Source organism: Falco cherrug, unplaced genomic scaffold (assembly GCF_023634085.1).
Source record: "Falco cherrug isolate bFalChe1 unplaced genomic scaffold, bFalChe1.pri scaffold_108, whole genome shotgun sequence".
Lineage (NCBI taxonomy): Eukaryota > Metazoa > Chordata > Aves > Falconiformes > Falconidae > Falco > Falco cherrug.
Genome location: NW_026599301.1, coordinates 247,660 through 368,966, shown reverse-complemented (window position 1 = coordinate 368,966; position 121,307 = coordinate 247,660). Strand labels below are relative to the sequence as shown.

The 121,307-nt window shown below is 47.3% G+C and overlaps 2 protein-coding genes, 2 long non-coding RNA genes and 1 pseudogene across 4 annotated transcripts; 1 reads left to right on the top strand and 4 right to left on the bottom strand.

The window, feature by feature from the left end:
• The first annotated feature begins 11,579 nt into the window (after window positions 1–11,579).
• On the top strand, window positions 11,580–13,703 carry LOC129735024 (acrosin-like). Its single transcript, XM_055700406.1, has 4 exons — window positions 11,580–11,856; window positions 12,196–12,479; window positions 12,758–12,897; window positions 13,356–13,703. The coding sequence occupies exons 1-4, from the start codon at window positions 11,678–11,680 to the stop codon at window positions 13,701–13,703; spliced, it is 951 nt and encodes a 316-aa protein (XP_055556381.1). The 5' UTR covers window positions 11,580–11,677.
• A 12,441-nt stretch (window positions 13,704–26,144) lies between these two features.
• On the bottom strand, window positions 26,145–28,278 carry LOC129735023 (acrosin-like). The gene is made up of 5 exons (XM_055700405.1): window positions 28,214–28,278; window positions 27,992–28,138; window positions 27,369–27,652; window positions 26,951–27,090; window positions 26,145–26,492 (listed from the first exon to the last, which is right to left on the bottom strand). Exons 1-5 carry the CDS (start codon window positions 28,276–28,278, stop codon window positions 26,145–26,147), a joined length of 984 nt encoding a protein of 327 aa, XP_055556380.1.
• A 759-nt stretch (window positions 28,279–29,037) lies between these two features.
• On the bottom strand, window positions 29,038–93,727 carry LOC129735022 (ankyrin repeat domain-containing protein 26-like; annotated as a pseudogene).
• Window positions 74,763–79,423, bottom strand: LOC129735035 (uncharacterized). The gene is made up of 3 exons (XR_008730506.1): window positions 78,195–79,423; window positions 76,558–76,619; window positions 74,763–75,433 (listed from the first exon to the last, which is right to left on the bottom strand). It is a non-coding gene; the product is annotated as an uncharacterized LOC129735035 (long non-coding RNA).
• Window positions 93,728–113,541: 19,814 nt separating the features above from the next.
• On the bottom strand, window positions 113,542–116,888 carry LOC129735032 (uncharacterized). The gene is made up of 2 exons (XR_008730504.1): window positions 116,785–116,888; window positions 113,542–113,582 (listed from the first exon to the last, which is right to left on the bottom strand). It is a non-coding gene; the product is annotated as an uncharacterized LOC129735032 (long non-coding RNA).
• Between the last annotated feature and the right edge of the window lie 4,419 nt (window positions 116,889–121,307).

Below are 121,307 nucleotides of genomic sequence, written 5' to 3'. Positions count from 1 at the left end.
TTTCCTGATTTGCAGCTCTGGGTTAAGAAGTTCATCTCCAGATGCCTTTCTCCTCTTCCTCTATGATCACTCCAACCCATTCTACCGATGTAGCTTCTGCTTTAAGGTTCAGAGAGGAACAGCTGGACTGTCTTTCAGTATTGTCTCTAATATTCCCTATGGGCAACTCTTCAGTTGTGGCAATAGACCTCATGGGTATCTGCTTGAACTAGCAATAATACAGCTGAGAAATGTGTTTTTAATTTATTAATTTCTATCCCAGTCCCCTCACCACCACCACCATCCACCACTCCCTGTTAGCAATCCCTCTTTTAGTTCTGTTTACAAGTAGCCAATAATTATTGCCAAGAACTTGCTATATTCAGCTGAAATAGTGAGGCTGGAGACGTGAAGAGCAAGACTGTCCACACAGTATTGAGCTCCAGGAACTGCTTTCCCTACCTGTCCGCACCTCCTCAGGAGACACTGTGCATCAATAGCAACTGGAAAAGCCTTCTATCACTTCTCCAAAGTGCTCATTACCTGCCTTTCTCTTTCACTGTACTGCTGAACCTTACCTCATTAAGTGTACAAGCCAAACTTGAAGACCAGGTGTCCCTGATGGAGGAGACAGGGCTCCCAAGGGCTTTCTGCCTCCTAATGAGCCCAGGGTGTCTGTGGTGCTGTGGTCTTCAGGTGTTCGGAGGAGACTGAAGAAACCTCTCGAGAACACCAAGTCAGGAGCAAACCCCAAAGTCCCTGGAAGCATTAACAATCCCCGCTGAGGGCCATGACCGAGAAAGCCTCCCCATGGCCCTGTTAGAGCCCATCCTTGGAGGCTGTGAGTGCAGGTAGGCAAAGGCGCTGTGCAGGCAGCTCTGCTGCTGAGCAAAGCCTTGGCTTGCTTGCTTGCTTGCTTGATGAAGCAGAAAGGCCAAGCCATGACCTTCAGCCTGTGGGAAGGTCAGTGCTGTCCCTCACAGAGGGCTCAGGGCTCTTCCTGGGGACCATGGAAGGTGGGGGATCCAATGCCGTGTTAAGGACAACAATGGCACAACAACATCCAGCTTCCCGGTGGGGCTGCAAGGAGGCAACGATGCCCCTGTGCCATGAGGACAACTTGTCTTCTCACAGGCCTCAGTGTCAGAAACAGCTGCCATAGCCAAGGGGACAAAGAGCTGGGTTCTCTTCAGGCTTTCCAGCCTTGCTAAAAACCTTTTCCACCTCCACCACAGGTTGTTCTACATGGTTGGACAACTGCCCCTGTTTCCGTGCAGGCTGTAGGCACCATCTCGCTGCCCTGCCTTGCTCTCACCCCAGCAGTTCCATGTGTTCACTGAGGTACCTCCACTCTCACTGGCTCTTCCTTGAAACACAAAGCCATGGGCTGCGGCGAATGAAGAGACGGGACGCAGCTTGATGCAAGCAAATGTCCATTTATTGTACACAATCACGAGTTTATATATGTTTTCAGAAGCTGCGTGCTTTAAACAGATTGGTTCTTTAAGCTAAGAATTACAGACTAGGCAATCCCTGATTGGTGGTTAACTACAAAGGACACTTTCATCAATTAACAGCAAGGTGTTACCTTTCCTTGGCGCCATCCTTGGCGCCATCCGTCTCCCACTCCCCTGTGCTCTGCAAACATGCCTCATCATGTTAATTGTTGTCTAGACAAGCTCGAGCACATTCCCCTCAGCTAACTGATTGCCGCGCATGGTCCTAGCTTCCAGCCCGCTCCTGCACAGGGCGGGTGGACAGCCTGGCTGTCCTCAGTCTGCACAAACGGACTGCCTCTTTGCCTCTCAGGATCCACATGATGGCACCTGGAGTGCAGCAGGAATGACAGTGCCAAAACCACTCCTCAGCTGTGGTGGGGCAACCAGAACAAAATACACAGAGAAAAATCCCCTAAACTCCACTCGGTGGTGGGGTGAATTGGAGGTGACAATGCTGAAAAGCCTTTGATGCCATGAGTGGATTTAATCTTCTGTCACCCCATGTTCCTATTACCTGTTGTAATAGGGCAGGAGTGACTCCTCCAGAGCCCACAGCAGAACCCCCTGCTTCCTGTAGCTCCCTCAGTCAGAACCAACTCTTGAGATGGACCTGCCCAAGGTCTTCCAAAAAGCAGAGAGGCCCTTTCAGTGGGCTTTCTCTGAGAAAGGTGTTAGGTTTTGATCAGAGAAGTCTTCCCTAACAGCTCATTATATTTTCCTTCATGGACAGTCGCCAGGCCCAGAGGCAGCAGATGCCCAACAGCAGCTCCATCACCCACTTCCTCCTCCTGGCACTGGCAGACACATGGGAGCTGCAGCTCTTGCACTTCTGGCTCTTGCTGGGCATCTACCTGGCTGCCCTCATGGCCAACGGCCTCATCATCACCACTGTAATCTGTGACCACTGCCTCCACACCCCCATGTACTTCTTCCCCGTCAACCTGTTCCTCCTCAACCTGGGCTCCATCTCCACCACTTTCCCCAAAGCCATAGCCAACTCCCTCTGGGACACATGGGACATCTCCTATGCAGGATGTGTTGCCCAAGTCTTTCTCTTTCTCTTTTCTGTTTCAGCAGCGTTTTCTCTGCTCACTGTCATGGCCTATGACCGCTACGCAGCCATCTGCCAGCCCCTGCACTACGGGACCCTGCTGGGCAGCAGAGCTTGTGTCCACATGGCAGCAGCTGCCTGGGATGGTGGTTTCCTCAATTGTCTCCTGTATTCTGTGAATACGCTTTCACTGCTGCTCTGCCAAGGCAATGCGCTGGACCGCCTCTGAGAAATCCCCCAGATCCTCAAGCTCTCCTGCTTACACACCTACCTTAGGGAAGTTTGGGCTTATTGAGGTTAGTGCCTGTTTATTTATTGGTTGTTTTCTTTCCATTGTTCTGTCCTATGTGCAGATCTTAGGGGCCGTGCTGGGGATCCCCTCTGAGCAGGGATGGCACAAAGCCTTTTCCATGTGCCTCCCTCACCTGGCCGTCATCTCCCTTTTTGTCAGCACTGCCATATCTGCCTAACAGAAGCCCCCCTCCACCTCCTCCCCATCCCTGGACCTGAGGGTGTCAGTCCCGTACTCGGTGGTGCCTCCAGCAGTGAACCCTGTCATCTACAGCATGAGGAACCAGGAGCTCAAGGGTGCACTGAAGAAACTGAGGCAGGCAGGTGTCTCTCAGCAGACATCAACTGTTTACATATATACAGAAGGAATTTTTAATTAATGTGTGGAACCTCCCGTGCTGTTAGCATTCTATCTGAGACAGTCCTGTTTGTCCCAGTATGTCTGCATCCACTCCACTTCCTGAAAGGCAGGAGCCCAGACTGTCTGACCCAGCAGCCTTTAAACATGTGTCTTCGAGGATGATGCGCCTGGTTTCTGTTTCACATCTCTGTAATAAAAGGCAGTTTTCTCAGTGCCCATGTCTGGTGGTTTGGCTCTTCTTCCAAAGCTGAGCTCAGGAAGAGGCTGAAGGAATTGCCCCCAGGAGCGTGCTGCTGGGCTTGGGTTCCCCATGGCTCAGGGGAGGAGGGCATGGGGCAACACGTTAGGGCATGGGCCTGTGTTGAGCCTTGGCGTGTGGGTGCCCAGTGCCCATGGGAACGGTGGGTGACCAAGAGGGATGTGCCTGGGACCATCTCCCTGGGCTTTCAGGCACCGCTGCCCTGCACAGCAGCACCGCCTGCTCAGGGCCATGCCTGAGACCACATCCCTGGGCAAGAGCAGGTGTCTCTGTGTATGCCCCAGCTGGGGCAGGCTGCTGTGTCCCTGGTGCAGCAGGAGGTGCCTGGGGAGCCCCCAGGCCAGCAGCCTGGTGCTGGGGACAGGGACTGGCCCCGAGGGGCTGCCAGGAGTGGGCAATCAGGGTCCCTGTGAGAGAAGAGCAGCAGACAGAGGGAGACACTGGCCTCTGTGTCCTCATGCCATGGCTGGTGCCAGCCCTGGGGCTGACTGGCAGGATGAGACCCCTCTCTGCCCACCAGCATCTGCTGTGCCCTTGTTAGGGTTATTGGGGTGAGTGCCCAGAGCTCTGCAGCCCCCTTTGGGTGGGCAATTGCATGGGGCCAGCCCAGCGTGGGCTGCTGTGTCTGCCTGGGCTGGGGAGAGGGCAGGGGAGGTGGGCAGAGCTGGGGGGGGGCTGGGCTGGGAAGGGCCTGGGAGAGGGAAACACCAGTGAGAGCTCAGCTGTGTGAGTGTGCAGGGTGGGGGCACACAGCAGGGTGGTCCTGGTGCAGACCCAGGGGTCATGGTGAATGAAGCGAGGCACCAAAGGAGTGGGACTGAGGAGCCTGGTCTGTGCCATGTACCTTGGACACCTTGGGGAAGATGTGGCAGGGAAATTTTTCCTCAAGAAGTCCCAAACACTGCTCATTTCCATCTGCGGTCATACATCGTAGCCCCAAAAAGGGACCTTTCCTTCATCATCACCTCTGTCATCCTCTGTGACTTAGTGACATCAAACTGCATTGCCATTTTGAAATATAATGGGAGCCAGTTTCCTGCTGACACTTGTTCCACACATGTCCCATAGCTCTTGCCACAGTTGGTCTCTCAGCCAATGGCGTGGTCAGACACCTTCAGCCACATCATGTGCTCATGGCTGTGTTTTCAGAAATATTGATACAGGCCATTGAGTGAGGTCCCACCAGATGGCCTGGGTCCAGTACTCCAGTCTCTCACTCTTAACAATTTCTCAGATAAAATCCCAGCTTTGAGTGTCCTTGTCCATAATGCGTTCGAGGCCCCAACCATTCTTCTGGCATCTGCAGGACTTGCCCCGATGCGTCAGGGTCTTTTTTTTGTTAGAGAGCCCATTCTGGGCATAGCAGTCCTGATGTGGTCCTGTGGTGGGTTCACCTTAGGCAGTGGCCAGTCAGTCCCCCGCTGTTCATCCACTCCCCTGACTGCACAAGACAAAGGAGAAAATAAACCAGCAATGCTCATTGGTCAAGATAAAGACGGAGAGATTATTAACCCATCACTGTCATAGCCAATGGCGTGTTGTCTTTCCAAAGATCAACTTAATTTATTGCTAATTCAACCGGATTTTGATTGTGAGAAACAAGGACCAAAATATTAAAGACGATGCCCCTCACAGTTTCTCCAGGGGCCAAATTACACCATTGTTCCCAGTTCATCTACACACCCACAGCCATGGAGGCACTGGGGGGATAGCAAAGAGGGGGTTGATGGTACAGAACGTCTCTACTGCTCCTTTCTCCTCACACTTTTGCCCTTCTCCAGATTGGGTCCTCTTCAGGGACCCCAACATCTTTGTGCTCAAAGGGTATGTGGTGTTCATTTTTTCTGTCTACTTTTCCTCTTGATACTCACAGAATTACAGAAATGTTGACATTGGAAGCGACCTCTCAAGATCATCCAGTGAAATGTGCTAGCCGAGGTACAGTCAGCTCAAGCAGGTTGTTCAAGGCCTTGGCTAGATAGGTTTGGAGTATCTCCAGGGATGGACATTCCACAAACTCTCTTGGCAACTCTTCCAGTGGCTGATCATCCTCAGAGTCAAAAGTGTTTTCTTGGGTTCAGATGGACCTCTGTATACATTCATAAGAACCTCACAAGGATTTTTTTTCTTCTCCTGACTAAACAGTTGCAGATCTCTCACCCTTTCTTCCTGGGAAAGATGTTCCAGTCCCTTCAAGCAGCCTGGTGGCCCTTTGCAGAACTTGCTTTAGTAGGTCAACAGATTTTTTGCCCTGGGAAGCCCAGCCCTAGACAGCACTCCAGATGTGGCCTTAGTAGTGCTTGCAGGAGGGGGCCTGGAAATCAGGGCCATAAGTAACAATCAGTTAGCTGAGAGGAATGTCCTGGAGCTTGTAGGCCACAAACCCTGGGAGGACAAGGAGGGTGAATAGATAACAACCCACAGAATGCTGACTGTTGAGTCATGCAGAGAAAAGATAAGGAGATGAGGAAAGATGGCACCAAGGAGAAGTAACAAGTTGCTGTTAATTGATGACTGTAAAAACTTACTGAAAGTGTCCTTTGTTTGTTGTTACCCAATTAGGGATTGCCTAGTACGTAATGCTTAGCTTAAAGAACCAATCAGTTTAAGGCACGTGGCCTCTGATAACATATATAAACTCATGATTGTGTACAATAAATGGACGTTTGCTTGCATCAAGCAGCGTCCCGTCTCTCCATCGCAGCAGTGCTGAGAGGAGGGGAAGGGTCACCTCCCTCCATCGGGCAGCGATGCTTTTCCTAATACCGTCCCCACAGCTGTTGGCCTTTGCCATGAGGGTGCATCGATGTCTCATGCTCAGCTGCTTGTCCTCTGTCACCCAAAGGTCCTTCTCTGCAGAGCTGCTCTCTAGCTGGCATGCCACCAGCAGGATAGCCACAGGGGGGCTGGATCACAGCCTGGCCTCCCCCAGGGACTTGCTCGGCAGCAGCAGCAGCAGCTTTTCCTTCTTGGAGATGAGCTTCACCTCTGGCACAGGCCACATGGTGCTACAGAGTCACCTGGGAGAGCAAAGCCCTCTCCTGCCAGGGCTGCACAGCCCAGGCCTGTTTCCCCCTGGCCTTGGCCACTGCAGCCTTTGCTCTCGTGGTGGCAACCTCGTTCCTCCTTCTGCTGCCCCCTGCCATCCCCTCCAGCATCCTCTGCTGGGCAGCAAACCCTTCCCACACAAGGGCTCCCATCCCTGGGTACCGGTGTCCGTGTGACAAGCCTGCTCTTGGCCCTGGTGCCACACCTGAGGTGCTGCAGCCCACATGGACCCCAGAGCCCACCGCCTGGGGCGCGGGCAGCAGGAGCCCCCTGTGCCACCACAGAGCTGTGACATCAGTGCCGTAAGCGCTGAGGAGGGGCAGGGCAGCTAAAGAGGATCCCAGAAAGGAGTCAGCCAAGTAACGGCAATTACACCAATATGGCTACATGTTGTCCTCCTTTATTCAGCAACTTTGTCTTATTTATACTTCCAATGCACTGTTCACGCAGCAGCAATTACGTATTCATGCCATTTGTTGATTGGTTGTCAATTACGTATTCACGTTACTTGTTGATTGGCTGTCATGTTGCAAGCGCCTAATAAGGATGTGCTAACCTAGCGGTTTTCATATCTTGCTTGGCATCTGGCCTTGTTCTTGTACAATACTCATTATTCATTATTCTGCCTATTCAAGGACAGTACAAGATTTTCAAAGTAACTTTGCAATCTGCAGGCTAGGGATGTCCAACTCCTGCAAGGGTACAGTATGCCCTTGTTCTGTCAGGAATTCCCCTATCACATCCCCCTTTTTCTTTTTGGACAAGCCAGGCTCGATCAACAACTGATTCCAAACCTTTCTTCATACAGGAGAAAATACAACAGAAGATAACAAGCACAGCAAAGATAATAACAAAAAATCGAAACCCATCCATCAATAGGGTTTTCGACCAGCCGGTGATTCCCCATCTCTTAAGCCAACCGTCGAAAGGATTTTCAACAACAGTGAGTTTCTTCGTATTATCTTGCAGTTGGAAAAGCTTTTTGTGAATGGACTCAGAATGATCAGAAAGATTCACGGAGCACGTTCCCTCAAAATCCTCACAGCTGTGTCCTTGTGCTAATAACAGAAAATCAATAGCACCTCGATTTTGTATTAAAGCATGTCGTATACTGTCGTCATCAGTGGTGAGCTCATCTAATACTTTGGAGGTAATGTTAATTTGTTTTCCTGTCCGACAAACTAACCGTCTCAACTGAGTGAGAGCCTTGGCAGAAGCAACTTGTGGTGTAAAGAGTGATGCTGAAATGACAGATGGACGTTCCCACAACTCAACATCATCTTTACATTCAGGTCCCAATTGGTATACACTACGTCTGACGCGTTTAAACTTGTTACTTATGTTAAGCATTTGATGGATACTAGGGGCAAATAATGTTAGTTTGCCAAAGTAGCATGGTCCTCCCTGTGCGCTTGCAGGTACGGCGGGCCAGGCACCAGCTCCGCAAACGAGGAATACTCCCGGAGGCAACATCTTTGCTTTCTCGTTTGTCTTGCCAGACCATGAAACAGGCCAAGTCCAATTGTTACAGTAACCGGTGATGTTAGAATGCCAGGGGGACCCAGGGGCAATCCAAGTATTGTAATTTCTTGGTTTGTGGATCCTAAAATTACTGGAGTCAATGTCTTTCTTGTAAAACCCAAAAATCAAACAGTAGTTTCCTGGCATAGATCCTAAGATGTCAAGCTCCTGAGGTTCCATGCCGGTAACATTCCGGCCCTGAGCAATTTTGAACGCTTGAGCCCCCAAGGGCTTTCGTGGAATACCAAGTGATTGGCACCAATCGGCTTGCACAGATCCACTGTTGATGGTCTAAAAGTCATTTGTTGCTTGGTTGAGGTCGTCGGAGTATATTTTACCTGTTTTCCAGTGCCCAAACTCCATCACATGGTATAAAGGGACCCCAGTCAAACAGGTACGAAATGGGCCAGATGGGGTAGCTAACGGTAAGCAAAATGGACCTTGCCCTGTCATGTTGGCCCAGGTAACCCACATGGTCATTTGTGGTTGGGCAGGAGCCCACACTGTTCTTGTGAGGGCATGCTGATTATTCCTACCAGCCCTATAATCAAAGCAAGCAATGTCATTAACTCGCAATTCTTGTTCCCAACTGACAAAACAAGCACCACAAACCAAGAGCTTATGTTTTCTTTGTAGCTAAAACAACAGTTAAGGCTTTGGTCACGGCCCACCAAGAGATAGCTTCACTTCTGCTGTCAAAATTTTCTGGCATCCATATTTCTGGAAAATGTTGATTTGGCTTAAGGTTCAGAAATTCCCTACAAACATTTTCAAAAGTACTATTAGCAAAGCTGTTTTGACAATTTAAATACAAAACATAAGCATTTCGCAAGCGGCTACAATATATAACAAAAATCTGTCTACAGTTACCACAACTTAATATTATTGCTGCTGGTTCCCTACAGTTTCTGCAAAGAGCATTTTTGGTATTACAAAATCTTTTCAACACAACATTACAAGCTCGTGGCCCAAATGATTGTCTTCTCGCTGCTGTCAACAGCACATCTTCTATGGTGGATGGGACTGGCTCAAGTTCTACACGGAGTTTGTTGAAGACTGGTTGGAGGTAAAGCTGTCGTCTATATTTTCTCCGTTCTTCTGGAGTTGACATGCAGGGTGGACAGATCTGCTAGGGACCCATAGAGGTCCTTTATCTTGTTTAATCGCTTGGTTACATCAGTCTCCTCTGGCGTCTTTTTGCCACCTTGCTGTTGTCCAATGCGGCATCACGCTCCATTTGATTAGTCCTGGTGTGGCGCCCACACGCTGCTCTCCCCTTGTGCAGGCGTCCTGTTTTTACTCACCTTTCTGTCCAGCTCCCTTATCTCTCTGCGAATACACAGTCTCTTTGTCTCCCTTGGCCTTGCATATGTCCTTCACAACACCTGCAGCTTGTTACAGCTGCGGCCTGCTCGGCCTGCTATTACAACAACGTTACGTGGTCTGCATTGCTCATAATATGTCCGTTGTCTTCCAGCCACTCCACACTACCCGGCACTGCACCTTCCTGGTCCATCAGGGCAACCTGGGTGCCAGTGTAAAGCTGGGAATTGCCCTTGGCCAGGGCCTCTCCCTGGAGTTGCCAGAGGAGGAATTCCTTGTGGGTGGCAGGGATGCCAAAGCATGAGGAGTTCCCCATTGGATGGCAGAGACAGGGCGTAGAGCACCTGCCATGTGGAGCCACCCCCAGCAGCCCCTCAGCCATGGCCACAGTCAAGGAGAAGCTCACCAAGGAGCTCATCCGCATCATTGACGGCACCCTCACAGTGACCAGGCAGTACCAAAAGTTCCTGCAAAAAATGATGGCCAAGTGTCGAGAGGCGGCCTGTGGTGGGACACACACCACACACACCACCTCCCCGCAGTTGCCTCCCTCCACCCTGCCAGGAAAGAGGAGCAGCTCTAGCCGGGGCTGCTGGAGCCCAGAGGGTGGCCCCAGGGCCTTAGAGTGGAGCTGCTGGGGGCAGATGCGCACATGGAGAAGACTGCGAATGAGGACAAAGATCAAGGGGAGGACATGGGGCCAAGCAGAAGCAGGTCCCTTGTCAAAACACAAAGCAGCCTTGAGCCCGCTGGCTTGGAGGCCCAGTTCTGGGGCCTAGGAAGCCCTGTGCGCCTCAAGCGCCTTGAGAGCAGCTCTTCAACTTTCAGGCAGAGCCTGCCCGCTCCTCCTCCTTGGGACCCAGTTGCTCCCTCCGCTGTGTTCCTTATGCCTCGCCACACAAGCCAGGGTGGCAGCAGGGAGCTGCCGCACCTTTCACAAGCTTTGAGGCTGCCATGCTTCAAGCCACTGCCCTCGCCCCCCACGGACCTAGCCCTGCTGCGCTTTAAATGCAGTGCACGTGCCTGGATCCTGCTTCTCTGCTGCACTCCAGCATGTGAGTGAGCAAGGCTCCCCCAGGCAGTGGCAGAAGGCAGACTCCTGAGACAAGGCTGATGCAGGATTTACCAAAGCCATGGACAGCAATGGCACGTACGGCTAAGAGCAGGAGCATCCTTGTCTCTCGAGAGCTTCACCTTGCTTGTCCTTGCCACAAATGCCCTGCTCAGTGTGCGCCCAGAACTGCAATCAGACTCATGGATAGCAAGGAGGACACGAGGCCTGCCAGAGGGCGTTGCTGTCACTGACATAGCCAGCGAGGACTGTGCTGCACCTGCATTTCACTGTTCTTTGTGCAGCAAGGTTGACACTGCTGGGCTACGCTTGGCTTATTTGGCTTGCCCAGCACTGTTGCCAGCCGCAGCCGTAAGAGACATTGGCTCTTGGACACCCAGGCATGCGCGTGCTGCCTGTAGTAGCCCCGTTCTCTGGCGTCTCTTTATTGGGAAGGAGCTGGTGGCATGGGGCTGCGGAGAGCAGGGCGGCAGGGAACTTCCCAAAGAGGCTGTGAGGCCATGCTCGCTTTTGTCCTGTGAGCTGTTAGAAGGCAGAGCTGGGAGCCAGGCGCCGCTGCCTGCCATGGGGCCTGCCCACCCTGATGGCGCAAGCAGGGCATTCCACAAGGCTCTGTCGGGGTGCGCGATCCCAGCTTCTGCCTCCACTCCTGCTTGGGACCCCTCCTATTGCCTCCCCTCCCTCCCCTCCCCCCCCGCCCCCCCGACACCACCACGCCCAGCACCCGGAACCAGGCACTCTGTGACATCAGTCCCACGTCCAAGGGAACCCCGGGCAACAGGAATCCTGCGGGCAGTACGTCAGCAGCCGTACTGGTGGCGACAAGCCCTCGTCCTTGCAGCTGCCACATGTCGCTGGCAGCGATGGGTTTTCTGCGTCTCCTCGTTGTCCTGCTGGCCGTGTGCTGTCCTGTGCACGGCACATGGGACAGCTGTGGGTAAGTGGCCCGAGGCTCTGGGAGGGAGCTTGGGCAAGCCTTGTGGGCTTCACTGGAGGGGGCCTGCTTGTCCCCCATGGCCACCCCCCAGGTTCCTGAAAGCCATGTGGGAGGCTCAGTGCCTTGACAGCAGCCAGGCTGCCGGCACAACTCGTCTACGGGCTGAAGCAGAAAGCGGGGCGAGGGGAGCGGGTTTTGGCCCCACGGGTTTCCTCGGCCCGTCTGGCCATGCCTTGTGGGGAGGGAAGACGGCTGGCCTTCAGCCGCAACGGCGCAAGCCATCCAGCAGCACAGTAAGGAGTTTCTGGTTACAGAGGGAGCTGCGGGCTTCGTCCCATGGCTTTGCACTACGGCATGTCGCGCGTCGTGGGTGGCACAGATGCCCAGCCAGGGGCCTGGCCCTGGATCGTCAGCATCCAGGCTCTCGTGGAAGGAGGCACGGCGCACATCTGCGGGGGCTCCCTCATCAGCCCACAGTGGGTCCTCACAGCAGCCCACTGCTTCATCGAGGTCAGGTAAGGAGGACCAGGGGTCGGGGCTAGCCCCACAACACTAGCAGGTGCCCTGAGCGCAGCAGCACGTGCTACTGCCGTCCCGTTGCCCTGCAGCACGCCCAGTGCCTGGGCACTCCGGAGCCCCGCCGAGAGGCTGCTCAGGAGAAGGCTGGGCTCGTGCCACTGCTTCCCAGCAGCCTCCCGCTCGACACTGCTTGAGCCCAAGGCACGCGAGGGCAGTCGCAGCCTCCCTAGCGCTGCTTGCCTCTCTCCCTCGTCGAGCAGAAGGCAGGGCAAGTGCCGGGCTGCTGCAGCACGTGGCTGCGCTCCCTCTGAGCCCTCTCTCCATCTGCCTTCCAGGCACATCACCGTCTTGCGCGTGGTGCTCGGTGCTACCCAGCTGACTCAGCTGGGCCCTGAGGCTCAGGTGCGCGCCGTCAGGCGGCTGCTGGTTCACCAGCACTACTGGAACGTCACACAGAGGAACGACATTGCCTTGCTGGAACTGGACCAGCCTGTCCAGTGCAACAGCTACGTACAGCTTGCCTGTGTGCCCGACGCCTCGCTGAGAGTCTCAGAGCTGACAGCCTGCTACGTCAGTGGCTGGGGTGCCAGGAAAGCAAGAGGTGAGTGGCCCAAACGCAGTGGCGGCGCCAGTGCAAGCTTGGCCAGCTTGGGGAAGCAGGATGCGCTTCCTGACGGCAGAGGCGAAAGCCAGAGTCAGGCTGTGAGGGCGTAAGCCTCTCTCTTCGAGAGAGGGGCCGGCGCCATTGACCCAGAGCAAGGCAGAAAGGCAAGAGCGGTCCAGCGCCTGTCCGCATGCAAAGCCAAGCCCCGGGGGAGGGCTTCAGCCAGACGGGGGAGGAGAACTGGCAATGAGCTGCTGGGTGTTCATTCCTTTCTGTGCTCTTCACAGCTGGAGGATCGGCATACGCGCTGCAGGAGGCCCAGGTCCACCTCATTGATGCCAGGGTCTGTAACAGCAGCGGCTGGTACAGGGGAGCCATCCACAGCCACAACATCTGTGCTGGCTATCCGCAGGGCGGCATCGACACCTGCCAGGTAGGAGCGTGCTACAAGCCAAGCCCTGGCAGCGCAGGCAGCCCCGCCACAACCGCCCAAACGTGCGCCATCACGGCCTTTTGCTGGCCACTCACACTCCCATGGCTGGGTCCCCACCGCTGAGGGCCTTACCCGCCCCTCCCCATGGGCAAGCCCTTGCCCAGGGCCTGCCCGCCTTGTCCCAGAGGCCTGGCACGCTGCCCAGAAGGCCCGCCCGGTGCCCCTGGCAGCCCACAGCTTCACCATCCCAGCCGTCTGACACACCTTCACCACCACCGTGAAGAGCGGTGAGAGCGAGCCCTGCCTTACAGGCCCACCGCCCCCTGCCAGGCAAGCTTCTACAGAGCTTGGCTGGCCACTGAATGCAGCTCTGGCAGGTGCCGTGAGAGAGAAGGAGCCAGCCACCGGGCTGAGGGTGGCCACCCAACAACCCCTTCGTCCTCTCTCCTGTGCTGCAGGGGGACAGCGGTGGGCCTCTCGTGTGCCAAGACAAGAGCGCCGACTACTTCTGGCTTGTTGGCGTGACCAGCTGGGGGACGGGCTGTGCGAGAGCAAGGAAGCCCGGAGTCTACACCTCCACCCAGCACTTCTACGACTGGATCCTGGCGCAGATGGGCCTGCGCCCAGCAGTAACCACTACTGCAAGGCCACAGCCAGTCTTCACCTACACCCCCGTTCAGAGGCCAAGGCCAAGGCCAAGGCCAACAGAATCGAGCCGGTTTCCACCCTGCCCGTTTCCAGTCCAGAAGCTGCTGGACTTCTTTACTCGGCTGCAGGAGCTCCTGCAGTACCTAAGAGCGAAATAGCTTGGAGCAGCACGATGAGGAGCATCCAGGGCAGGCTGCAGCGCACAACGACCGTTTCCTGCTGGGGCAATGCCTGCTGACGAAAGGCAGCCTCAGTGACAAAGGCCTGCTCTGTCCTGCCCACGCTCCTCGCAACGGCAGAACCCAGCAGGCTGCCTTCTTGCAATAAAGTGTTTCCGTTGGCATGGCTAACCACGCGCCAGTGCACTGCAGTCTCCTGTGCGAGGCAAGGACTTCCAGAGCCGGCACCTGCCGAAGGAGGCAGGCTGCCAAGTCGGGCACAAAGGGTCACCGCAAAGGGCTGAAGCTCTGCCTGCTCCGAGAGAAGCATGAGGGAACAGTGGAAGGAAGGAAGGCAGGTCATAGGAGGGCTCAGGGCCTTGGGGGTGGCAGTTGGAAGCAGAGAATGCCTTGGGCTGGCTCCTGCTGGCATCCCTGTGGGCTTCTGTACGAGGCGCAAGCCAGCTTGAAAGTGGCCTCTCAGGGCCAGCTGGGCTTCAGGGGAAATCCACGAGCTGGGGCCTTTGCTCACGCCACGGAGTTCCTGGGCTTCCCCAGGCTGCTCTGCTTTCACAGCTGCACCATGTTTCCAAGCCCAGGCCTACGGCTGCAGTGGCTGCAGGGAGCGCCATGAGCTTTGAGTGGGAGCAAAGAGGCTGCTGCTGCTGCTGCTGCTCGGCAGTTGCCCCCCTCCCTGGCTGCCTTCTGGCTGTAGTAGCGGCCACGCTAGAGGAGCAACCGGAGGCCTGGGGCATACCAGACCCCTATGGAGGGGTGCCGCGGGGACTCGAGTGGAATGGTCGAGACTAGGGGACCGGGCCCCCAGTCCGGTGTCTTTTTGAGGGCTTGAGGCTCTGCAGAGGGGTCTGGGGTGCAACGAAGGCCTCAGAAGGGGGCCTGAGTGGACTAGAGAGAGCCTAAGGCAGCCTCCGGGTAGCCAGGGGAAAGGGTGCCCAGTGCCAGGTGGCCTCCACAGCCATCAGGGACCTGGGCACAGGCACTGTCATGTGGGGAGGCAGGGAGCGTGGCATGGGCTTGTTGTGCTCATCATCTCCTTGCCCCTTTGCGGTGCCTTGATGTTGCAGCTAGCCCAGGCACTGCCCCCCACCAGCACAGGGACGCTTGCACAGCACTCCAGCTTAAGATCACTGGCACCGGCTGCCCAGAGAGGCCCTGGAAACATTCCAGCACCACCTGCACATGATTTTGTGCAACCTGCTCTAGCACAGCCTGCTTTTGCAGGGCGTTGGACTCGATAATCTCCAGAGGTTCCCTCCAACAACGACCATTGTGTGATTCTGGGACTCGTGGCACTTTGGCTGAGGAAGAAGAGGTCAGGATCCTCAGGCCACCCGACACCTGACTGCCTTCCCAGTGTCTGTCCAAGAAACCTGCCAGTCCTCACTAACAGAAGTTGGACCTGCACACGTGGGCTTGCACATGTGCATGAGCACTGCAGGGCAACAGCCTTCTCTCTCTTCCCCGTCCTCTACTGCAGGGCGAGCGCAGATGTTCTGCCAAGGAGCACCAGTCTGCACAGGCCCTGCTGCTGTCGCTGTCATGCAGCAGCTCTTCTATCCCGGGCTCCCGCTACTGTGTCCCACACCACTGGCCTGGTGTGATGGCAGAGCCAGTGGCACTACCCGGCTCTGCACCTTCCCGGTCCATCAGGGCAACCTGGGTGCCAGTGAGGAAGCTGGGAATTGCCCTTGGCCAGGCCCTCTCCCTGGAGTTGCCAGAGGAGGAATTCCTTGTGGATGGCAGGGATGCCAAAGCATGAGGAGTTCCCCATTGGACGGCAGGGACAGTGCGTAGAGCCCCATCGATTTGAAGCCAAGCCCAGCAGCCCCTCAGCCATGGCCACGGTCACACAGAACCTCACCGAGGAGCTCATCCATATCGTCCAGGACACCCTCATAGTAACCAGGCAGTACCAAAAGTTTCTGCAAGTAATGATGGCCAAGTGGCAAGAGGCGGTCTGTAGTGGGACACACACCACGCTCACCACCACCCCACAGTTCTCTCCCTCCCCCGCCACCAGGAAAGAGGAGCAGCAGGAAAGAGGATCAGCTCTATCCAGGGCTGCTGGAGCCCAGAGGGTTTTTCCAGGGCCTTCGAGTAGAGCTGCTGGGGGCAGATGCGCACATGGAGAAGATGGCAGATGGGGACAAAGGCCAAGGGGAGGACATGGGGCCAAGCAGAAGCAGCCCTGTGCAGGTGGGCAGAAGGAGCCCAATGGGGATGAGGAAGAGGAGCCCCATGACTCCAGACAGAATCAGCTCCATGGGCCTGGGCAGCACCATCCACGTGGGGCCAGGCAGCAGCACCCCAGCAGAGCCCAGGCCCCAGCACCATGTCCCCGTGGGCAGGCAGCCTCAGGACCGTGCTGGGCAGGACTGTGCCTGCAGGAGGGCTGCTCCCAGCTGTGGGGCTGCCCAAAGGCTTGGTGGAGATGCGACTGCCGGCACCACTGTGTCTGTTTCTGCAAGCCCCCGTGGTGGCAGCGCTGCTCCCACAAGAGCAATGGGTTCCCCTGCCAGTGGGCAGCTTGCAGGGTGCAGGGCTGGGAACCCTCTGGGGTGCACCCCCATCTGAAATGTTAAATCTTGCAGGAGCGGTCTGCAAACTAGGACCATGCGTGGCAATCGGTTAGCTGAGGGGAATGTGCTCGAGCTTGTCTAGACAACAATTAACATGATGAGGCATGATTGCAGAGCACAGGGGAGTGGGAGACGGATGGCACCAAGGAAAGGTAACACCTTGCTGTTAATTGCTGGTAGTTAACCACCAATCAGGGATTGCCTAGTATGCAAGGCTTAGCTTCAGGAACCAATCTGTTTCAAACGCGCAGCTTCTGAAAGTGCATAGAAACTTGTGCTTCTGTACAATAAATTGACATTTGCTTGCATCAAGCTGCGTCCCGTCTCTTCATTCGCCGCAATCCATCAGTATAACCGTTTTTACATTGGAGCTTTTTACATAGTTTTTGTTTAGACTCCAAGAGTAACCACAGACCCCAGTTAAGGCCTTACCATGCTAGATGCTATTCAGCAATGCAGACATGCACAATTCCTGCCCTGAGAAGCACTGACTATTAAAAAAAAAGTCCTTGAAAGAAATACGGTACTTTCATTGTCATGATTACTTTAGTATTTCTCTATACTGCAAAATTGTTTTAAAAAAATGCACAACAGAAAATAAAAAAGGCTGGTATTAAAAAAATCCTATTCTAAAAAAATTCTGTATTTCTATAACCCAATCTCCATCAACCCCAAGACTGAAAAAAAAAACCCAACAAAAAACTAGGCTTTGGACCTAGGATTATTTAAAAATTCCCATTAAACTCTTCTAGCATTTATGCCATTTTCACCAAAGCTCGCTATACTAGCTTCCTATTCCATGCAAACTGATTAAAAATAAGCATATGAGTCTTATTAATATTACACAGTACAACTCTGCAGAAGTGTTGCTGGGTATGTACAGTGTATATCAAAATTTGGTATTCTGCTTTAACAGTATCATACTTATAAGCCTGTATTATTTTTACTATTATACATGAAGGCAGCTGATACAGAAAATAGAGCTGTGACAGCATGAAAAAAACTTCATTTAAATAAGAATAATTTCTTCTGATAGCATTTTTCCTGGTGGACAAACAGTGACTAATATAATACTTCAACATCGTCCATATTACCTTAAAAAGATACCTCTTAAAATTCCACCTTTCAGGAAAGAATATGGGTTCCAGTTATCACAGGGAGGGGAAAAGAGGAAACTGATAACATGCTAATTTAAACACAAAACAGTATCAGAATTCCACAAAATGTTGTGCATCTTATTTTGGAAGTACAACAGAGCTTGTTTCTTGAGAGCTTTCTAGAATTCTGTGTCTAGAGAGTCTAACACTCTTGCTCGACAGCTCCAGAAACACTGACGGCCAACAGGACTGAAGAAGATGGCCTTCAGGGAACTCATCTGAAGCGGCCACCCTTAGGCTGAGAGCAACTGGGGGAGCAGAAGGAAGAAGCAAGAATTCCCAGGTGCCTGTCCTTTCTTTTCTCAGTGCCATTCTTCCTCGCTCCTCCACCAAGCCTGGGGGCTCCCCCGCCTCAGCAGTAGCAGGTTTCATCGCTGGCAGAGTCCCTGGAGCCACTGAGCACCCTGGTGTACTCCAAGTGCTGCACAGCTGAGTAGGGTCTGTTTGGGACAACTGACCTTTGGACTGGATTAGACAAACTGCACGGTCAGATGCGGTTCGTGCTGAGCAGCTGAGCAGCAAGAGGCTGCGTGGCCGGCTCTTCTCGCCAGCGCTGGCAAGTCCAATAACTAAATAGCTACACTTCAAGTTCTACAATTAATAGGTATCCAGAACTTATCCATTTCACTGGACAGTAAATTTCAGGCTATTTTTTTAGTCACAGAACTAATTACATAACAGAGGAACAAGTCGATGGTAACATAAACTAGCCAGATTTGGAAACGGAGTTTTAAATATTTCTATAATAGTCATTTTCAAATTATCAAAAGCGTCAGAATCATAAGAGTATGAAACAGTTGCATTTCCCTTCAACAAAGATTTTTGAATCATGTAATAAGTGGTAAAGTTTTTAATTCCAAATCTGGAGAGAACCAAATGAGTAAGTGCATGTATCACTTTTCACCTGAAATAATTTGATATACTTCCCCCACCTTGGTATTCATTAAATTGGGTAGTATAAAAAGGTGAAATTAGAACCATTTCACCTGTAATTCTATTGAACTGGCAAGAGGGAGGTTTACATTTAAGGTTATGTCCCCCACTCACTTTAAGCACTGGATGCTGAAAATAGATATATAACCTCCCAAATACTTTTGCTTAGTCTGAAAAAAACCTTAGCATTTACAAAAAGCTGACACCACCACTTGGATTGCAATTCCTCAAGTTCTTCTTCATCTCTATCCATGACAATTTCAATCTACCTTCCCAGGAAAAGAGAAGTCTAATATATAATATATAATATAAAATGAAAGTATATTCTGCTCATGCGTATCAAATCACAACCCGAATATAGTCCGCCATATCTAGTAATTTGTTATAAAGTCTTAAATAAAATCAAAAATGCTAAAACTATGAACAAGCATCGGCCTCTTCTCAGATAATTCATTTTTCCTTGAAAGAAAGCATAATCTAATTAACACTTTTTCAGTCACTGGTAGACTAGAAAATTCATAATAAATGGAAGTCAACAATACAAAAGGCATTCAAGTAAAAGAAATAATCACTGATTATAATGATCAGAATTCTATAATGTGAACAGCTGAAAATGACCAGAGCAGTGTCACCTCCTGGAACATTAGCTTAATTACTTGTACTTTGTACTATACTGTTTGAATAAATACATTAGCGTAAATCCATAGCTCACCAATATTATTACTGTCTTTGAAATGCTACATCTTCCTGTATAATGCCATACTCCTTCATCAAACCTTTTTTAAACAAGTGGGTTTGTTTTGGGGTAGACTCCAGTGCTGCTGCTTTACTGTTTTTAGACTACTTGATCATGGACAACACCTGGTCTTGTACTTAATAGTCTGAATCAAAAACCTAACCCTAACCCCGGGTGGAGGGGGTGGGGGGGTGGGGGCGTGGGGGGGTGCAGGGTGCAGTTCCTGCTAACACAGGTTTAATTACCTTAAAAGGTCCCCTTAAAATTAGAGGCTGTTGGCGTATGGTTCGCTCCGCTTCTCTGAGAGCAACACTCACTACAAACAATCCTTTTTCCCAATTACAGTACCGTTTCTCAGCATCCCTAAAGCTCCTGGAGTAAAATCTGATTGGGTGGGTAGGACCTTCGGGTCCTTTTTGCCAAAGATGAACGGACAATCCTGAGTGTGCAAACCCCCACTCAATCTGGACAGGTCAGTGGGGTGAACAGGACCCAAAGCGTGGTGGGTGTTGGCTTCGGACACCAAAAGCTGTAACGCTTCATCGTGGGCTGGAGCCCATTCCCAAGCTGCTCCTTTTCGCAGCAGGCCATATAAGAGTCGTGCAATTATTGCAAAGTCTGGGATGTGTCTTCTCCAAAAGAACAATAAGCGTGAGGCATGCTGCAGCTCCTTTTGATTTTCTGGAATTTTTACCTGCTCTAGTGTTGAGAGGGTGTCCTGAGGAATACAGGCTGAACCTCCTCTCCACCGTATCCCTCAAAATTTCACTTCATTTGCAGCAGTTTGTATCTTTCCCTCTGGTACCTGGAGTCCCAGAGACTCTAAGTGCTGTATAATCAATCTTTCCTTGTGTCACCTGTACTGGAATAATTTCATCCCCTCCTATCAAAACATCATCGGTGTATTGATAAACTCTAACTCCCTGTTCTGGGAGAATTTGGGCTAATTCTTGTGCCAAAGCGTGACGTGCTAAGGTGGGAGAATGTTTATATCCCTGAGGGAGGCGAGTGAAGCTATACTGCGGTCCCTCCCATGTGAAAGCAAAACGATCACGGTCCTCCCCTTGCTGGGGACCCATGACAAACATCTCTTTCGCATCAGCTGTGGCCATCACCGCATGAGCCTGTTCCTGGACGAGTGAGATGAGCTCAGCTCCCTTAGGCACTGCTGCTGTCAAGGGACCAGTGTCTGCATTAAGTCGACGATAATCTACAGTCAGTCTCCACTTCCCATTTGATTTACCAACTGGCCACACTGGGGAATTGTATGGGGAGTGGGTGAATGTTAAAATGCCCTGGTGTTTAAGATCCTCGGTCACAGGAGCTATCCCCTCCGGGCCCCTAATGGCAAGGGACAGGCTGTCACATTAGTCAGCCTGGAAGGGGGGAGGGTAGGTGCTGCTTGCAACAGGCGCTCTTCTGCCCAGGACGTTTCAGCTAATTCTCTGATCTGAGGAGTGCCAAAGGACCATGAATTCCCCTGGGTATCATACCACTGCCTGCCCTTCAGTACATCTATGCCCAAAAGATTTGTCGGGAAAGGGCCTTTTGCAGCCTGGGTGTTACCTGGGCCTGCCTCCCCCGGCATCCATAATGTTACCAAGGCCACAGGTACTGATTGAGTTTTCCCTAAAGCATTTAGGACAATTGGGGTTTTAGACAAAGTCAAAATTCCACATTGCTCTGCCTCACTCTGCGTCAGTGCAGTGATTTGTGCTCCTGTGTCAAGATTGTTTTTTTTCTGTGTTCCAACGGCCACTGTAATCATTAAATCTCCTCTCAAATTTAAGGTGAGTTGCCTAATAAACATTCACCCTCCCTTCCCCCCCCACCTTCGGGGGATGGAGGATAGTTTCTTCACTTCATCAGCTTTTTCCCCGATGCCTATTGATGGTGGGGCACTAGGGGTTGGCTTGAAACTAACTTTGTGCCCTGACCATGTCTGTACAGATTTCTCCAGTTTCTGGGTCGGGAGCCCATCCATTAGATCCCAGTGAATACCTCTCTGGAGCCCCAGCTGCCACCATTCCTGCCGGCTTAGGGGTCTCCCTCCCCTAGGATCAGTACATCGGACCGATTTAGAATTCTGACTTCCCTGAGCCTGTGCTAAGCGTCCCTCAGCTTTTCCCGCAGTTCTGCGGCTCTCATTTCAGGTCTTTGCCAGGACCTACCAACGGGACCGTATTTTGTCCCAAAGTTAATTAGCTCTCGAGCAATTTCCCCTCACATAACTCTGCCTGATATGGGGGTATTTTGTATTTTCCCCTGTAGCTGGATCCCAATGGGTTTTAAAGAATCAGGAAGTCCTCGAATTAGAAGAGTCATCCCTTCTGGGTCCACAGGCATCGTCATGGGGGAGCCCTGGTGAGATTCAAGCCTCCTGTCATACATCATCTGCAGACAAGCTGCCTTTTGTACACTTTCTACCAGCTGATCCACCGTACCTGTTATGGCTAGGGGGTCTCCCCTTCCAGAGGGTTCACTCCCCCGGCCCAATACGCTGCCCTCTGCGTTAATGACCATGGGGCCTGATGGTTGCCAGCAGTTAGAAACACACCTGGGCCCCAGTATCCTTCTGCTTCCTTCTCTGACAACAAAATCCCATCCCCTCCTGACAAGGACGCTTTCCAAACATACTCTGTTTCAGATTCTTTTGGAGTCTTTGCAAAATCCTTCCTTAATTTTACTAACTCAGTTGCTGTAAACGGAGCCTCTTTAATAACCATTTGGGCACAATTTGGGCACAAGTGTCGTTGTCTGTCTCATATAAACACTCAGTCTTAACTAGGGGATACATGTGAGGAGGGTTTTCTGCTGCCTCTTTTTCCCCCGGGCATATATTTGTCTAATCCCTTTCTCTGTTAACTTCAACTCCACCTCCCCAAACGAGTCACTTTGTTTCCACAATTCTTCTCTTAATGTGTCTTTTAACAAAGCATTCTGGTTTCTCTCCTGCTCTAATAGCTGTTTGGTCTTTTCTGACTGCTCTGGCGGTGTTTTAACTGCCATTTTCAAGGAATCTACCACGGCATCATCTTGACACAATCTTTGGCTCCTATCTTCTATGGCTGCTGCAAACTTGCCCCTAAAACTGCACAAATTATGGATCTTTCCCTTGCCAGGCCTAACTTTAGCTTCCTTCTGCAATATTGTGATCCTACCCACTATACTCTGCGGTTGGAACCACTGATTTTTTGCCCATTCTCACCCTCAGGCAGCTGGGCGAGCGTGATAGGTTCCCAAAAGTCATCCAGTTTATAGAAATCTTCGCCCCATACTTCAGTGGGGGAAACATCATGAACATCTGTAGAAGTGTGGGCACACACTTCACCAAAGAGGGGTTATTTCATCCTGAGAGGGCCTCACTGTAAATTCTCTTACCACTTCCCACCCCTGCCGCCGCCCTTCACTCTCAGGAGGTCACACTTGTAAACTTCTTTAGAGACTCATCTCTTGTTCAATTCTATGGCTTTGTCCTTCGGCTGTTTTCCTCACGGACAAACAGAACCGTGGATCCAGACTCCGCACTCAGTTCGCACCAAGGCACATCTCAGGTGCACACACACACACAGACACAGACACACACACAGACACACAGACACACAGACACACAGACACAGACACAGACACAGACACACACAGACACAGACACAGACACAGACAGACACAGAGATACACAGACACACACACACACACACACACACAGGTACACACAGACACACAGAGACACAGACACACACACGCATGCGCACTCACACACACACACACACACACACACACACACAGACAGACACAGAGTCAAGAGCCAAGGAACTTTATTTGCCTAACAATAAATCTGCAAATGCAAAGGGAGAGAGCGCGAGAGCTAAAGTGAGAGAAAGGAAGGAAAGAAATAAGGGAAGAAAGAGTTCACGGCAATAGCTACCACCCCGGAGCTGCAGCGTCCCAACAGCCTGATTCGTTTCCCAGTCCGGTGGGGGAACGTTCTGTCCCATGTTAGTTGGTTCCATTTTTTATGGAGTTGCTATAAGCTGTTCTGCTTAACCACACCTTCCACCCGGCAATGGTGTACGTGCCCAACATTCCTCAGGGGCCTCTGGGCACCCTGACCCCCCTGACCCCAAGTCTGGGCACATGCACAAGGGTTTGGTTTGGTTGTGCAGGATCAGCCTCCCCCGTTGCTCCATGGTGTCCGTCGGTTTCCTCCTTTAACAATGTATAGACCAATCTCTGCGGTGGCAGTGGTGTTACCCTCCTGCCTTAAATCCCTTCTGTGCCAGTGGTGTTATCTTCCTGCCTTAACAATGTATAGATCATTCCCTGTGGGGATGGCATGCGTTTCCTGCCATAGCAATGCTGAGACAAAACATGGTCCTAGCTTCCAGCCCGCTCCTGCAAGATTTAACATTTCAGATGGGGGTGCACCCCAGAGGGTTCCCAGCCCTGCACCCTGCAAGCTGCCCACTGGCAGGGGAACCCATTGCTCTTGTGGGAGCAGCGCTGCCACCACGGGGGCTTGCAGAAACAGACACAGTGGTGCCAGCAGTCGCATCTCCACCAAGCCTTTGGGCAGCCCCACAGCTGGGAGCAGCCCTCCTGCAGGCACAATCCTGCCCAGCACGGTCCTGAGGCTGCCTGCCCACGTGCCCTGCCCATGGGGACATGGTGCTGGGGCCTGGGCTCTGCTGGGGTGCTGCTGCCTGGCCCCACGTGGATGGTGCTGCCCAGGCCCATGGAGCTGATTCTGTCTGGAGTCATGGGGCTCCTCTTCCTCATCCCCATTGGGCTCCTTCTGCCCACCTGCACAGGGCTGCTTCTGCTTGGCCCCATGTCCTCCCCTTGGCCTTTGTCCCCATCTGCCATCTTCTCCATGTGCGCATCTGCCCCCAGCAGCTCTACTCGAAGGCCCTGGAAAAACCCTCTGGGCTCCAGCAGCCCTGGATAGAGCTGATCCTCTTTCCTGCTGCTCCTCTTTCCTGGTGGCGGGGGAGGGAGAGAACTGTGGGGTGGTGGTGAGCGTGGTGTGTGTCCCACTACAGACCGCCTCTTGCCACTTGGCCATCATTACTTGCAGAAACTTTTGGTACTGCCTGGTTACTATGAGGGTGTCCTGGACGATATGGATGAGCTCCTCGGTGAGGTTCTGTGTGACCGTGGCCATGGCTGAGGGGCTGCTGGGCTTGGCTTCAAATCGATGGGGCTCTACGCACTGTCCCTGCCGTCCAATGGGGAACTCCTCATGCTTTGGCATCCCTGCCATCCACAAGGAATTCCTGCTCTGGCAGCTCCAGGGAGAGGCCCTGGCCAAGGGCAATTCCCAGCTTCCTCACTGGCACCCAGGTTGCCCTGATGGACCGGGAAGGTGCAGAGCCGGGTAGTGCCACTGGCTCTGCCATCACACCAGGCCAGTGGTGTGGGACACAGTAGCGGGAGCCCGGGGTAGAAGAGCCGCTGCATGACAGCGACAGCAGCAGGGCCTGTGCAGACTGGTGCTCCCTTGGCAGAACATCTGCGCTCGCCCTGCAGTAGAGGACGGGGAAGAGAGAGAAGGCTGTTGCCCTGCAGTGCTCATGCACATGTGCAAGCCCACGTGTGCAGGCCCAACTTCTGTTAGTGAGGACTGGCAGGTTTCTTGGACAGACACTGGGAAGGCAGTCAGGTGTCGGGTGGCCTGAGGATCCTGACCTCTTCTTCCTCAGCCAAAGTGCCACGAGTCCCAGAATCACACAATGGTCGTTGTTGGAGGGAACCTCTGGAGATTATCGAGTCCAACGCCCTGCAAAAGCAGGCTGTGCTAGAGCAGGTTGCACAAAATCATGTGCAGGTGGTGCTGGAATGTTTCCAGGGCCTCTCTGGGCAGCCGGTGCCAGTGATCTTAAGCTGGAGTGCTGTGCAAGGGTCCCTGTGCTGGTGGGGGGCAGTGCCTGGGCTAGCTGCAACATCAAGGCACCGCAAAGGGGCAAGGAGATGATGAGCACAACAGGCCCATGCCACGCTCCCTGCCTCCCCACATGACAGTGCCTGTGCCCAGGTCCCTGATGGCTGTGGAGGCCACCTGGCACTGGGCACCCTTTCCCCTGGCTACCCGGAGGCTGCCTTAGGCTCTCTCTAGTCCACTCAGGCCCCCTTCTGAGGCCTTCGTTGCACCCCAGACCCCTCTGCAGAGCCTCAAGCCCTCAAAAAGACACCGGACTGGGGGCCCGGTCCCCTAGTCTCGACCATTCCACTCGAGTCCCCGCGGCACCCCTCCATAGGGGTCTGGTATGCCCCAGGCCTCCGGTTGCTCCTCTAGCGTGGCCGCTACTACAGCCAGAAGGCAGCCAGGGAGGGGGGCAACTGCCGAGCAGCAGCAGCAGCAGCCCCTTTGCTCCCACTCAAAGCTCATGGCGCTCCCGGCAGCCACTGCAGCCGTAGGCCTGGGCTTGGAAACATGGTGCAGCTGTGAAAGCAGAGCAGCCTGGGGAAGCCCAGGAACTCCGTGGCGTGAGCAAAGGCCCCAGCTCGTGGATTTCCCCTGAAGCCCAGCTGGCCCTGAGAGGCCACTTTCAAGCTGGCTTGCGCCTCGTACAGAAGCCCACAGGGATGCCAGCAGGAGCCAGCCCAAGGCATTCTCTGCTTCCAACTGCCACCCCCAAGGCCCTGAGCCCTCCTATGACCTGCCTTCCTTCCTTCCACTGTTCCCTCATGCTTCTCTCGGAGCAGGCAGAGCTTCAGCCCTTTGCGGTGACCCTTTGTGCCCGACTTGGCAGCCTGCCTCCTTCGGCAGGTGCCGGCTCTGGAAGTCCTTGCCTCGCACAGGAGACTGCAGTGCACTGGCGCGTGGTTAGCCATGCCAACGGAAACACTTTATTGCAAGAAGGCAGCCTGCTGGGTTCTGCCGTTGCGAGGAGCGTGGACAGGACAGAGCAGGCCTTTGTCACTGAGGCTGCCTTTCGTCAGCAGGCATTGCCCCAGCAGGAAACGGTCGTTGTGCGCTGCAGCCTGCCCTGGATGCTCCTCATCGTGCTGCTCCAAGCTATTTCGCTCTTAGGTACTGCAGGAGCTCCTGCAGCCGAGTAAAGAAGTCCAGCAGCTTCTGGACTGGAAACGGGCAGGGTGGAAACCGGCTCGATTCTGTTGGCCTTGGCCTTGGCCTTGGCCTCTGAACGGGGGTGTAGGTGAAGACTGGCTGTGGCCTTGCAGTAGTGGTTACTGCTGGGCGCAGGCCCATCTGCGCCAGGATCCAGTCGTAGAAGTGCTGGGTGGAGGTGTAGACTCCGGGCTTCCTTGCTCTCGCACAGCCCGTCCCCCAGCTGGTCACGCCAACAAGCCAGAAGTAGTCGGCGCTCTTGTCTTGGCACACGAGAGGCCCACCGCTGTCCCCCTGCAGCACAGGAGAGAGGACGAAGGGGTTGTTGGGTGGCCACCCTCAGCCCGGTGGCTGGCTCCTTCTCTCTCACGGCACCTGCCAGAGCTGCATTCAGTGGCCAGCCAAGCTCTGTAGAAGCTTGCCTGGCAGGGGGCGGTGGGCCTGTAAGGCAGGGCTCGCTCTCACCGCTCTTCACGGTGGTGGTGAAGGTGTGTCAGACGGCTGGGATGGTGAAGCTGTGGGCTGCCAGGGGCACCGGGCGGGCCTTCTGGGCAGCGTGCCAGGCCTCTGGGACAAGGCGGGCAGGCCCTGGGCAAGGGCTTGCCCATGGGGAGGGGCGGGTAAGGCCCTCAGCGGTGGGGACCCAGCCATGGGAGTGTGAGTGGCCAGCAAAAGGCCGTGATGGCGCACGTTTGGGCGGTTGTGGCGGGGCTGCCTGCGCTGCCAGGGCTTGGCTTGTAGCACGCTCCTACCTGGCAGGTGTCGATGCCGCCCTGCGGATAGCCAGCACAGATGTTGTGGCTGTGGATGGCTCCCCTGTACCAGCCGCTGCTGTTACAGACCCTGGCATCAATGAGGTGGACCTGGGCCTCCTGCAGCGCGTATGCCGATCCTCCAGCTGTGAAGAGCACAGAAAGGAATGAACACCCAGCAGCTCATTGCCAGTTCTCCTCCCCCGTCTGGCTGAAGCCCTCCCCCGGGGCTTGGCTTTGCATGCGGACAGGCGCTGGACCGCTCTTGCCTTTCTGCCTTGCTCTGGGTCAATGGCGCCGGCCCCTCTCTCGAAGAGAGAGGCTTACGCCCCCACAGCCTGACTCTGGCTTTCGCCTCTGCCGTCAGGAAGCGCATCCTGCTTCCCCAAGCTGGCCAAGCTTGCACTGGCGCCGCCACTGCGTTTGGGCCACTCACCTCTTGCTTTCCTGGCACCCCAGCCACTGACGTAGCAGGCTGTCAGCTCTGAGACTCTCAGCGAGGCGTCGGGCACACAGGCAAGCTGTACGTAGCTGTTGCACTGGACAGGCTGGTCCAGTTCCAGCAAGGCAATGTCGTTCCTCTGTGTGACGTTCCAGTAGTGCTGGTGAACCAGCAGCCGCCTGACGGCGCGCACCTGAGCCTCAGGGCCCAGCTGAGTCAGCTGGGTAGCACCGAGCACCACGCGCAAGACGGTGATGTGCCTGGAAGGCAGATGGAGAGAGGGCTCAGAGGGAGCGCAGCCACGTGCTGCAGCAGCCCGGCACTTGCCCTGCCTTCTGCTCGACGAGGGAGAGAGGCAAGCAGCGCTAGGGAGGCTGCGACTGCCCTCGCGTGCCTTGGGCTCAAGCAGTGTCGAGCGGGAGGCTGCTGGGAAGCAGTGGCACGAGCCCAGCCTTCTCCTGAGCAGCCTCTCGGCGGGGCTCCGGAGTGCCCAGGCACTGGGCGTACTGCAGGGCAACGGGACGGCAGTAGCACGTGCTGCTGCGCTCAGGGCACCTGCTAGTGTTGTGGGGCTAGCCCCGACCCCTGGTCCTCCTTACCTGACCTCGATGAAGCAGTGGGCTGCTGTGAGGACCCACTGTGGGCTGATGAGGGAGCCCCCGCAGATGTGCGCCGTGCCTCCTTCCACGAGAGCCTGGATGCTGACGATCCAGGGCCAGGCCCCTGGCTGGGCATCTGTGCCACCCACGACGCGCGACATGCCATAGTGCAAAGCCATGGGACGAAGCCCGCAGCTCCCTCTGTAACCAGAAACTCCTTACTGTGCTGCTGGATGGCTTGCGCCGTTGCGGCTGAAGGCCAGCCGTCTTCCCTCCCCACAAGGCATGGCCAGACGGGCCGAGGAAACCCGTGGGGCCAAAACCCGCTCCCCTCGCCCCGCTTTCTGCTTCAGCCCGTAGACGAGTTGTGCCGGCAGCCTGGCTGCTGTCAAGGCACTGAGCCTCCCACATGGCTTTCAGGAACCTGGGGGGTGGCCATGGGGGACAAGCAGGCCCCCTCCAGTGAAGCCCACAAGGCTTGCCCAAGCTCCCTCCCAGAGCCTCGGGCCACTTACCCACAGCTGTCCCATGTGCCGTGCACAGGACAGCACACGGCCAGCAGGACAACGAGGAGACGCAGAAAACCCATCGCTGCCAGCGACATGTGGCAGCTGCAAGGACGAGGGCTTGTCGCCACCAGTACGGCTGCTGACGTACTGCCCGCAGGATTCCCGTTGCCCGGGGTTCCCTTGGACGTGGGACTGATGTCACAGAGTGCCTGGTTCCGGGTGCTGGGCGTGGTGGTGTCGGGGGGGCGGGGGGGGAGGGGAGGGAGGGGAGGCAATAGGAGGGGTCCCAAGCAGGAGTGGAGGCAGAAGCTGGGATCGCGCACCCCGACAGAGCCTTGTGGAATGCGCTGCCTGCCATGGGACCTGCCCACCCTGATGGCGCAAGCATGTGCTAGGCAATCCCTGATTGGTGGTTAACTACCAGCAATTAACAGCAAGGTGTTACCTTTCCTTGGCGCCATCCGTCTCCCACTCCCCTGTGCTCTGCAAACAAGCCTAGCAGACGCACAGTCAGGTTCAAAATGCACACGGATGAAATGCAACGGCTTTGTGTCCATTCGGACACATGGAACGAGCTGTGAAGCTACAGCTGAACACTCTCTGTATTACCAAAAGCATGCAGGAACAGAAGGAAATTCTCGCAGGGGCTACCTGCTTTGAAATAGCACCAGTCACTGCAAAGCAAAGCAGTGACTCTGGAGGAACGACTACCCTGAAACAGGTGGAATTCCTCTTTCGACACCTGGCCTCATATTATAGAGCATGTTTCATGCTATGTGTTAAAAGCATTCAACTCATCTGATGTTTGCCTAAGTGCTACTAAATGATCTTTTCCCAAAGAAAGGGTATCTTTCATCACTGATTATATTTTTCTTGCTTATTCAAAAAAGACTGCAACATATAAGCTACAAATACAAGCAATGGACAAGAAACAGCAAAAATCCAGACCCAACAGCAGAGAATGGGCGCGGTATGATGTAGTGCGGAATGCAACCGACGCACATGGAAGAAGCAGCGATGGCTGAAGTCTATAAACGTCTTCTCTCAGGGCTTCTTTTACGTTTGATGTTTGTGCTCAAGGATTCACTCTAGAAAAACGTGACTTCAGCTTAAGCCAAGTGCACCCGTGTAGAGGAAGTGGGTTAGTTTTCTCTGCACTTGTCTTTTTCAGGCAACGGCATAACATTCTACACAATCTTTTGGTAAGCAGGAAATTTTCACATTCAAGTCTAAACTGGAAAGCTAGCAGAAAAACCTCCCTGTGCTTAGCACAGGAACTTGACAGCTTTCAAGCCATTACATTCAGGAGTTAGGAACACTCCTCTTTTTCCTTAAAAATGCCCCTAACAGTGACACATTACCTTGTTTAAGTTCTTTAGCGATTCTTTCATCTAGTTCCTGCCGTACCTAGAATTATACAGAAAATATAGTTAATACTTTAACAGTCACATTTTTCTAATATTAAACTTCTAAAACATTCTTAAAATCCACACATAATGAGAGAAAACCTAAAAATATAATTCCAAGTAGACACACCTTGGTTTGGGGTTTGATTTTTCTTGAAGAGAAACTTTTGGTCAGTCGGGCTGCAGCTGCCTCATTGCTCAGCAACGTTAACAAAACAATTTGTAACTCGCCAGCTGGATTATTACTGGGCATTTAACAAAATACACAGGAAGAAAGCAAGAAAGCCTAGCGCAGTTATAGCAGTGAAGGTACGGCTGAAGTTTATCATCAAACACACAAACAGGATGTCAGCTACATGCCGAGATATGTACAAATGCCACCCACAGGGACAAATCAGCCAGTTGAGGCTGGCTTCTGCAACTTCACAGAGAGAAGAGCTGCACCAGCAGCTGCTGCAGGATTGACATACACCATTTGTATAGAAAAAAGCGTGTGCCAATATTCTTCTTTTCTCCACCTTAAGATGGGAAATTGAAAGAGCTCCTACAGATGACGCCAAAACTTCTTTATTGTTATTGCAAATACCACGACACACATTTATAAAAATATAAAAGCACACACAATTTTTTCTTGCAAACTGTGTACTAAGAAAAACAACCGCAGCTACAGCTTCTACGCAGCGAGTGCTGTGGGGTTTATTATGTAGCTGGAATCAGCCTGGATCACTGCAAAGGAGCACTTACGCCTCTTCTCCCCTAGAAAGTGGGTATTGTTACCAATTAAGTTATTCTCACTTATGATTCTGCCTTCAGAAGCCTTCACAAGAAGGAATCACATCTCCTAATTTAAGAGTCACAGTCCAAGCGCTATACGCTGTTGTTTACGTTTGATGGTACTTGCTACTCCTACATTTTTTCCATCAAATTTGTGACACACAGAAGTGAATTTCCAAACACGTATCATACAGCTTCCAGGGCTACGACGGCCATGAAGATGCTGCAGGGCTTGGACCTTGTGAGCTATATGCAGAGGCTGAGAGCTGCAACTGTTTCTTTGCTGGAGAACAGGAAAGCTCAGGGGGACCTTATCTATGTGTATAAGTACCTGGTGGGGGGAGTACAGAAGATGGAGCCAGACTCTTCTCAGCGGTGCCAAGCAAAAGAACAAGAGGAATAGGCACAAATCCAGATAGAGGAAATTTTAACACAAGGATTTTTATAATTATTATTTTTTAAAAAATTGTAAGCATGGACAGCCACTGGAACAAGTTGCTCAGAAAAGGTTGTGGAGGGTCCATCCTTGGAGATGTACACCACCTGGCTGGACAGAACAGTGAGAAACCTGCTACGGCTGACCCTGCTTTGAGCAGGGGTGAGGTCGGACTAGATCATCTCTAGAGGCCCCTTTCCACCCTCACTCCTTCTGTGACTCTCTTGATTTTAGTACTGAATTCCTGGGGGAAGGAGCATTTATTTTATGAAATGAGCAGACCCACCTAGCAGCATAACAACAAGAAGAAGAACGGAAACACTGCACAGGGTACTCAACAGGACAGAGAGAGCAAGAGCCTCAGGAAGGAAACCACTCTGCTTACCCTCACAAGAGCAGCAGTAACAGGCAGTAACTGCAAGGGTCAGAGGAGCGGGGCTGTAAACCAGCGAAGCGGAGGGAAGGGCTCTCTCTCCAGGAACACAGGGAAAGCTGGGACCAAATTCACCGGATCCTGCAGGAGAAGCACCACTCTGTGATACTTCATTGAAATACTCTGTGCCAACAGAGCCGCATGAACAATGGAAAAGGACCCCCCAAATCTCTAATTGCTTTCAAGCAGGTACGAGCAGAAGCAAAATTCCGGGGAGAAAGGACCCCCTAACTCCTGAGACGAGACACAGGTAACAGAGAAAAGCAGGAAAACTAATGCCTAGACCAAAATACGGCCCAAACCCAGGACCAAGCCCAAGCAAAGTCGTAGTACTTAGTGGTGTTAGAAGAAACCACTTTCCCTGGTTTCCTGAGTCTTCACAATGACTAGAAGGTCCACAGGACCCTCCGCAACATGTACAAATCAATCAAGAGAAGAAAAAGGTCTTGTTTTCCTCTTATTCATTCCATCAACGTCTTTGTGATTCTCATCCATGTCTGAGGGAAGAGAAATAGGTGGAAATAAAGCCAACACACTGATTTCTGAAAAGGGAATGAATGAAGAGCCAGGCAAAATACACCTCCGAGGACCTTAACTTGCCTCCACTTTTCTCCTTCCCCCCAAACCCCTGGGAAAGGCATCACAGCTGAGTGTCCCAAACCTCCTGAGCAGGTACTTCTCACCTCACTGCACATCTCTTCAGGCGGTAACACACCAGGTGTTCATTTGCAGCAGGCAACTTCTCAACAGTTCTTTTTCAGAAAGTGGTGTTGACTTACTACTTATCCACACAGGCTGCTTTAGCACAGAGTAAGCTGGATCCTGTAAGACTCCGTGAAATGATGCTCCGAGTCTGGAGTACCAGTACTGTTCTGAAGTTGAGTTCCTAGACACAACTGCTGCGACCACCAAGAACTTTTTGTATATCAGAAGTGGCAAGGAGGGTAAACCAGCCTACTCCTAGAGCTCAAAGTTCCATTATAACAGATTAAATCCATAGACTATCATCTCACAGACGGTTAACTACCACCGAAGCCCTTGCGCTACCCCTCACAGACGGTTAACTACCACCGAAGCCCTTGCGCTACCCCTCACAGACGGTTAACTACCACCGAAGCCCTTGCGCTACCCCTCACAGACGGTTAACTACCACCGAAGCCCTTGCGCTACACCTCACAGACGGTTAACTACCACCGAAGCCCTTGCGCTACACCTCACAGACGGTTAACTACCACCGAAGCCCTTGCGCTACACCTCACAGACGGTTAACTACCACCGAAGCCCTTGCGCTACACCTCACAGACGGTTAACTACCACCGAAGCCCTTGCGCTACACCTCACAGACGGTTAACTACCACCGAAGCCCTTGCACTACAAATACATAAAGCAGAGAAGTCCCCTGCAGCAGTCATTCTTTCACTTGGACAAACTAAAGTTCAAAATATGCGCAGTGTTAGGAAAATGTGAATACATCAGTAAGTTTTAATCAAAACCTAACAGCGTAAACAGACAACATTTCCAGTATAAAATACCATCCCAACATTAAACAATGCTGGCTGCAAACCTTGCCATGTATCTGGCTGCAGAGAAGAGAGAGGGACAGATTTTTGATGAAGGAGCTGAAGAAGAAAGAAAAATGGCCTTATGTTCACAGGTCTTCAGTGAGAAACAAGAACGTGGCCTACATGTAAATGAAGCAAGTAAAAAAGCTAACAACAAAGACTGCTACAAGAGTGCAGAAAGCCAAATCAGAAACGGAACAGAAATTGAAAGATGAAGAGGAAGCAGACATTTCCCTTCCCACATTAAACTGGTTTCATTTACCCACTGATTCACCCTGGTTGCAGAGTTCACTGTTCTTGTCTGTCAAGACACCCATGTTCATTTTCACCAGCCTTTGGCACAGCTCTTAGGATTTAAGCTTGACATTTGTTAAACCTAACAACAGGACTCCAGTCCCAAAACCTCCTTGCAGCACTTGCAGGAGACATTCCTTGCCTTAGGCTATGGACTAAGGGAGCAGGTCTGAAATGCTGAATTGCTAGTTGCTACAGTCACTGTCTAATGACATGCACAGAATTTGTCAAGTACTTGTAATTTATTCCACATTACTGAAGCTCTAATACAAATAAAAAACACCAAAAAAACCCGAAGACATTTGCATGGGATTGGGATTCTACTGGTTAATAAGCTTGTGCCAATATGAACTTTTTTCTATTTTTAAAGATCCTTTTGCACTTCAAGGTTATTCATTTCTGTAGCGTATATATTTGATAAAGGGGAAGGGGCTATACTGGAATGGAACACATTTCTTTATGCTCTTTTAAGAATAACACGCTCATTTTTTGCTGAACTTGTGATATTACCATCTTCAACATGTACGGCTCTATGTGTAATCACTGATAGTCATGCCTCATGTTTAGGAAAACGGTGCAATCTTTCAAGCCTTTAAACACCAAATTCCTTAGTTAAGTCTAAAGAAGAAACTGTGTCCACTTGCTAGTGGAGCACTCCTTCCTCTTGTCAGCATCATTTACCAGTGTTTCTTCCAGCAGCTGCAGGACCAATGATCACCATCATTTTGAATAAGAGCAGTGTGAACTATTTTCACCTCTTTGCCCCTGAAGCTATTTCAAAGCTTGTGCACAAACGAAATTTACACAAACATCTTCCTCTTCAGAATGGCTGGCATGTTCCCTACTTCCAATAGCCCTTCTCACCTTGAGGAAGCTACTACAAGGAACACCAAATCTGCAGAGAGCTTTGACTAAAAAAAGTAGTGCAAAAGGACTGCCTGAGGCACACTGCAATTTCAGCTCCTTAACTCCCTGTCATTTAGAGCTTCAGTGGCAGAAACATTTGTCATCTCCAGCCAAGGCAGCACTGCGCATCCTGAATTTAAAGGCAAGGCAAATTCTGTAGAAGGGAACCAGGTTAGTGGGAAACCAAAGCTGAGGCATAACTGAAGTAAACAGTGAAGTGAAGAAAAGGCTTAGAGTCAGAGAAATTCTTCTGCTTTGAAACAGTCTGGTGAACAGACAGAATACCAGGCGGCACAACCAGCAAAGCATTTCAAAATAGACTAACACTATAATCTCTGATTTCTTCCCTCATGCTCCAACTTGCCTCCTGAATGGCACGGGACCCCTGTGGAAATGACTGCACAGACTGTGCATCTGGTGATTTTGCATTTGGAAACTGATTGAGATTTGCCACCCATTATTGTATGCAGAGGGATACATGCAGTTTTTCCCTTTTGTTACTTCCTGACTTCAAAGTCTTATGTTGCAATTCAATCCTATTTTCTCAGATGCATGTTATGCACATGACATACTGCACCCGACTGAGAACAATTAAGCCCGCAGTTCTAAGCGAAATACTCGCCTAGTCCTCTAGCAACTACTGCACCTCTGAGAACTCAGTTCCTTTCTTCTGAAGGACTCCAGAGAAGATCAGGTTTTAAGACTTCCCTGAATACACTGAACGTCAGGTGACTCGAGGCTACAAGCAGTGACACTACAATTAGTCTCAGTCGTTCCCTAACTGGTGATTACAGGAAGAAATACCATAAAAAGATGTGCAGCTGGATTTAGTAACAGGGAGGTTATTTTTTTTTCCTGTTTCTTCTTCAAAAAAAGAAACCACAACTGTTAAACCCTTTTCTTTTAAACTAGGACAGCTTTTTTCCTAGAAGTGGGATGGTTTCCTCCTTTGCCTTTTTCTTCTTGTAACATCTCGCTCCCATCTCTCTCTCTTTTTTCCCTGCCCTCACTTGCTCCCTGCTCCCTGTCCCTCTTGTTCCCTTGTCCTGGCTTTCTCCTTACTTCAGTTTTGCAGTGGATCCCTGAATTTCGCCTCCTTTCTGCTGCTTGCGTGCAGAATAATCCCTGCAGGTGGTACAGTACTAATTGCCTCCCACGTTCTTTAGGTAGTGTTATGTCCACCCCTCTGACACAAAAACCACATTCACAACGATACAGAAAAGTTCATCTCTTAACTGCTGCTGCTACGCACTACCTACACACTGCTTTGTCTATTTTTGTTTTGTTGTTTGGTTTGGTTTTTTTCTTTTTCTTAAACCATGTGCAGTATGTAGACACGTTATTTTAAATGGATTCTTTCCAATGTAGGTGGGACCACTGAACCAGGGTAAGGCTTAAAGGTGACCAAATGCTTCTCACATCCATTCAACAACAGAATGTGCGAGGGACAGACACTGACTGAACAGGCAAGCTTGCCCATGCCTCAGTCCTATGCTAGGTGGGAAACCGATTACAACTACTGACATCTGTTTCCAAGTCTCATGATATCACGTTTACCATTCTGTGAGGGATGTGCTATCATGCTGACTGCTAATTACAGGGCATATTTTGACCAGAGGTATTGCAGAGGTTGCAGCTTTTTACCAAATTAGAAAGCTCTGTAGACTTCCTGAGGAGCAGTTACATATAACACCACATAGCAGGACCCCCAAAATCAAATGCCTCCGAGGCACAGCATTCGTCCCGCACTCAAGTGAGAAGTAACGTGCCCTGTTCATACCATCCTAGTTTTGAAGCATCCCTTTGTTGGTATTGTACTAAAACCAGTTCCGGTGAAGAAACTGCTAGCATGAACATCAGTGAAGGGGGAAAAGGTGTCTCAAACAAAGAAGTCTGATGGGATTTTGCACTCATCATAAAGATAGCTGTTTTAAAAAAGGTCATCCACAGAATGGCTTGGGTTGGAAGGGACCTTAAAGATCATCCAGTTCCAGCCCCCCTGCCATGGGCAGGGACACCTTCCACTAGACCAGGTTGCTCCAAGCCCCACCCAGCCTGGCCTTGAGCACTGCCAGGGATGGGGCATCCGCATTAAATTTTACTGAAGAGCTTATTTGGGAGCTTCCTATGCCACAGTATTCTTCACCACAGTTTCTCTTGCAAAAGAGAACTTGCAAAAAAAACCTGTTACGCAGTTCATCATTTAGAACTCAGTATTTTTTGGTCTTTGAGCGCTTCTGGAAATTTTATAACCCTAATGACCAGAAGTCTTCATTTCTACCACCTAGTTGTATACTGGTTTGATGAGCAATTTGGTTTAGCATATTAGAGCATATGGTTTGGAACTAGAAATGGATTCTAACTTTAGACTGAAAAGCACAACCTTGCTTACAGATACTCTTCAACACTAGTTGAGAACAGTATTTAAAAACGCTTACCTTAGCCACATAGGCTTCAACTCTGTTTCTTGATGGTAACGTATTCCCGGTCGGGGTTAGGAAGCTTCCTCCTAGATTTAGACTTCTATTCAGTGCCGGATTGTTGCTAATATGTCCCAGTTCAGTTGAATACAGAACTGGACCACTGACAGCGCTGCTTGCAATTAAAGGTTTGCTTCTATGGCACTCCTGAAGGAGCTTAGCGTTGGCTTCTGCTCATCTCTCATTAGCTCTGAAACATTCAGAAGCATACAAAGAATTATCTTTGGTAATAACACTTCCGCAAAGTTACCCTCCAGGTCTTTGACTATTATCTGACTTCTGAAAGTGGAAGGGATTAAGAGAGTTCAAAAAAAATGTCCATAATTTGATCTGAGGTTTTTTGAAGAGCCTATTTCTAGGTAGCCACACTACCTGCAGGAAGCAGCAAGAGTTAACCAATTCTTTGGACTTCTCAGCATTAAGGCCTCAAAGCAGTCTGTGCACACCGTGTGTTTACATAGCTCTTCCTGAAAGGTACATCACCGGCGTAAGAACTCTGGGCTTCCCTTCCTTTCCCAAAGCAAGCTGAAACCTATGACATGCGGCTAAAATGGAAGCCAAAAGATTTTTGTTGTTCTTCTTCATAGCACCAAATGCCGTTCTCTGAAGGGCCTATCCTTATTCAAGCAGTAAAGGACATGACATTCTCTTTTCTGCCGTACTTAGAATAAGAAGAGGAGATTAGAGACTGGCAAAAAGGCTGCCTGTTAAAACAAACTCAACTTCAAAAATATCCTATTAATGCCCATGATCGGTGGTGTTACTGCTGGAACACTGAAGAGAAACGAAGATAGTTCCAATGAACAGGGGGGAGCCTTAAGGTACTTTCATCACAAATATGCTATCTTATGCATAATGCTGACCAGATGTAGAAAAGGTATTTAACGAAGAAAACTGCTTGAGAAAAAAGTAGTATCTTATTATCACGCCAAAAATGCATGGACTTACCCTTCCAGTTTATTTCCTAGGCACCTTCCATTTTTAACTTCCTCCAGATACAGGTCTTTGTACTTTTCCGCTTCTGCCTGTACAGATTCTTTTTGAAAAATACTGTCTCGTTGGGTATTTTTTATCCTGTCCAATTCACGTTCGAGGTCTCCAATTCTGTGTTCTAGCTGGCTTGTCAGCAAAGCATGACGACTGGCTCTGATTTGTTCTAATCTGTCCTGGGAGGCTGCCTGCATCTGAAGTAGATACACACTTTCAACCACCGCAAAGAAAAAGAGAACTCCCCTCGCCAGTCAATTGCACGTACCCAATTTCAAGGGCCCAGCTCGATTCAGCGAGGCAACTGTGCCTCCTCACTGCCATCAGCGACCAGGGCAGAACCCTGGAACTACCACACTAAATGATTCTTTTCATTCAGAAAGAACCCCCATCTTAGCACTATTCTTCATCAAAGCTACTGATGGAAGAACACAATCTCTGTAGGACAGGGCATAGCATTCCTCAAAGAAATTATGGAGATGCCGCACCCCCAGCCCCCACCCTGCAGCTTTGGTGACTTCTTTTCTGAGCGTTGCCCCTTGTGCAATGACTAAGGAAGATGTGTATGCCTGGCTGTGACAACTCTAAGTTGCAATACCCATTCAAGGATAAACAATGAGAACAAGACCAGTGGACAGTGATACCCCTCCAAGAACTGCAAAATGAAAATCCACACCTTGGGCAAGTTTTTGATTCAGGGCCTGCAGGCACACTGCACGCACATGAAAGCGTCTTGCCCAACCATATTCCCTTCTCCCACTGCCCTTCAGGAAAAACAGAAGTACAGCGTAACACATGGAATCAGGCACCACCACCACCCCTAAAAATGACAACCAAAACAGAAGTCTATAACAGACACACATAAGAAATGAACTTACCTGCAAAATCAGGTTGACTTCTTGCCGTTTTTGTCTTATTTCTTGTTCAGCTCACTCTTCCACCTCTCTTTTGGATTGTTCTATTTGGCTGCGATCCACCATGTCAGTCTCCATATGGGTGTTTGAGATTAGCCACCTCTTCTTTCAGCTGGCTTTTGCTCTTCTCCAGTTTTTCATGGTTCCCACGCATGGTGGACAACTCCTCTCGCAAATCATGATTTTGTGCTTCTAGCTGCATGCCTTTTTTAGGCTCTATCTCCAGCTGCTGGGAAAGTTCATCAACCTGTAGACAGGAAAGGGGAAAAAACCAGGGAACTCAGAGGGATCTAAAATTAGTCAAATCTGTGAAAATTGGTAAAGGAGTTGGCCATCAAGACTATTTATCACAAAAGTGAAACCAGGCTCTTCTTTTAAAACAAGAACAGCTTTCACATAATTTCTGACAGCATTCCTCAGGTTCCCATCCTTCCTCAGTTCTGCAGTGGGTCACGGACCGAGAGGTACCAAACCAGCGGCATGACACCCGCAGGGCTAGGCTGAAAAGCACCAGGGCTATTCTTCTGCGAGGTGTTCATACGATCATAGGAAATCAAACACACCCATACCCAGTTACATCACAGCCACATTCTGGTTTCATCAGAAAAAGAACCATGTGTCACGCTTCAGAGGAATTATCACATGCTGTCACACGGTCAAAGCTTTGTCACAGAACTGACAAGGCAAGAAACGGGTACCCTTCTCTTCCATTACGCTAAACGATCTGGAAGTAGCAGTTCAGAACACCGCTTTTGCAGCAGTGGTGGCAGAAGACAGTCTCTTTAGGTCAAAGCTGCAGTTTGTTTTCAAAAGATTTCCAGGAAATATCAGACTTCCCATAGGTCCCAATGGTCAACTACAGCTCTATCCCCTTCTTTCCCCCTCCAGAAACATCCATCGTCTATACCTATTAACCATAAAACATGATATCCCATCATCTTTTATTTTTAAAAAAGTGGGGGAAACCAGCAGAGTCAACACTTGAAAGTCTCTAAAATACGTAGAAACTTTACACTTATTTAAAATTGCCCAAACGTAATTCCATTCCCTGTCATTCAAAATAACTCTTCCAACAGGAACACAAATATGCTGCTAACCTGTGAACTAAAAATGAGCCACTGTCAAGGCAGTTGACTCGTTCTACAATAATATCTTCTAAAAAGGAGCATAACTTTGAAACACAGCTATCTCAGTAATGAGCGGAGAAGCAGCTAAAAGGTCACATGCTACCGAACGGCCAGAGCAATGCAGGAGCGGGCTGGAAACTAGGACCACGCGTGGCAATCGGTTAGCTGATGGGAATGTGCTCGAGCTTGTCTAGACAACAATTAACATGATGAGGCATGTTTGCAGAGCACAGGGGAGTGGGAGACGGATGGCGCCAAGGAAAGGTAACACCTTGCTGTTAATTGCTGGTAGTTAACCACCAATCAGGGATTGCCTAGTATGCAAGGCTTAGCTTCAAGAACCAATTAGTTTGAAACGCGCAGCTTCTGAAAGTGTATAAAAACGTGTGCTTCTGTACAATAAATTGACATTTGCTTGCATCAAGCTGCGTCCCGTCTCTTCATTCGCCGCAGAGCAACCTCAAAACCATTTGTGGGTCTCTAAGACCAGGAAAGACGGACTGAGTCAGCTACTAGTAAGCAACAAGCTACAGGGTTTCTTCCGCACCACCTCACACTGCATTGTGCCCTGGGAAGCAAAGACACCATTCCGAAAAGCAAACCCCCACCTGCCTCCTGCTCAACTCGTGCCCGAGACAGCCTTCAGGGGGTGACCTTGGGCAAGGCCAACTGCACAGAGCTGTTCCGAGTGATGGTGGCGTTACTCCCCTCTCTTCCGAGAGGGAATGCATCCGTCGGAGCCCGACGATGCTGCCACGGCCTCAAGCTGCAGCCAGGCCTGTGCTGGGCCTTCACTGCTCTCAGCCCTGACCCTCACCCATGGACGTGACGGCCCAGTAGAACTGCAGACCTGCCCATCCCTATGGACCGGCCTGGTGATCTGCACTCTTGGCGCACTCTGCTTACTGTCCCCAGAACTCTTCTGCTCTTCTTGGTGAGGGCCTGTGGGGCTGATCCCTGGCCTGTGTGGTCACAGACCCTGCCAGCCTTGCTGTGGCTCTTGCTTTGCCCTTCCTCTGCAGGACAGCCTACCCCTGATGTGCCCTCGCAGATACTGCTGTGTACGTAACACTTCCGTCTTTACCCCTAAGAGCTACATCAGTATTACAGTCGCCTACTACTGTGACCATAGAAGGAACATCAAAAAACAGCCAAATAATTTCAGAAATACAGCCAAGAAAAAAAGTCAACAATATGAAAAGAAGTATAAAGAAAGAACAAAGGTTTCACAAGAAAAAACACCACAATAACCCAAACAAAATAAAGCTCACCTTTGTTCTTAATCTGCCAATTTCATTGACCACTTCAGAATACCTGCTCTTCATTTCTCCCTGCAAATTAAGCTGGGACAGTCCCCCTCTCTCCTCATACACCCTTAGTTCCTTCGTAGCTCTGCTCAGCAGCCTCTTCAACCTGCACAGCAAACTAGTCATGAAAACAATGAAGCAAAGGAACAAAACTGGACTTTTTCACATACTCTCATGTAAACAGCACAGACACAGCTTGCTTCATCTTTAACGTGCTTGACACACCAGGAATTACCAGGAAAAACCAGTATTCCTGTGTCACATACACTTGGAGAGTCCAGATTTCACCTGAAAAGAGGTATGAAAGACTCCCTTTTTCCCCAGGAGAACTGCAGGGCAACCTGCACCTGCAGTTGTTTTGGCAGCTAGTGAAAACTAGGGGCTGGTGTACAGAAGTACCTTGCAAGAACTAACACGAGGCCGGCATCTGCTCACAGTTAGGTACACCTATTTTTACACTAAAGTTTAATAAAACATGACTTCTACGCAGGGATACCTCTTCACCACGCTAAAAAGCCGTCCCTCTTACAGTCTTTCTGCAGATCGAGGTTTCTTTTCATTTCTTGGGCCAGACGTAGTTCAGCTGGGCGTTTCAACTCTACCAGCTTCTTCACTTCCTTTCTTTCACTCTCACATCTTTCTTTTCTCTTTTGAAAGTGTATCACACACACAGAGCACAGGAAAAATACCTACGTACAGTCTGTGCATCTAGCGCTCTCCACAGAGAAGCTGCCGGACGTCTCTATCCGTTAGCCACGTTCCACAGAATGCCACGGGACGGAATTCCTGAGGATATTCCATCCCTTCAGGTTTCACATCAAACAGACCAATACGTAACTACAGAAACAGATGCCCTCGCTGAAGCAAAGGCCATCCTCTTCTAGACATAACAGGTGGAAAAGATGCTGGAGAACACTTTTGGCAGTGCCTCTGCTCATAGTAGGGATTACGTAGGTATGCACTTCATGGGAGAACATGGATCCATCCAAAGCTTTCATGGGATCTTCCAGCAACCAGCAGGCAGGGGCTTGTGGAGGAATCTGATCTTTTGGAGTTCTTCAACATTTTATTCCCCTCGGCCATTACCTCCACCTCTTCTGTGTGGCCATTTACTTAGCCACATGCTGGTTTTCCTCCTCTTGGTGTTTTCTCAGCCACACCAGAGGAGAGCTGGCAGCTGTTTTGACTTTGTACTTCCATTTTCCCTCTACAGAAAAGGAGAAAAGGGGAAGGCTGTCCCTTGGCAACTGGCAGGCGCTGCTTGTTTCCCAAGCACTCGTTCATTTACCCAGCATTCCTTCAGTATGTTTTTCTGCAAGGCTTTTAAGCTCCCGCTACGCTGAAAACATACAGCAGCTCCTCCACACACGCACTGGAAACATCAAGCATTTTAAACCTGCCCAGAAACCAAGGGGTCAGAAGATGACCACACAAAATCCAAGGAAGAACTGGGAACTGTGGCCTTGCTCGATGTGCTCAACTGATAGCAAACCACACTGGGAACTCTTCCCAACAGAGCCACTCCAGAACTTACACAAGGATACCCATCTAGCTTTTATTTGCTTCCTCCATGACCCCCAAACAATAAGGTACTCGCAGCCTGAATGGCAGGGATAACAGAAAACAATGATATGTAAGAACCTGACCAGAAGGTGCACGTGGTTCTCCTGGGTATTGGCTCGGTGCCTGGAGAATTTTCTGGGCTCACCTGTTGCAACAGTTCAGCCTTCTCCTCGTCCAGCTGAGCAACGCGCTCTTCAAGGTGGGATCTTGACTTCAAGTGCTCCTCCCACGTGCTGTGCAAGTCCTTGGATGTCAGAGCCAGCGTGTTCTGCTTCTGTGTCTGTGAAAGCAACAGTGGCAGAAGAAAAAGTAAGGTGGCCGGAAAAGACAAGAGCGCAGGAGAATGCAGCAACTTACACAGAAACAGGCCTAAGCTCTCCTCCACCCATCCAAGACCTATGGCCAAGGTTGGCGTGGAGTGTAAAACACACCTTAGGAACCATAACCAAGAACAGCAGCTGGAGCTGGTGGGAAGAAGGAATACTCTAGAAGCGACAGGATGAGGTTACAACTTTGGGGGATAAGATGACATGCACACACACACAGAATCACCCTACAGCTTTCCTGCAAAGCTCCTCTGGTTCCCTCTATACTTCAGTTTTCGTAAGAACACTGCAAAAGGTGGTGCAAAAGGACAACATTCGCTCCTGCTTTCAACAGCTACGCTCAGATTTATTCATATAGTTACAGACATTAACTACCTTAGTTTTCACCTTTTTTTCCAACTCCTTTTGCAAGCGCAGCTTGTCTCTCTCCAGGTCACTGTGGTAGCGTGTAGTAACTTCAAGTGAAGCTTCTGGCATAGATTGCTTTTTAAGTGCAGCAGCAAGCTCCTGCTGCAGTTGTCCAAACATGCCCTAACGAAACAGTTAAATTAGCATGAAGAAAGTTCTAAGAACACGAAATACGCCTTTAACTTATTTTGTTATACGGTTAGACCTGTCTAGATTGAACCCAAAAGTATGAAATTTTGCCTGCCACCAGCAGGCATCTGCACAGATGATGACCTCTCATCATCATTCTCAGCTGAGCACCTTTGACTATCAGCAGCTGTTCATGAGGATTTCTGTTTCCTAACACATAAAAAAGGCTCAGGTATTGTGCTTCCTTGAACAATACACAGGAACACACTGCAATCGGGTATTTTTTTCTAACAAAACCCAAAGAAATCTGTTGTGATCTAAGAGCCACAGTTTGACTGCAAATATTACTCCGGTGACTGAAGGCAGGACTTTGTGTTAGATTGTTCTTTCTTCTGTTTCTTCACTATACAAATACAATTAAATGAATACAAATATCTGAAAGCTCCTTTGAGATACACTTTAAGGGTATGTTGAATCACATCCTCTTGTACTCTTCTTACTCAGCTCGTTTTAGAAATACTGATAGATTAGGTTTACAAAAATCTGGATAGCTCATTATATATATATAGCTATATACATATACACACACACACTCTCTCACATGATCTTCAAAAGGAACCCATTATTTTGGTAGTAAGAATACAAAGCAAGTCACAGTTTACAATGATTGACAGTACTGCTGGAGTGTGGCTACACATCATAGAAGAGAAAGCTTAAGGTCACCGTCTGACATGAACTTTGAGGAACAGGCAGGCCCCTCAGAACCCTCAAAACACATACAGAAATCAACAGCTGGACATTACTAATACTCTTCAATCTTGACAGCAGCTTACAGAGAACCTCTTTTTTCCCCTCTGTAGAAGCTTCATATAAATCTATCCCCAACCACTTCACTTCTCTGTATCTTCATTTCTCAGCCCTCGTGTATTGGATGGTTCCTCCTTTTATACCACTCTCATTCATGTCATCAGTGCAATACTTACATCAAAACCATCAAATACTTTAGGCTATTCTATAGGGCATAACATGGACTAAGGAAAATAGATGGAAAAAAGTTCTAGAGAAGAATCACCTTTCTTGATCAAAGCTTAGACTTGGATACCTTTTTTCTGTTCTCTGCTTAGATCTAAGGACTAATATCCCCGTTGCCAAAACTTTCCGCAATTCCAGGGAAACATAACAAACCAGAACAAATGAGTATTCTTTGGTCCCATGCATGTAACTTACACCGGATACATTGGAGGAACAAACTAATTTCAAGAACGGACAAACTTTAAATTGTTCTTTCTACGCATATACTTTACCTGTCTTTCTACTACGTCAGTCTCGTATTTAAAGACTTGTTCCCTTAAATCAGTACGCTTGGCATTTAAATCCTTGTTTCGCTCTTCTATTAGATAAACTTGCTTTTCTGTATCAGCTCTAAGTTTGTTGAAAATGTCATTAAAACGCTCCTGCCCATAATCCACTATTTTTTCTTTCATGATCCTCTTGTTCTGCATCTCTTCCCATTGCTGATGGAGTAAGAAGGTTTTCACTCTGGAGCTGGGCCAATCGCTCCTGCAGGGACTCCTGTTTTATTACAAGTTTGCTTACTGGATCTTTCTCAAGTTGTCGAGCATGATCACATTCCTTTGCCCGACACTGGCCTTGACTTAATCTTTTTTGTCATTTCTAAAAGCAAAGCTTTTTCTCTGAGCATTTGCTTCAACTGGTGAAGCTCATTTTCTAGCCTATTAGCTTTGCTTTTAGCTTTACACAGCTGCAGAGACAAGCTCTTGTTGGTTTCTTGCACGTCAGAGAGGTCACGATGGAGCTCGACTTGCAAGCAAAGGCATTCATCACGTTCTCTGGGAAATCTTCGTTCAGCATTGCTTTCTGATGACAAATGAAGTTCAAGTTCTTGAACTGCAGCGTTCAGGGAGGAACGCAATGACTCAATTTCTGTCTCTAGTCTGTCTTTGCTTTTGTTTGTCTGCTCAAGTTTGGAAGTCAGCACTGCAGATTCTCTCTTTACTAAGTCCAGCTCCGCGTTGAACTGAAAAAACATTTGTCTTAATGCTTCCTTGTGCAGTTTAAGTTCCTTTTTGAGAGCTTCATTTTTTTCTTTCAAGGTCTCATTTTCCTTTAAATATTTTCCTTGTTCCTCCTGGTGCCTAAGTCTCACTTGAGTGAGTTCTAGCCTTAGCATAGCAATCTCATCTTGTAGTAACTGATTCTTGTACAACAGATCCTGTTCTCTATCAGTGCTGGATTCCTGAATGACAGGGAAAATGAATAAAGAGCCAATTGGGAAATGAATCTACAAAAAACCTGCAGCAATAAACTGCATTTTAACATTTCTAGTACCGAAGCATGACTTCGAAGATGAAGTTTCAGGCAATAAGCTACTCTGTGAACCCATGCACATGTACAACGTACGTACCCAACGGAAGTGCAACATAGCCTTAAAACCTAAATGAACATCCCAAATATACAGTTTCGGTTTTTTCCCCCCTTAAACCAGCAACCAAAGCTTTTAAAATGACAGCGCTTTCTTGTATGTGCATGCCTTTATAATATTGCCTTTAAGGTTGAATTAGTTGTGCTACAGATCTGGTAAAAACAAGGCCAGAAAGGGTATTTTCCTTCTCAAATGTCTTCTGAACACTTATCCTTTTGTATTACTGAAAGTTAGCTATAAGACTCAATCACCCCCGGAATGCAATAGTCCTGTATATTTCCTCTTTATTGTATGTATAACTTTTTCCCACTTAAACACATTCACCCTACATTTATTGGGCAGCACAGCCAAGAACAAAAAGGCTTCAAGGCACTGCACATTCTTTAGGAAATTCAGTAAACTCTTTTCAAGATCTTTTTTAATACAGTGTTTATGATTGCTTTTTCTCCTCCAGTTGCTCTAACTCTTACAGAGAGTTGAATTCATTGCTGAGAGTCGATCATAAAATTTTAGTTATGTGGAGGTGGCAAAGAAAGGCATACTTGAAGTAAGTTCAATAAGGGAATAACTAATTAAAAAATAAAAGCAATGGAAACACAAACACTGTCAAACAACTTTCTTCCTGGTCAACCTTGCCATAGGTAGCTAGGTGTTTCACTGCTAGAAAGCCTAAAAAGCGATGACAAAATGTCTATGAAATGGAAAATAACAGATAGGTTAAGAAACGGGGTAAATAGTGTCTTCTATTAGCTTCCGACTTGCACAAGTAATTCAGGTACATACAGGAGTGATGCTGCTTTCCAGAACTTTTAGACATAAGAGAAAACAAGAAAGGTATTTACCCAGATAAGTTACACTGGTAAACAGTAAATAAACATCAAGAAACAGAAAAAGTTATGTAAGATTTATTATGACTTTAAAACAAACATGGTGAAATGTAATTTATTAGAAAAAAAATCTGCTTACCTCTGATTTTTTTCCGACAGATCTTCTTGTCTCTTCTTCTAGTCCCTTTTGTCTCCCAAGGTGGTTGTTCAAAATTCCTTCTTGAAGGGCTCTGGCCCTCTTTTCCTGAGAGAGCTGTCTCTGTGTTTCATCACGTTCCTCTTCAACCTGCAGTAATACAATAAAACTGCTTGCATCTTAAGAAAAAACAGAGCTAGCAATACATCTTCCCATTCTCCCTTGCATACTTGAAAACATTTTTGATTCCCCACCGTTATGATAATCCACCTATAAATAAATAAATTTAAATTTTCTTATGAAAATTTAAGAAGGCGAAATACAGGATGTTTTGTAGTAATTCAAAAAAAGGTCAGGCTTTGCCTGAAATACAAATGAAACCTAAATTTTGAAAAAGGAAAAAGGGAATAATAAACTGCAAAGCAAAAAAAAAAAAAAACAACCACCCAATTGTGAACCAACTGTACTCTACTGTTCTCAAAATTTGACAACTGTTATCCAACGCCTCTTCCGTGAACAAAGCGCCTCCTTCTCTAGGCATACTGGAATACAATTGAAAAGAAGCAGAAAATAAGACAAAGAGTTTAATTCATTATTTAATAGACCTGTTTCAAGAGCCTTCTCAGTGTTCTTAACTCCATTTCTAAATTCCTAGACTGTAACTCAAGTTTCTGTTTCTCCTCCATCTCTTTACAACATTGATCTTCTTTCCTTCGGAGGTCTTCTCTCCTTTTCTCACACAGCACTTCTACTCTGAGCCTCTTTTCTTCTTCTTGTTTCAAAGAAGATCTGGGATTTAACGGAGTATTTGAGAAACAAAAGCACTGATATAAAAGTAGATATTCCACATGATGAACTTGCAGAGACAACTCAAACCATAAAAAATGTTAAACGTTTTCAGAGTTCATATTTTTACTGTACTTTTCAACTTTTTAAAGAATTCTAACTTCATGCCATTGTGCATGGTATCAGTTGTACAAGATACAGAAAAAAAACTTTGAGTGATTTATCAGTTATTTTTAAATTTGTATAGGGAAACACACACCAGTGTGCACACTTCTATAATAAAATTTAAAAAATCCATCTTCATATTACAGCCATTTTGCTGAAAAAGGAGTTTGTTGTCTCATCAGATCAAAGCATCGTAAACTTTTACTATGGTTAGTATACATTTTCTTAGTATACTGAGCATTGCCTACACATTACGGATTCAGTGACCAGAAGCAATACTGGTGAATCAGCACGCCACTTACCTATGGCAGACCCAACAATTTTTCAGCAAGCCTTCTGTAAGTCTAAAACAACTGCTGACCACAGGCAGAACAAGCAGCTTCTGTTTACTCCAGAAGGATGTCAGTGTTCAAAACCAGATTCAGAAATGCATGGGGTTTAAGCTGAATACGATTAAAAACAGTTTTAAACCCCAGTCGGATCTACCTCTGGGAGAAACTACAGCAATTTCATTTTGAAGCTGACTTACAAGGAAAGCCTTATGGAAGGTCAGCTTCTTTACCAACTGAAACAATCAGCAATAAGCACTGACATGGTAAAAAACGGTCCATGGTGTGCCCACGGTACCCAAACAAGCAAGCAGCTTTGTGTTTGATCATTATTTTGACTATTTTTTCCCATATACTCGCAACAGTGAACAAAAAAAAAAATTTAAAAAAATCAAGTGTCAGCGTAAGGGAAGAACTGCCAATTGAAAGCCTGCTTTAGAAATTCTGCAAAACAAGAATCAACCACCACTAAAATTACTTGAAAGACTGACAAACGTTTGTATTTGAATGGCGTATATTGCAAGGAAAAAGCTTTACATATAACTTCTAGTGTAATTTCATAAAAAGTGTAACTTTCGAAAGTACAAATTAACGCTGCTTGGAGAATTCACTTAGAATGAAAATACTACTTCTTTATACTTGACAGATGCTTGAGGATTTTGAACACCTGCTGAAGTCAAACCCAGGCCAAGCTGGGACCGGCCTCGTCTTCCTCGTACTCCCCTCCCCCGCGCTGGGAGGCCCAACTCCCCCAGGCCCAGCTCCCGCAGCCTCCCCTCACAGGGCTGGTGCTCCTGCCCCCGCGCCAGCCCGGCATCTCCCTGCCGACCTCACACGGGCTGGGCAAGATCTCCTGGGCTGGGCGGCCAAAAACCGGACCCCGGGCTCGAGACACAGCTCAGCAAGCCCTGAGGAGGGGTGGGCACTCACTGCCCCCAGTGCCCTGGCACTGCTGCCCCCCAGACAGCCCAGGCCGCTGCGGGCCGCCCCAGCTGCCAGCTCACGGTGGCTCCTGCTGAGCTCGCTCTCTGCCTGGGCCGCCTGGCCCTGCTGGGCCAGCTCCCCAGCCACGCCATCCCACCGGGGATCACCACGAGGAGATCTCCCCTCCCAGGCCAGGGCTCTGCAGCTGTCCTTGCTCAACTGCCTACGGTGCCTGCTGGCCACCCCTGTCTGACGTGATGTCAACAGCGATGAGAAACCTCACACCTCCGGGTCTAGCTCAGGAGTGTGGGGAAAGGGGCAATCCCAAACTTGACCTTTCCAACAAACAAACAGGTAAGCAAACAAATGCTCTAAGCTCTGGTTTGACTTGCACTGGGTGGAGTTACCAGAAATCCTAGTATTATAGGCCAACTGAAGCTGCGAGGACAAAACGAAAAAAAAACCCACACCCAACCATCTCTCAGATCTCTCTTATAAATCTGATTTCCCCGTACACACTCTCTTGCTCTTTTCTTGCTAGAAAACAAAGTTAGAACAACATCCAGAAGACTGTACATGGAGCTGGTATCCGGACGTTTTTCCCCTCTCACATTATGTACTTCATAGCATAACTGGCCCACGGGATTCAAAAAACCCAAACCCAAAAGACTGGAAACTTCTCATCCTGTTGCCTGCACCATCAGTGTCTTTCGGAACAAAACCACTGACAAGATAATACATTATCAGACCACAATTTACATACTTAAGGCTTTGGATACCCCTTTTCCATTCCGCTTCTTGGTGAGCCAACACGGATTTCAAATCTTGAGTCTTCTCCGCTCTGAACTGTGACTCCTCCCTTTCATCTTCCAATTTCCTCACTTCTCTTGAGAGCGCTTTATTCCGATTTTTCTGACGTTCTATTCTCTGTTCATATTCAAGAAGCATGTTTTGCATTTTCAACAAAGTAGCAGAACCTGTTTTGAGACAGAAAAGACACAAAGCTGCACAAATACTGCCCAATGTATAAGCTGTTCAGTGCTTTGCTGTATTAGGTGCAGGTGGCAGGTTAGCGGGAAGGTCCCTGTGAGAAGAAGCCAGGGGTCGCCCCGTGCTGGCCATGGACGGTTTCAATGGACCCACCGCAGGGCACAGCTGAGCCTCTCAGCCGTGCTGGCAGCTCCTCAGGAAAAACAAATGTAGGAAAGGGCGAAACCACCACACGGGCCGAGAAGGGGAAAAGCATGTGAAAACCAGCCCCGCAAACAAACACCCAGGTCAGCGAAGGAGGAGGGAGAGGTGCTGCTCCAGGTGCCAGAGCAGAGATTCCCCTGCAGCCCCGGAGAGAACCATGCTGGAGCAGATACCCACAGCGCAGTGCTGCGGAGGACCCCGTGCCAGAGCAGGCGGATCCTTCCCGAAGGACCTGCGACCCATGGAGGGCCCAGGCTGGAGGAGATTTTCCCCAAAGGACTGCAGCCTGGGGGAGGACTCACACTGGAGCAGGGAAAAGGGACGAGGAAGGAGCAGCAGAGAAACTGCTACGTCCCGACTGCCGACCGCAGCCTCCCCGCGCTGCCTGGGGAGGTGGCAGGGAAGGAGCGCAGCAGAGCTTGAGCAGGGGGGGTGCCGACGTGTCCTTCTCAGGTTTGGGGTCTTTGTTTCTCACTATCCAAATGTATTTTAATCGGTGGAGTCTGTTTTGCCAGTGACAGTCACTGGGAAGTGACAGCCCTGCCTTCACACTGACCCACCAGCTTTTTCGCCCCGTTTTGTCAAGGAGGGGCAGTGGCAGCACTGGGGGGGGAGTTTGGCCTTCGGCCAAGGTTAACACTTGCCTAATGAAATTTTAGCATAGTTTAAGAGCCCTAGTAAGTGATGCTTATGTTTATATAATGCCTTGTGCACATATGCAAGCATCGTATGACAGTTGAAATTTGTTATATATATGTACTTATTATTTTTAAGCAAAGCCATTATTTTGCTGTACTCTTTGTCATTAGCTGTTGAGGGGGGTGCTGGTTGTGGCTGGGATAGTGTTAATTTTCTTCGCAGTCGCTGGTACGGGGCCATGTTTTACAGTTGTGCCGCAAACAGGGTTGGTAGCACGGGGATGTGTTCGTTATGGCCCAGCAGCGCCCACACAGAGCCAAGGCCTTTTCTGCTCCTCACCCCACCCCACCAGCGAGCAGGCTGGTGGTACGCAAGGAGCCGGGCCGGGACACGGCTGGGACAGCTGACCCCAGCTGACCCAAGGGATGTGCCATGCCACGCGGCATCATGCTCAGCATATAAAGCTGGGGGAGGACGAAGGAAGGGAGGGACATCCAGAGTGATGGCACTTTGTCTTCCCAAGTATTTGTTATGCGTGACGGAGCCCTGCTGTCCTGGAGATGGCTGAACACCCGCCTGCCCATGGGACGTGCTGGATGAATTCCTTGCTTTGCTTTGCTTGCGTGCGTGGCTTTTGCTATTAAACTGTTTTCGTGCCGACCCATGAGTTTTCTCACTTTTCCCTTTCCGATGCTCTCCCCCACCCCACTGGGGTGGAACAAGTGAGTGGCTGTGTGGTGCTTAGGTGTTTAGGTGTGGCTGGGCTTAAACCACATCAAGGGGATATAAAGAAGAAAAAGCTCTTGCTGACTTTTGATGACCGCATTAGAAGGAGCTGAACTGTACTTTGCAAGAAACTGCTTCTCCAGCTCTGACTAGACAGAGAACCAATGATAACGTAAGGCACATCGGCTGGTAATGCAGGCAACATCTCAGGTTAGGTGTCAGTTTCACAGCTTTTGAGGGGGATCTCTAGTCACAAAGAGATACTATATCAAAATATGAAATTAAAATACTTAGGAGTGCCTACAAAGAAATCATGTTTTAAGGGGAACTTGTAACAGCTGAAGACAGAGACTTGAAAACATACCCGTATGAACCACGCTAAGCTCTTCCAACAGCAGCATAGTCTCCTTGTAGGCTGAAGCTTCTAACCGGACATCCTCTGAAGTTGGGTCAGATGAGTGAGTTAAACCAGGGCCATCAGTTACTTCCATTGGTATGCTGACCTACAAAAAATACAGTACTTTCTGTAATTCCACTGTCTAGTATTACAGACCATTACAAATGCATGAATGATTCATTCTCTCCTTCACAGCCCACAGATTTGTCTCAAATACAATAAAGCTGCGTACCAGCAGCAATTTGTACATCTGGTTGATCACTACATAAACACTGCTCCCATCGAAGTGATTAAAAGCTGATAGAGACTGTTTACCAAGAAACTAGTTTTACAGTACCTCGTTCCTTTCACTCCTGGTTGTTGCTGCAGGTCTAGAAAACAGAAATATATTTCAGTACTGAAATGCTTACTTTGCATTATGAATAATACCTACCGTAGCTTTGAAAACTTAATTGCAGAACTGAATTAAACTAAAATCTGGTATAGTAACTTTGCTAGATATAGTTCAAGACTGAAACAATTATTGTGTGCTATTAATGTCTACTGGAAGGCTAATTTTTCCGCAAGATATTAAGCAAACAGTTGAAATAACTGTTCCCTAAACTTCACGCAAAGTGACAGAAATCTTACAGCTACAGACATGGAGCTATATGGTTACGTGCATTCCCTGTTTAATACCAGGGGTTCAGCTCCCTTCAGTACTGAGAATCCTTCTCCTACAGGTCAAAGAACTGTAATTTTGGATTCTCTGGTGTCCTGGGTCTGGCTGGGATGCAGTTTATTTTCTTCACAGCAGCCCACACAGGGCTGTGCGTTAGATTTCTGACCAAAACAGTGTTGCTAACACACCAGATTTTTAGCTAGGGCTGAACAGTGTCAACAACTTCTCTTTCGCACTTTGCCACAACCCACACAAGTAAGTTCAGGGTGGGCAAGAAGTCAGGAGGGAACAGCTGCAAGAGAAAAGGTGGAGCGGGGAGCAGGGCAAAAAATCCTGAGGTACCTGCAGTGAAAAAAACTGAGATACCTCACCCTTTTTAAACACATGAAATACTTCTATGCCTGTGCACACACTCATGTAATTAATCAGAATTTGTGCACGTGACCTCATTGTTGACTTGGCCAGCATGTTCAAAAGCACTCTAAACAAAAGTGAAGTGTTTGTCAACACAAAGCGCATCAGGTAGTCACAGGAAAGAACAAGAAAGAACAAGAAAGAACATCAGGTGGTCACATGAAAGAACAAGAATCTTCATAGGCGTCAGGTTTACAAAAAACCTAAACACACAACAAAAACCCAAACTAGCCTCTAGCTCTCAGGCCAATTTTTATCATTAAGTAAGTTTTATTTTCAACATTCCTTATAGGCACACCTTCCTTCATCCTCAGATGTTTCACTGGAAGTGCTCTCATCCGGTACTTGACCATGATTGCCACTGGAAGAGCTCATCTGCTGATGAGCCTTCTGCTTTGAAGGCTGTCTTTTACTTTTCTTTGCACCTTTGGCATTCAGGGCAATTTTACTGCATTACACAGAAAGAAAGAAAAAAAATCACCAAGTGAATAGGTTTATAAAAAATATTTCTGTGAAACAGACATACTTAAGATGATGTCCAGAAACAACCGAGACAAAAAATATCTATGATAAAATCACAGACTTGACTGTAAAGATCGTGGAATATGCCCAAGTATTTAAAACCCTTCCCCTAGGAGTGAGGGGGACACGCGGAATCTGAGCTAGATCCAGGTTAAGCTGGACTATATCCAATAGCCACGGTACAGAAAGCACCTAGAGCAGAGATTCCTTTGAAGGACAGACAGAAAAAGCTCCTGCTTAGGTCTGCATAAAAATACGTGTGCCTTCTTTAGACTTTTGAGATTGGTTTGGTAATATCATCTTTTCCCCTCTCCTGACAAAGGGCATATTAACTTAATGAAAAGGAAAACACCAACTGCACGGAGATCACTAAAATCACCTAGAAAAGGGAGGAGTAGCAAACCCCAAGTTCCTACTTTTCTTTTCTAGGTGGCCTTTTCCTACAAAAATAACTGCTTTTTCCAGTCTTCAGTTCTGGTTTTGAAGATGCATTTTACCTCAGTGTTGACATGGAAATCACAGGAATTTAGGTGGGGGTTTTCTTTTGGTTTCCCCTTTTCTTTTTTTAGAGCAGGCAATAAATTTGAACCTCCATCGTGCGCTTCATTTTGTCAAAAAAGAATTTTTCTTCATTTTTTGAGAAGCAGTGGACTACTCACTATGGCTTTCACCACTGAGGAAACTACTTCAACTACCACAGTATCAGAAAACCTAAGACACTTACATAGCACTACAAATAAGAGCTAGAGATTATTTCCTTAGCTTACCCTTTCATTGGCACTTTAATCAATTTTGAGCTCTCCCCAGATGAAAAACTCCTTTTGTCTTTTTCTTCTATCGTGTTTTCACTCTCCATTTTCAAACAGTCATTCTTCCTTACAGTAATCTTTTGTTTCATTTGCCGATTAGTGATGTTAATTAATTTATCCACACACTCCTGTTTTGCCACCGCCTGCACTTTTGAACATCTTTGTTTGCTTTTTTCCTTCTTAACCTATAAAAACAAAGTTAAGCTTCACGTATTTCTAGAAGACAGAAACACCACATCCAAGATTGATTAATTCAGGGTTTACCCCTGAAATAATATAAAATGATTTTTTTTAATTCATACAGAAGCATTTTCACAAAATTACACTACAAAGTGTATTATGCCATTGAAAGTACTTTGAATTCACTCATCATGCAAGACATAACAAAAATACAGCCCTTAGAAAACAATAGTGTCTCTTAAAACAGGAACAAGAAAAAAGTGAAAACATTACTGATGGACAAAGCGTTAGGAGGACTGCACAATGTTAGTTGTAACACCACCAGAAAAAAAATCAAGTGGATCTGCGAACAAGGAGAGGAAAGAAAAAAAGATCCCAAACCCACAAACACAACTGGTTTCACAGGAAAGAGGAATTTTAGTGAAAGGCAATGAAGACACACCACGCAGATAGCACAGCACATGAATTAGTAGTCAGGACCCTGTTTAGAAGCTATTTTCATTCTTTGATTCAGAATCAGAACTGATATAATTGTATGGATTTCTTTTAAAGGCAATGAAGTGATAACTACTTGCACTGGAACCAAGTGCCACCTATTGTTAAACTGGAACAATAATGCATTCCGTTTTCCAAAAATGGGGGAAAAGACAACTCTCCACTGCCCTCTTTCTTCACCAGTCCCCTATTTCCATTAGAACAAAACCCAATTTGTAGGAAGCATCTCCCCTTCGTGACGAATAGCTAAAGTGAGCAGCACCGTTGATCCGGAGCGAGATTAAAGAGTAGCAGGTGAACCACCTCTTCTGGCAGCTGTACCTTCTCTTTCTCCAAAGCCAGGAATACTATTTGCAGCATTCCTACCTTACCCTTAAATCTTCCCGTATCTTGGTTTAGTTCTTCATCAAGATTCCTTTTCAGCATGACACATGATTGCTGAGCACTTGCAAAAAGACTTTCCATTTCTGTTTCTCCTATTTTGTTGTCGATAAAGCAGTCCCTGGGAACATCATCACTAAATCCAGAGTCTTTTCCAAGTTCCCTCTCTGTTACAAGAAGTGCATTTTCACCACGTGTAGGAACTGTCTTATTTTAGGAATAATATTAGAAATGTCATCCAAAAGACTTGTTTTAAAGCTGTATCTCGGGGAGTATTCAGGACCTCCCACTGCATTTCTACTACTTCCATTTTCATTCTCTTCCGTTTCCATAGGAGGCGCTTTTTTTCTCTCTCTCCTTTTGCTAGAGGCATCTTTGTATCACTGATATTGGTTGTGCAATCTTCTTCATCTGTACTCCAGGTATCTTCCATGTTTGCATTTCAGTTATCTTGATCAGAAAGGACACCAAGACTCGGATTACAGTTTCCATTTTGGGTACTTTTCCACCTAGCATAAGTTTAGTATCTCCAAATTCACCTTTACTTTCTAAGTTGTTACTTGATTCTGTTGCATGAGACAAAACAACATGAGAACTCTTCAGCTCAGCACTGAAGCCATCTTCTGACATTTCTTCCACAAGGGAAGGAGTTTTCCCAGTTTCATGAATTTCACCAGGCAGCTGCTTTAGCTCTGCTGTAACATTTTTACAATTTGTTTTCAATTCCCTTTTCTCATTTTCAACTCACATTCTTGCATATCTTTCTTCCCAAGGTTTTGGACTTAACTGCTTGTCAGCACTGTGCAATTCCTCATTTTCTGCTGTGAAATTTCTGATGTAAAATTTCTGCCTTATCAGTGTGATTTTCATGTGCTGGTTTTTTCTGTCAAGTTGGTAGTTTCTAAAATATATTTATCCTTAAGTAAACAGGTACAGACAGAAAGATTATCAAGAAAAAATGTTACAGTTAATCTATGCAATTTCTGTTGCAAACTCATCCTATAATAGAAATAAGGCATTTTGAAAGCCATTTTCACTACAAAAATCAAGGGACACTAAATGAAAGGTTCACTGCACACCATCTTCTTAACAAGAGAAGGACTCAGAGTCAGCAGTTTCTTGGGTTAGGTTTGCCTAGGCATTAGGGTTGCTTTTACCTTTTAGCCTGCTTGCTTTCTGTAACTGCCGGCATTTGTCACAGAGCATGTTTATTTTTCACGGTTTATTGCTTTAATACCATTTTTCATTAATCTGCCAACATTTTCCTCACCCACCCTCCTCCCTCCATCGCGCTCTACCGTCTGGCATTGCACAGTCCCCGGCCACCTAAGCTAACCCAACGGGAATGAACATGACAAGCTTTTTACCGTTCACCACACAGAGAACTGGCTAAGGGAGGATTATTTCTTCACCCAAGCTTCAGAAATAATAAATTCCACTCCAAGGTGCAAAGGAAAGGATTTATTAGGGAAACCTGCCTGCTCCTGCCCTCATCCCAGGAATCAGGAACCCAAGCTCGCAGGAAAACCGCACTACGCCTTAACCCTACCCAGCCCCCTCAAGCCCCTGTCCCCACGCTCTGTTTCTCAACAGCTCCGACTGCTTCTGCCCCGTGTCACAGTCCTGCCCACACGCCTCCTCGGCTCGTGGTGCCTTCTGAACAGGGCCTGCAGCCTTGGTGTCCCAGCGGGCTGAGACCCTCACGCTCCTCGCGCTCCTCTCGTCAGCCAGGCCCTGTTCCCCCGCGGCAAAGACCCCTCCGCTCACAAGAGGGAAGGAGCACCTCAGCCAGACACCACCTGTCTCACCCTCCCCCTTCCCAAGCTCACTGGCCAACTACTACCGCCTTGCAACAGCCTTAAGTCCTGCGCTTTGCCTGCTAGAATTAGGCACGTCCCTCTCTCGTGATGCCCGGCTGTGGGGTGGAAATCATTTGCTACGCTGTCCCTTCGGGTGTTCCAGAGGACGCCAGACCCCGCTGTGCAGCCCTGCCCCGCACGCCCAACACAAGCGGGACGCCTGCCTTATTCCCCTCTAGGATACCCTCTGAGAAACCCTTTTCAAACACTTCGCGTGGCCAAACAAGAGCGTATTTTGCAGAGGCTGGGGAAGCCTCAGAAAGGTCACCACATCTCAAGGTGTTCTCTTTGATCCTTGTCTTACAAAGAGGAAGACCGGCATGTTTCATCAAACAGATCAGCCTATTACAGACAAATCTCCCTCTTCACTTGAACGTGCATTTTGCACAGGCAATAAAACCCGCATTTGCCCGCACTGTTTCTCAGCAGTGCACAAGAGGAAAAACACCCCTCAAAATTTAAGCAAACCAAATGAAAAAAAATCAGTGTAACAGCAAGCATCCGACATAGTGACAAGGATTTTACCCCACCATAAGAAGACTGTATCCAGCTTTCCTTCAGACTGTAACGCAGCCTTCACCTACAGGACGTCCCATAAGCATTATTCACTGACTGGTAAGTTTTCTTTACCTTAGTGTATAATACAGCCTACTGAATCAGACTGCAATCCAAAATATTTGGGTTTACATACCTGCACACCATAATATTCAATGCCATCCTTCATGTCTTCTTTTTCACCTGATGATGACATATGAAAGGTAGATCCCGAGTTCTCACCTGCAGTGAAAAACCACACATTTTTATAAACAGCATGACTTCATATTACTTACTTACACCTAAAGTGCATCTTGAATCACCCTACTTGTGACAACAATCTTAACACAAAATAAGAAAAAAACTACATGCAGGACTGACCATTTAGTAAAGGAGAAATCCTTCAGATGAGAGTTCTACGCCAACAGCAAAACTTCCCTGCCATTCTACACTCCAGATGCTCAAGAGACAGCGGCACAAACTACAGGCAGAAGCCCTTCACAACAAACCCTGAACTTTCAGTCACATTTTAGCTCCTAGGCAAAGCATAACAGCAAGGTATCAAAAATTAAGACGGGGGGAAAGTGCTTGGCCAGATCATAGCTTTCTCCTGCTACGTTATCATCCAAGAACGTTCAGGTGTTCAGACAGGTCAGCCCTAAACCACATACACTTTCAGCACTATGCCACAAGAACCCGAACCCAAGGAGACACAAACACATCCAAAGGACACACGCAACGCAAACAAGGTAACTTCCCTTACAACTTGCCAGCAAGCGCCGTGAGAGCTGGTGTTAATTAACAAATACTAAGCACTTCACTGCTATAGCGCGCACCCACACCGTAAGCGCATTCCTAAGGCAGACATCGATAAAAGCTCACTTCAGCCTATACGTGTTTACAGACAAACATTTAGTCCACCACGAAGTTACCAGTGTGGCGCTCCCCTGAAACAATCCGCGAGCGTGCTCCGTGTCTGTCTGCAGCTGGAAGCAACACACCAGGTGATCCTTCTTCCGGGCTTTCAGAATCCGTCTGTAGAGCATAACACACGGGCGTGAGCATCGGTACAAATTCTCAACTCATTTCTACGCAAAATGTTCCTGCTAAGCCAACTTGCACAGCATGGAATCACAAAAGCCTTTGATCAGCCCCTTGGAAAGGGCACGTCAAGGCACAGTATATTGGAAAATCACAGCAGACTTGTGTGTTTTCAGATCTTGGGCAAAAACCTCACAACTCATCTAAACTAGTCTGTCACGCTGGCAAACTGCACAGCCGCAAGAGAGAATTAACACGGTAACTCGAGCTGTGGGTTGCGAACCCGTAACCGCAGGTCTGGGGGGGGCCCAACTTTCGACTGAACTCGTACCCGATACTCAAATTTGTGCTGATGTTCCCCAGGCACACGTCCTGCAGTGGGGAGCGAACACATTGCTACTCCCGGTTGCAAGGGCTGAACAAAGACAAGCAAGACAAAGCTTACAGAAACCAAGGCTCTACAAAAAAAAAAAAAAAAAACCCAAAACAACCCAGCAGCATTTGAGCCTTGTATTTTTAAGAAGCGGGTGGGGAAGAGTTCCTTCTTCCTCACAAGAAAAGTCAGAGGGCGTAAGCTACAGACTCTGCTCGCTTTCTTCTAACCCATTACCACAGACAGGAAGAACTAAAAGGGCAAACACAGCCAGCACGTGCGGTATCTCTGTTGAACATTACTCTCAAAAAGGGCCAAAAAGGTAGAAAGGCTCTTTCCCAAAGCAGCTCATCGTCTAGGCTGCAGACCCTAAGGGCAACCACTGAACACGTCAGCGGAACAGAGTTGTGTGGTGAAAAAGCAACAATCCCGCCAGCCCCGCTGAGAAGCTCAGACTATTTTAAGCAGCAAGAAACTTCACTGCCGCAATACTGTACTAGAAACCCAACTGCAAGGGCCCGTTGCCACGAGACCCAAATCATTAGCTCGACCTACCTTCACCCCAAGCCTCGCTGAGCAGCTAGCACACAGCACAAGTATTTCAAGGGCCCCCAGTTACAAACATACAGCAGAACCAGGAGAAGGGGAAATAAGCCTCAGCCGCGGCAGGGCCCAAGCTCCGAGTGCTTCTGGATCTCGCTCCCCACCCCCGCCCCACTGGGAACCCCGGTGTCCTTCACAGGGAATACCTCAGAATCCCAGGGAGATTCAGCATCTTCCTCTTCCTCTGCTCCCACTGCAGTCAGGGCACCTACAAATGCAGGAAGAGGGGAGACACTGAGCCCTTCTATTTCACTCTGCTTTTCCCCATCACCCCTGCGCCCAAAAGGTGCACAGCGGTTCTGTTGCTGAGGACAAACTAAGGAGCGAGTGTTGAATTCGAGGGTTTCTTCACACCCAGCACACAACATACCACGCTATTTCCTTTGGATCGCCACCTCTTGCCTCCTCTCCAGCAGGAGACGGCTATGCACAAAGCTTTGCTGCTAGAGAGGGACGCAACATTCTTCGCACAAGAAAAGCGAGCAAGACAGGAAGAAAATCCAGAAGATCATAAAAATACAAAAGGGTCTACTATTGATGAATCACAGGGCCAACCTCGCTTTTGGCATTTTCTCCTGCAGGTGACTCCTTTCACAAACTTTCATTGTCTATGTGCTACTCCTAGGAGCCTCTCCACCCAAGTACAGCAGCGGGTGGTCAGTCGGTCAGACAGATGGGGCTGCTCCTACTCTGCTTCCATGAAGGTACGCTTACCAGACTTCTTCTGTCACTTCACCAGTGTTCACTCAGGTCACAAACAGAAAAATGCAGGCAGCTTCCTACCATACAACTTGATATGCGCCATCACTCCCATCATGTAACATGGGCACCACAATTTTGCTTAGAAGATAGACTTAGATATTTTGTGGATGCAGGAGAGCTGTGACACCTCCCCTGTGCACAGCACAGGCTGAATGACCAGCTTTTCTGGTCAACCGTATCTGCCTGAAAGCTGGATAAAAGCAGACCTGCGAGCACCCAGGGTTTTCTTTTGTACGGGCCTTCTAAGGATGCAAGTCACATTCTCTGTTCAGAGTACGTAGGTGTCTTCGTCTTTCGGATTCTGTTTCAGAGTGCAGTCACTTCAAAACTAGGCGCCATGCTGCTAGAATGAAAAGCAACCCTTAACTCCTCTGCAGCCTTGCCCATCACGGTCAACGGGAAAGTTTTCAGCAGCAGCTATCTGAGCCTGAAGTCTCCCTTTTTAGGTAAGATTTTAACAACGTTGGAGCCCCTAAGAACCCTTTTCCATAGGGTTTAATCAATCTTGACATTTCTGTATGATGGGTACAGAACAAGGAAGAAGCAGGAAAGGTGAAAGGCTACAGTGTTCTTCTACCTGCAAAATTCCAGTTCTCATCGTGTCAGTAACTCCAGTCCGTAATTATTTTCTCCAACCACTGGAAAAATAACTCAAAAACATCAACTAAAAAGATAAGGACTTCTCCCATTAGCTGTTGCAAGTAAAATTTCTTCTTTCCTTGGAGCAGTAATTCACGAGTCTATTTTCTGCCAACACTGGCTTCTATTGGCTTCTGTCAACATTGTGAAAGAGGATGACTCCTCGCTGTCAAGAGTTCTTCGCTTTTAGCACAGGGAGAAATTCTTAGTCAAAACACTGGCAGAACCCTACTCCAAGGCTTCTGAAGAGACCACCATTCAAAAAAACGTATATAAAAAATTCACAGGGTAAACCAGATTCCAGTATTGTTGCCTGTCATCTATTGCTACCATGCATTTTTATTAACGGAAGCCTGCAGTGCAGCGCACACAAAAAGATGCGAATCCCCCACCTTTTACTCTGTCTGCTCTTCTAGCTAGCATTGAAAAATGACTTCTGGTCATCTGAGCTCTTTCCAATTAGTCCTCACCTCTCCACTCTATTCTGAGGCTTCCCTCCTCATAAACTCTCTTACATAATGACTTTTTGCAGATTGCAGTGGACAGCAGCTACTCTTCTATACAGAAAACACGAGAACACCACTACTTTGCCTCAAAAAGAGATTTTAAGAATGTATTACTATGCGACAGTAACAAAGTAAATAGAATGGGAAATTCCAGCCCTCACTGAACATTTAATTGTGAAAGATACTGTACCTGTTCTCCAGATTTAGGAAATCAAGTTGTCAAGGATGGCATTTCAACCCTTTTAGAGTCAGAAATATTTGTGCTGCAGGAATCATGATGCTTTGCCGAAGCAACCTAAATTCCTTAAACCCAAATCCAAACATAAAATGTTTGAAAGAAAGAAATTTTTACATCTACACCTACTTCTTGGCACCTGACCTTCAAGGTAACATATGGCTAAAAACCAGCATGACGCAGCTGAATAAAGCCACGCAGGAAGAACAGCCGCCATGAAATGAGCCACGAAAAGGCAACCTTTCTGTGTCGGGAATATCGTAACATACCGGTCCGTTGTGGGGCTACGCTTCACATTACTGTGGAATACACGCATAACCAAAACTCAAGTTTTAACTGAACAACCTCTAACAAGTATTTGTGTGTCTTACCAGAACACCGTCACTGCAAAATAAAGGGCAAGAGAGGACCTGTTGCTTACCCATTGCAAATACAGGAGAGGGAGAAGAGCGAGAGGAGAAGGAGGAAGATACATCTCCTAGAGAGAAGTTTCATCTCTATTATTGTCAAAAGAACAACAATACTGGTTTTTTTCTTCGCCTAAAGCACAGATGCCAAAGAACTTGTAACTTCTAAGTAGAGAATACAAAGAGTTCCAAGTCCGCTTACTTTTCTGCATATCTGTTCACCTCTCTCTGGTTTATATTGTCAATAGCCAATTGCAGAAACTCTAAAACCTGAATGGCAAATTGTTTCTCATCCGATTAACAAGCGTGATTAATACAAAATACAACACAAATTATCAACTATACAAATCAATAAACCTCAGAACAAAGAAACAAAAAACCCCCATTAAGGTTACATACCCTCTCCCCAATACATAGCCGACCAGCTAGCCGCCTCAACTTTAGCCTTGTTTCCAAAGAAAAAAGAATTCCTGACAACACGCTGACACTCATTTCCTCCCATCTTGCCTCTCTTCCTCACCTCCCTCCCCTGCCTCTGAGCCTGCTGGTCATTTTCCATGAAACAAGAGAGGGAAGCCTCAGAGGAACGTGTTTGTACATGTTTCAAAACGACTGCCAGACAGGTAGAGATAAAGCCAGGCAAGTAATAATTCCTGCAAACTACAGCTACGGCACGAGCCCAAGAATTCCCCTTTGTGGCTCACCTGCAGCTCCTGGACAGCCTAGCCTACAGCCCCCTAGCCTGGAATCAGCCACAGCACATGCTCAAAGGACCAAGACAATCAGGAAGGGGGGGGGGGTGTTGAGCCCCTGAAAGAAAAGCAGACTTTCAGGACTGCCTGAAAAGGGGAGATGACAGCAAGTACGGTGTAGGAAGCGTACATCATGGAAGGGTATGGACAGTGCTGAACAGCAGGCTAGAGGAGGGAGCAAACGCATACACCGAGGTATATTTCAGCACACCACCTGCTCCCGGGATGCCTTGCTAGAGCCATTAATTTCGTATTAGAAAGAAAATTGCAAGTACAATGGGTCTGTTCATAAAAGAACACTACAAAGAGATTGTTATGAACACCTTCAACATCTTCTGCGTGTCCTAAACCAAATTCCTCCAACAGATCCGCAAAACAAATCAATCAGATGCTTTATTAAATACTCCCGTCTAGAAAGATTACGAAGCTAAACCCAGAACTACATGCCGTGAACATTACCTGATTTCTGCTGCAATTTTTTAGGAGAGGTTTCATTCATTTCCAAAACAGATGCAGGGGTCTTCAGCTATGAAAGACAACCCAATGACGACAAAAAAAAAAAAAAAAAAAAAAATCAAACTTAAAGTAACTACATAATATTTAACGAGCAGGACAAGTAGTCAGTCTGACACAAACAAATACTTACCTGGGAATTGTCGGGGTTCTCCAAAATGCCTGGAGGTAAAAAAACGTTTTGGGAAGTGTTACTTCATTTAATTGAAGGTACCTTTCACTCCATTCAACATCAGCAGTTTCTACAACTAAGTATTACTCGCAAGCTTTATTCCATCGAGACTGCGATACTTAACATTCAATCCACTTCAACATCCAGCATTTGTATCGGTATACAAGAAATGGACAACGCACGCTTCCCATCGTGCGCCTTGGATTTAAGAAATAATACTCACAGAACTAGGACAATCCATAGGAAGCAGGAAGGACATGCTTGTTAACACAACAACAAGATCAAAATACTTATTTTGAGGAGCTGAATCCTGCCTTCTACAAAGATTATTTCAAAAGCCAAAGCTGGTCTGCTGTAACGAATTACCATAAAACAGGCCAGCAGCACTACGACTGCGATTATCCTACAAGTGTTTAATGTCGAGGAGTATTTTCCTTTCCATTGATGGGACAGAGGAAACGTGGGTGCGGACACAGACACCTCATACACATCATTCAATGAGGTAGAAGCAAACTAGTTCTTATCAGGTTGTTCGGGTCTAGCTTGTGTGGAAAGGAAAAAAACCAACACCTTACAATTGGTTGTAATCTGCATTTATAGCACAGTTCCAAATATGTAATTTTTAAAAAATTTTTTGGCCAACATGGAAATCATTTACAAACCCACACAATCTACTGGCCCACCTATATTTCTCAAGTCCTCTGCTTTAGTCATCTTACAGTTTGAGTCCTCTCATGAAAGAAGTGCACGAAATGTTACTAAGAAGGGCTCCACAGCAAAATTTTCATGTTTACAAAAGCGGTTAAAAAGCAAACAGCATTTGATTTCAGTAAACTTGGTGGTCTAGCAGTACAGAAAAACCTTAGAAAGATTAGCGTAATCACCTTTTACCTCCTTTTTACGCTGACTTTAAACTTCTCTTAGTAGAATCATACAAAGCATGACAACTACTCAGCAAGGGGATTTACAAGCTCCCAGGAGCTTTTAAAGTTTTGCTTCCAGCTTACTAAACTAAAACTGGATACGCTTCTTCAGCTATTCTATCATACTTACACTACAAGCAGGACTGACCGTTTAGTAAAGGAGAAATCCTTCAGATGAGAGTTCTACGCCAACAGCAAAACTTCCCTGCCATTCTACACTCCAGATGCTCAAGAGACAGCGGCACAAACTACAGGCAGAAGCCCTTCACAACAAACCCTGAACTTTCAGTCACATTTTAGCTCCTAGGCAAAGCATAACAGCAAGGTATCAAAAATTAAGACGGGGGGAAAGTGCTTGGCCAGATCATAGCTTTCTCCTGCTACGTTATCATCCAAGAACGTTCAGGTGTTCAGACAGGTCAGCCCTAAACCACATACACTTTCAGCACTATGCCACAAGAACCCGAACCCAAGGAGATACAAACACATCCAAAGGACACACGCAACGCAAACAAGGTAACTTCCCTTACAACTTGCCAGCAAGCGCCGTGAGAGCTGGTGTTAATTAACAAATACTAAGCACTTCACTGCTATAGCGCGCACCCACACCGTAAGCGCATTCCTAAGGCAGACATCGATAAAAGCTCACTTCAGCCTATACGTGTTTACAGACAAACATTTAGTCCACCACGAAGTTACCAGTGTGGCGCTCCCCTGAAACAATCCGCGAGCGTGCTCCGTGTCTGTCTGCAGCTGGAAGCAACACACCAGGTGATCCTTCTTCCGGACTTTCAGAATCCGTCTGTAGAGCGTAACACACGGGCGTGAGCATCGGTACAAATTCTCAACTCATTTCTACGCAAAATGTTCCTGCTAAGCCAACTTGCACAGCATGGAATCACAAAAGCCTTTGATCAGCCCCTTGGAAAGGGCACGTCAAGGCACAGTATATTGGAAAATCACAGCAGACTTGTGTGTTTTCAGATCTTGGGCAAAAACCTCACAACTCATCTAAACTAGTCTGTCACGCTGGCAAACTGCACAGCCGCAAGAGAGAATTAACACGGTAACTCGAGCTGTGGGTTGCGAACCCGTAACCGCAGGTCTGGGGGGGGCCCAACTTTCGACTGAACTCGTACCCGATACTCAAATTTGTGCTGATGTTCCCCAGGCACACGTCCTGCAGTGGGGAGCGAACACATTGCTACTCCCGGTTGCAAGGGCTGAACAAAGACAAGCAAGACAAAGCTTACAGAAACCAAGGCTCTACAAAAAAAAACAAACCCCAAAACAACGCAGCAGCATTTGAGCCTTGTATTTTTAAGAAGCGGGTGGGGAAGAGTTCCTTCTTCCTCACAAGAAAAGTCAGAGGGCGTAAGCTACAGACTCTGCTCGCTTTCTTCTAACCCATTACCACAGACAGGAAGAACTAAAAGGGCAAACACAGCCAGCACGTGCGGTATCTCTGTTGAACATTACTCTCAAAAAGGGCCAAAAAGGTAGAAAGGCTCTTTCCCAAAGCAGCTCATCGTCTAGGCTGCAGACCCTAAGGGCAACCACTGAACACGTCAGCGGAACAGAGTTGTGTGGTGAAAAAGCAACAATCCCGCCAGCCCCGCTGAGAAGCTCAGACTATTTTAAGCAGCAAGAAACTTCACTGCCGCAATACTGTACTAGAAACCCAACTGCAAGGGCCAGCTGCCACGAGACCCAAATCATTAGCTCGACCTACCTTCACCCCAAGCCTCGCTGAGCAGCTAGCACACAGCACAAGTATTTCAAGGGCCCCCAGTTACAAACATACAGCAGAACCAGGAGAAGGGGAAATAAGCCTCAGCCGCGGCAGGGCCCAAGCTCCGAGTGCTTCTGGATCTCGCTCCCCACCCCCGCCCCACTGGGAACCCCGGTGTCCTTCACAGGGAATACCTCAGAATCCCAGGGAGATTCAGCATCTTCCTCTTCCTCTGCTCCCACTGCAGTCAGGGCACCTACAAATGCAGGAAGAGGGGAGACACTGAGCCCTTCTATTTCACTCTGCTTTTCCCCATCACCCCTGCGCCCAAAAGGTGCACAGCGGTTCTGTTGCTGAGGACAAACTAAGGAGCGAGTGTTGAATTCGAGGGTTTCTTCACACCCAGCACACAACATACCACGCTATTTCCTTTGGATCGCCACCTCTTGCCTCCTCTCCAGCAGGAGACGGCTATGCACAAAGCTTTGCTGCTAGAGAGGGATGCAACATTCTTCGCACAAGAAAAGCGAGCAAGACAGGAAGAAAATCCAGAAGATCATAAAAATACAAAAGGGTCTACTATTGATGAATCACAGGGCCAACCTCGCTTTTGGCATTTTCTCCTGCAGGTGACTCCTTTCACAAACTTTCATTGTCTATGTGCTACTCCTAGGAGCCTCTCCACCCAAGTACAGCAGCGGGTGGTCAGTCGGTCAGACAGACGGGGCTGCTCCTACTCTGCTTCCATGAAGGTACGCTTACCAGACTTCTTCTGTCACTTCACCAGTGTTCACTCAGGTCACAAACAGAAAAATGCAGGCAGCTTCCTACCATACAACTTGATATGCGCCATCACTCCCATCATGTAACATGGGCACCACAATTTTGCTTAGAAGATAGACTTAGATATTTTGTGGATGCAGGAGAGCTGTGACACCTCCCCTGTGCACAGCACAGGCTGAATGACCAGCTTTTCTGGTCAACCGTATCTGCCTGAAAGCTGGATAAAAGCAGACCTGCGAGCACCCAGGGTTTTCTTTTGTACGGGCCTTCTAAGGATGCAAGTCACATTCTCTGTTCAGAGTACGTAGGTGTCTTCGTCTTTCGGATTCTGTTTCAGAGTGCAGTCACTTCAAAACTAGGCGCCATGCTGCTAGAATGAAAAGCAACCCTTAACTCCTCTGCAGCCTTGCCCATCACGGTCAACGGGAAAGTTTTCAGCAGCAGCTATCTGAGCCTGAAGTCTCCCTTTTTAGGTAAGATTTTAACAACGTTGGAGCCCCTAAGAACCCTTTTCCATAGGGTTTAATCAATCTTGACATTTCTGTATGATGGGTACAGAACAAGGAAGAAGCAGGAAAGGTGAAAGGCTACAGTGTTCTTCTACCTGCAAAATTCCAGTTCTCATCGTGTCAGTAACTCCAGTCCGTAATTATTTTCTCCAACCACTGGAAAAATAACTCAAAAACATCAACTAAAAAGATAAGGACTTCTCCCATTAGCTGTTGCAAGTAAAATTTCTTCTTTCCTTGGAGCAGTAATTCACGAGTCTATTTTCTGCCAACACTGGCTTCTATTGGCTTCTGTCAACATTGTGAAAGAGGATGACTCCTCGCTGTCAAGAGTTCTTCGCTTTTAGCACAGGGAGAAATTCTTAGTCAAAACACTGGCAGAACCCTACTCCGAGGCTTCTGAAGAGACCACCATTCAAAAAAACGTATATAAAAAATTCACAGGGTAAACCAGATTCCAGTATTGTTGCCTGTCATCTATTGCTACCATGCATTTTTATTAACGGATGCCTGCAGTGCAGCGCACACAAAAAGATGCGAATCCCCCACCTTTTACTCTGTCTGCTCTTCTAGCTAGCATTGAAAAATGACTTCTGGTCATCTGAGCTCTTTCCAATTAGTCCTCACCTCTCCACTCTATTCTGAGGCTTCCCTCCTCATAAACTCTCTTACATAATGACTTTTTGCAGATTGCAGTGGACAGCAGCTACTCTTCTATACAGAAAACACGAGAACACCACTACTTTGCCTCAAAAAGAGATTTTAAGAATGTATTACTATGCGACAGTAACAAAGTAAATAGAATGGGAAATTCCAGCCCTCACTGAACATTTAATTGTGAAAGATACTGTACCTGTTCTCCAGATTTAGGAAATCAAGTTGTCAAGGATGGCATTTCAACCCTTTTAGAGTCAGAAATATTTGTGCTGCAGGAATCATGATGCTTTGCCGAAGCAACCTAAATTCCTTAAACCCAAATCCAAACATAAAATGTTTGAAAGAAAGAAATTTTTACATCTACACCTACTTCTTGGCACCTGACCTTCAAGGTAACATATGGCTAAAAACCAGCATGACGCAGCTGAATAAAGCCACGCAGGAAGAACAGCCGCCATGAAATGAGCCACGAAAAGGCAACCTTTCTGTGTCGGGAATATCGTAACATACCGGTCCGTTGTGGGGCTACGCTTCACATTACTGTGGAATACACGCATAACCAAAACTCAAGTTTTAACTGAACAACCTCTAACAAGTATTTGTGTGTCTTACCAGAACACCGTCACTGCAAAATAAAGGGCAAGAGAGGACCTGTTGCTTACCCATTGCAAATACAGGAGAGGGAGAAGAGCGAGAGGAGAAGGAGGAAGATACATCTCCTAGAGAGAAGTTTCATCTCTATTATTGTCAAAAGAACAACAATACTGGTTTTTTTCTTCGCCTAAAGCACAGATGCCAAAGAACTTGTAACTTCTAAGTAGAGAATACAAAGAGTTCCAAGTCCGCTTACTTTTCTGCATATCTGTTCACCTCTCTCTGGTTTATATTGTCAATAGCCAATTGCAGAAACTCTAAAACCTGAATGGCAAATTGTTTCTCATCCGATTAACAAGCGTGATTAATACAAAATACAACACAAATTATCAACTATACAAATCAATAAACCTCAGAACAAAGAAACAAAAAACCCCCATTAAGGTTACATACCCTCTCCCCAATACATAGCCGACCAGCTAGCCGCCTCAACTTTAGCCTTGTTTCCAAAGAAAAAAGAATTCCTGACAACACGCTGACACTCATTTCCTCCCATCTTGCCTCTCTTCCTCACCTCCCTCCCCTGCCTCTGAGCCTGCTGGTCATTTTCCATGAAACAAGAGAGGGAAGCCTCAGAGGAACGTGTTTGTACATGTTTCAAAACGACTGCCAGACAGGTAGAGATAAAGCCAGGCAAGTAATAATTCCTGCAAACTACAGCTACGGCACGAGCCCAAGAATTCCCCTTTGTGGCTCACCTGCAGCTCCTGGACAGCCTAGCCTACAGCCCCCTAGCCTGGAATCAGCCACAGCACATGCTCAAAGGACCAAGACAATCAGGAATGGGGGGGGGGGGGTGTTGAGCCCCTGAAAGAAAAGCAGACTTTCAGGACTGCCTGAAAAGGGGAGATGACAGCAAGTACGGTGTAGGAAGCGTACATCATGGAAGGGTATGGACAGTGCTGAACAGCAGGCTAGAGGAGGGAGCAAACGCATACACCGAGGTATATTTCAGCACACCACCTGCTCCCGGGATGCCTTGCTAGAGCCATTAATTTCTGTGGATAACTGGCTAGCTGAAAAGGGTCACATAGACATAGTCCAGCTGGCTGGACAAAAATGTGCATCGCTCTCAGCTTATCTGAAGTAAAGCAAAATACACTGTCTTTGGCTGTCCTTGTTACACAGTAACAGGAAGATTTTGGTGGGAAAAGAATGTTGCAGGTGGGAACAGATAACTACAGAAGAGAAACAAGGGGCGGGCTTGGTATTTAGGCAACTAACCAATAATGAGCTTAACTTTTGTAATATGTATGAGCTAATTATAAGAAGGCATAAAAGGTGACTGTAAGGTTCAATAAGCGAAGTCTGCTGATCACTCATATTGAGCAACTGTGTCTTCCCTCCGTCGCGACAAATGGCGCCCGAACAGGGACCCTAGAGAGGGCTGAACCTGCGAGCCACGGTTCGACGGAGATTCGGGTACCGGTCCTGAAAGCAGCGCAGGAGGCGGAAGGGCACAGTCCCCGCGCCCGGGAGCACCTACAGAGGGTCCCGCCGGCCACGCGTCGCCGAAGTCTCGCAAAGGCTGCAACAGCGCTGACGAAGGTATGGAGAGACAAGCGACGTACGATTCGCTCATATGCTTTTTAGAAAAGCGGAGCGTTCGGGACATAGATTGTAAAAAGGAATTACTCGGGTTATTAGCGTATGGGATAGCATCCGGGACCCCCGCGGCAGCGGCGAGCGGCGGCGCGGCCCGGCAGGCCCCTTCCCGGCCGCGGTTTCTCTCCAAGGCGGCACCCCCCCTCCACCCCCCCCCGCTCCGATCGGCGCCATGGCGATGCAAGCGGCCAAGCGAGCTAACATCTGGCTGCCCCCAGAGGTCAATCGGATCCTTTATATTTGGAACCTGCCGTATAAAATCACAGCAGAGGAAATGTAGGATATCTTTGGGAAATACGGACCTATTGGACAAATCAGAGTTGGAAACTCTCCTGAAACAAGAGGAACAGCTTAAGCTTCTCAAGGAAAAATACGGAATTGATTACAAACCCACCAACCCCCACCCCCCCCCCCCCCAAAAAAAAAAAAAAAAAAAAAAGTGCTTCAGATGTCACCTACAAGAAATGGGTTTCTGCTTTGAACTAGCAAACATCTCTGTGTTTAAAAAGAAGCCTTTTTGCCTTGATGGAGATAATTTATTCTGTATTCTGTATTTATGCAGTATTCTGAATGTGGAAATTGGTTGGGACTAGGAGGCTGGCTTAAAGGCATTTTGCAAACCGGATTATTATTTTTGATCGTTATTGTAATAATAGTTTCTTGATCAAAACCAGCCAACACTATTTGTAAGCATTAGGCATATGTGGAAGAGAATGCCTTTATTTGAATCAGCAGTTAAGGTGTAGTTTAGTCTGATGCTGTGGTTTTATCTGCTTCTGGTGAATTTTTGAAGTGATGAAATCAGAGATACAAGGTATACTAAGAGTTATGAGGTAATAAGGTAATAATCTAAGTAAGAGTGCTGTCTTTTATATCTACAAGTGCAACATGCTTTTATGTAGCAGAGAGAAACTTTAACAATAATGTTGCTTGAGCAAGATGTGCATGTGACAACTTGGGAAAAGGGATATCACAACTGGAGTGCAACAGTGTTTCTACGTCTGGCAGAGTGAAATCTTTCAAGACCTGAGTTTAGACAGTCTAAAATAAATTGTTAGCATTCAGAAAACCCATCTTAAGCCTCTTTTGCTTACATAGTGTTATGGAAGTCAACTGCTATTGTAGAGAATTAATGATTTTTTAATACATATTAACAAATACTACTATTTTAACTTGAGGCAGTTGAGTGAGAAACACGTGTAGCATTTGAGGGAATGTCAGCATAAATCGCACTTACAGTAAGACTGCATTTTTAATTACTGTACTCGTTAAGATTCGATGATGCCATAAGGCTAAGGCCTTTTATCACAGATTGGTTCTGAACTAAAAGGTGTGTGCACATGTAGATATGCACATTTGTGTTATTTTCCTTAATTGGCTACAAAATAATATAATTAGGTTGGGGACTAGATCTTGGGAATTTGTCTATTATACTTCTGTTTGTTAAGGAACGTGCATAACACACAGCACCCATGTAGGCTTGGCTTGTGGCATAGTTGTCAAATTTAGCATAGACATTCAGACAGATAAGCAACGTACTCTTCTTGTGTGTATCACCTACAAGCCATTATGGCTTAGTGTGTAAATCTGTATGTAACTATTGAAAAATCCACTTATGAATGTATATAGCTTAGAACTAATTTTTTCCCTTTGTTAATTCTTTGATATCAATGAGGTATTCTTCAGAAATTGTATGGACTGGTTGGTTGCATAAGGGCAGCTGTTATTTGGACAGAAAATTGTTAATGGTCAGGGATTTTCCACTAAAATATTTGCAAATATTCCTAGTCAAACATCATTTTGGTTTCTTTTTGGGTTTTGAGCTTGCATTAGTCCATGTTCAGAACTGTAAAATTACCTTTGAATGTTTTTAAACTTTTTGTATCACTGGAACAGAAAGAGCATCTAAATTAAAGCTTCAAGCTAACTTTATTTTTCAAGTATTTCTGATATTATACTTCTGAACTGAGATTTTATAAGTTGGCTGTGTATTTTCCTGTGTTAAAACGCTGTTATTGAAAATGGTCAACCAGGCCTATGTCGCCCAAAATAAAAACGGGGGAATTGTGGATAACTGGCTAGCTGAAAAGGGTCACATAGACATAGTCCAGCTGGCTGGACAAAAATGCGCATCGCTCTCAGCTTATCTGAAGTAAAGCAAAATACACTGTCTTTGGCTGTCCTTGTTACACAGTAACAGGAAGATTTTGGTGGGAAAAGAATGTTGCAGGTGGGAACAGATAACTACAGAAGAGAAACAAGGGGCGGGCTTGGTATTTAGGCAACTAACCAATAATGAGCTTAACTTTTGTAATATGTATGAGCTAATTATAAGAAGGCATAAAAGGTGACTGTAAAGTACAATAAACGAAGTCTGCTGATCACTCATATTGAGCGACTGTGTCTTCCCTCCGTCGCGACAAATTTCGTATTAGAAAGAAAATTGCAAGTACAATGGGTCTGTTCATAAAAGAACACTACAAAGAGATTGTTATGAACACCTTCAACATCTTCTGCGTGTCCTAAACCAAATTCCTCCAACAGATCCGCAAAACAAATCAATCAGATGCTTTATTAAATACTCCCGTCTAGAAAGATTACGAAGCTAAACCCAGAACTACATGCCGTGAACATTACCTGATTTCTGCTGCATTTTTTTAGGAGAGGTTTCATTCTTTTCCAAAACAGATGCAGGGGTCTTCAGCTATGAAAGACAACCCAATGACGACCAAAAAAAAAAAAAAAAAAAAAAAAAAAATCAAACTTAAAGTAACTACATAATATTTAACGAGCAGGACAAGTAGTCAGTCTGACACAAACAAATACTTACCTGGGAATTGTCGGGGTTCTCCAAAATGCCTGGAGGTAAAAAAACGTTTTGGGAAGTGTTACTTCATTTAGTTGAAGGTACCTTTCACTCCATTCAACATCAGCAGTTTCTACAACTAAGTATTACTCGCAAGCTTTATTCCATCGAGACTGCGATACTTAACATTCAATCCACTTCAACATCCAGCATTTGTATCGGTATACAAGAAATGGACAACGCACGCTTCCCATCGTGCGCCTTGGATTTAAGAAATAATACTCACAGAACTAGGACAATCCATAGGAAGCAGGAAGGACATGCTTGTTAACACAACAACAAGATCAAAATACTTATTTTGAGGAGCTGAATCCTGCCTTCTACAAAGATTATTTCAAAAGCCAAAGCTGGTCTGCTGTAACGAATTACCATAAAACAGGCCAGCAGCACTACGACTGCGATTATCCTACAAGTGTTTAATGTCGAGGAGTATTTTCCTTTCCATTGATGGGACAGAGGAAACGTGGGTGCGGACACAGACACCTCATACACATCATTCCATGAGGTAGAAGCAAACTAGTTCTTATCAGGTTGTTCGGGTCTAGCTTGTGTGGAAAGGAAAAAAACCAACACCTTACAATTGGTTGTAATCTGCATTTATAGCACAGTTCCAAATATGTAATTTTTAAAAAATTTTTTGGCCAACATGGAAATCATTTACAAACCCACACAATCTACTGGCCCACCTATATTTCTCAAGTCCTCTGCTTTAGTCATCTTGCAGTTTGAGTCCTCTCATGAAAGAAGTGCACGAAGTGTTACTAAGAAGGGCTCCACAGCAAAATTTTCATGTTTACAAAAGCGGTTAAAAAGCAAACAGCATTTGATTTCAGTAAACTTGGTGGTCTAGCAGTACAGAAAAACCTTAGAAAGATTAGCGTAATCACCTTTTACCTCCTTTTTACGCTGACTTTAAACTTCTCTTAGTAGAATCATACAAAGCATGACAACTACTCAGCAAGGGGATTTACAAGCTCCCAGGAGCTTTTAAAGTTTTGCTTCCAGCTTACTAAACTAAAACTGGACACGCTTCTTCAGCTATTCTATCATACTTACACTACAAGCAGGACTGACCGTTTAGTAAAGGAGAAATCCTTCAGATGAGAGTTCTACGCCAACAGCAAAACTTCCCTGCCATTCTACACTCCAGATGCTCAAGAGACAGCGGCACAAACTACAGGCAGAAGCCCTTCACAACAAACCCTGAACTTTCAGTCACATTTTAGCTCCTAGGCAAAGCATAACAGCAAGGTATCAAAAATTAAGACGGGGGGAAAGTGCTTGGCCAGATCATAGCTTTCTCCTGCTACGTTATCATCCAAGAACGTTCAGGTGTTCAGACAGGTCAGCCCTAAACCACATACACTTTCAGCACTATGCCACAAGAACCCGAACCCAAGGAGATACAAACACATCCAAAGGACACACGCAACGCAAACAAGGTAACTTCCCTTACAACTTGCCAGCAAGCGCCGTGAGAGCTGGTGTTAATTAACAAATACTAAGCACTTCACTGCTATAGCGCGCACCCACACCGTAAGCGCATTCCTAAGGCAGACATCGATAAAAGCTCACTTCAGCCTATACGTGTTTACAGACAAACATTTAGTCCACCACGAAGTTACCAGTGTGGCGCTCCCCTGAAACAATCCGCGAGCGTGCTCCGTGTCTGTCTGCAGCTGGAAGCAACACACCAGGTGATCCTTCTTCCGGACTTTCAGAATCCGTCTGTAGAGCATAACACACTGGCGTGAGCATCGGTACAAATTCTCAACTCATTTCTACGCAAAATGTTCCTGCTAAGCCAACTTGCACAGCATGGAATCACAAAAGCCTTTGATCAGCCCCTTGGAAAGGGCACGTCAAGGCACAGTATATTGGAAAATCACAGCAGACTTGTGTGTTTTCAGATCTTGGGCAAAAACCTCACAACTCATCTAAACTAGTCTGTCACGCTGGCAAACTGCACAGCCGCAAGAGAGAATTAACACGGTAACTCGAGCTGTGGGTTGCGAACCCGTAACCGCAGGTCTGGGGGGGGCCCAACTTTCGACTGAACTCGTACCCGATACTCAAATTTGTGCTGATGTTCCCCAGGCACACGTCCTGCAGTGGGGAGCGAACACATTGCTACTCCCGGTTGCAAGGGCTGAACAAAGACAAGCAAGACAAAGCTTACAGAAACCAAGGCTCTACAAAAAAAAACAAACCCCAAAACAACGCAGCAGCATTTGAGCCTTGTATTTTTAAGAAGCGGGTGGGGAAGAGTTCCTTCTTCCTCACAAGAAAAGTCAGAGGGCGTAAGCTACAGACTCTGCTCGCTTTCTTCTAACCCATTACCACAGACAGGAAGAACTAAAAGGGCAAACACAGCCAGCACGTGCGGTATCTCTGTTGAACATTACTCTCAAAAAGGGCCAAAAAGGTAGAAAGGCTCTTTCCCAAAGCAGCTCATCGTCTAGGCTGCAGACCCTAAGGGCAACCACTGAACACGTCAGCGGAACAGAGTTGTGTGGTGAAAAAGCAACAATCCCGCCAGCCCCGCTGAGAAGCTCAGACTATTTTAAGCAGCAAGAAACTTCACTGCCGCAATACTGTACTAGAAACCCAACTGCAAGGGCCAGTTGCCACGAGACCCAAATCATTAGCTCGACCTACCTTCACCCCAAGCCTCGCTGAGCAGCTAGCACACAGCACAAGTATTTCAAGGGCCCCCAGTTACAAACATACAGCAGAACCAGGAGAAGGGGAAATAAGCCTCAGCCGCGGCAGGGCCCAAGCTCCGAGTGCTTCTGGATCTCGCTCCCCACCCCCGCCCCACTGGGAACCCCGGTGTCCTTCACAGGGAATACCTCAGAATCCCAGGGAGATTCAGCATCTTCCTCTTCCTCTGCTCCCACTGCAGTCAGGGCACCTACAAATGCAGGAAGAGGGGAGACACTGAGCCCTTCTATTTCACTCTGCTTTTCCCCATCACCCCTGCGCCCAAAAGGTGCACAGCGGTTCTGTTGCTGAGGACAAACTAAGGAGCGAGTGTTGAATTCGAGGGTTTCTTCACACCCAGCACACAACATACCACGGTATTTCCTTTGGATCGCCACCTCTTGCCTCCTCTCCAGCAGGAGACGGCTATGCACAACAGCTGACACAGCTACAAGCAGCAGTGAACACGGGTTTGTGTCACGCTCAGGAAGAGGCTCCCCCACACTGCAGCCCTGTGGCATAGTGTTCTAGGTCACCTGCTCTCCAGTCTACAGCTCCAGAATTTTCCACTGACTACCACTATCCACTGTACAAGAAGTACCATAGAAACACCACCCGACACATCTTCACGCTAAGATCAGCAAGAAACAATGCTCCTTTTGTAGCGCTACCAGAAAAGATCTTCCTTGACTAGCAGTTTTTACCCTGCACCTTCCCAGTAGGTAGACACCTAAGCATTGCCATTTAAAAAGAGGAGAGGCTCACAGCCCAAAATCTCACCCCAAACACACAACTTGTCTCTATCTCAGGGGCCAACATCCCAATCTCTTCTCTACTAGGCACACGCAAGGCTCAGTCTCAGTAGGTTCCTGGCCAGATTAAACTATCTTCATTTCTCTGTTTTAAGCTAGTCCGTTAGGTAAAACTGATTCAGGATTCGCTCTCGTGGAGACACGCACACAAAAACGGGAAAGGAGCTAGAGACCAGTGAGGGCACCCGTCCTAGCAGAGGGGAACTGCTGGTTCCAGCCTCAGCTAGGACTACTTACACTGTGCCAAATGCAGGCTTATGGTAAAATGCACCGACAGAAGAGCACGTATAGGCACAACACCTGGAATACAGCAGGTTCTGCCAGGCCCGCTCTGTAGCATTTGATCAGCAGCTACACACGCTCTGGTAACATCTACCACACCACTCTACTCTCTGGAGACAGACAATGCAAAGTGTGCCTTCTCCTCCTGCTCCAAGACCCGAGGTGAGTACTGGAGTGCTCAGCCCTGACTGACGGGGCAATGCTTTCGAGCACACACAAGCGTGGCACTGGAGAGACTTTCTACGTTTTAAAACTGGACAAGGTGAGGCACTGGAACAGAACAGCTTTCTCTCAGATTGACTCAAATCTTTCCCAGGCTTCAGCCAAGAGCAATCACAACTTTTCAGTCTGACAGCACGGGCCAGAAAGGGGAATACTACTGTCACACCAAGACTCTCTAATCCTCCTCTTTTTCAACCGTGCGTTTTGTTCTGATCGCTTCAGGGAGAACACAGCAACAAAACCAAGAATGACACCTGCTCCATTTAGCATCGTTTGGAATCCAAGGCCACAATTTGTTCTTCAGGAACGAACGAAAAGGAACAAAAGCTACTTTCCTCCTTGCCAATGCCCACTAGGGTTCACAGGCAAGGGAAAAACTTACTGTTTCAGAAGTCAAGCACCATTTCAGTTCATTTACTGTGCATTAATATTTATAGAGGAAGAACTGGGATCAGTATTTACTAACTCACTTCTCTCACCAGTGTCGTCTTTGGAAGCACTGTGGACTTGATGGCTATCATTACAAATAGAATTTTTCACACCCTCAACAACTGCAGTTCGTAGCTCTTCACCAGTGTTTTCCTTTTCCTGCTCCTTCTCCTCTTCTTCCCGTTCAGGTGATTTTTCCTAGAAGAGATTGACCAAACAGCTGGAAATAGCAGAAACAAGCACCTTCTTAGCCACCCATCGACAACTTTAAAAATGCTTTTCCTGTGTAAGACAACAGGGAAACTTTGTCGAGCTTTGTTTTACAACACCTTCAGTTTTTCCATGGGAATCTCTGAGGAGACAGCAATGACATTAGCCCTAAGTCATTAGCCCTGGCTCTGCAAAGCTCCTGAGAAGCAATTCTTCCTGTCAGCCTAACTCTAGCTTTCATTTCAGTTACATTGTTTTGGAACACGCTCCTTTTCCTCTACTTTGCTCCAGGAAAATCACTAACTTCCTGCTCTCAATCTGACTCAAACTTGTTGGTTCCTCACTTTCAGCCATCACACCAGGTATTTTACTAAATGGCAATAAATCTTGACAGATAAAAAACTGTACATACAGCTGAGAAAAACTGAATTTATTTCAGAAAAATTATACTGCCTATTTGTTTTCCTGCAAAACCACTGCAACCAATTAAAAAAATATTGAAAATACTGCCCAACGCTGTTCTTATACCTAAGAAACTGCTTTGGCTAGGAGTAAAGGCATTTTCTAATATAAAAAAAGGAAGATCAAAAGATGGATATACGTGAAGTATTAACAGAAATCCAGTTTACCTTTTGGTTCTTACCTTTATTACCCTTAGAAAATACCTTTGTGATTGAATCATCCTTATATAACTTACTTTGGTGCTCGAGTGAAATGCTGCTCTTACGTTTTCTTCATGCCTATTCAAGCACAAGTGTTCACTTCCTTGTTTCGGCGCTTCACACACTTTATTATCTACTTCACATTGCTCTTCTTCTGTATCTTCATCATCCACATGTTCAAGAAAGACAGAGTTTGGTCTTTGACTTTCAAGCATTGGTTTTTTTCCTGCTGACAAAGAACTATTATCACTTTCAAAGCCATTACTGAAGCTTGACTTTTTCTCCTTAAGACCACAACTATCTGAGAGAAGCTGAGGTGTCTCTTTTTTCCAGTTTGTCATCTCAGAGTCATCATTTCTGTGAAACTTCACCCGAATCATGCTTTTCTTGTTCCAACTTTCTTGTTTATCTTGCAAATTATTTCGATTTTGAAAGACAGTTTGCTTTGGTACCGACTTGCAAGATACTTCATTATTCACCGTCTTTGGAGACATGGCAGTTATGTCAAAACAACAAAAGGAGTTATGGAAATGGCAACAGGCATGTTACCAGATTAATGGAGTAATCTGGGAGTGTCTGGAAAAGGAACCAAGTCAAGGATGGGCAGGATGGAGGAAGGACTTGGCCAGGGACAAAGGCTTAGGAGGGGATTAATAGCTTCATTTTAACAACATGACTTATGTTTTCTGAAGTGCCTAAGTGCTGTGTTTTCAAAATGCTACTTTTCTCATTTACCATAGGAAAAGAAAAGTTTAAAAAACGACTTAGCAAATCTACTTTTATATATTAGCATACTATGCAATCTTTTCCAAATAGCTTACTGTTTTTCCTGAACTGCTGGGAAACATTCATTAAGAATGTCAAGTTTGGCTTCTGCAGCTTCTGTAAATAAAGAAGCCAAAAAACAATTATTTTTTTTAAAAAAACCACTAACGACAACAACAAATCTTTTGTTCACATCAAATCTTGAACACTAAATGTCATCAGGCTGTCCTTTTGATAATGGTCAGGTGCTGGCTCCATCCTGTACTTCTAAGTACAAAAACACTCCTCACGTATGCAATTCAGTGAGTATTTCACCCCCCAAAATACCGTGCAGGCACCCTTCTGAAAATTGTGCCCAAAACTATGGTTACATGCATAGCAGTTCTAAAAAATCTGGGTTTAATATTTGTAGTACTTCAGTAAAATTCAGTTATATTTAAGATCGCAGCTTCTGGATGCTTACTTGCAAGTGTGCACAAGGGAAGTAACTGTTAAGAACCCTAGACTTGCTGCGTTAATTAGTCCCTGCAAGTACACTCACCACAATATCCTGAAATTTCAAAAACATGCCCAAAAAAATGCATAATTTATATTTAAATCAGTGCAAGAAAATGAAATCATGTTAAAACTAAACATGCTTGCATCTCCAGTATTGCAGAGTAGGTTGAATTAGAACACCGGTTCCTCATCGCTGCAGAATCCCAGAGCAACAGAACTGATGCTCCAGACATCACTGCAGAAGTTAATAATTCTTCAGAACACTAGCAAAAAAAAAAATAGGCCTGAGAGCTTGTAGCTGACAAAAAGAATACTGCCTAAGCATATTCAAAAAAAAAAAAAAAAAAAAAAGAGGGAAAACATGCAGTGTGAGATTACATGCAAGCACAGAATGCCATCTCAATAGAAGAAAAAAAGATGACCCGTTTGAGTAACTCATCCGCTGAGCACTCTTGAGTAACCTGAGGAGGAGGAGAGGAGAACTAGGTGATGAAGAATTTCAGTACATCTTCATTAAAAAGTGCCCTTTATCAGTTAGGATTCTATCACGAAATCTACAGGAAACATTAACAGTGTTTGAGGAAGAACAGAGCAGGTTATATTAGTAACTTATAAACTTAAAATCTGACTCAAATGACCAAGAACAAACAAAACTGTGGGGGTTTATCTCGTCGCCTATGGCTCTTTTGCCTCAAACCACAGATCTGCTGCATGCTCTGCCACAGCTACAGGTCTTTTAGGAAAAACTCACAGCAGAAAAAAGGCTGGCAGGTCAGAGACTGCTTCTAAGGAGAAAACAATATTGGCTAGAACTGTAGTTTCTTTCAATCCCCCAGAAAACTTGCCTTCAGATCACTTATTTTTACAGGACATTTACTGTAAATACACCATACCTTGGGAGAAAAATCGAGCTCTTCCTCAGAAGCACGCCAACTGACATCGCTCCCCTCTTTCTCCAAGCTTCTTAAAAAGTAAAGCAAAATGAGTACTGCGTCTCTCCAATCATTCCTCAGGTATGTGCTGGGTATGTTTAAAGTCTTACCCGACTGAGTCTCCTTGCGACAAGTCGTCTGTTGCTGTTCAAACATTAATTGACATGTTGAAATTAGATTTGGCATGCTAAAAACCAACCAGCACATACAAACATTTAACCTGGACAACTCTACATGTCATAGCAGAATGAAACTTTGGGGAGTCAACTTTACGTAAGACAGCATGAATGAATGAATGCATTTCCAAACAACTGCTTTTTCAAGTCACACTGAATTGACAAAACAAAAAAGACTAGAGTTATATCTCCTTTGAACTTTTATACCTAAAAGTTTAAGAACTACCTCTAAACTAAAAAAAGCCCAGCATAGCATGAATAGGCTACGTTAATAAACAGTTAACAAAATACTGGTGCTTTAGCAAGACAGTAAATAAATGAACTGCTGAAGTACTCATACTGCACACACAAGCACACCCTGTTGACAGAGATTTTACTGGTTTATATACTCTACTAGCTGGTGCTCTACCCACTTACAGGTTATCCTGAAAAGGTAAAAAACATCAAAAAGCATAACCAAGATCTAATGCCTATCCTCAGGTAGAAAAATCCCCAGCAGGTCTCTATGCTGCACCAAAAAGGATAGTCAACAGGCAAGACAGGCGTAACCAGGGCAATCTATACTACGCTCCAAGCTTTCATCAATTAAGAAAGCAACTGGCACACAGGACCACAGGATAAATCAGGTCACAAGGGACCTCGGCAAGTCTCTCAGCCAACCGCCTCCTCAAAGCGGACTCAGCTCTGAGGTCAGACTAGGCTCACAGGAATTTTCCAGTCTGATCTTGAACCATTCAAGGAGGGAGACTGCACAACCTCTCTGTTTTACTGTTCTCACCATGGTGAAGCTGCCCACATTCCATTAGAAATTCTCTTGTTTCCATTTATGCCTCTTGTACCTTTGCTTCCTGTCACGCACCACTGGGAGGCACCTGTCTCCGGCTTCTCCTTACACGTGCTGCAAGCTGCTGCTGGGTCCCCTTCAAAGTCATCTCCTCTCTACACTGAACAAGCCCAGTTCCCCCAGTCTCTCCCCAAAAGGCAAGTAGTCCTGCTCCTGGCAAAGTTTGATGGCCCTCCACCGAACTCGCTCACGGATGAAAGACCACTCTCTCTTGCACTGGGGGCTCAAAATTATACCCAGGGAGCTGGACACAAGCCAGGGACTGCCAGGTAGCAGCGTACAATCCCCTCCCTCAGTCTCCTGGCTATGCTGCTCTTCATACCGCCCAGGACACCGTTAACCCTCTCAGCCGGCAGGGCACCCTGCTGGCTCATTCTCAGCTCACTTTCTGCCAAGACCCTCTGGCTATTCCCAGCAAAGCAGCTCTCCAGCCAGGCAGCTCCAGCACGTGCTGTAGCAAATGGTTGTTCCTTTCCATGTGCAGGACTTGGCATCTGCCCTTGCTGAATTCTGTTAAGACAGGCCTGACAGCCCATTTACCCAGCTTGTCAAGATCCCTCTGAACGGCAGCGTGGCCCAGATGCACATGTTGCAAACTCAACCATAGCGCACTCTAGCACACCACTGATGCACTAAAGAAACCTGAACTCTAGGAATCCAGCCTGAAGAGTGCGAAAACCTCTCAATTATCAACAACTAAGATGAAATAAAAGGCCTCTTCAATTCCCAGGACAGAAAGGACAAAAACAAATAGAGCCTCCACATCGTATCTATTTCAGCACTCCTCAAGTCCTCGATAATTAGTTCTCGTTAACTATCATCACAAAACGAAGTTGCTTATAAATAGGAGATTGGTAGCCTTCTATAAAGTTGTATGATGAGAGCCAAACCGAGGTCTTAGACAAAATCATTAAAAGGAAAAGAAAACAAAGGGCATATCATGTTGAGTAAGTTATCTGAACTTTTGCTTTCCATGCATAGTAACTTCAAGCAATGATCAAAACCAGTTCCCATTCTCCTTTAAAAAGCAAGAGAGAAAGTTTATGAGATAGTTTTCAGACAGATCTTGATGCCCTACCATAGAAGTGGGATCTAGAAAAGTAGTATCTAGGGATCACTTGTTTCTACTTTAATTGAAGTCCATTTTCATTTTGGAGTAACAGAAGAGCTTTTTTTTTAAATAATATTATTTACTATCACTAATGACACAAAGCAATCACTCAATTCAGTAATAAAGGACCTGTGCAAAACATGCCAACAAAAAGCACCCCAAGCCTGCTCTCAAACCTAATTTATAAAACCAAAACCATCAGAATAGAGACCTCCAAGATAATAAACATCACAGGTGTGTTAGTATTTGTACATCACGCAACATGTTTCACAGTTGAAATGCTACTGTATAGAATACCTTTCTTTGGTTTTCCTGTTCTTGATGTCTGGCTAGGAGATTGTGGCATTCCTATATCCATTTAGGGAAAGCCATGTCAAGGACAGACCAAACAAGGACACCAGAATAAATGTGAATTCCCGGAAATTCAGAAAACCTAACCAGTACATTAACAAAGCTGTAGCAATGGGAGAATGTACTGTGACCATCAGCCTACTCTACAGTTACAAGAAGCAGAAGCCAAACCTATCACAACCTACAGAACTCTACTCTTAAGGGACAGTGTCAAACAGTGTAACTTCATTTACTTGCTCCATTGTAGAATACATATATTCCAATATTTTGAAACACCGAAACAGATTCTTGGCAGTTTACTGTCCTGCCAACTTTGCATTTCTCTCAGCTTGACTAGTCCTTGCCCAGCACTGACTACCAATGCAATTCCTTCGTATTTGTAGAGCGTTTTATACATACAGCACACTTAAAATCCCTCCGTCTAAGCATCCCAAAAATCTGTAGGTGCCAACAAACTTTGGAGATATGCTAGCCAGTTGTGTCAGATGGTGCCTGATGCAGACACAGCCCCCTCCTACCTCAGTTTGAGGTAAAAGCCCTGCATATATTGATTTGACCATGCTGAACTGTTCACAGAGAGAAGCTACGCCACCAGCCAGAACGCAGGCATGACAAGCAGTCAGAGTGAATACCCTGTTCCCCCAGGGCTATAGGGCAGGCCACAACTGGACCAGAACGGGTGCACTGACTGCTGTGAGTGTCATGCATGTGTGCTTGTGTGTGTACGCGTGTCTATGTTGTGGAACAGAAGCTTTAGAATACAAATCACCATCTGCCTGCTCTACCCATCCTACTTAGTAAGAATGGTGTGGTTCTGTTATTGCAGCTACCCAACACCAAACGTCTGTGTGACAAGGCCGTAACATTTGCCTCAGAGCAACAGGGAGTCCTGCTTATATTGATGTTACCACAAATACATGGAATGGACGTGGCAAGAGGACTCCTATCAAAAACACACACGTAAGAGTGAAAAAAAGGACCTCAAGATTGTTTCTCATTCCTTCTCCATTTCTCAATTTTCTTAAAAGGTGATACAGCAGATATAAAGCACACTGAAGCACTCGTTTCTTTTCCAAGAGCTCTATGACGAAAAACCAATGGTTTCTGTAGGAACAATACACCAATACGCAGTGCAGCAGCTAAAAAAAGCTGCCACTGAAGACATACTAGAAATCTGAACCCTCGCTTTTAGAAAAAATGCATAATTACTTTTTGCCAAAGAAATTTCAACTTCAAATCTGAAAAGTCTGTCATTCGATATGCTAGAGGTGGAAGCCATTCATTTGGAGGTTTTTGCAAGTCTGTCTGTAATCAACAAAAAGGTTCGTGTTCTGACAAAAAGTATACACTCAAATAAGCATGAGCCAACTTCTTAAATATACCGACTTGCTCACTAGAGGCGAGTATTTTGAACAATGTTCAACAAGTGCAAAAGTAGCAAAAGGAGGAAGGACTACATTGAAGATCCCAGAAAAATAGGAATGAAGAGCAAGATTAAAACAAAGAATTCAAAGTGGGTATTCCTCCGTTGTCTCAAGATCAGTCTAGCTTCTCCTCTAACAGGGGCTTCAAAGCTTTTACTGCAGCCTGTCAAAGGGACTCAGGATGCAGGACCTGTGCTTTGTGGGTGCAAGCAAGAGACCGCAGAATCAATGCCACCAAGTGTTCCCTGCATGCTACTAATCCCTCTCACTCAACAGGCCGGGGTCATTTTCCAGGAGACTGAGCACAAGGAGAAAAAGATTCGTACTACTCAAGAAAAACAAGCCCTACTATGAACAGTTTGAGAACACAGCACACTTTCTCTTCCCAAGTCCTTAACCCACATAAATATGCTCTTCACACTTACTATGCCTCTTCAAGTGAGGATTTCCCATAACATTGTGGACTTATGCTAGTAGTATTACTGTCTTCAAGGAACCGAGCAAATCACTTGGTTCAAGAACCCCTATTTCCCTGAGGGCATATCAATTTTGGAATCACACAACAGTATTATTCTTCAAGCCACATATTTTAAAATAACCCGGGCCTGTCAGTCATCACAATGCGGTACCACAGCAATTATCTATGTGCACAGGAGGCAGCCACAGAGTGCTGTTTGGGTAAAAGCAACATTTTGTTGATTAAACTACCTGTACCAAGCCCTTTCCAAAAATAAAATAAAATATAAAAACCTCCGCATCTTCCTTCAGTCTATCAAGAAACTTTACACATCGCTGACTAGATCAAAATAACTAGTCCTAAGTCAAAGGAACAAAGTTTGGCTCTAAATTAAATTCCCCTATCTGGGAAAAGTGAACTCGGAAAAATAGCCCATGTTTTGCTCATATTTCACGACATATTTAAAAAAGGAGTAATAAACTGTGTTTGAACACTGTCTGCTGCCCATTTGCCACAAAGTTCTCATGTAACACCCTTAAAAAAACAGAAAGGATAGAACTTCCCACTGTAGGGCCTGAGATGTAAAGTACAAGAAGTTCGATCTATATTAAAAGATTAGTTTTCTAAGATTCCTCTAGGGCTATATGAGCTCATAAGCATAGACTGGATCTTAAAAATTAAGGAGTTGTTTGTTTGGTTTTTTTAATTTAAAATGAACTCACTGAAGGAGCTAATTTTTTGATAACAAGGCAACTCAATTTTTTTTCTGGATCACAAGTTAATATGGACTTTTTAACGTTTATTTCATAAAATTACTGGAAGTAGAAGTGTTATTTATTTTTACTGGAATCAAACTATGTCCATGAAGATACAGTACACACAGAAGTTGCATTATTGTTTCTAACCAAGTGACTTTTCCAAGACGATTTTTCCTAAGTATGTCTCTACAGCACCTACACAGAAACAACCGTAACTGATGCTGAGAAATAAGACAACTCACTAAAAGCAGCTTAGTGCAGGTGAAACTATTAATATTAAAACACCACTGCACAAACTCAGTGGAAATCAACAAGACATGTACAGTCCTGCTAACTCATCTGTTGCTTCCCAACCACAGGAAGATGAACAACTACTCAGGATGAACCTTTTGCAATTTGTTTTCACAATCTGAATGGCCATCTACAGGTACAAGTACACACCCCAAACCCAAAACCACTCACCTAGTTCCTTCCCTGTCCCCCTTCTCTCTCGGTATGAAAACCTAGACAGATGGGCAATCTGGCAGGCAGAACGCAACAACCCCGTACGTGGGCCTGTAGCACACAAACCGCAGCTGTCCTCACCCCTGACAAGAAGCACCTCCAACCAGCAACAAGTCAGCATATTCACAAAGCTTCTTGTGCTACTCCACCTGATGCCTCCCCTAAAGTCAACGGCGAACACAGCGAGCGCTGACAACACAAACCCCCTAAAGAAAAGGCCACAGTGATTTTCCTCGTGAGCTCCTGCGTGATTAAAGATCCTACCTCCTCTGTCCACAGCAGGTGCACCCAACGTCAAGCCAGCAGCTCTGGCCCGGTGAGGAATGCCAGGTACTGTGTCGCCTTGTGCACCACCTTCGTCTCCGTCTCCCCAGAATGCGTATGCCACCAGTTGTGTACAAAGACTATATAGGGAAAGAGAAGAAACGTATTTGGTAAAAACAACCACATACTTGCTTATACAGTTTAATAGAACAGTTAACAGCCACTTATCCACCCTACACGTATTCATAGCCGTAGGAATTCATATACTTGTATGCATTCACTGAGAGTAATACACACAGAACTTACTGCACGGCTACTACCTACTTCAATATTCACTACAGTCACGTTCACTCTAGAGGTGCATATCCACACCTATGAAGCTATTAGCTCCAGCTCGGCACAATATTTTCAGCCTAGCTGTTAAGCACACATAACCACCTTAGAGAAGGGATACGCACAGGTACAAAGCTATCCATAAGAGGGGTGAAACTGCTTAAGATTTTAACAAAAGGGATATGTTAGATCTCTGAAAGAAAAGGCTGGTAGTTCCTGCTCATTGCAGTGGAAGTCAGTAAGGACAATGGTGCTGGTCTGAGGAGAGGACTGACATGCATTTCAGTTTGCCACATTCTACCTCTGGGTAACTGTAGGATGCAGACATGTTTTAGAGTTTGTATTGGGCAGGTGCAAGTTTAGCATCAAAACTTGACATCTAACAGACAATTCGGGGCGGAAATTTTCTTCAACATCCAGATTAATAGTAGACACAGGGAACAATACGTATCAGAAGACGTCGCCGAGCACTGTCTGTCCTGAAGCTTTCAACACACCATTAAACCTTGCTGCTATTACCAAAAACATTCAAAAGCCACACTGACAACTGACAACCTATTCTAACAATAAAGTCAAAAATTTACCTAGAATATCCATGAGTAACAGCATAATCCTCAGCTGTCCATCCGTTACTGTCTTTATGGAAAAGATCAGCACCATATCGAAGAAGAACTTTTATTAAATTAAGCTGTCCACCAGATGCTGCAGTCATAAGTGGGGTTCTGAAACACCAAAAATATGTTATGAAGTAGATCATTTGACACAGACACTGTAATTATTTTTATTCCTGTTTGCTCTCAAAAACTACTTTCCTCATTACTGAATGAGCAAAAGAAAAAGCAGTTTTCATTAAATATTAAGAGCAACCATAAAATGCAAGAGGGAGTCAAAACAAGCAAACGTTCGATCTTCAGACAAAGCTTCCACATAGACAACACTCACGTACAAACTACGCCACTATGCAGGAGATGTTTTTTCAAATTGAGGCAGTGCTGCTGAGCTAACAGCATGTTTCCTGCCAGAAGGGCCACCACAGACAATGCCTTCTTGTAACCCTCAACGAGGAAAGCACCCACTGAGGTATGACAACAGCCAAGCGCAGATGTGCTTTCACAAGTCACACAGAAATAGCTGCTGTGTGGCTCCCCGGGTTTTTTCAGAGCTCACTCTCATGCCTCTGATTAATCCAACCTAAAGAATACTAAAGAGACCCATGCAGAGTTTTGACAAACCACTCACCTTTCACAGTGATCTCGAGCATGCACATCAGCTCCTCTCTGCAGAAGAAACTCTGCTATATCTTCATGACGTTCAGAGATAGCAAGAATAAGCGGAGTGTTTCCCTCCTGAAAGGACAGATAAATACATTTAAAAATAAAAGAAAAAAAACCCTACAAGAGAAATACTAGTACAACTTTTTGAAAGAACTTCTTCAACAAATACAAAAATTTACCTTATTCCGAGCATCAATATTGGCATTATGCTCAAGTAACAGCCCCGCTACGGTTGTATTAGGAGATCGGACAGCAAGGTGAAGGGCAGTGTTGCCGTCAGCATCCGCCAGATGGGGGTTGGCACCGTGCTCTAGCAGAATAGCTACACATTCTTCTTGCTGGCACTGTACAGCCTGGGAACAACACGCAAAAAAGGAAGAACTGCCAGCACTCTGTTACAATTGCCCCAGCTTCCCAATGCTGGAAAATAAGAGCACCTTCAAAGCTGAGCTAACATATGCCTATTCCACGCTGATTACAACATGCATGCTTCTACACAGAGCTGTGTAAAGAATCCTTCCAGCCACCTCTCATTTAATGCACAGTTGACAAGCCCCACTTGAAAGAGCATAACATATTCCACATACCTTCATCAGTGGTGATCTGTTGTCACTGTCAGTAAGATTTAGTTTACACTTGTTTTCTACGAGATATGTAACAACATTCACATGGCCATTCGCAGAAGCGAGATGCAGAGGTGTCCTAAAAGTTAAACATATTAAATTAGCACAAACAGACAACTAGAGAAATAATTTCAGGCTGTGGTAAATTGTTATGACCACAAGTTTCACTTTGCACAAAGCAAGCTTAAGAAAAGATTTCTCATTCTGTTACCAGTAACAGCAGTTGCGCACCAAACACCCGAGACTGGCCAGCAAAACCCCTCCGCAGCATCTGCTTAGTAAGCTGCCATTTCCTTCACTCTAGAACTTAATCTGCACAGATTCCTGTGCCCAGGTGGTGGTCACTGCCTCCAGCAGGACTACACCTGTGGCACAGCAAAAAAGACCAAAGCTTGGGAATCTGAGAACTATGGCAAGCAACCCTCTAAGTTCTAGGATTATTCACGTGCCAGAAGTGTCTCAGAGATGTAGATGGGCTTTATATAAAGAGTATTAGCGTTTCCCTGCACTTCGAGGATTTCTGCTTTTTCTCTAGCTTGCTTACTACTGCAACAAAACCAAGTACTCACTTGCACCAAAGTGCCCCCCATTACATGCAGCAAACCAGACAGCAGAACGCTGTAAGCCTGAGTACAGGAAAGTAATACCCGACCCTTCAGATACGTGTAACTACGATAGTCATAATAAGCCTACTACAGAGGAAGTCCTCTCCAGGGAGGGAATACTGTGTTTCCATAATACATGACCAGCATAAGAAAATGAAACTCTTTTCTTCAAGTTAAAGCCTTGCCAGAGGAAAAAAAAACAAACAAAAAACCCCTCCTTCAAACCACAGAACATCTTAGGTCTGATGTCAATTAACCAGCCTACTTATACTGAAAGAAATTGCCCAGAAAGTCCTTGCATGTGTTTCCCCCTAAATCAGAGGCACAAATCAGCACAAGCTTCACTCTGTGCAAAAGCAAAGCACCTGCTGCTCTGCAGGACACCTGTCCCAACAGAGCAGAAAACAAGCTAGAAAACAGCTGGGACCTTCCTCCCTTGAAGGAGATGCAGTAACAATCCCACAGTTCCTCAAGAACTGAGGGGAACACCAGCACTGGTTCTGAACCACATCGCTGCAGGCAGGTCCTTCTCTGTATTTAGGAAAGCTCAACTAGCCTTGCAATTGTTTGGGTACCTTGCTGAGACAGGAGCACAACAGCTCCCTGGCTAAGGGGGAATGGAAAGGGAGAGGTACACAAATGCAGTGGCAGGTGATGCAGAAACACAGTAATCTGTAACACAGATACTTGCTACAGGGCAGCTGACATCCTCCTCCACTGCAACAAAGATGAGGATGAGAGAAATACAGAAAACTTCAAAGAATTTGGAATGTCTTGCTACAGACAGGGAACAGACTGGAGCACTGACAGAGGAGTAGCTCAAGAGCAACTACCACCACTTTTTGAGAAATTCCCATGGAAACATGCGGGATTCTTCATCTCTGAAGAAACGACTGACTGAGATTATCTGAAAGCTAACCAGAACTGGTTATGAAGGAGTCCACAATCATCTGAAAGCTGCTACTACCAACCACTAGGAAGCATGACAGACGTCAAGTAGTCACTATCAGTTCTGCAAACAGAAAAGCCTTCAGAAAACTTGGACTTGTTGCTGTCCTCCTCAACCAAGCCTCTCAGTCCGTCAACAGGAGACGGCTCTGCTTGGAGCGAGGCCTGCTGTGCTCCACAGAAGATCCACTTCAGGGAACAGGCTGGCAGAGAACACCAGTGCTCAGGGTTGCCTGTCCCTGCAAGAGGCCTCCAGTAACACCGAAGTTCTTCTGCCACCCAGCCCTGGGGACACTGCCCAGATTCTGTTCCTGCTCCTGCTGCTGCTACGCTGATCACCTACAGAGTAGAAGAGAACTGCTGATGCCTGAGCAGCCACGAAACAACCCCACTGGGAAACAGCAGGCTGGCAGTACACACTTTGAATGGCCCTTGAGCCGACAACCCAGCAGCTACAAGCCAAGCAATGAGAGCGCTGGAGTTCAGTCTGACAGGCAGCTGACAGGGTCAATCTCCCTTAGCGATGAGCTCTGACCCAGGATCCATGACTAGCTGGCATTGTGCCCACAGTGCTTCCAACTACAGAGTTGTGCCCGTCTCTGTCAGTGAGGCTGAAGGTTTTGCTAGACCACCTCTGAAAGCTGCCTGCTCCTAACTGATGCTGTATCAAGCGTACTTTCGGGAGGTCTTATGGGCTACAGGACCCACTTTATGGAAGGAACCTGTTGGTGTGATCCTTGCCATGTTCCTGGTGCAGGATTTTGCTTTTGGAAATCCTGAGCAGCAAACCTGAGATATTCATACAACCAATGCACACATTGTTGCCGTTACTTTGCATTATTTCCTATTCTTCACCTCTATTTCCAATGATACCAAGTCTTCCAACACGAAGCCCTGAAACGCAACTGCATCTGGTGGTCACTCACAACACACATCACACCCACAAGCACTAAGAGGGCACAGGTGGCCTTGCAACCCTCATGGCTGGTACAGAGGGCAGTGGCTGCAGCAAGTAGGCAGGCTCTGGCCACCAAATTGCTCTCAGCCTCGCTTTTCAGCACTGGGCATTATCACGGCAAAACCACCACCGTGCTCATCATAGTATGCTGCCTTTTCTTTCTTCCCTCCCTCTCCCCCCCCGCCCCCGGCTTGGTTTTTTACAGTTTGTGACTTTATTTGTCCTGTTATAACACTGATAATTGCCTGGCACACAGAAGGAAACCCTTCAGAGGAAAAGAAGCTTTCTAGACAAGATGAACTTGAAACGCAAAAACTAGCGAAATTTCGTACCAGGGTCTGCTAAGAGCTGGTGACTGACTGCTGACTGAATCAGGAAGCAGTAAGAAGAAAAAGAGAGAAACTTTCCGAACTATTTCCATAAATGCCATCGGGCACCTTGACTCTGGCAGCTGAATTATGCACAGAAGTGCACTCAAGCCACCTTAAATGGCATCCCCCACCTGCAGCTGCATAAACAAATACTGGCTGGCAACACTCAGGCACACAGCCCACGTGCTGACTGGCTGCACTCTTCATCGCCTTCCTACAAATCTAGACAGTTTCAGGTGTTTTCAGGGCAATAAGCTAGCTGGCTGGCAAAAGTCCAGTCTTCAGAAAAAGACAGCCCAGGATGCTGAAGTACTCCGATTAAACCAGCATCTCCTCTGAATGTCATGGATGTTTTGACTCAGAGTCTTTTCAGAAAAGGCATTAACAGCTCAAAACATCCAAGACCCAAAAACTTCAGCTGATTCCCTTATGCTTACGGTGGATCATGAGGAGCTATGCTGCAGCCCAGGGCTTCTCCCTAAAATATAACTGCCAAGTACTTGCTGTGCTTGACTCAAAAGCACACATCCTACCACCTGCCAGAAGCAGCAGCTCCCTCTGCATGGCACTGCCCAGATTTTCCAATCCAAGGCACTAATTAGCTGTACCAAGGCCACAGAGCAAACAGCAAAGTAACTGCCACCTAAGATCAGACTGATGTTGCTTTGGCTGCAACATCACAGTCACAAAAGGCACATCAGGCAACCGTCCACACAGCACCAATACACAGCACACTTACCCTTTCCTAAACGCAGTGCTTACCCTCTTTTACTCCAGCTGAGGCAGTGCAGCTTGCTCAGCTCAACTACTAACCCCGCACGCCGAGGCCTCGGAGGTGCATGCACTCTGCCTTCCAAGCGAGCCTGGAGAATGGCCCTGAGGCTCCTTCTGCAACCCCCCCGGCCAGGCTGCTGCCGGCCCCCTGCCGCTCCTGCGCCCCCAGGCAAGGCAGCACCCCCGGGAACGAGGGCACGGAGGGGGCCGGGGCAAGACGGGGGATGCTCGGCCGACTCCAAGGGCTCCTGGCAGCACAGGCCTGGCTCCCCGCCCAGGCTGAGGCTCCCCGCGGCGATGCTGCCGTTCGCTCCCAGCGCCCTTGAGCTGCCGGCGGCTGCAGCTGCACCTGCGGGTCCCGGCGCTGCCCGCAACCCCCCCGCACCCCGCCCCAGCACCGCCCGGCGCTGCTGCCCCCCGCCGCTTACCGCTCCGCCGTGTCCCGCTCGTCGATGCCGCATTTCTTCAGTCTCTGCCGCACCTGACCCAGGTCGCCACGGGCGGCCGCACGGTGCAGCTTGCCCAGCTCCTGCAGCCGGAGCTCGTAGGCACCGGTGGGGAAGGGCTTGGCGGCGCTGCCGGACGCTGCCGGCTGCCCCTTCTTCTTCCTCCCGAACCCGAAAAACCTCTTCATCCCGCGGCAGGGGCGCGGGCACGGTCCCGCCTCAGGGAAGGGACGGCGGGAGGCAGCCGGTGGGCCGGGGCAGGGACGGGGGATCGGGGGGGCCCCCGGGGCAGGGGGATGGGGGGATCGGGGGGGGCCCCCGGGGCAGGGGGATGGGGGGATCGGGGGGTCGGGGCCCCCGGGGCAGGGACGGGGGATCGGGGGGTCGGGGCCCCCGGGGCAGGGACGGGGGGTCGGGGCCCCGGGCAGCGGCCCGGTACGGCTGTCTACGGAGCGAACCACCAGAGGGCGGGAAGCCGAGCGCACAGGCTGCTCCTCAGCGCGGCAGCGGCGGACAGCGCCTCCCTCAGCGGCGAGCGCGGCGGTTAAACGGCCGGCGGGCTCTGCTGGCGGGGGCGGGGTCTGCTCCGGCGCGTGTCCAGCGCGAGTGACGTCACTTCCTGCCCCGCGGTGCCCGGCGGCTCCTGCGCGGTGCCCGGCCGCGGCGCTGCCGAGCGGGGCCGGGGGCAGCGAGAGGCGCGGCGGGTGGCGGCGGCGCTGCGCCCCCCGCAGAGCACTCGGGCCGCTGCCGGGAAGCCCGGGGGGTGCCGGCGTACCGGGCAGCAGCAGCTCCCCGCTGGCCCCGGCGGGGCCCGCGCTGCGAGCTCGCGGGGCGGCTCGGGCGAGTCGGTTTTAAAAGCAAATGGCTCAAACTGGGAAGCGCTTGTCGTTCAGGGCAAGGGCATCTCGTCAGGGAGTTATGGCCAAAACAGCTCTGCGAGCAATTTGCCTCCTAGCTTGTTGAGCAGTCCTGCTTGTGTGCCATCGTTAGCCCTGGGCAAATGGATGCCAAAGGAACAAACAGCAAGGGTTAATATAGCGGGAGGGGGGCTGGGGGGGGCTGTAGGCACCATCTAGTTACCTGCCTTGCCATGACAGGGTCAGAAAGTTACTTTCCAGTAAATGTGGCCGAGCTGGCACTGCCACAAAAGAACACAAACGCGCACTGAGGGTATGGAAACGTGGTCCAGAAATCAAAAGACAGGTCACGCCTTTGGTGTAGATAAGTTGGGAACCATCCTCCTATTCTACTGCTGCGGTGATGCCGCTAGGTAGTTCAGCGTGGTGAAACCTTATTATAAGTACCATAAGGTTTTGGGGTGATGTCACAGTCCAGTATACCCTAGATGGTGTGACTCATGGAACACCTTGGCAGCACACTTCTTCCTCTTAGAAACTGTCTCTTGCCAATGAGTTTGTGAAAAACGGAGAGATGGGAAAGAAATCCTCAATCAGAGAGAGGGACACACTTCACTGTGATTAGCAGTGAAAATATTGATGACAACAGGACAGGAATCTGGTACCACTTTTTAGGGAGAAGATTCAGCCCTTTGAAATACCTTCTTTTTCTTCATCGCTAATAATGGTACAGCTCCTAAAACCTTCATTTTGCTTTCTGGAATGAGCCTTCACAGCTTTATCAAGCCTGTTCGCTCTGGCAGTGTTCTCGCCGACCAAAGTGGCTGATGTACAGTCACTTTCCTTAGCTGATCCTCAGTGTATTAGCAGCGTTCTGTTATTGTAGACGTGATCCCTAGAAGGAAAAGCTATAATAAATAATAATTTTAAAAAGACAGAAAAAAGACTTTTGTTGAAAACACAGCCAAGTAAATTCAGGTTGCAAAACCTGAATTCTATGAGTTTTGGGAAATGGCTATGAGCAGCAGCCATTTCAAGAGCACCTCTGTAATCAGTCTGACCATTTAATGGGGGAATGGAGAGCAAAATGCATTTTTTAATTGGGTGCATTTGTTTTCTTCCAAACATTAGAAGAAAGGCAGGAATTTATTTACAAGGTGGCAATACAGAGTAAACACAATCCATCTCTGTGCTCTTTCCAGGAGGAAGTATTTCTTCTCCAGTGTTTTTTCAAGTGCACGCATGCTCAGCCACAAAAACTTGGGTTTTTTACAGGTCATTCCCCAGCCAAGACCAGGAGACCCTACAGTTCCTGTGCAATGTCAAATGTTTCAGAATGGTATTAAACCCCGCCGTGATTACCCAGTTTTAGTTGGTAGGGACTTTGGTAGCTGCCTGGGCTGAAATTCAGTTTCAGGCTTGGAAGATAAGGGAGTGCTGATGGGTCCTGTGGATATAGTGTTAAGGGCACAACAGGAACTGTTTGTTTATTATTAGACAGAAAGGATGCAAAATTAAAAACTAGAATCTATCACCCAGAGCAACCTCAGAAGCACTTCTGGGAACTCTACTTCTAGGCCTCCATGACAAGGGAAAGACGGACTGAGTCAGCTACTAGTAAGCAACAAGTTACAGGGTTTTTTCCGCACCACCTCACACTGCATTGTGCCCTGGGAAGCAAAGACACCATTCCGAAAAGCAAACCCCCACCTGCCTCCTGCTCAACTCGTGCCCGAGACAGGCTTCAGGGGGTGACCTTGGGCAAGGCCAACTGCACAGAGCTGTTCCGAGTGATGGTGGCGTTACTCCCCTCTCTTCCAAGAGGGAATGCATCCGTCGGAGCCCGACGATGCTGCCACGGCCTCAAGCTGCAGCCAGGCCTGTGCTGGGCCTTCACTGCTCTCAGCCCTGACCCTCACCCATGGACGTGACGGCCCAGTAGGACTGCAGACCTGCCCATCCCTATGGACCGGCCTGGTGATCTGCACTCTTGGCGCACTCTGCTTACTGTCCCCAGAACTCTTCTGCTCTTCTTGGTGAGGGCCTGTGGGGCTGATCCCTGGCCTGTGTGGTCACAGACCCTGCCAGCCTTGCTGTGGCTCTTGCTTTGCCCTTCCTCTGCAGGACAGCCTACCCCTGATGTGCCCTCGCAGATACTGCTGTGTACGTAACACTTCCGTCTTTACCCCTAAGAGCTACATCAGTATTACAGTCGCCTACTACTGTGACCATAGAAGGAACATCAAAAAACAGCCAAATAATTTCAGAAATACAGCCAAGAAAAAAAGTCAACAATATGAAAAGAAGTATAAAGAAAGAACAAAGGTTTCACAAGAAAAAACACCACAATAACCCAAACAAAATAAAGCTCACCTTTGTTCTTAATCTGCCAATTTCATTGACCATTTCAGAATACCTGCTCTTCATTTCTCCCTGCAAATTAAGCTGGGACAGTCCCCCTCTCTCCTCATACACCCTTAGTTCCTTCGTAGCTCTGCTCAGCAGCCTCTTCAACCTGCACAGCAAACTAGTCATGAAAACAATGAAGCAAAGGAACAAAACTGGACTTTTTCACATACTCTCATGTAAACAGCACAGACACCGCTTGCTTCATCTTTAACGTGCTTGACACACCAGGAATTACCAGGAAAAACCAGTATTCCTGTGCCACATACACTTGGAGAGTCCAGATTTCACCTGAAAAGAGGAATGAAAGACTCCCTTTTTCCCAGGAGAACTGCAGGGCAACCTGCACCTGCAGTTGTTTTGGCAGCTAGTGAAAACTAGGGGCTGGTGTACAGAAGTACCTTGCAAGAACTAACACGAGGCCGGCATCTGCTCACAGTTAGGTACACCTATTTTTACACTAAAGTTTAATAAAACATGACTTCTACGCAGGGATACCTCTTCACCACGCTAAAAAGCCGTCCCTCTTACAGTCTTTCTGCAGATCGAGGTTTCTTTTCATTTCTTGGTCCAGACGTAGTTCAGCTGGGCGTTTCAACTCTACCAGCTTCTTCACTTCCTTTCTTTCACTCTCGCACTTTCAAAAGAGAAAAGAAAGATTTATCACACACACAGAGCACAGGAAAAATACCTACGTACAGTCTGTGCATCTAGCGCTCTCCACAGAGAAGCTGCCGGACGTCTCTATCCGTTAGCCACGTTCCACAGAATGCCACGGGACGGAATTCCTGAGGATATTCCATCCCTTCAGGTTTCACATCAAACAGACCAATACGTAACTACAGAAACAGATGCCCTCGCTGAAGCAAAGGCCATCCTCTTCTAGACATAACAGGTGGAAAAGATGCTGGAGAACACTTTTGGCAGTGCCTCTGCTCATAGTAGGGATTACGTAGGTATGCACTTCATGGGAGAACATGGATCCATCCAAAGCTTTCATGGGATCTTCCAGCAACCAGCAGGCAGGGGCTTGTGGAGGAATCTGATCTTTTGGAGTTCTTCAACATTTTATTCCCCTCGGCCATTACCTCCACCTCTTCTGTGTGGGCATTTACTTAGCCACATGCTGGTTTTCCTCCTCTTGGTGTTTTCTCAGCCACACCAGAGGAGAGCTGGCAGCTGTTTTGACTTTGTACTTCCATTTTCCCTCTACAGAAAAGGAGAAAAGGGGAAGGCTGTCCCTTGGCAACTGGCAGGCGCTGCTTGTTTCCCAAGCACTCGTTCATTTACCCAGCATTCCTTCAGTATGTTTTTCTGCAAGGCTTTTAAGCTCCCGCTACGCTGAAAACATACAGCAGCTCCTCCACACACGCACTGGAAACATCAAGCATTTTAAACCTGCCCAGAAACCAAGGGGTCAGAAGATGACCACACAAAATCCAAGGAAGAACTGGGAACTGTGGCCTTGCTCGATGTGCTCAACTGATAGCAAACCACACTGGGAACTCTTCCCAACAGAGCCACTCCAGAACTTACACAAGGATACCCATCTAGCTTTTATTTGCTTCCTCCATGACCCCCAAACGATAAGGTACTCGCAGCCTGAATGGCAGGGATAACAGAAAACAATGATATGTAAGAACCTGACCAGAAGGTGCACGTGGTTCTCCTGGGTATTGGCTCGGTGCCTGGAGAATTTTCTGGGCTCACCTGTTGCAAGAGTTCAGCCTTCTCCTCGTCCAGCTGAGCAACGCGCTCTTCAAGGTGGGATCTTGACTTCAAGTGCTCCTCCCACGTGCTGTGCAAGTCCTTGGATGTCAGAGCCAGCATGTTCTGCTTCTGCGTCTGTGAAAGCAACAGTGGCAGAAGAAAAAGTAAGGTGGCCGGAAAAGACAAGAGCGCAGGAGAATGCAGTAACTTACACAGAAACAGGCCTAAGCTCTCCTCTCCCCATCCAAGACCTATGGCCAAGGTTGGCGTGGAGTGTAAAACACACCTTAGGAACCATAACCAAGAACAGCAGCTGGAGCTGGTGGGAAGAAGGAATACTCTAGAAGCGACAGGATGAGGTTACAACTTTGGGGGATAAGATGACATGCACACACACACAGAATCACCCTACAGCTTTCCTGCAAAGCTCCTCTGGTTCCCTCTATACTTCAGTTTTCGTAAGAACACTGCAAAAGGTGGTGCAAAAGGACAACATTCGCTCCTGCTTTCAACAGCTACGCTCAGATTTATTCATATAGTTACAGACATTAACTACCTTAGTTTTCACCTTTTTTTCCAACTCCTTTTGCAAGCGCAGCTTGTCTCTCTCCAGGTCACTGTGGTAGCGCGTAGTAACTTCAAGTGAAGCTTCTGGCATAGATTGCTTTTTAAGTGCAGCAGCAAGCTCCTGCTGCAGTTGTCCAAACATGCCCTAACGAAACAGTTAAATTAGCATGAAGAAAGTTCTAAGAACATGAAATACGCCTTTAACTTATTTTGTTATATGGTTAGACCTGTCTAGATTGAACCCAAAAGTATGAAATTTTGCCTGCCACCAGCAGGCATCTGCACAGATGATGACCTCTCGTCATCATTCTCAGCTGAGCACCTTTGACTATCAGCAGCTGTTCATGAGGATTCCTGTTTCCTAACACATAAAAAAGGCTCAGGTATTGTTCTTCCTTGAACAATACACAGGAACACACTGCAATCGGGTATTTTTTTCTAACAAAACCCAAAGAAATCTGTTGTGATCTAAGAGCCACAGTTTGACTGCAAATATTACTCCGGTGACTGAAGGCAGGACTTTGTGTTAGATTGTTCTTTCTTCTGTTTCTTCACTATACAAATACAATTAAATGAATACAAATATCTGAAAGCTCCTTTGAGATACACTTTAAGGGTATGTTGAATCACATCCTCTTGTAGTCTTCTTACTCAGCTCGTTTTAGAAATACTGATAGATTAGGTTTACAAAAATCTGGATAGCTCATTATATATATATAGCTATATACATATAACACACACACACTCTCTCGCATGATCTTCAAAAGGAACCCATTATTTTGGTAGTAAGAATACAAAGCAAGTCACAGTTTACAATGATTGACAGTACTGCTGGAGTGTGGCTACACATCATAAAAGAGAAAGCTTAAGGTCACCGTCTGACATGAACTTTGAGGAACAGGCAGGCCCCTCAGAACCCTCAAAACACATACAGAAATCAACAGCTGGACATTACTAATACTCTTCAATCTTGACAGCAGCTTACAGAGAACCTCTTTTTTCCCCTCTGTAGAAGCTTCATATAAATCTATCCCCAACCACTTCACTTCTCTGTATCTTCATTTCTCAGCCCTCGTGTACTGGATGGTTCCTCCTTTTATACCACTCTCATTCATGTCATCAGTGCAATACTTACATCAAAACCATCAAATACTTTAGACTATTCTATAGGGCATAACATGGACTAAGGAAAATAGATGGAAAAAAGTTCTAGAGAAGAATCACCTTTCTTGATCAAAGCTTAGACTTGGATACCTTTTTTCTGTTCTCTGCTTAGATCCGAGGACTAATATCCCCGTTGCCAAAACTTTCCGCAATTCCGAGGGAAACATAACAAACCAGAACAAATGAGTATTCTTTGGTCCCATGCATGTAACTTACACCGGATACATTGGAGGAACAAACTAATTTCAAGAACGGACAAACTTTAAATTGTTCTTTCTACGCACATACTTTACCTGTCTTTCTACTACGTCAGTCTCGTATTTAAAGACTTGTTCCCTTAAATCAGTACGCTTGGCATTTAAATCCTTGTTTCGCTCTTCTGTTAGATAAACTTGCTTTTCTGTATCAGCTCTAAGTTTGTTGAAAATGTCTTTAAAACGCTCCTGCCCATAATCCACTATTTTTTCTTTCATGATCCTCTTGTTCTGCATCTCTTCCCATTGCTGATGGAGTAAAAAGGTTTTCACTCTGGAGCTGGGCCAATCGCTCCTGCAGGGACTCCTGTTTTATTACAAGTTTGCTTACTGGATCTTTCTCAAGTTGTCGAGCATGATCGCATTCCTTTGCCCGACACTGGCCTTGACTTAATTCTTTTTTGTCATTTCTAAAAGCAAAGCTTTTTCTCCGAGCATTTGCTTCAACTGGTGAAGCTCATTTTCTAGCCTATTAGCTTTGCTTTTAGCTTTACACAGCTGCAGAGACAAGCTCTTGTTGGTTTCTTGCACGTCAGAGAGGTCACGATGGAGCTCGACTTGCAAGCAAAGGCATTCATCACGTTCTCTGGGAAATCTTCGTTCAGCATTGCTTTTTGATGACAAATGAAGTTTAAGTTCTTGAACTGCAGCGTTCAGGGAGGAACGCAGTGATTCAATTTCTGTCTCTAGTCTGTCTTTGCTTTTGTTTGTCTGCTCAAGTTTGGAAGTCAGCACTGCAGATTCTCTCTTTACTAAGTCCAGCTCCGCGTTGAACTGAAAAAACATTTGTCTTAATGCTTCCTTGTGCAGTTTAAGTTCCTTTTTGAGAGCTTCATTTTTTTCTTTCAAGGTCTCATTTTCCTTTAAATATTTTCCTTGTTCCTCCTGGTGCCTAAGTCTTACTTGAGTGAGTTCTAGCCTTAGCATAGCAATCTCATCTTGTAGTAACTGATTCTTGTACAACAGATCCTGTTCTCTATCAGTGCTGGATTCCTGAATGACAGGGAAAATGAATAAAGAGCCAATTGGGAAATGAATCTACAAAAAACCTGCAGCAATAAACTGCATTTTAACATTTCTAGTACCGAAGCATGACTTCAAAGATGAAGTTTCAGGCAATAAGCTACTCTGTGAACCCATGCACATGTACAACGTACGTACCCAACGGAAGTGCAACATAGCCTTAAAACCTAAATGAACATCCCAAATATACAGTTACGTTTTTTTCCCCCCTTAAACCAGCAACCAAAGCTTTTAAAATGACAGCGCTTTCTTGTATGTGCATGCCTTTATAATACTGCCTTTAAGGTTGAATTAGTTGTGCTACAGATCTGGTAAAAACAAGGCCAGAAAGGGTATTTTCCTTCTCAAATGTCTTCTGAACACTTATCCTTTTGTATTACTGAAAGTTAGCTATAAGACTCAATCACCCCCGGAATGCAATAGTCCTGTATATTTCCTCTTTATTGTATGTATAACTTTTTCCCACTTAAACACATTCACCCTACATTTATTGGGCAGCACAGCCAAGAACAAAAAGGCTTCAAGGCACTGCACATTCTTTAGGAAATTCAGTAAACTCTTTTCAAGATCTTTTTTAATACAGTGTTTATGATTGCTTTTTCTCCTCCAGTTACTCTAACTCTTACAGAGAGTTGAATTCATTGCTGAGAGTCGATCATAAAATTTTAGTTATGTGGAGGTGGCAAAGAAAGGCATACTTGAAGTAAGTTCAATAAGGGAATAACTAATTAAAAAATAAAAGCAATGGAAACACAAACACTGTCAAACAACTTTCTTCCTGGTCAACCTTGCCATAGGTAGCTAGGTGTTTCACTGCTAGAAAGCCTAAAAAGCGATGACAAAATGTCTATGAAATGGAAAATAACAGATAGGTTAAGAAACGGGGTAAATAGTGTCTTCTATTAGCTTCCGACTTGCACAAGTAATTCAGGTACATACAGGAGTGATGCTGCTTTCCAGAACTTTTAGACATAAGAGAAAACAAGAAAGGTATTTACCCAGATAAGTTACACTGGTAAACAGTAAATAAACATCAAGAAACAGAAAAAGTTATGTAAGATTTATTATGACTTTAAAACAAACATGGTGAAATGTAATTTATTAGAAAAAAAATCTGCTTACCTCTGATTTTTTTCCGACAGATCTTCTTGTCTCTTCTTCTAGTTCCTTTTGTCTCCCAAGGTGGTTGTTCAAAATTCCTTCTTGAAGGGCTCTGGCCCTCTTTTCCTGAGAGAGCTGTCTCTGTGTTTCATCACGTTCCTCTTCAACCTGCAGTAATACAATAAAACTGCTTGCATCTTAAGAAAAAACAGAGCTAGCAATACATCTTCCCATTCTCCCTTGCATACTTGAAAACATTTTTGATTCCCCACCGTTATGATAATCCACCTATAAATAAATAAATTTAAATTTTCTTATGAAAATTTAAGAAGGCGAAATACAGGATGTTTTGTAGTAATTCAAAAAAAGGTCAGGCTTTGCCTGAAATACAAATGAAACCTAAATTTTGAAAAAGGAAAAAGGGAATAATAAACTGCAAAGCAAAAAAAAAAAAAAAAACAACCACCCAATTGTGAACCAACTGTACTCTACTGTCCTCAAAATTTGACAACTGTTATCCAACGCCTCTTCCATGAACAAAGCGCCTCCTTCTCTAGGCATACTGGAATACAATTGAAAAGAAGCAGAAAATAAGACAAAGAGTTTAATTCATTATTTAATAGACCTGTTTCAAGAGCTTTCTCAGTGTTCTTAACTCCATTTCTAAATTCCTAGACTGTAACTCAAGTTTCTGTTTCTCCTCCATCTCTTTACAACATTGATCTTCTTTCCTTCGGAGGTCTTCTCTCCTTTTCTCACACAGCACTTCTACTCTGAGCCTCTTTTCTTCTTCTTGTTTCAAAGAAGATCTGGGATTTAACGGAGTATTTGAGAAACAAAAGCACTGATATAAAAGTAGATATTCCACATGATGAACTTGCAGAGACAACTCAAACCATAAAAAATGTTAAACGTTTTCAGAGTTCATATTTTTACTGTACTTTTCAACTTTTTAAAGAATTCTAACTTCATGCCATTCTGCATGGTATCAGTTGTACAAGATACAGAAAAAAAAACTTTGAGTGATTTATCAGTTATTTGTAAGTTTGTATAGGGAAACACACACCAGTGTGCACACTTCTATAATAAAATTAAAAAAATCCATCTTCATATTACAGCCATTTTGCTGAAAAAGGAGTTTGTTGTCTCATCAGATCAAAGCATCGTAAACTTTTACTATGGTTAGTATACATTTTCTTAGTATACTGAGCATTGCCTACACATTACAGATTCAGTGACCAGAAGCAATACTGGTGAATCAGCACGCCACTTACCTATGGCAGACCCAACAATTTTTCAGCAAGCCTTCTGTAAGTCTAAAACAACTGCTGACCACAGGCAGAACAAGCAGCTTCTGTTTACTCCAGAAGGATGTCAGTGTTCAAAACCAGATTCAGAAATGCATGGGGTTTAAGCTGAATACGATTAAAAACAGTTTTAAACCCCAGTCGGATCTACCTCTGGGAGAAACTACAGCAATTTCATTTTGAAGCTGACTTACAAGGAAAGCCTTATGGAAGGTCAGCTTCTTTACCAACTGAAACAATCAGCAATAAGCACTGACATGGTAAAAAACGGTCCATGGTGTGCCCACGGTACCCAAACAAGCAAGCAGCTTTCTGTTTGATCATTATTTTGACTATTTTTTCCCATATACTCGCAACAGTGAACAAAAAAAAAAATTTAAAAAATCAAGTGTCAGCGTAAGGGAAGAACTGCCAATTGAAAGCCTGCTTTAGAAATTCTGCAAAACAAGAATCAACCACCACTAAAATTACTTGAAAGACTGACAGAAACATTTGTATTTGAATGGCGTATATTGCAAGGAAAAAGCTTTACATGTAATTTCTAGGGTAATTTCGCAAAAAGTGTAACTTTTAAAGTATAAATTTAACGCTGCTTGGAGAATTCACTTAGAATGAAAATACTACTTCTTTATACTTGACAGATGCTTGAGGATTTTGAACACCTGCTGAAGTCAAACCCAGGCCAAGCTGGGACCGGCCTCGTCTTCCTCGTACTCCCCTCCCCCGCGCTGGGAGGCCCAACTCCCCCAGGCCCAGCTCCCGCAGCCTCCCCTCACAGGGCTGGTGCTCCTGCCCCCGCGCCAGCCCGGCATCTCCCTGCCGACCTCACACGGGCTGGGCAAGATCTCCTGGGCTGGGCGGCCAAAAACCGGACCCCGGGCTCGAGACACAGCTCAGCAAGCCCTGAGGAGGGGTGGGCACTCACTGCCCCCAGTGCCCTGGCACTGCTGCCCCCCAGACAGCCCAGGCCGCTGCGGGCCGCCCCAGCTGCCAGCTCACGGTGGCTCCTGCTGAGCTCGCTCTCTGCCTGGGCCGCCTGGCCCTGCTGGGCCAGCTCCCCAGCCACGCCATCCCACCGGGGATCACCACGAGGAGATCTCCCCTCCCAGGCCAGGGCTCTGCAGCTGTCCTTGCTCAACTGCCTACGGTGCCTGCTGGCCACCCCTGTCGGACGTGATGTCAACAGCGATGAGAAGCCTCACACCTCCGGGTCTAGCTCAGGAGTGTGGGGAAAGGGGCAATCCCAAACTTGACCTTTCCAACAAACAAACAGGTAAGCAAACAAATGCTCTAAGCTCTGGTTTGACTTGCACTGGGTGGAGTTACCAGAAATCCTAGTATTATAGGCCAACTGAAGCTGCGAGGACAAAACGAAAAAAAAACCCACACCCAACCACCTCGCAAATCTCTCTTATAAATCTGATTTCCCCGTACACACTCTCTTGCTCTTTTCTTGCTAGAAAACAAAGTTAGAACAACATCCAGAAGACTGTACATGGAGCTGGTATCCGGACGTTTTTCCCCTCTCACATTATGTACTTCATAGCATAACTGGCCCACGGGATTCAAAAAACCCAAACCCAAAAGACTGGAAACTTCTCATCCTGTTGCCTGCACCATCAGTGTCTTTCGGAACAAAACCACTGACAAGATAATACATTATCAGACCACAATTTACATACTTAAGGCTCTGGATACCCCTTTTCCATTCCGCTTCTTGGTGAGCCAACACGGATTTCAAATCTTGAGTCTTCTCCGCTCTGAACTGTGACTCCTCCCTTTCATCTTCCAATTTCCTCACTTCTCTTGAGAGCGCTTTATTCCGATTTTTCTGACGTTCTATTCTCTGTTCATATTCAAGAAGCATGTTTTGCATTTTCAACAAAGTAGCAGAACCTGTTTTGAGACAGAAAAGACACAAAGCTGCACAAATACTGCCCAATGTATAAGCTGTTCAGTGCTTTGCTGTATTAGGTGCAGGTGGCAGGTTAGTGGGAAGGTCCCTGTGAGAAGAAGCCAGGGGTCGCCCCGTGCTGGCCATGGACGGTTTCGATGGACCCACCGCAGGGCACAGCTGAGCCTCTCAGCCGTGCTGGCAGCTCCTCAGGAAAAACAAATGTAGGAAAGGGCGAAACCACCACACGGGCAGAGAAGGGGAAAAGCATGTGAAAACCAGCCCCGCAAACGAACACCCAGGTCAGCGAAGGAGGAGGGAGAGGTGCTGCTCCAGGTGCCAGAGCAGAGATTCCCCTGCAGCCCCGGAGAGAACCATGCTGGAGCAGATACCCACAGCGCAGTGCTGCGGAGGACCCCGTGCCAGAGCAGGCGGATCCTTCCCGAAGGACCTGCGACCCATGGAGGGCCCAGGCTGGAGGAGATTTTCCCCAAAGGACTGCAGCCTGGGGGAGGACTCACACTGGAGCAGGGAAAAGGGACGAGGAAGGAGCAGCACAGAAACTGCTACGTCCCGACTGCCGACCGCAGCCTCCCCGCGCTGCCTGGGGAGGTGGCAGGGAAGGAGCGCAGCAGAGCTTGAGCAGGGGGGGTGCCGACGTGTCCTTCTCAGGTTTGGGGTCTTTGTTTCTCACTATCCAAATGTATTTTAATCGGTGGAGTCTGTTTTGCCAGTGACAGTCACTGGGAAGTGACAGCCCTGCCTTCACACTGACCCACCAGCTTTTTCGCCCCGTTTTGTCAAGGAGGGGCAGTGGCAGCACTGGGGGGGGAGTTTGGCCTTCGGCCAAGGTTAACACTTGCCTAATGAAATTTTAGCATAGTTTAAGAGCCCTAGTAAGTGATGCTTATGTTTATATAATGCCTTGTGCACATATGCAAGCATCGTATGACAGTTGAAATTTGTTATATATATGTACTTATTATTTTTAAGCAAAGCCATTATTTTGCTGTACTCTTTGTCATTAGCTGTTAGAGGGGGGTGCTGGTTGTGGCTGGGATAGTGTTAATTTTCTTCGCAGTCGCTGGTACGGGGCCATGTTTTACAGTTGTGCCGCAAACAGGGTTGGTAGCACGGGGATGTGTTCGTTATGGCCCAGCAGCGCCCACACAGAGCCAAGGCCTTTTCTGCTCCTCACCCCACCCCACCAGCGAGCAGGCTGGGGGTACGCAAGGAGCCGGGCCGGGACACGGCTGGGACAGCTGACCCCAGCTGACCCAAGGGATGTGCCATGCCACGCGGCATCATGCTCAGCATATAAAGCTGGGGGAGGACGAAGGAAGGGAGGGACATCCAGAGTGATGGCACTTTGTCTTCCCAAGTATTTGTTATGCGTGACGGAGCCCTGCTGTCCTGGAGATGGCTGAACACCCGCCTGCCCATGGGACGTGCTGGATGAACTCCTTGCTTTGCTTTGCTTGCGTGCGTGGCTTTTGCTATTAAACTGTTTTCGTGCCGACCCATGAGTTTTCTCACTTTTCCCTTTCCGATGCTCTCCCCCACCCCACTGGGGTGGAACAAGTGAGTGGCTGTGTGGTGCTTAGGTGTTTAGGTGTGGCTGGGCTTAAACCACATCAAGGGGATATAAAGAAGAAAAAGCTCTTGCTGACTTTTGATGACCGCATTAGAAGGAGCTGAACTGTACTTTGCAAGAAACTGCTTCTCCAGCTCTGACTAGACAGAGAACCAATGATAACGTAAGGCACATCGGCTGGTAATGCAGGCAACATCTCAGGTTAGGTGACAGTTTCACAGCTTTTGAGGGGGATCTCTAGTCACAAAGAGATACTATATCAAAATATGAAATTAAAATACTTAGGAGTGCCTACAAAGAAATCATGTTTTAAGGGGAACTTGTAACAGCTGAAGACAGAGACTTGAAAACATACCCGTATGAACCACGCTAAGCTCTTCCAACAGCAGCATAGTCTCCTTGTAGGCTGAAGCTTCTAACCGGACATCCTCTGAAGTTGGGTCAGATGAGTGAGTTAAACCAGGGCCATCAGTTACTTCCATTTGTCTGCTGACCTACAAAAAATACAGTACTTTCTGTAATTCCACTGTCTAGTATTACAGACCATTACAAATGCAGGAATGATTCATTCTCTCCTTCACAGCCCACAGATTTGTCTCAAATACAATAAAGCTGCGTACCAGCAGCAATTTGTACATCTGGTTGATCACTACATAAACACTGCTCCCATCGAAGTGATTAAAAGCTGATAGAGACTGTTTACCAAGAAACTAGTTTTACAGTACCTCGTTCCTTTCACTCCTGGTTGTTGCTGCAGGTCTAGAAAACAGAAATATATTTCAGTACTGAAATGCTTACTTTGCATTATGAATAATACCTACCGTAGCTTTGAAAACTTAATTGCAGAACTGAATTAAACTAAAATCTGGTATAGTAACTTTGCTAGATATAGTTCAAGACTGAAACAATTATTGTGTGCTATTAATGTCTACTGGAAGGCTAATTTTTCCGCAAGATATTAAGCAAACAGTTGAAATAACTGTTCCCTAAACTTCACGCAAAGTGACAGAAATCTTACAGCTACAGACATGGAGCTATACGGTTACGTGCATTCCCTGTTTAATACCAGGGGTTCAGCTCCCTTCAGTACTGAGAATCCTTCTCCTACAGGTCAAAGAACTGTAATTTTGGATTCTCTGGTGTCCTGGGTCTGGCTGGGATGCAGTTTATTTTCTTCACAGCAGCCCACACAGGGCTGTGCGTTAGATTTCTGACCAAAACAGTGTTGCTAACACACCAGATTTTTAGCTAGGGCTGAACAGTGTCAACAACTTCTCTTTCGCACTTTGCCACAACCCACACAAGTAAGTTCAGGGTGGGCAAGAAGTCAGGAGGGAACAGCTGCAAGAGAAAAGGTGGAGCGGGGAGCAGGGCAAAAAATCCTGAGGTACCTGCAGTGAAAAAAACTGAGATACCTCACCCTTTTTAAACACATGAAATACTTCTATGCCTGTGCACACACTCATGTAATTAATCAGAATTTGTGCACGTGACCTCATTGTTGACTTGGCCAGCATGTTCAAAAGCACTCTAAACAAAAGTGAAGTGTTTGTCAACACAAAGCGCATCAGGTAGTCACAGGAAAGAACAAGAAAGAACAAGAAAGAACATCAGGTGGTCACATGAAAGAACAAGAATCTTCATAGGCGTCAGGTTTACAAAAAACCTAAACACACAACAAAAACCCAAACTAGCCTCTAGCTCTCAGGCCAATTTTTATCATTAAGTAAGTTTTATTTTCAACATTCCTTATAGGCACACCTTCCTTCATCCTCAGTTGTTTCACTGGAAGTGCTCTCATCCGGTACTTGACCATGATTGCCACTGGAAGAGCTCATCTGCTGATGAGCCTTCTGCTTTGAAGGCTGTCTTTTACCTTTCTTTGCACCTTTGGCATTCAGGGCAATTTTACTGCATTACACAGAAAGAAAGAAAAAAAATCACCAAGTGAATAGGTTTATAAAAAATATTTCTGTGAAACAGACATACTTAAGATGATGTCCAGAAACAACCGAGACAAAAAATATCTATGATAAAATCACAGACTTGACTGTAAAGATCGTGGAATATGCCCAAGTATTTAAAACCCTTCCCCTAGGAGTGAGGGGGACACGTGGAATCTGAGCTAGATCCAGGTTAAGCTGGACTATATCCAATAGCCACGGTACAGAAAGCACCTAGAGCAGAGATTCCTTTGAAGGACAGACAGAAAAAGCTCCTGCTTAGGTCTGCATAAAAATACGTGTGCCTTCTTTAGACTTTTGAGATTGGTTTGGTAATATCATCTTTTCCCCTCTCCTGACAAAGGGCATATTAACTTAATGAAAAGGAAAACACCAACTGCACGGAGATCACTAAAATCACCTAGAAAAGGGAGGAGTAGCAAACCCCAAGTTCCTACTTTTCTTTTCTAGGTGGCCTTTTCCTACAAAAATAACTGCTTTCTCCAGTCTTCAGTTCTGGTTTTGAAGATGCATTTTACCTCAGTGTTGACATGGAAATCACAGGAATTTAGGTGGGGGTTTTCTTTTGGTTTCCCCTTTTCTTTTTTTAGAGCAGGCAATAAATTTGAACCTCCATCGTGCGCTTCATTTTGTCAAAAAAGAATTTTTCTTCATTTTTTGAGAAGCAGTGGACTACTCACTATGGCTTTCACCACTGAGGAAACTACTTCAACTACCACAGTATCAGAAAACCTAAGACACTTACATAGCACTACAAATAAGAGCTAGAGATTATTTCCTTAGCTTACCCTTTCATTGGCACTTTAATCAATTTTGAGCTCTCCCCAGATGAAAAACTTTTTGTCTTTTTCTTCTATTGTGTTTTCATTCTCCATTTTCAAACAGTCATTCTTCCTTACAGTAATCTTTTGTTTCATTTGCCGATTAGTGATGTTAATTAATTTATCCACACACTCCTGTTTTGCCACGGTCTGCACTTTTGAACATCTTTGTTTGCTTTTTTCCTTCTTAACCTATAACAACAAAGTTAAGCTTCACGTATTTCTAGAAGACAGAAACACCACATCCAAGATTGATTAATTCAGGGTTTACCCCTGAAATAATATAAAATGATCTTTTTTGTAATTCATACAGAAGCATTTTCACAAAATTACACTACAAAGTGTATTATGCCATTGAAAGTACTTTGAATTCACTCATCATGCAAGACATAACAAAAATACAGCCCTTAGAAAGAAAACAATAGTGTCTCTTAAAACAGGAACAAGAAAAAAGTGAAAACATTACTGATGGACAAAGCGTTAGGAGGACTGCACAATGTTCGTTGTAACACCACCAGAAAAAAATCAAGTGGATCTGCGAACAAGGAGAGGAAAGAAAAAAAGATCCCAAACCCACAAACACAACTGGTTTCACAGGAAAGAGGAATTTTAGTGAAAGGCAATGAAGACACACCACGCAGATAGCACAGCACATGAATTAGTAGTCAAGACCCTGTCCAGAAGCTATTTTCATTCTTTGATTCAGAATCAGAACTGATATAATTGTATGGATTTCTTTTTATGGCAATGAAGAGATAACTACTTGCACTGGAACCAAGTGCCACCTATTGTTAAACTGGAACAATAATGCATTCCGTTTTCCAAAAATGGGGAAAAAAGACAACTCTCCACTGCCCTCTTTATTCACCAGTCACCTATTCCCATTAGAACAAACCCCAGTTTGTAGGAAGCATCTTCCCGTCGTGACCAATAGCTCAAGTGAACAGGAAATACTCTGCCTGGCTCCAGAAGGCTGCGGGTCTCCCCAGGCTCTTTTACACACGCTCCATCGCTGCTATCGCTTCAGCAGCGGTTTTACCTCCCAACAGAGACTTCCTTAAAAACATGTTCTGACTTTCCCGAACAGTGGATTGTATCTCACAGTTTCATTGACTTGCACAGCAGAATCCTGCAGTTTCCGTTGAAGCTAACAAAGACCGTGTGCTTTCAAACCCAAGCACATCCAGCACCTCCACCATAACTCTGAGTTAGAGCTATTGCCTAAACCACTACAGGCTGCACACGCTGCCCGTGCCAGCCCTGGCTAGCCCAGCCCTGTTTTACCGATTCATCCAGGCACTTGCATCAGTGCCTCTGACTTGGTGAATTTACACATGAGAAACCAGGCCTTTCTGACCAACACCCATGCTCTTTAACTGCACCGGTTATTTTTAAATTAATGACACATTACTAATTAAAGTGACCAAGACAAGTCAGAACTACAGCTCGGTTGTAGTCAAAATCACATGCGCCGCAGATTTTCCCTGAATTTCTTCACAGCATCACCTATGATTGCTGTTGTCAAATACATGACTGCTGCTTTCTTTTCTTTACCTGCAGAAAGCTTGGCACAACACGTACAATATTGTACAACATACAGCTCCAGCTGACAGTCAGACCAGAATGACCTTCCTGCAGTGCAGGCGGGCTGCATATCTCCAGTAGCACCCACAGCCCCAGCCTGCACTGCTTTAGAGACAGCAAAGATCCGCGCTGATGAGAAACGCTCTCATGCACATGGCATTTCACCTTGTCCATGGATTTGAAACACGGGTTGCTTCGCGAAATTTAATTGTATGGTTTCGTTCCAAGGCAAAACAGACTGTCCAACAACTTTCCACTTACACTAAAAACCATAAATCTTCACCTTCCATATGAACGGGTACATGCCAGGATATGTACTGCTGATGAATTTTTTCGCATGTTGCTGGGGAGCAATACCTGCACGTGTTCATCTTTTTGTCCACCTCTACTGGGATTCCCTCTAGCTGGGTACGTTGCATCTCAGGGTTGTATGGAGGGGATTACCTCCAAGCAGCGGGACAGATCACCCCTGTCGCTCCTAAACTGCCTCTGCTGAGCATCTCGGTGCCTCCCACAGTGGTGGCTTGCTCAGGAAGAGGTGGCCTGTGATGGCTCCTCTCCAGTGCACATGCCCACAGGACCACCGAGCAAAGGACTATCCCACACCATCCTCCCCCTCTCTGAGAAAGAAAGCACGTACCTATCTATGGCTAATCTCCCTTCTGAAGCAGTACAGCTCAGCTGAGACCTCAGACTGCTTTTCTGCAGCACCTGGGATTCTTACCAACACTGTCTCCATGGACTCTACCCGGACTCAGTTTTGTGCAGAGGAGGTGTTTACTGCCGCATGCGCAACAGCAACGGCAAGGGCAGGCAGCGCAGCGATCTCCTGTTACCGAACGTGCTGCTCTGGGACTCCCAAACAGGCGGTCAGTTATAGCCCTGGCAAAGTTCTCCAGCAAAGCCACCCCCGATTTGTACCCACCTCAGCTGTACAAACACGGTGTAACCAGACGCGCAGCGGCTCTTTACCTCCAGCACTGTATGTCCCTTTCCTTCCCATGTCACCACCACCTGCAAAAGCGCTCACGGAAATGAGCAAACCCCACCTGCCAGAAAGAGGCAGGGCTTTCAAAGGGAAGGAGGGTATTCAATGGAAGCTGCAGATGTGCCCTGCCTGGAGAAGGCACCACTGGCAACCCCTCCTCTGTGAGAGCTGGGGACATGCAGAGGGGGAGGAAGGCAGGCGTCGGGGAGGAACTAGAAGCCCTGGTTTGCTACTGCTGCAGTAGCCCTGGCTGTGGGGACAATAGAGCTCGCCATGAAATGACGATCAACCAAAATATTTCAGAGGGGCACAGCAGGGAGCACAAGCTGCTGGGCATCAGCAAAGGGCTGTGCTCAGCTTCTCTGCGGCAGGTTGTCATAGGCAAGGTGAACACGAAGCACAGGGAGGATCTGCAGTTCTACCTGCCTTGCAGGGGCTTGGCCTGAGCTCCCCCTTCGCAAACCAAGTCACCCTCCCACCACACCGCACAATCTCTGCTTCATGTATGTCCCAGCAACTGGGGTACCACATGCAGAGAAATCTGAGAGGTCCCCCCTGGTCACAGCTCTAGTCATCACTGGTTCCAACAACTTCTGATGCTCAGGGTGTCCCCTGCGCCCTGGGTCCTCCCTCCAGGCGCCCCTCCTCCTCTCCATTTGCCCTGGAGTAGACAACATCACACCCATCCTGGGGAGATTTAAGCCCCAAAGAGCTCAGAACTGCCTGAAGCCAGCACAAAAGCCTATCTTCTCTCTGAGAGTTGCAATGTCCTTACACCCTCCCTGTCCTTCCCGTCTCGATCAGAAACCAAACAGGGGAAGCGGTGCACGCAGATACACAGAGAATACTGAATGGGACACACTGGCTCCTCTTCCAACTCCTTTATTGTCTCAAAGGTGTTTTCATTCTGTTGGAGGAAAAAGAGAGAAATATGTAGAGTCCCCAGGTTTATCCCTGGTAAGCACTTTCACATGTTCATTTAGTAAGGCAGATTAGATTGATTCCTCAGAGATTTTTATTTTTTTTTGGGGGGGGGGGGGAGGGCGGGGGAGGAGGGGATTATAATGAACTCATTCAGTTTTTAAATCAGGCTTAGGAGCCACAACTCACTGGCTACGAATACATGTACACACATGCGTGTACAGGACAGCACAGAATACTCTCTTTACTCATACGCCTCTGAAAAGACATTTTTTTTTCTATTATTTGTTGTTCTCTGCATCATTTATGGCTGGACTGCATGGACAAGATGGTTTTCTTAATTCTGTGAAAACACTTGCATCTATTGATGCCTGCACCTCTAAACATAGTGATATGGTCATACAGCCAAATCTGCAAAGCGGATTACTGTTCTTACACCATTCTGGCCATAGCAGGCATACCCATAGAAACACCCCTGATGGCCTAATGGTCATGCCTATTTACACATTTATTTCTGCTGTTTCATCCTCTGTAAAGAACAAGTGCTCCTTTCCTCGACCTGTCTCAGAACAAATCTGAATACTTAAGGAATTAAAACAGATGAGTCGGCCAAAGGAAAATTTAAACATACTTACTTTAACAATGCCAAGGAGTTATTACTAAAATGCAGGCACTTTGACAGCAGGTATCTTACCAGTGCTGTGCAAAGTGACACAGAAAAGCCTCAAGAAAAATCTACTAGAGTTTGGGTCAATCCACTAAATCCCAGCACAATGGTTCAAGGGTAAGGGCACTTCAAAACAGAATGTGTCCTTAATCAAGTTAGGAAGAAGACAAAGAACATATCCTGCTGGGAAGATCATTAACGATTAGGAAAACTCGACCAGGCTACTATAAATTTGTCCCAGGTTAGAAAAGGCCAAGAATCTTTCAAAGGACACTACAAAAAAATAACATTTAAGACAAAAGGCAGTGTAGGACCAAATGGAATTAAAAGGAGTCCTAGAAAGTAAATCTTTCAGTGATAAGCAAGCAAGGCTAATAACAATCTAGGGCATAGAAAAGATTAGCTCAGCACCAGGATGCACAGCAGATAGGAGAGCAAATTAGTTCTGTCTTACCAAAAGGTAAATGGGGGGGGAATCTGTACTTAGTGTTTCTCTTTATTTTTCCTGCATCTAATTTTTAACTGTTAAGAGAAATAACACAAAAGCTTTATTTTTGCTAATGCCAGGCAACCAGAATCTGGAATTTAAATTAATCCTTTACACACTGCCATTTGGGGATCATTTCTACCAGATCCAACAAGGATACAAGGCATAGGACAAGAGGAAACGGCCTCAGGTTGCCCCAGGGGAGGTTTAGATTGGACATTAGGAAAAAATTCTTCACTGAAAGGGTTGTCAAGGCCTGGAACCAGCTGCCCAGGGAAGTTTCAGGGTGGCCTCACCACCCCTGGAGGCATTTCAAAGAGGTGTAGATGTGGTGCTCAGGGACACAGTTTAGTGATGGACTTGGCAGTGTTGGGTTAATGGCTGGACTCAATGATCTTAAAGGACTTTTCCAACCTAAATGATTCTATGATTCTATGCTGTTCAAAGTGACCTACAGTCTTCCTTCAAAAAAGAGGGTTTATACTGCTGTTTCAATTGTTCTGGTTATCGGGTAATCCAGCCTCATAGCACTCTTTAAATTAAAGTTTACAAGCACCGAGATATTCCCCAGTGACTGTACTTTAGCTAGTTTGATATTAAGCTAGACATTTTTCTTAACGTGATTAGCAGCATACCTCAAGCTATGTTTGAACATATATTCTTAGGTGAATGGGAGATACTACCAGCTTTTCATTAGACAGAACATAAGAGTATTTTAAAAAGCCAAACTCTAACAGAATACACAGCACAAGCATGTCTTTCTGCCAAGATTTTCTATTAAGTAAATCAAATGCATATGTTCGTTCTCTCCCTCTTCTGTCCATACTTAAAATCCAGGCAAATTTGCAGAACAGCGCAAAGAGCAAGGTGTTAGAACTTAGAGAGAAGACCCACAACTTCTCTCGCACATGCTCTTCTGCTACCGGTAGCTACGTGCTTACCTTTGCACTCACATTTGTTACACAGCACACTTTGGTGCCCGGGAATTTGATTGATTTAGATTCGCCCTGACAGAAGGAAACCTTTTTTCTTAACCGTTTGACCTTGTTTCACTTCTAACTGGAAGATCAGTCCTGCCAGGAAGGAGAGGTGAAACCTCACGACAGCTGGAGGGTGAATAATCTCTCTTCAAACTCTAAAACTCTGCGTATCAAGTTTCCTTTACAATTTGTACTCCACCGGGCTATTAAAAATCTATGAAAAGCACAGCAAGAAATCAAGCCGCCCGCCAGTACAGAAGGTGCCAGCAGCTCCTCCTCGTTTCGCGAAAATCCAGCCCTCACCCTGAGGCTGCGGGACCAAATCCTGCGCAGCTGGAAGCGGCAGCGAGCCCTGGCCCCGGGGAAGGGCAGCTCAGCACCCTGCAAGGACGAGGCGCATCGCTCCGCTCCCCGCCACCCCGGGATGCCACACAGCCCCGGCGCCGGGCAGCGGCGGCAGCACGGGCTCGCTGACGGTAACGGCGACCCTCCTGCCTCCCCCGAACGCGTAACGAGAGGCGAAAGCACCGTCCGGGCCGGCGGGCAAAGCACCTGGAGCCGCATCTCCCACCCCGGCAGGCCCGCCACCCGCCGGGCCGCCACCCCCCTCGCACCCAGACGGGGGGCGAGCCCCGGGAAGGGCCGCTGCCGCACCGGGACGTCGCGCAGCCCCTCCGAGCGCCGAGCCCGGCCGGGGCTGGCAGCGACCGTCTCCTCGGGACCTGATGCTGCCGTCCAACGGCCGGATCCCATCGCCCGCCGCGCAACGGATCGAGCACCCGCACGGCCGAGGGACCAGCTACGCGTGTCTGCGGGGACGGGAGCTGGGGGGCAAACCCACAAAGCTAGCACAGCTCTTCGCGACAGGAAAATACTTTATACCCCTGGAAAAACCGTTTACGATGACCTTTAGTCACACTTAACCCTCACTGGGTCTTACGAGCCTCGTCCCCATTTAAAGGCACAGCGGTCTTTACTTTCACTCAAGTGTTCATGCACAGTTCAAGTAATTTCTGTTTGGTCCCATTAACCAACTGGTTCTCCTTGAGCTTACCTTGTGCCCCAGCTTGCCCCATGGCGTCTGTTCCCCCTCCCGAGGCCGTGTGCTGCCAAGCGCCTGCGACACGCGCTGTCCCCCGGACCCGCTCCGCTGCTTCGCTGCAGACACATCTTGCCTCTACGCTGCCACTTAAGGCGCAGAGCTGCCTTCTGCTGACCACCGACGTGCAAGCCGTCGGTCCGCAACGCTTCCCGGGGCGCCGGGGGCTGCCTGCGGCGCGGCGCGGTGCGGGGCCGGGGGCGGCTCTGCGGGGGCTGCCGGCGGCTGAGGCGGAGCCGCGAGTGCGGAGCCGCGGCGCAGCCCCCGGGTTCGCCCCCTGCGCAGGGCTGCCCGCTCCCTTCCCTGCGCGCTCCCCGGCGCTCGCCGCCTCGCTCCGGCCTCTCCCGGAGAAGGGGTCCGCTCTCCGGCTGGCCAACGCCTGCCCCGAGCCGGGCACGGCCAGCGCCGCCGTCGCAGGAGCGTGTCGGGCCGAGGGGCGGCGGCGAAACGTCTCGAACCTCGGCAGCGACAGCCCCGACCGCGCGGAGACCCGGCAGCGAGCCCGGGCCCCCCGCGGGAGGCGGCTCCGGCTGACCGGCACCTTCACGCCGCACTCGCGGCCTCTGCCGCGGTCGTGCCCGTCCTCCGCAGCCGCTCGGGGGGCGCCCGTCACCCGCAGCTCCCCCGGCTCGCCCGCGCCGCTCCCGCAGCCGCCCCCGGGCAGGGCGGGGGGGGACGGCGGAGCCCTCCCCGGCTGCCGTGCGGGCTCTGCGGCCCGGGCACAGCGGCCCCGCCGGCGCACCCCGCAGCGAGCGCACCGCGGCGCGGGGGGGCGGGGGGCGGCCACCGGCTTCCAGCCGCCGGCTGGCCCCGACGGAGGGGCGGGCGGGGTCGCTCCAGCCCGCGGCACCGGTGCCGGACCGCCCGCCGGCCGGGAGGGGTGTCCCCCCGCCCCGGGTGGCCCCGCGCCCCCCGAGCCGCCCCCCTCTCGCAGCCCGGGCTGCTGCCGAGCTCCGCTGCCGAGAGCCCGAGCGAGATCGCTGCCCCCCGGGCCCCGGTGCCCACCCGGCGCTGGAAAAGCGCAGCCCCCTGCGGCGGGCTTACAGGCACCAGGGGCTGGGGGCTGCCTCTGCCTGCCTGTGCGGGTGTGTACACCGCATAACCCAGCGCTGACCCTACCTGCATGCACACGTGTGTGTGGCGGGCATGCCCGCTCGGCACGCGTGTGCCCACTGGAACACACTTCCTTGGCCGGAGCCGGGGGGGGCTGCAGCAGCCTCCCCTCTCTCCTGGGCTGGTACTGTAATAAGTAACTAAAGGGAATTTGCTGACCGACCAAGGTAAGCAAGAGGAAGGAACCCATCGTGGTGGCCTTAAGAACGTCCTGTTTAACAAGAAGAGACGTTTCCACCATGTTATCTTGCTGCACCAAGCATGGGAACGTCCTGTCTGACGAGAAACCAGGATAACAGAAGCAGCAGAGGGGCTACTGAAGGTGTCAGAAGCGACCTCGGGGAAGAGAAAAAGAGCTGCTCAGCTTGCTTGAATTTGCGCGCCGCTGGTGGAGCAGGAGACTCCCCGGCCGCCCAGCGCTGTTTTGCTTACTTGCCGCTTGCTTTAATAAATCACATTTTCTAATTGGCCAGTCTCTGTCATTTCATTGGACAGGTGAACTCTAACAATTTTGGTGCCGTGACTCGGATAAGGGCAATCTGGCCTGAGGTCCGTGGCAGGGGAGGCGCCCCGCTGGATAAGCGGCCCTTGTCAGGGTGCTTCTACGCCAAATCCTTTACCGACGAACCTCAAATGTGACAGTACGCAAATAAAACCGGTTACCCCATAACCTTTGTGCACGAAGCCCGAATGAAGACGCAGGACGCGTGAGTATAGGCCGGTTCACCGTTCGGTTGGGGTTGGGCATCCTGAAGCGTGCTTGTGTGCGACGCCCAGGGAGGGCGAAGTGAGTGCGGACCCTCAGTAGTGCGGTTTCCAGACCCCGCGAGGGGCTGCGCCACGAACCAGGGGAAGCGAGTGCGTGAGTGAAAGAAGGCGCCTCGGAAGACGGGACAGAGGAAAAGCAAGCCCTCTGATCCCATGGGTGGTTCTGGGGTCCAGATTAGGCTCCCACAGATACCACCGGAGAGTCCGCTAGGACTCATGGTAAAATTTTGGGATGCGTACCCTTCTAGGCAGGGTAAGAGTAAAGTAAGATTGATACACTACTGTATGGAAGTTTGGGGTGGGAAACAAATCAGGGGCGACCACCTCTACCGACCAGTCTTCGGGGCACCTGAAGACTGGATATGCCGGGCTTTGAATAGATATGTGAATTCAAAAGACCCCTTTTGCCCGGAGGAAAGTGAGTATGCTTCCTTATGGGTAGGGTCTGAAACTAGGGCCCTTTTCTGAAACTAGGGCCCTTTTGTTCCCGTTAAAAGAAAACAAAGGGGGGAAAAGAAGAAGAATAGAAGTGAGGATGAGATCCCTACCTCTCCCCCTGCGTATATACCTCCACCGCCCCCCCCCCACCCCCCGCAGCAGCCCTTACCACCTCCCTCCCTCCCCTCCCGCTGCTATCTAGACCCTGTGAAAGTGTTAAAGTATCGGGGTGAGTTTGTACAAAGCCCCGTCGCCCCTCGAAGGTGCGGCTGAGCCCTGCGGGACGCATGGCAGGGTGTTTGCTGTTTGCCTGCGAAGGCATGGTATGTAAGAACGCAGACTTAAAGCAACAAGGAGCAGATTTGCATTCAGGGTCAGAAAGAGTTAAAACAGAAGTGCTGTAGCAGAGGCAGGCTTGTGTAACCTGCAGAGCAGGAGGAGCATCTCCTGCCCCGAACCCTTCTGCTGGTGGGGAGGAGGGGGTTGCTCTTGCTGACAATTGAGCAGAAGGACCTGACAATGTCACCCCGATTGCTGCAGCATTTGCAGCACAACAGGACCGGTAACGGCCCCTCTAGGGCAGGCAGCGGGTCTGAGGAGAGTGAAGGTGAATCTCGGATGGGGAAATTTAGATGTTGGAAAGTTGGTTGTGAATAGGCCTGGATAGAGGTTTGAGTTGATTTTCACTAAGGTAATCGTGATGTAGAAAAGTTGATAGAAGGAACAGGGAACACGTATAGAAGGTAAGAGAAGAAGAGCTGGGCAGAAGTGAAAGAGTGAATCCCTCTCCTATGGGATCGGATCACTGTGCATATTGTAGGGAAAGTGGACACTGGAAGCGAGATTGCCCTGAGCTAAAGAACCAGCAAGGCGTTCTGGCGAACTAGGGACTAGGAAAAATGAGGTGGAATTTTTAGTGAATGCAAAACCAACTTATTTGATGTTAAACTTCAGTGAAAAGTATTTGTTACAGTTGTGGGGGAGCTGCTGGCCACCAGGAAAACATCCTGAAACCTTTAAAATACAAACTAAGAAAACAATAAGAATGCTAAATTCACCAAAATCTTTGTTGGGATGAGATTTATTAGAAGGTCTGGACGTTTAAAGAAGGAGAAATGAAACTAAAGGCTAAAAATAATCAATTAATTGAAATCTTGAGCTTATCTTTAATTCAACAGAAAAGTGGAAAAGAAGACCTCCCTGAAGTAAAAAAAATCTATAACCAGGTATATCTGGAAATAAATTCCAGGTAAGGCAAAAAAAATGCTTTACCTGCTACAGTAAAAATGATAAGGGGAAGGCCTGTCTAGTTCAGGTAAAACAATATCCCTTGGTCAGCAGGGCTGTAGGGGATATTGGCATGAAAACTGAAATAAAATACACTCTGTAGTAGTTCTACTAATGTAAATCTGTGTGTTTTGCCATGACAGTGACTTGTTATGGGATGTGCAGATGAAACTCTGCATTGACCACGAAGTACAAGGAATAAGGTTGGTCAGGTGCCTCCTACCATAGTCAAGGGCAAGACTGGGTTGGCCTCTGTGTTTGCCACCAAGAAGAATCTTGAGCTCCGCTGTTGGCTGCAACCCAGTAGGCGTTGAGCGGTGGGAACATGTGCCATGCCAGACCTTGATGTGAGGAATGGCCCCCGCTGTTATAAGAGGGTCATCCAGGAAGGAAGAACGTAAGATGACCCATTGAGGCACTGATTTGGAGATTGGAAACTGCCTGGCTGACCACGAGGCCAGACGAGCAGCAGAGAAAGTAGGAAAAGAGGAATTACCCTTAATGCCAGACGGTAAATTCCAAACTGTAAGTGCAGATCAGGAACCAAACTATTCTAAAGAAGACCTAAAGCTAATTCAGGACATGAATCGTAAAATAAAATTAAATAAGTGGGCTTATTTGGCAGATGGCCGTATAGTGGTACCATCCAATTTAATATGGACCACAGCCCTAACAGAATATAATAAGACTCATTGGGGAGCTGATACTTTATATAAAAGGCTAAATCAAAAATTGATAGGGCAAAACTTATACCGTACAATAAAGCAGGTGACTCAGCAACGCGAAGTGTGTTTACATAATAATCCCAATGTAACAAATAGAATAAAACTAGTGAACATTAGTAGACGAAATTATCCAGGATAACAGTGGCA

Bases quoted from the DNA above. Each gene is read 5' to 3' on its own strand.
- LOC129735024 (XM_055700406.1), top strand. From the start codon at position 11,678: ATGGCTTTGCACTACGGCATGTCGCGCGTCGTGGGTGGCACAGATGCC. The intron at 11,857-12,195 runs GTAAGGAGGACC...TCTGCCTTCCAG, and splicing joins CACTGCTTCATCGAGGTCAG to GCACATCACCGTCTTGCGCG. The intron at 12,898-13,355 runs GTAGGAGCGTGC...CCTGTGCTGCAG, and splicing joins GCGGCATCGACACCTGCCAG to GGGGACAGCGGTGGGCCTCT.
- LOC129735023 (XM_055700405.1), bottom strand. From the start codon at position 28,278: ATGCCTTGTGGGGAGGGAAGACGGCTGGCCTTCAGCCGCAACGGCGCA. The intron at 28,139-28,213 runs GTAAGGAGTTTC...GTCGCGCGTCGT, and splicing joins GCAAGCCATCCAGCAGCACA to GGGTGGCACAGATGCCCAGC. The intron at 26,493-26,950 runs GTAGGAGCGTGC...CCTGTGCTGCAG, and splicing joins GCGGCATCGACACCTGCCAG to GGGGACAGCGGTGGGCCTCT.